This window comes from Pieris napi, chromosome 20 (assembly GCF_905475465.1).
Source record: "Pieris napi chromosome 20, ilPieNapi1.2, whole genome shotgun sequence".
Classification (NCBI taxonomy): Eukaryota; Metazoa; Arthropoda; class Insecta; order Lepidoptera; family Pieridae; genus Pieris; species Pieris napi.
The window spans coordinates 5,515,739-5,649,373 of record NC_062253.1 but is presented as its reverse complement, the minus strand read 5'-3'; the positions used below and the strand labels follow the sequence as shown (position 1 = coordinate 5,649,373).

Sequence of the window (133,635 nt, the reverse complement as noted above, 5' to 3'; positions counted from 1 at the left end):
AAATTATGTCAGAACAATTTTATACAGGATCTATTTTTGAAGATGTTCCTCTATATTTTTTTTAAATTTCGTCAATTGGAAACGCGCTCCAAAGTTGACCGGGTTCGGCAATGCTCATGACAAGCCGGTTAAAACAACATTTTTTACATTACTTTTATGATCTCTCTTTTATTTTAAACAAATTTTCGAAATTTTTTGTTCAATTCCAACATTGGATTTAGGACAAACGCAAAGTAAGTTTACTAATAATTTATCGTACAGCATAATAATTGGAATATTCAAATAATGGCCGATTTTAAGTTTTTGTTAATCTTTAATAAAAATAATTCAATATTTGAATCTTGAACAACACAAGTTAAAATATTTAGCCAATTTGCTGTAGAAAAATATATAGCGTTTAGTGTTACTAGGAAAGTTTTAAATTATAAAATAATGAGATGTGATTTTGGCAGTGAAATAGGTTTCCTTCGCAAATTGTGTCCTTACTCAGTTGGTTAATAAGCGTGATGTGGTCAAACGTTAGTTGGGAATGTTGCTTTACGATAATATTTAAGATAAACGCTTGCCTTATTGTGAGGACATCCCACATTTTATGAAGTGAAACCGTTTATTAGCGATAGAGGAGACTGGAGCCTACTTGGACAATAGCATGTTATGCTCTTTCTACTTCGATGAGGTGACTTTTGCCGCAACCTTCCCAAAACAGACTAACTATCGAGTTTATAAAAACGAATTTAAACCATGTTTAGAACAGTTTGTATTTTAACACCAGTTACCAAGAAATAAAACCTTTGTCTATAAGAATAATACGAATTGTCTGTTTACTGTTTAATGACTTAAATTACGATATTAATAATTAGTGATTTTAAATAAATATGTTAAAAAGCACATGCTTATAAATTTAATATTGTACGGATTCAATAATTATAACAATACATTCGAAAAAGGCGAAATATTTGTTTAAAATATGTGTTGAATAAAAAAGGTAGAAAAACACCGATGTAATTATATAAATTTATAACAGGAGTAAAGTGCCAACGCCGCAACGGGCTTTCAAATTTCAGTTTATCAGCTGATGTTATCCGATCGCAGGGGAGTAATCAGGTGATTGAATGACCACAGGTTGTGTACTGACCTCGAGATACACGTTTAATATATTTATTATTGTAATTTATTAACACTATGTATGTGTGTACACTATAGTAAACCACAATATAGTTTATACTAGAATTATCAACTCATCGCAAAATAGCCATCCTGACGATATATTATGCTAATGACATATTTTTTATAATCGTCAACGAACTTGCTCTTTCCGATCGGCTGGATCGTGCCTGTCAGAAAAGCATATTTTTGTTAATTTTTAGATTAACAATGTTATTTTTCACGGTCAGCAGTTTTTCGTCCGGGTTCTATTTAGTAATCTCATTTTAAGTAGAAACCTGGCTTTAAATTATGTACTCTCTACTACAACGATTATTATTAATGAAGCTCCCTAAATGACTACAATGAATTGTACAAGAAGAATATAAAAAGACACTTGCATATATACAATATACATATTATAGAAATGAGGTAATATTACTAAATTGACCGAAATAACAACAAAAGATGAAACTTATAAAATTAATAGCGGCGTAAATAAAAGTCTTTCACTAGATAAAACTTTATGACGCACCGTAAAGGTACAAAGTCAAATTAATCTAAAAAGAGTTTTATGTTGGGGAAAGTCCATTAAGGAAAGATCTTTGAGGTCGTATCAAAAGTTACCCCTCAAGAGGCCTCTCTTAATTGGACGGCATCGCTTTGTTACCAAGTCTTTTGTCGAATAATTAAGTAAAATTTCAGCGGTTACACGCTTCGACATAGTCACTGTTGACTTGCAAGTTTTCAATATCGGATCTGGAAGCTCAAATTAAATATAATATGAAGCTTAATGTATTAATTATCATACATATGTATATTGTTGTATCTTATAGCAATAACGTCCTCCAGATAGTTATTCTCAAGGTTAAAAATGTCTTGGATTTTACCATACAGGAATTATAGTTCGCGCTACGTCGCATTTCGAAATCTTAATCTAAGATAATTGGTATTGTGCTGTACTGAAATACAAATATCGTAGAGTAAGGCTACCATGCTATTCACAGATGGTTGGACGAAAACAGTAACTACACGAAGAGGCCTACCAGGCAAACGCTACACAGGCGGACCCAACGCTTGATCGGATGATGACATAAAAAAAATCGCGGGTCCCCAATGGATCCAAATAGCTCGGGACATAGAAATATGGCAAGGCTTGGAGGACTAGTTTATAAGACGCGGACTCTACTCAGGCGGTTGAGAGAAAGATATTTTATCAAATAGCACAAGTGACCCTCAACCACCTAACCTATGTCCAAATTGTAAAATAAATAAAAAACATTTTGTCTCGTACACTTTATTATAGATTAGCTTCCTCTGCCTACTAGGAATAAAAAAAAAATTAAAAAAAAGGTTTGGAGGAGGTCTTTACCGGAGAGGGTTCCTGATACATAGGTACTAGACAGGAAAAAGATATTCATAACACAGGATAATTAGATATAATTAAGATGAGGTACAGTTTATTAAGAATAAGTAGAAAAAAAATAAAGCTACCACAAAAATGTTATCGTCACGTCGTACACGACTTGAATTCAAAATCACTACGGACTTTAAAATAAATACATAGAGGGTTTCTTAGTAAAGTGATTAGAGAGTAGATATCATTAACTCATAATTGTGTTAACTTAGTTTTGATTTAACAGAAAAGCTAATCTAGGCAATCTAGGTAACTTTTGCGTGTGGAGGGAAAGTACTTCTCTATTTAGTTTTATCTAAATGAAACCTTGTCAATAACGTAGATGTACGTTGCTATGTATATTTGATGCTCGATTGTTTCATCTATTATTATATTCCGATTGCAATGGAATTCCCGGTATGCAGGCTGAATCGATAGAAATGTTTGCTATCAATTTGACAGGGTTTGATCTGAACCTGAATCTAACATTCCACAGTGAACGGAAGAATTTGGATACGGTAATTTTTTATTATTTAATTTGATTTCTGATGTTGATTTATTCATTCAAATTACAGCATAAACTTATCATAAACTTACCCTGGTAAAAATATAATATAAATATTGGTGTGTCTGTACCTAGGTATGCATGTGTGAGTGAGAAACTAAGTGTAAACATTTTTCTATGTCTATAAAAAGATATACAATATTAATGTAACATAATTTAATATCTATGAAGTATTTCTGAACCAATAAGACTTAGGGCTCTTCAAGATAAGAGTGTACCAATTCCTACGTACGTACAATTTCAAACGTATACGTATAACGGTTGCGATAAAAAGAACAGTGACTTAACATAACTCTAAATGTAACAATTTATTTTACTTCGTTAAAATGCATCTCATTTATCTCTGGCAACATTCTCTAGGACCTAGCGTGCTTTATTTCGTTCAATTCGTAAAATAGTGTTAAATCGAACAAACCGAACCGCTTAGTTCTTTTTAAAAACACGAGGATATATTGCTTTATCAAATAGGGACGGGGTATATTATAGCATCACATTTGAAATAATGATTTTGTACTTTTAATTTTATATCAAGATTAAGTATCACTTATCGGAGTAATTTCTGCCCATAGAACTCTGTGCCTACGAATCACAACGATGACGTCATACCTTGAACTATACAACTTCTTGACTTTCACCCTTGCAGCCTTCGGGCACGTCAGTGGTTAGAGTGCTCGAGGATCTTCGCTTAAGGTACACCATCCTTCCTTATCTAACAAAGTATTAAACGTCATGTACGAAAACTTAAAAATATATTAGCTTCGCGAGGGGCATCTCTATAAGATCTACACTCAAAGCCACAGAATTACTATAATATATTGATATAGTACTAAATTTATCGGCACGGTATACAACATAGCAATATTAAAATACTTTAAAACCGATTGTACTGTTTTTTTCAGATACACAACTTACCTTTTGAAATATATAAATACAATGTGATGCTTCCGCGTGATTTAGCATTACCTATATAATGTTGAAACATTACGCACTTCACTAAATCGGTATCTATATCTCCTCGAGGGAAATTTTAACATGTCTTGCAAACCACTTGGAATTTAATCAGTGGGTGAAGTTAGAGCGCCATATCGCTTGGTAACGGCTGGCTTGGGGAAAGTTGTTTATATTACTTTCTTTGACTTCATTTAGCCTTATTTTCATAAGGACTTTGTGTGACAAAATATTTATTTATTCAGACCCGTTAATTACATGGTTGAAAGGTAATTTCTACGTGTGGGCTATTAAAACGATTTTAAAAATCATTTAAGATTTATTTGTACATACATCTATATATAAAAAAAAAATGAAACCCGTTTTCCGTTCTCACGACATAACATGAAAACGGCTTGACCGATTTGTCTGTTTCTTTTTTTATAATATTCCTTGAAGTACGAGGATGGTTGTTACAGAGAGAAAAATTAAAAAAATTGAGTGAAAAAGTCTAAAAACAACACTTTTCTATATTCCCATACAAAATATTCGTAATAATATTTAAAGGCAATTTGAACTTTAAAAGTTCAAGTGTTAGTAGAGGGGTTCCGGGAAGGTACATTTTTATTTTTTGACATAATGTATTTGTTGTATTATCAACTTTCTTTTTTTTATCTTACTAGCTAGACCGGTGTCCCGAATAGCAGAATAAGTATTTAAAAAAAATAAAGAATCGACTGTTAGGCGGTACGATGTTCGCCAGGCCAGCTAGTTATTTATATTAATTCTGTTAAGTATTAGCATCAAAAATTCAAAATAAACAATATTTCAAGATCCCGCCAAACCCTTTTCAAGACAAGATGGCGTCGCACCTATGAAGTACAATGCCAGTCAAAATACAACCAAACGTCAAAAGTTTCACCTGTCTATTATTCTTAATTTACACAAGTACACATATATTTTAATCGATCAAAAACATACTCAGGCGAAATTCAGCTCCATGATAGTATTAAGATTAGACAGGTTAAGTCATATTATTTACTGGCACGGTATGTTATCGTCGATTCGACTAATCTGTGACTATTTTGTCACGTGACTGACTTTAGTGAATTTTAACAAGTATTACTCCGTAATACTTTTTTAAGCCATCTTTTATATATGTTATTCGCAATAAAACTTTAGTTTTCACAGTAATAGCTCATTACAATTAACTTATAAACAAAAATAATATTTGTACACCTAACTCGTTGAACTAATCAATATTTTTACCTTAACTCGGATTTTTAGGATTACCATAGTCAGTACTTTTGGTAATCTAATTAAAAAAATAGAAGTAAATATTTTATAATAATTTTAAATAGCAGTATCCAAATATTCCTTGTATGTGTAGCCCATGCATAATGCTCTTTAGTCAGGTTCAAATTGTAAGCGTTCGATCAACGCGTTTGAGTTGCACAGGTTCGTTATTATTACATAGCGTCTTCATGTTGTATCAATGTAATGTGGATAGCGCAATAGAGAAATATTTTTCAAAGTAAAACTATATGAAAGTAGAGTAGAAAAAAGTGCTGATAATCTTCAAATAGGTTTTTATTACTATTTCCCATGATAATGTTGATAACCCGTGATGTTTTTTGCGTGTTCAGTTTTTTATTGGACAAATTCCAAGCCTTAATTTATTTTTGTTACTGCTAATTACTATAATTAAAATAAAATTATCCACTTTCACATGCTTTCTCTAAAACAAAATAGAAATTAGATAAGTAATATGTATTTACAAATTGGTGGGACTGTGCATTATGTGGGGGTGTAATAAGTTGAGACTTACGTACTCCTTCTTAAGGCCGATTTACATTATCTTAGTGTTTAGGAGAGTGCTTTAGGATAGTACTTTAGTTGAAACATGTAAACGCTACTTGCTTTAGTAAACGCTACGCTAAAGAACTTGCCTTTCAAGTTGTACTAAAGCACTCTCCTAAACACTAAGATAATGTAAATCGGCCTTTATATAGATTTATAATACATGTAGTGATAAAGTAAAATATAAGAAATGTTCCTCGTTTGAGAATAAAGTTGACATCGACAACTATAAAGGCGGAAACATACTACTAAAACGCGACGCGACGTGTCGTGTCGACACCCGACGTCCATCGTGCACATTACCAACACGCGACACCACGACACGCTTGCAAATTCAGAAGTCATTTAGCTGATTAATTCCCGCGCAAAGCCTTGTGCCAGCAAGTTTTTACCAATTTGAGGTTCAGATTCGAGGAATGTTTGCAGCGCAATGGTGCACACCTGGATGATGTTATTTTTAAGAAATAAATTTCCCAGATGTCTATTTTAATTGAAATAAAAAATTTTGTGTATTGTATTTAATTTTTTTTTCAAATTCGCAAATCTTTATGGCCAACCCTGTATTTTTCTAATAAACTGAATTGATTAGCAGGTTATTTGTATTAACTAACAACATCCTAACTCCCTGTTTTTGTCCTTGTATTGAGGTAATCATATGTCATATAAAACAGAATATTGTTTCACCAACTCAATTAATTGTTCGTCGTTCATTTCGCCAAATAAATCCAAAAATATCTAAGTATATAAATTGACATTCGTGTCAAAAACTCGAAAGCATTGACGCATGACGTCATCATCACAACATCCACAACACGCCGATCCAAATCGATTGCATGTTACAGCGTGTGATCACATGGCGTGTTGTCTATGTGCATCTGACCATATTAAATATATGGGATTGATAAGTACTGACATGCGTCGGATGGCGTGGTGTGGCGTCGCGTTTTGGTAGTATGTTTCCGCCTTAATACCGCGTTTTAAAATACCGGTGGCACAGACTATTAATTTACCTCAGTATGTCGTGGATCCCGACAATATAACTATAATCCATAATATTGATTAAAGCCTTTTAAAATTTAATATTACCTCTATCTATTGTCAATTGTTCTGTGGTTTGATGTGCCAGTCTCCCGCTGACTATGACCTCTTTAAACCAATCTAAAGGTGGAGTTATGTAAATTTTACAAACATCTATTTTCCCTTTATTACATTACACTATTCTTGACGAAGGACCTATTGTCCGTTGCGTCTAAGCACCCGAATGCAAAAAGACATAGTTGCTGTAGTCAACACGCAATTTTCCTCTTGTTTAATCTAAAGCACCAAGTACCATCCTATAGCAAGTAGCATTTCCTTATGAGCAACATAAAATCTTAAGGTTTACCCTTAAAAATGTACCTGAAAAAACATCAAAGAAATAAAATTGTACGTTAACGAATTTCTAGATATTTCAAGAACTCGGATGGCGAAGGTCGGAAGAAAATAAGCGTGAAATTTTTCGTAATGGGCATATTTGTTTTATGTAGATTCTCGTTATGAAAACCTCTTCTGAAAATACTTAAGCATTAAAGCTCGGGACATACCATTGAGTCTTCAAATATTATTAAAGAAAATATGAACTACGCTCTAGTTTGTGACAATTGAAACACGCGTTACCCGCTAGTAAATAGAAAAACGTATCAGATAAGTTCAAGTGAGTATATTCATACAAATTTTGAATGGCTACAGCGAGTTACGCCTGCCGTAAATTTAAGGCATAATAACGTAGACTTTTACGGGATCGAATCTTGTTATAACCATTTTGAGGATTGATTCTAGACCGTGCTTGCTGTTTTATATTTATGACAATGTACTTTAAACAGTTTCCGAAAATAGTCATCTTTAAAATATGTGATACTTGAGTAAATAAAATACGTATTATGACGTGAATTAAATCTAATATATAAAATTCTCGTGTCGCGGTGTTTGTGGTTAAACTCCTCCGAAACGGCTTGACCGATTCTCATGAAATTTTGTGTGCATATTGGGTATGTATGAGAATCGGACAACATCTATTTTTCATCCCCCTAAATGTTAAGCGTAGTCCACCCCAATTTTTTTTTTTTAATTTTTAGATACATTTTCATTTTTTTATGATACAGCATTAAAAAATACATACCACCCCAAATTTTCACCCCTCTACGATCAACCCCTACTTTTTATTATAAATGATAATATACATGGCAAAACGACGTTTGCCAGGTCAGCTAGTATACTATATAAGTCTTATTACACTTTTTTGACTAATTGACATTTGTCAAAAAGAAGCAGACGGCTCTAAATTATGTACCTACTTACTTTAAAAGAATATTTAATACAATATAAAAGAATATTTAGGCCTTAGGGGCACATTGAACATGCCTACTGAGAATATAAGCTATTTTAGCTTGTTATTTTGAGAGTCACAAGTGAGGACAGGGATGGTTCGTTGGATACTTTCCTGAGATTCTTAGAAGTTGTGAGGCGAAAAGATGCGGAGGGGGCCAGGATAGGTTGATCCCGCAGCCCATTCTTTAAAATCCTGGACACGCAGACGTTTAGCGGGGGAACAGAGATCCATGGGTGCATGTTGACGTACTGAACCCTACCTCTCAAAGCAAAGGGTCCGATGGGGGTTACTCGCTGTACAAGGTTCATCCCACATCATTAAGGCCGTGGCCTAAACGGCAGATCACGGTCGTGGGATATATGTCATCCATTCCCCACGAAAGAAAAATAAAGAAAAATAAAATAAAAAAAATTTGCTATTCTTTTCTAGTCTATTTTAGTCTATTGCAGGACTGGTAGTCCTGCAATAGACTAAAATAAAACCAAACGTTGTAACCTACATCAACACGTGCGATCCCACTCGATTCCCTTTAAGTTTGTATATACACTTCTCAGTTTATTTTTCCTAGGGGGTGTGTAGTGTCTAGTGTAGTGTACCTATTGTAGTGTGGACTCAGTTTCCGCACTGAGACGCCCATGTGTTGCGTTGTGAATTAAGTCCTGCATAATTAAGTCAGCCTATTTCCGTCCAGAAGCACAGAAGCCACTTGACAGGCTTCATAGAGCGACCTCACTGCGCCGAGGATTGCTCGTTTTGAAGTGTTAGCAACGCATTCCAGGACTACGTGGGTGACTGATTCCTTTCCGCTGAAACAGCTTTCCATTGCGCCAAGGAGAGAGAGATGTTTATTTAGGAGACAGTGGCCAGTAATTGGCCCTATCATTGCCAGACAAAAGCTCCTCCTATTAGTGGTAGGGATTTTGAGTATCACTCACAACGGATCTTATTTAAACCTATAAGTCACCCCACACGTTTATCTTTCGATTTTACATAGAAATTACTATATAGCAGATATTTTTACGTACTAGTAATTATAAATACAATGTTAAAATGTTAATGACACAGCTACGCAAATGAGCGTCAATATTGACTGTCGGTTCACGCAGGTTACATGTTGTTTGAAATACGCCCTTTCGCCAGACCGATCTGAATAGAATAGATAATTATCAAAGGAAAATTCAATTGACCTAGAATTTAAGCTACGATAATTTTGATATACTATCTTTTGTATTTCTATATAGAGAACATACGACTAAAGAGAAATTTGCGTTTCAAGATTATATATCACATTTTAGATGTTGTAAAGAAAATACGTATATTTTCTTCCCTTAATACTACGGTATAATATATAATAATAATTATACGAATAATATTTAATTGGTGCTTGTCTAAATACAAAATAATATTTTATCAATATTACAAAAAAATACACATGGTTAACAATAAAGTCTGAAATAAGATATAAATTATTATTTTGTTTCTTTATAAGATACGGGGGGCAAACTTGCGTTTGGGACATGGATACCCATTTTTGTAGTGGATGCGTTGCTGGCCTTTGTCGGAGGCATTTGAGGAAAGGAATTTACCTATAGGTCGTATTGAATAATAAACTAAATATTTTTTACTAAGCGAAACATTTAAACGGACTATTTTAGCTTAAACAAAGGCAATGTAAAGCATTTTCAGACATAAATATGTAGTACAAGTTAATAGACCACAAGCCCATGAACAAAAAATACCTGTGAAATGACCCAACGTGAATTACGCTTAGAAGGCTGTTACTATATCTGAAAATAGCTCTGAGCACTATGCCGTCATTTCTGAGCGGTACATGTGAGTACGTGAGTGAATGGACTTTCTCAGGTACAATGGGGGAATTTCGACTAATTATTAATGTACGGCTTTGTTATGAGTGTATGATGATTAAAAATAAATGTCGAAAAACCTAGTGCCGTACAAAAGTGATGGTACCGGAAGTCGGTGCAAATTTTTAATTCGACGACAGTTGCAGAAGCAATAAAGGTCATTTATTACTGTACGGCATTTGTGTGATTCCTTTTGGACACATATACAGATACTTTACCCGTAAACGCCGTACATATTCCCAGCGGAGTGGTCGAAAGCCAAGGGTCGCAACATATGTCTGATTAGCATATAGGTGATGATGATATGAAACAACATAAAATTAAATGATCTTGAGAGTACTTCACAAATAGATAACATTTTCCAGCATGCCGTACATTTTTTGTGGAACACATAGGTGTATGGGGTAAATTACTTTCCTCAGAAAAGAGTCATTTTCCGGTGACTTTTATCTGTACGGCAATAACACAGGTTATTAATACTTTAGACAATTTTCAATAAAAGATAAATGCCGTACACTTTCGATAGTCCGCTACCACCGCCTACCAATACAGGGCGTCCCAAAGTTATGGGAAATGAAGGGAAAGTACCTTAAATATCGTAGATAGGGTATTTTACTAAAAGAAGACTTTATGTTATTTTTAAAAGTTATTAATTCTGCATTCAAAGATTTTTTAAAAATTACTTGCTTCGTCTGGGAATCGAACCGACTTAAATGTAAAAAATACTAACACACACATACAGAATTACTAACTTTTAAAAATAACATAAAGTCTTCTTTTAGTAAAATACCCTATCTGCGATATTTAAGGTACTTTCCTTCATGTCTCATAACTTTGGGACGCCCTGTATTATATTTCTATTTTTGTTAAAAATATTTTTCCTTTACCTCTCTCTGCTGGTACGATAAGGCTGTAAATATACTTTACAGCCTTATGGTAGTATACTCAGATATGTACAGTTATTAATGACCTTAAGGGACACCTCAAACGTCGTCGAAGTTTTTATCAGCTGTAAAGAATAATCTGGAGTAAAATGTACGGCATCTGGTTTTTTTTGTTTATTTATATTTGTTACATATAACATAACAATAATCTTTGAAAATATTACTCCCCATATTACTCTAGGAGCATTTGAAAAGTCATCTAAATTTCGGAAATTTCATATATTTTTTATCATAATATTTTTATTTGTTACCATTTAAAATGAACGGCTATAAGGTACAACGGTAATATTTAGTAACATTATGTAAAAAAACAAATTGCCGTACATTATTCTCTCATCTTACAGCAGCAAGAACTTGGTAAATCCTGAAATTTCGATAAATATTTAATTACACAAATATTAACTATAATATTTGGACGGCATAATTATAAAACATTATTGTCCGTGTTAAATAATATTTTGAACATGTTGCCGTACATTTTACAATGACCTTAGGGTATATGGGTGTAGGGGTAGGGTTCCGACCCTTGGCTTTCGACCGTTCCCCTGGAAATATGTACGGCGTTTACGGGTAAAGTATCTGTATATGTGTCCAAAAGGAATCACACAAATGCCGTACAGTAATAAATGACCTATATTGCTTCTGCAACTGTCGTCGAATTAAAAATTTGCACCGACTTCCGGTACCATCACTTTTGTACGGCACTAGGTTTTTCGACATTTATTTTTAATCATCTATACACTTATAACAAAGCCGTACATTAATAATTAGTCGAAATTCCCCCATTGTACATGAGAAAGTCCATTCACTCACGTACTCACATGTACCGCTCAGAAATGACGGCATAGTGCTCAGAGCTATTTTCAGATATAGTAACAGCCTTCTAAGCGTAATTCACGTTGGGTCATTTCACAGGTATTTTTTGTTCATGGGCTTGTGGTCTATAACAAAAGGTCGGCCAACGCATTGTCACGGACTTTCAAAACCACAATATTTAAACGACACTTCAACAAACGTGGTCCGGGAATCCAGTAGGCCGTGTCCTCTTTGTGCGGGATTATTCAAGTATTCAAATATTCATAATATTTCATGTATCGATTGGAAAACACGGAAATTGTTTGTGTCTATTCTATTTCGTTTTATGAGTTAAATCGTAGGTTTTTATGGCAGTTTTAGACGAAGTTGGCAGTAAAGTGTCGTTCGGGACTTGTAGTTCTGCAAGTTTGAGAAGGTTGGCGTCGGTAAAATATTGCAAGAAAATCTCACGTTTACGCGCTGGGAATAGATTTTATACAAATATTATTGTTAATACTTAGTTAAAGTACTGGAGAAACAGATATGGATCTTTTTGTAAATACACTACTCAGTACTCTGTATATGTGAATGCGAATATATGTTTGATAAACAAATTTGTAGCTATATCATATCGATAAGTTGAATAAGTATTAATACGGGAGGTAGCAACGTTTGAAAAAAAAGAATTTTAGGTCAGCTGATTTTGTGATATGTCTTCCTTCTTGCACTTCCGGTTAGAGTCTGGGCAATCTGGCTGGCGGTAGCGGTTGCGTTCATTAGTGCGCATCCTATCTGTCCAGGTAATAATTCTGGATTTTAAAAGCATTTTAAGAAGCGTAATTTTTAATTTTTCGTTTTTAAATACGTCTACCTGACATACTTTTTTTATTGCCAGACATTTTTCACGTTGCTAACTATGTGCCAGACGCGATTTTAAGTTTTATTTTTATAAAAATTTCAAAGCATTTTAGAATGTCTGTAATTTTAATATTATGTTATTTAAATATAAGAAAAACTGAAAATGAATTTGCCAGACATTAATTCGGTTGTTAAGTCTTGAATTAAAATGATAAAGTATTGCAGTATGATGAAGCATTGCATTTTAAGAAGCGTAATTTTAGATTTTTCCTTTTTAAATACGTCTACCTGACATACTTTTTTTATTGCCAGACATTTTTCACGTTGCTAACTATGTGCCAGACGCGATTTTTAGTTTTATTTTTATAAAAATTTCAAAGCATTTTAGAATGTCTGTAATTTTAATATTATGTTATTTAAATATAAGAAAAACTGAAAATGAATTTGCCAGACATTAATTCGATTGTTAAGTCTTGAATTAAAATGATAAAGTATTGCAGTATGATGAAGCATTGCATTTTAAGAAGCGTAATTTTTGATTTTTCCTTTTTAAATACGTCTACCTGGCATACTTTTTTTTATTGCCAGGCATTTTTCCCATTGTTAACTATGTGCCAGACGCGATTTTAAGTTTTTTTTTTATAAAAATTTCAAAGCATTTTAGAATGTCTGTAATTTTAATATTATGTTATTTAAATATAAGAAAAACTGAAAATGAATTTGCCAGACATTAATTCGATTGTTAAGTCTTGAATTAAAATGATAAAGTATTGCAGTATGATGAAGCATTGCATTTTAAGAAGCGTAATTTTAGATTTTTCCTTTTTAAATACGTCTACCTGGCATACTTTTTTTATTGCCAGGCATTTTTCCCATTGTTAACTATGTGCCAGACGCGATTTTAAGTTTTTTTTTTATAAAAATTTCAAAGCATTTTAGAATGTCTGTAATTTTAATATTATGTTATTTAAATATAATAAAAACTGAAAATTAATTTGCCAGACATTAATTCGATTGTTAAGTCTTGAATTAAAATGATAAAATATTGCAGTATGATGAAGCATTGCATTTTAAGAAGCGTAATTTTTAATTTTTCCTTTTTAAATACGTCTACCTGACATACTTTTTTTATTGCCAGACATTTTTCACGTTGCTAACTATGTGCCAGACGCGATTTTAAGTTTTATTTTTATAAAAATTTCAAAGCATTTTAGAATGTCTGTAATTTTAATATTATGTTATTTAAATATAAGAAAAACTGAAAATGAATTTGCCAGACATTAATTCGATTGTTAAGTCTTGAATTAAAATGATAAAGTATTGCAGTATGATGAAGCATTGCATTTTAAGAAGCGTAATTTTGGATTTTTCCTTTTTAAATACGTCTACCTGACATACTTTTTTTATTGCCAGACATTTTTCACGTTGCTAACTATGTGCCAGACGCGATTTTAAGTTTTATTTTTATAAAAATTTCAAAGTATTTAGAATGTCTGTAATTTTAATATTATGTTATTTAAATATAAGAAAAACTGAAAAAGGAATTTGCCAGACATTGATTCGATTGCTAAGCCTTGAATTAAAATGTAAAAGTCATGAAAAGTATTGCAGTAATAATGCTTGTAGTACGAGCATAAAAAGGAATATAAAATTAGATTAAAATTAATAATCAACACTTTATTTAAATTGTCCTAATTACTAAATGTAAGTTATGAATAATTAATATTAAGTTTTCAAGTTGTTTTAGCCTATAGTGACGTAACAAAAAAGAGGCATCTTCATAATCATCATCATCATCGTCGCTGTCTTTGTCGGTGTCATTCATATCATCTTCTTGGGAACTTTCGTTATCTTCTAAAACTCTATCAATTACCATCCTCAGTTGCAGATATTATTGTTCAAAGTAAGTGTTAAATGGAACATTTATCAATAATAACTAAAATGTTTAATAACGAGCAAGAAAAATTACACTGTTTATTTTTTTTCTGTTGTAGAAGATAGCGAAAGTTCCCAAGAAGATGATATGAATGACACCGACAAAGACAGCGACGATGATGATGATGATTATGAAGATGCCTCTTTTTTGTGACGTCACTATAGGCTAAAACAACTTGAAAAACTTAATATTAATTATTCATAACTTACATTTAGTAATTAGGACAATTTAAATAAAGTGTTGATTATTAATTTTAATCTTATTTTATATTCCTTTTTATGCTCGTACTACAAGCATTATACTGCAATACTTTTTCATTTTAATTCAAGGCTTAGCAATCGAATTAATGTCTGGCAAATTCATTTTCAGTTTTTCTTATATTTAAATAACATAATATTAAAATTACAGACATTCTAAAATGCTTTGAAATTTTTATAAAAATAAAACTTAAAATCGCGTCTGGCACATAGTTAGCAACGTGAAAAATGTCTGGCAATAAAAAAAGTATGTCAGGTAGACGTATTTAAAAAGGAAAAATTAAAAATTACGCTTCTTAAAATGCAATGCTTCATCATACTGAAATATTTTATCATTTTAATTCAAGACTTAACAATCGAATTAATGTCTGGCAAATTCATTTTCAGTTTTCTTATATTTAAATAACATAATATTAAAATTACAGACATTCTAAAATGCTTTGAAATTTTTATAAAAATAAAACTAAAAATCGCGTCTGGCACATAGTTAGCAACGTGAAAAATGTCTGGCAATAAAAAAAGTATGTCAGGTAGACGTATTTAAAAAGGAAAAATCTAAAATTACGCTTCTTAAAATGCAATGCTTCATCATACTGCAATACTTTATCATTTTAATTCAAGACTTAACAATCGAATTAATGTCTGGCAAATTAATTTTCAGTTTTTATTATATTTAAATAACATAATATTAAAATTACAGACATTCTAAAATGCTTTGAAATTTTTATAAAAAAAAAACTTAAAATCGCGTCTGGCACATAGTTAACAATGGGAAAAATGCCTGGCAATAAAAAAGTATGCCAGGTAGACGTATTTAAAAAGGAAAAATCTAAAATTACGCTTCTTAAAATGCAATGCTTCATCATACTGCAATACTTTATCATTTTAATTCAAGACTTAACAATCGAATTAATGTCTGGCAAATTCATTTTCAGTTTTTCTTATATTTAAATAACATAATATTAAAATTACAGACATTCTAAAATGCTTTGAAATTTTTATAAAAATAAAACTAAAAATCGCGTCTGGCACATAGTTAGCAACGTGAAAAATGTCTGGCAATAAAAAAAGTATGTCAGGTAGACGTATTTAAAAACGAAAAATTAAAAATTACGCTTCTTAAAATGCTTTGAAAATCCAGGATTATTACCTGGACAGATAGGATGCGCACTAATGAACGCAACCGCTACCGCCAGCCAGATTGCCCAGACTCTAACCGGAAGTGCAAGAAGGAAGACATATCACAAAATCAGCTGACCTGAAATTCTTTCTCGAAAACGTTGCTACCTCCCGTACTAGAAGCTTAATTGGAACGTGAATTAGTTTTCAAATGCATCAGCAGAGTGCGCTAAGCCAGTGTTGAAAAAAAAATGTTCTGAATAGAGTTAGCAACCTCATTAATGTATAAATAATGTGGTTAACAATAATAATTGGTTGAAAACTTTTTACGCTTATTTTAATAAACAAATTATTTCATTAACATTTTTTTACTGAAATAAGAGAAAACCTTTAAAGAATATAAGGTTTTAACAAGCTCAATTAACAGTAAAATATATAGTTTCATGTAAAAGTTTACATCATTTACGTTTTGAGTAATTTTTTTAAAATGATTTTAAAAAAAATTATATACTTTTTCAAAACCATTGCAATTTTTACAAGAGTATAATCCTGTAAAATAAATTTGTTTACAGATCCGAATTTTAAAATAAAATTGTATTCATATTTTAAATGTGGAATATAAAAAAAGTTACTATTTATACCTTCATCCATACTTATATTTATTTTTTTAAGTAGTTTGAAATAACTTTAATTATTTTCAAAATCTACGACGAAACAAATTTTTCAACAATAAATAATATTTACTAACGAAAATTTCGATAAATGCCAACTAAAAGAAAAACACTGGTCAATTTTCTGTCACTGTGTTGGTATTTATTGCAAGAAGCACGCGAGAGCATTAGTTTTGAGAGTGCCCAATTGTGCGAAGCGTTGCTGTAGTTGGAACATTCAACGTTGAGCATTATGCCGCATAATGCGCTCTAGTGCTGTAATTGGAAAACGCACTTGATTTTCTATTATCTAAAAACAATACATTTTTTTTGCAGTTTATGGCCTGGTATCTAGACCTTTTGGCCAAAATAATAATATAAATGTACCTAAACATTTATCTTATTAATGATGGACACAAATTCCATTAGAAAATATTTTTCTCGGATTAAAACGTATTTAAATAGCATTTTAGGTAGCAGTATCGTTTTACTTTAACATTAATGGTACTGTCGTAAATAAAACACAATATTTAATGTTTATTAGAACAGGTATAATAATCAATCTGTAATAAAAAAAATGCTTTAACACCGCGCAAAAACGTGTTCACTCATCACATCGTATGCTTTCACTACACTTGAAGTAATATCGGATATGACGCCGTTATTAACTAGCCATGTGCTTCCACTTGTACCGTTCTTGAAACTCTCTGCGACTCCTTTGGCGGCAATTTCTGTTCTGTTGATGGAGAAATTATATTAAATATATAAACTATCTTCCTCAGATTTGCTTGCTTGGACTCCTTCTATTATGGCAATATTTTTTGCAACCTCTTCAACATAAAATATATTTCAGTAAATTTACATAAAATCATATCAAATTGAGTTTATCCAGATCATACAGATGTTATTTTTATCACGATTTATCAAAAAATTGAGTCGGTATTCCTAAATTTGTGCAACATAATATCTTTATATATATATCTATATATATATCTAATGAAAATGGTCTTCGTTTGAGGCTCAATCACGCCTAAACCACTGATCGTATCGACATGAAACTACCACCATTCGATGCGAAATTTTTCCTAAATGGTTTATGGCTATTTATTTATTAAATTCCAACGTTCCTTCATTTTTTTATTGCTGTTTTACTTTTATGAAAATTTATCCATACGGACTTCACCGCGGAAACATTCGGGGAGGCTTCCTAGAACCTCTAAACGTCAACATCTGTTAAAAACTCGATTTTCGAAATATTTCAATTTTCTTAGCGGGAAGTTAAAAAGAAGAATAATAAAAATATGAAAAAAGATAAAATAATGAAACATAAAATTTATTTTAATTCGTCCAGCAAAGCGGGCGCGAAACGGCTAGTATATATATATATATGTTTAGAGGGGCTAGTTTTAGGATGTAGTTAGATATAACTTTTATCATTTGTTTTTTTAAGTAAAACTTGTGCAGGTCTTGATTACTTAATTTATATCATATTAGTTATAACAGTTAAACTGAAACATGTGGAAATAATTAAATACATCTACATATCTACACTTTATTTTGTAGATATTTTTACCTGTCACTAGATTCCTAGAAATAATTGATGCACCGAGCTTAGTCGATTTGCTAAAAACCTCACAATAAATCTGTTTAATAGTTTTGGAGATTATTACATCTAAATATGTGTTTCTTTTACGTCAGATGTTGGAGTATTAACTAACTTGAGTAAATATTAACATGGCTCTTAATTGATATTCGGATTTGTAATCAATCATTTAGTCACCTACGTTTGTCCCGGACTTCGAACTAAAACATCTCGTAAGATCTTTTCCGCGTCCGTATTGATTTGTTCGTCAAAACTTTTTGTATTCTGAATAATACTGGTCTGAGTGAGTCCGAAACATATTGTTATAACTCTTACATTTGTCCGGGAATAATATTCATCCATCTGAAACACAACAATAGGGATAAGTAGTGTTGTAACCTAATCATGGACATATTTAATAAAAGTTAAGGTAGTAGATAAAAATGATTTAAAAAGTTAGATTCAACACTATTGAACCGATATTAAAGATCATCTCGATATGAATCTTGGTTCCCGAGAAGTTTGTAGACAAGCATACATACACTAACGAAATTTAAATCGATACTCAAATATCTTAACTAAAACATTCAACATCTAATAATGACACTGGCTGAATAAAAATAACGTTGTTGGAGTTTTTTAATTTGGGGTTAATAAAGCTGTGGGAAATAAAATATGTATAGGTCTACCAGAATCTGATGGCAAAAAAATTTTTTAAAAATTAGCGATTTTCATATGGCAATAAAAGAAAAATTTCATCTGTCAACTGAAATTTCGAGGAATTGTTTTTGGTTTGGCTTCAAATTTCCTTTAAAAAGTGATGAAAATGTCGAAGAAACCTCTTCGATCGCAAGCAAGACATATTGTTTTCAATGTTTATCAAAGAATACTTGATCAACAAGATGCAGAACATACACAATCATCGATATTGAGCCATGTGCAAGCATTGACTGGTTAGTAGGAATGACACGTCTTGATACTTTGGTTTATGGGATTTTCCGTGTGTATTATATTATGTACTTATACTAAACTTTGGTTTATTTCAGGAGTTTCTTATACTACAAATAAACTTGGATAGTTTTGATTTAGAATTGATCAGAAACAAGATAAATGAGTTTTTCACTGTTTCTTTCTCTCAAATAGGGATCGATGAATAGCGAAAATCTTGTGAACATGTAATGAAAATTGAAAATCAGTTCATAAACAAGATCGGTTAATTGAGATGCAGGAGGAAAGGTTTATTATAAATACTGCGTTGAAGTCTTTTTTTATGGATGTGCAGTATTTGGAACCATTTTCAAGTTCTTAATTAATTAATAAACTCATGAACAGAGTCATTGGAGTTTTCATCTAAATTTCAAAGCCCACATTCGCCACATTTTCAAAAATTATCATTAGATAAATTTTTATATATTTTGCATGTATCACACACAGAATCAGCCGCTATAAGGAAAAATAAGTATCAAAACGTTTTACTCCAATTTCCCCAGTATTGCCAGCGTCAATTTCTTTTTTCCCTTTTTGCCATCAGATCCTGGTAGACGTATAGTTGATGATGAGATAGTTTTTAACGTTTTCTAAGTAGCCAAATGACTCGGCTTATTCACTCTCAATAAAAAAAAATCAAGTGAAGAAATAATTCCCAAGCAAAATTTAAATAAACTTCAATTTTATAATAAGATTTAGTTACAATTACCTTTGTACCTATTTGTTCGATATTATATCCGAGAGCTTTTAGACTAAAGTGCTAGCCATTTTGATACTATGTTTTTGGAAATAATTCTGCTATTTACCTATCGAAAAAATCAAGTGAAGAAATAATTCCCAAGCATCATTTAAATAAACTTCCTTCTTTATAATAAGATTTAGTTACAATTACCTTTGTACCTATTTGTTCGATATTATATTCGAGAGCTTTTAGACTAAAAGTGTTAGCCATTTTGATACTATGTTTTTGGAAATAATTCTGCTATTTACCTATCGAGACGAAATTGTGTTAGGAACGCGGTATTTATCTTACCCCAATAGTACTTCCGAAGTGTACTAGAGCATTCTTGATGGCACCGTACACGAAAGGCCCCGGGGAGACCCTCATCAGCCCCAATATTGATGATACGTTGATGATCGTGCCCCCTTTTCCTTCTTTGTCCTTACGCATCACCTCCATCGCCCTTAACGTCGACGTGATTACAGTAGTCTGTACGTCGAAATTATTAATAGACCCAATATGTCAATTATAATGGTCTTGTCTCAACCTGATGAGCCTTCAATCTTCATAAATTAAATAATATACACTACATTTGATTTTTTAATTATCAAAACCAAAATACTCACAAGCTATTATTTTATAATATATGAAAGGAGTAAATTCCAATGTAGAAAGAAATTTACTTAATTGAAAATTTTACTTGCTTTTAAAGGTTAGAAATTATTCAGCATAAAAATATTCTTTAAAATAATACAACTGACTTATAACTCTCAAGTATTTGTATTAAGTAAAGGAATTTTTAGGAACGGGTCTGTAAAATAACATAAATTTATTTCATAGAATATTAAGATAAAAGATTGATAATTTATCAGTACCTTACATGTCTGGGCCTCAGATTTCTGTTTGATTTGTTATTTTCTGATAGACAAGTAGGTGATCAACCTGTGCCTGACACACGCCGTCGATTTTTGCCTAAGGCATGCCGATTTCCTCTCGATGTTTTCCTTCACCGTACAAGCGAGTATTCAAATCAAATCAAAATATGTTTATTCAATTTAGATGCGTCTTAGAGCATGCTTATGAATGTCAAAAACGTTTACAAAATTCGCGAAAGAGAAAGAATCATCCGTTCGCAAAACTACCAGGAGGCCTTGTTCTGAGAAGAACGGGCAAGAAACTCAGAAAGTTTTACCCTCCCTCTACATTACAATAAAATGCCCACATATGAAGTCCATTGATGGACAGCCGTGGATCAACCTACGGGCTCAGTGATGATAGTAGCAATCTGAAGCCATTCAACTGCAGCTTACACTACTCATTATCAATTTTACATTAAATTTAGTCTAACTTAATTTAAGTTTTATCTTAAACCGTTGAATCACGTCATTAAATTGATGTATATATAAAAAAAGGGAAATTACTTACAAAATTTAAAGCGATTTGTTTCTTATACATAGGGAATGACTCATCAGCAATCCCAGCGTTGTTTACTACGAGATCTAAACTACCCCAACGCGCGGTAACTTCATCGAAAGCGTTAATGAGCTGCTTCTCATCAGTGACGTCACAGAGCAAAAATTGGACTCGTTCTCCATATTTGACTGACAAATCATCTTTGATTTGTTTACCGGATTGCTCGTTGATGTCTAGAATCGTGACCTGAAAATAAAACTATTATTTTCAACTAATTTAGTATTGAATCGAGTTTTTGAACATGATTAGTTTTTTTTTTTTGTTTAGAGGTAAACTATATACGAGTTAATTACACATAATATAGATTTTTGATCTATTCACAGATCATTAACACGAACTGATTTGAGAATCGCATCTAACCACTAATGCACTGCTCGGTATTTTACTTAATAAGTAAATTTTTTAAGCAATAAATGCAATTTTTTCCCATGGTAAACTTGTTTATTTTCTCTTATTTATTATATAACAAATGTACAGACGTTGGGGTACTAAATATATTTATTTAAATAAATGATAATAATCTAGTGGCGCTAAAACCCGGGTCTTGGCATCCATTGATCCCTTTTAGAAGCAAGTGATCGGCCTTCTGTGCCTGACACATGTCAAAGATTTGTTTTCTCTTACTTTAGCTCCTTCCTTTACAAATTCCTTAACAACACTTGCACCAATGCCACAAGCTCCTCCAGTCACTATAGCCACTTTGTCTTGTAAACTGTGCATTTTGATTTGACCCGAATAAAATTTATGACTCAAATAGTATTAAGAGCAAACTCTAATATATAGTGTTGTAAGGCAGCAAAAAATACCCTTGATCGAAACATGAGAAGTCTGTTCCTCTATTATAACGTTTGTATGTAATTTTAATTAATATAACACTTTTGTTCAAAGTAGCCGTAATATTTGGTTATATTGCAACCTGGTTTCAGAAATTGTGATCAGTCACCGTAACTTAATATTAACTAATGACATAGATACAATAGTACGCTTTTGATCGACTTAAAGAAACCGAAGGATACAATGTAATATATATATATTTTTTTCAAATATTTTTTTCCTAATATTTTTATAATCGCATTCAAGCTGTTGGATATTTTAATAAGTTAGTTATCTATCAAACCTATAAACATTCCAAATTAGGGAGATAAATCTAAAAATTGTTCCAAAACTCTATCGCATATAATAATTATGTATGCATAATATAATTAAATTCACTTAACGTGTTAAACTTTTTGGAAATATTAGATACATAAATAAGATGGAATATAAACCATAAATTTCTTTAGACATAAAAAAATTAAACAAATTTTGTCGTTTTTTTTTAAGGAAAAAAAACACATTATTGATGTATTCTTCGGTACGTTAGACTTGTAAGACTGGTCTACTTCCTTGTTCTGTATACCAGTAAAAAGTATGTAAGGAATAACTGATATGCCTATAGTAAACAAATACGGGACGTGTCAAAGCCCACGCAAAATGTTGGCGTTTGAGCGGTTCAAATTTATTCATTTTTAATTTCATTTTTCATAATTGGAATATTTATATGAACATTTATATTATTTTCTAAGTTATAAAGATAAACGTTCTAAATAAGTTACTGAACATGTAAAAACATGAATATTTAATTGGACTAGTATCCCTTTTTTTGTCTTGTCCTTCCCGATAGCTTGAGATTAGGCTCTTCAGGAGGCGACTGTATGATTGTACAATATTAAACGCCGTTGGCTTTTTCCACAACAAAAATATCAATGTTACTGTTAAGATAAATCTATTTGTAAAAATGCGAAAGATGCCGTTCTGCTGTAGGTATCAAATTTTCTCGATGTCACTTTCAAGGTTTGAGATGTTTCGGAAATTGAAATTCGATAATGACCTCATATATCGTATGTCGTTTGTAACGTAAACAGAACTATAACTATATTTTATTACCTATTGCGTCACTGAACGTTGATTTTGGAAGTTTTGCTCAAGTATAACCAAATCGATTTTACTCAATTGTTGCTAAATCGTTATGTTTAGTTTAGTTTAATATATTTTTAATACATGAGTCGATTAGGATTGATCTCTTTCTAATATTTATTAATGATAAGTGTTTTAAAAATGCATATTTATTGGTTAAAACCTCAACATCAGTTAACACCATTTAACTAAAACTTCATTAACAGATATAAATAAACGTGGTTATCGACAATGATGGCGTGCGTGGTCGCTACAAATGCATTAAGGACTAAAGACGTTATTTAAATAATGTAATAAATACGCTGAGGGCATTATTGCCCTAGTGGATTGAGCATGCGACTCTAATCCTAAAGATTCGATACCCAGCTGTGCACCAATGGACTTTCTATCTATGCGCGTATTTAACTCGCTTAGCCCATGAAGGAAAACATCGTGAGGAAACCGGCATGCCTTGTCAAAAAGTCGAAGGTACATAACACGTAATTGACTTGAAATTGGGTAATCACGTACTTGTCTATTAGTCAAAAAAATAATCAAGAAACAGATATAGAAATCAGAGGCTCAGACCTTAAAAGGTTGTAGCGCCATTGGTTCAATAAATTCACGTTATTAGTCATAAAGACTGACTAACATAGAAGGTATCACATATAACATAACGATGGGTGACTACTACTACGGACGCCTCGGGTTTGATTATTGCAGAAACAATATTGTTTTAAGCTGGTAGGCAAACGTGATTTAACAGAATCAGACATACCGCAATACAATATCTGTCGCAAAATGTCAAATAACTCTTGAACTTAAGTTACTATTATATGATTTGACACCGTAATTGATATAAAGCTAATGATGTAATGTATTTAATATAATAGACTAGATAATATAAGAATTGACTTTGAATAATAATGTGAAATACTTTAAGACAAATTTGCGCGCCATCGTGTGTGGCAGAATATGCGAACGATTTATGATTGTATCACCTAAACATTTTGTACCTACCATATTCTTGCAAAAAAATAAATTATTATTATTATTTAGTTTTCTAATTTGTTTTGGAACGATAGATATAAAAGGCTCAACTTTGGCTTTAAATAATCAGGAATAAAAAATAAAAGAAAGAGAGCGTCACAGAAATGTTATAGAAATCACAATTTATCTGTTCTACAACTACTGAATCCTCTATTGTTTTTTGTGGAACAAATTTATGTTCCTTACATTTCGAGTGTGTAAATAATTCCTCATAATTACGTAGCGATCCTGCTGTCAGGGAGTAATGTCCTGTAATTAGATTTTCACTTACCAATTAGTTTCAAGAGAATTTCGCAAAAACGTCACTTTGTAAAAATTATCGGCGTCAAAGCGCTACTTTTGAGCGTAATGAGTTTTCATATATATTTCCAATTACGTGATGATGAAAACAATTTTACAAATATTCTTTAAACTGATTACGTAGATATTTTATCGTTACATATAATTTGATAATAATTGCAACTGTACTCAAGAAGTCACTTTCTTCAATAAAGCCTATTATGCTTATTATATGCGAATATTTGGTGATGTTTTTTTTATTATATTTATGAATGCAAATACGGCGTACAAGAAGGGTATAACTCAGACATTCTTAAGGCATTAAACTAATTAAATTGAAGTCGTTGATGAACTAGATATCCGCGGTTGGATGAGATGGGTCGTGATTAATATTGCACTCCCTCTCCCGGGCGACCTTGCCAAGGCTGCCCTACTTGCACCTTTTAGCAACATTATAACGAGTTTTTGATTATAGAGATCTCAGGATTTTTCAAGGGGCAGGGCTCAGGTTTCGCGCACCTGAAGGCTGCGCAGAACTGAGCGGGGAGAGACGCGGGAAGTTTGAGGGTTGATGTTGAAGCCTCCTGATTATTGTAAATTTGCCAGATTTTAGGGTCCTTTGTGTTTTTATAATAAGAACTATATTTTCTCTTATTGAAACATTTTCGTATACTTAATACTAAGGGAATATATAAAATCATCAAGTATAGTAAGGACAGATACATAACTATCCAAGAGTTATTACGGGCGCCTTGCTACTTTTACCTTAGCAGACTATGAAAAAGTTAGTTAATATTGGTATATGTAGTATGTATATAACAATATGCTGCGTAGCATGAATTTGCTACGGCGTAGCATAATTCGTTGACTCTAACATGACTAGTTGTAAAGAATTATCTTTGGACGTATAACTTAAAGCATATCAAAGTAATAAAGTATCTGAATTTATATGTCATATAATTGTTATAATGAAAAATATTTCACTTATCTGATGATCTAATTAAAAAGGATACTATTGTAATTATATTTTTTATTATGAACAGTATTATGATCCTTATAATAAAGACGAATGTGAATTTTCTGTCAGATTTAGGGTACTATAAATTTCGTTATGGCAACCCCGTTACCCGAAGATCCCGGGCCGTGGCGGGGTTAGTCCCGCGCCGAGCGCCGCACGGGCCGGCCGTGTTAGTCAATTGGCCGCATGAGCGCGCCGTGCTAGCGCAGCGGGCGCGGGTGTGGTATGCCCGCGCGCTCGCCATGGCCCCCATTCTGGTGGCCTTGGCGCTTCTCGCCCTTTTACCCGGTGAGTTATGCCCTTATAATGACTCAAAATGACAAGGAATATTAAAAATACGCTATTTTAAACTATATCTATTAACTTATATTTACTTTACGACGCGTAGGAATATTTGTAAATAATAAAAACGTTTTTTGTGTATTTCACTATGCGTTCAAAGTATGATAAAATTTATAGTTAAGTGCGTGGTTTAAAATATTGTTTGATTTTAACAAAACACTCTCGATATATTTATTGATAATTCTGTGTATATCTATTAATCAGTGAATTCACTGATCTATTATCCTGATAAGCCGTCATTTTGAGATTGTCATTATAAGATCGGGGCATTTCCGCGCAACAGGCGTTCGCCGCGCCCGCGTTTGTTTATCAATCGATGAGGTGTTGTGAGTGTGTCCCTTCCCCCAGGATACTCTGTGGTACGGTGAGGTCTACTGGGCCCGATATTGGGCCGACTGGAGCGTGACGGGCTCGGGAGATTGTGTCGTTACTCTAATGCCCTTTACTTGCCTTTGTCCGTAGATTGCTCTATTGTTTGCGATAATTTTCCTCTTAGACTAAAGTGTCTCTATCTACTTGTTACTGTTATATTTTTCTACACGCAGCAGGTGTTATTCAAGAGAATTATTAAGAAATGATACTCATTTTATCTCAAATTATAGATATTTAATATGCACCCTGCATTAAATATCTATTTCAATAGACCTTTAACTTAAAAAGGTTAGTCAATAAAAATCTTATTTAGGATGTATTAATTAACGTTGAATATGATATTATATACATTACCACTTTTATATCTTAAAAGTATTCTAAATTATACAAAGATCGATCGATAGTGACTGATTTCTTCTACTGTAAAATTTAACTTCGAGTTTCGTAGCATGCCGCCCTCTACGATTTTCGTAGCACATAGAATCAAACGTACTACAGAAAAGGTATATTTCTGAAAACATTTAGATATAAAGAGCATCATGTTCTTTATCATTGTAATAGTTTTCCTAAGGCGTGAGGTAAAATCAATCATTCACGAAGGCTGTCACGGTACTTAGTATTGCTACTCAAAGTTGATGGATTGGTCCCATATTTCATGTAATTCCATAATGTGTATATTGGTTCTAGAGCACAGGTACTTATTTTATTTACACATTTTATACTATAACTAGGTTAAAGGGTTAATTTAAGTTTCAGGACCGCAGGCGACGATCAATGTAATATATAATCGATAAAAATATAAATTAGTCCTTTTACATAGAAAAAAATTAGAATCAAAGATATAATATATTTTCATATATAATCAGTAACTAAACTATTACAAACAACTATCTACGTACGAAGATTAAATAGACTATTTAATTTGCAAGGGTTCATCTCTCTTATTAATTTTAATCAATAAAATAGAATTAATACAAAAAGCTAAATCTTTATAACAATTTTGAGTGGTCATGTTTCTCAAACCTTAAATAGACAAAATGGAAACTATAATTACCCACTAATCACGTTAGTCTTTGAATCTTATGCTTTTCTATACAAAAGCATGCTGTGTATAGCCGTGAGAGATACGCAACATTTCGACGGTACAGAATATCCAATGCTTTTAAAATACCACAAAGTTCTGAACATATTCTTTCATTATGCATTAGTTAAAAGATCTTTCTTAAGTGCTTTCGGAAATAAATTAAAAGAAAAAGTTTGCTTCAGTACCTTAAGTTGAAATTAGCTTAATTAAGTTAATATTTAATGAGAGCTTAACTTCTTAATCGGAGGTTCTCAATCAAAGTCGCTTTTTCTTAGCACTTCAAGAAGGTTTGCGGCTTCCGACTTCTAACAATTAGCCAAGGTTTTATTATTATTTATTTTCTTGTTAAATTTAAATTGTAATATAAATGATTACAGTAACAACAGTAATGGTATCTTGATAAGGCTCATGAGCTGTATACATAATTTTATGATGCATTTGAATGGTATATCAAAACCTAGACTAAGACTAAGACTAAGGGAACTACATGATGATACATCAGCTTGCAGATTGTGTTGACGTCAATATCGAGTTCAAATGCTTGATCAAATAGTAGTACTTAATCAATATACAATATCATGTAACAGGTTATGTAAATTTACTGATGTTCTTGTTAGTTTGTAATAGTATTCGAATAATATTTCTACAAGGTGCTTCGTTAATACTTCATTAAATAATATATAATTTTAAATATGTAAAAACAGAATAAAAAACAAATGTTAGCGCGATCGTTCTCTGTTACATTTAGGCTTTGACGAACTTTGCACATAAACTTGTTTCTGAATTTTATATGAGTAAATCTCTGTTTCAAAACTTTATTATAACTAAAATGTAACAATAACTTTTCAGCACCAAAACAGCAAAGTTGATGTAGAAATTTTTCATAAAATACGAGATGAAACATAAACACTTTAGAAACTCAGTAAAGTTCTGACAGAACGCAAGTTCAACATTCGAATTATCAGCAAAGTCGAGACGGTGACAAAAACAGTATTATTTTTTCCAAGATCCATTTAAAAGTTGTACGATTTTGCAAATCCGTGGAGTCATTCGCTGCGTAAAACGAAAAACTTGAAGATTTGATTTCGACTATAAAACCTTTACATACTCTTAAACTCCCCCAGCCATCTGAATAATATATGAAGCTAGGTATCTCGGGTGCTTCTAGTTTTATGGCGGTATAAAATCTACATTTACAAGTCAGGTTAGAAAAGGGTTTGAGGTTCAACGAATCTCGGGTTGGCTGAGAGCACTCAAAGATTAAGGTGTCAAGGTACGCGAAATATAGAATTTTTAACTTTTTTCATAGAATTTAATATCTTAGACAAAGAAATAAGAAAAATGTAATTTTTTGCCTCCTCCTAAACATTTTATTATGAATTTTTGTAAATTTTTCCTAATAAAGTATTTAAATTTTAGGAATGTTTGTGGAGATGTGTATTACAGTTGGTAATAACGGTAACTGTTTTCTTAGTAACATTAAATATAATTGGATGCAGTTTGGTTTTTCTTTTTAAAATAATCTTTTCTGTAAAATCGACTATTCCGAAGAAATTAATTAATATAATTCAACAAATCCACCGAAGTTATAGTACTCTTTACCTTATACGAGTAGTATTTAATTGTATATTAGTCAAATATACAACTAACTACTATACCAGTAATTAGCATGAACAGTTACACAGTACACAAAGGCCTCTGTATATATTAAGGTTCCATATTGATGTAATATCCATCTATTAGTTCCCATTTTAGTTTATTAGTATATAAAGCAAAACCTATAACTTAACATATACTCTTGTTTTGTATAGCGTTAATATATAAATAATATAACATTTTAATATTATTTATTCATAAGTAACATCAGCTAGTTTGGAAATAAATCGAATATAGGAATGATCAAAGTTAGCACGATGACAAAAATATTTTTAAAGAATATTTTTCCAAGATCTATTAAAAAGTTGAACCAATTTTGTGGTTTGTGGAACCAACCAATACGAGGTGTCTTTGAAGATGATCAGTCTTATAGTGTTTGAATTATGATTGATTGAAAATATGATTTTAGTCAAATACTAGTCTGTCTTTTATCATATATATAAATGTTCTGTGCGTGTGTTTGTAATTAAAGTGTTAAAAGGCTGGAGTTTTTAGTGTGCATTCAAGTGAAATCCAGAATAGTTTAAATTTAGAATTCCATTTTTTTAAATATTTAAAACGTGTATGCAGTACAACATCTCTGGAATCCGCTAGTATGTTATAAATAATCTGACTTGAAACACACATTATCACAGTTCAGTGAACGAACCTACTTTGTCTTGAAAGAAGAAATTCTTAAGCGTTATTGAGATTGTTGATATGATACTGATATAAAGATCAACGGAAAATATACCTTTTATATTAATTCCACGCAGACGTCCCGTAAATTAGCTAGTTCCACAATAATAGAACAATAGTTCGCAGAATAAAACGTGGACAATAGCAAAAAGGCGTGATATAGTGAACGTGGCGAGATTTATAGAAACGCTGTCGGGAAAGCTGAAGGCTTTACATCTATCATTTTCGTGCCATTTACGTATCGTGTTTCAGACTCGTGTTATTTCACCTCAAGAAATACCATATTAATCTTCAATATTGTTTTACGATAATATTTTTTGGTACTGTGCCTACATGACAGATATAAACGTTGATGATGTTTTAATATAGAACAGTACAGCCTCGTTTCATTACAATACTCAGTACCAAATAAGGTACAGTACCAGCTTCTGTTGCTCTGCTTACCGCATTAATTATAATTTGAATTCATTTGCAAGAAATATATAAGCCGATGTAAACATTATCGGCACATATTTTTATATCGAAACCTATCATTGTTTAGGCAAAAGTATCATCTAGAGCAGTGTTGGCCTAGTGGCTTCAGCGTGCGACTCTCATACCTGAGGTCGCAGCTATGCACCAATGGACTTTCTTTCTATGTGCGCATTTAACATTTGCTCGAACGGTGAATGAAAACATCGTGAGGAAACCGACATGTCCTAGACCCAAAAAGTTGACGGCGTGTGTCAGGCACTGGAGGCTGATCACCTACTTGCCTATTAGATTTAATAATGATCATGAAACAGATTCAGAAATCTGAGGCTAAGACCTAAAGAGGTTGTAGCGCCACTAATTTATTTTATTTTATCATCTAAATAAAATACAATTTTATGATTAATTGCTATGTATGTACTCATTTGTCATGTCATCTATTCCCTAATGTCCGTTATGGTAGGGGAGCCCAAGAGGGGATTTCGGGATTTACTCAAGCGCGGCAGATTAATATATAGGGGGATACCTTGTACCCGGTTAAGTACCTCCACAAAATATGAGGCCCATATATAAAGCCGCACGTGAAGGAGACAGAATCAGTTTAGTAAAAAAAAATTGACCATCAGAAATTCCCGAGCGCGTCAGATTAAGGTAGGGTGAGTTAATTACATCCTAAAAAGTGTATATTCCACTTATCTGACAATTTGAGAGTGACGGAAAAAAAGGGGAGGGCAACAAAGTTGTAAAAAAAAAACGTCATCTCGACATTCTCGAGCGTAGCTAATTTTTTTTTTATTTTGAAGGAAATAAATCAAGAATAATGAAAAATATATAATCTGACGATTTCCGCAAGCCGAAATAACAAAAATTCGTCGATAAAGTTAAATGCGTGCAGCTGCGTGATGCCTACATTTCCTTAAGCCGATCGGAATCTACTAAACGGCGTTCTAAACATTTCCCTCAAAATTACATTTCCTGTGAATTTGAACCGATAGATTTTGAGAAATTTTGAAAAATCTTAAAAAAATAAGAAATATTTTTTTTTTAAGTGGTTTCTTTATCGATCAACTTCAAAAACTAATCCGCCTTTGAGCTTGAAAAACCACGTCGATCGCCACCAAGCTGGTCAAAAGCGGTTGATTCGTTCGAGAGATATCGTACACGAAAGAAACCCGAAAAAGTGTTTTTTCGGGATTACTCCGAAATTTGTGGTTCGATCAATTAAAATTGCAAAATTATTTATGAGGATGATAAAACTGCGTCGAATGCCGCCAACCGCGTGAAAATTTCTTGATCCATTCAAAAGTTATTGCGGTTTGAAAATTCCAAAAATAGTGTTCTATGAAACTTCTATCAGACTTTCGAGCTGGGAGAGCTCAAATGCATAGAAATGTTATTTCTTTGAACTCAGCGAGCTCAAAATATCAATTTTAAGCGCCCAGGAATGGAATTAGCGGGAAGTTGCAGGGATGGCCCTTTAGGTGAACCGTTTTTCTATTTTTTTTTTGTCAGATCAGGCGAATCCCTCTAGATAATCGTCAGATTATGAGACATTACGTTTAGAACATAAATATGAACCACATATATCTTAATCTGACGCGCTTGAGTATTTCAAAATTGCGATTTTTTTTTGCAAATTAAGAAAATGGCTGTGGGTTTGCGTCCCATCGAAATCGTCAGATTAGTGAATGAGAGCTTTTTTTTGGTGCACTTAACACTCCCTTAGAAAATCTGACGCGCTCGATAATTTTTTTTTTTTTTTAATTTTCAACCCTTAAATACAACCACCCGCATCATGCAAACGATCAGATTAATATACGTACATTATTAAAAATACGTAGGGCATAGATGCTATCAATATCTGACGCGCTCGAGGATGTCCATGCAACAGTTTTTTTTTACATATTTAACTATCTATAGCCGCTTCCCCCACCGATGAAAAGGAATTTATCATATAACATTTTTTTCTTCTTTTTATCTAAGCTTTTCATCCCAATAGGTCTCTACGACGCTCGAGTAAATCCCCATTTAGCATCGTGGGCTCCCCTACCATTACCACAACAATAGCAAAAAATCTGCATTTTTTTACTTTTGGCTCGAGAATATTCGAAAAAAGAATGTAACCTTGACCTTGCTCGGTCACAATGACCGGAACATAACCTTATATTCTATTTGTTACCTAACCAATCGAATATATTCAATGAATAAATTGGCCTTGTGTTACTGATATCGTTAAGAATATTGAAATTTGTTCGCTTCGTTCGCTGTAAGGAAAAAGCTCAGAAACAAATTTTAGATATTATATAGAGATATTATTAGTCCATGATATCTGAAAAGAATCGGGTGTTTTTTATGGGTGTGTGACCGACTGCCAAATCAATTTTCAGTTATTATCTGTTAGAGACACTTAAATAATTATGTTATTACGTACGATAATACAATATAATAGAAATATTCTTAAATATTTGTTATTATTAGTTAATTGTTTTTTTGACAAATTAAACATTGTCGATAATTGACGTATTTATCTAATGTTTGCGTTGCGTTTTTGCCGCGCCACGATTTCTATGTGGAACCAGTTGCCCACTAAAGTACTTTCAAACCAATTCGAATTAGGGTCCTTCAAGAAGAGAGTATAGTAATTCTTAAAAAGGCCGCTAACGCAGTCGTGAGCCCTCTGGCAGTGAGAATGTCCATGGGCCGCGGTATCACTTAACATCAGGTGAGCCTCCTGCCCGTTTGCTCCCTGTTCAATAAAACTGGTTTTCTTAAAATTCTCATATTCGCAAAAAAATATTTTTATTTAACATCATGAGTGCAAACAATATAAAAAGCTTTTTAAGACGACCCGTTAATAGATCCGTTGCCCTTTAGGGTACACGAAAATCCACTTCTCACAGTAAACATGCCTCACGGAGAGAATTATTCGACGAGAATTTCGTAATTTACGCGACATTCCGTGACTCGTGTCGTATGTCCAAACAAAGCGATCCTAATCAAAAGCTAATTACATCTCAGGAAATTCGTTTTAAGTTACAACTTGTCAAAGGAATCTAGTTAGCTATTTACTCGACAAAGCTTCTATATACACCGCTTTAATAGCTTCGATAATTCTTAGTTTGAATTTAACATATGTGTTTTACAATAATTAAAAACTTAGTTATGTTAATCGGATTTATATAATCAACTAGCTGTTCTCTGCCACGCTTCGCTGCGGCACATTGTGATTGAATAGTTGAGAAATGACAAACAAAACAAAGAAAACATTTCATATGAGTTTAATTTTGCAATATTTGTGGAAAAAAATAGTGAAAACGTAAAAAATAGATAAAACAATCCTTGATGCGAATTATATATCATGCTAAAATGATATATAATTCGTAGCTAAAACCACAAGCTGAAGCTTTACAGCTCGATCGGTGCAGAACTTTTGAGTTTTTGAAGCGTACACACACCAACATAACATTTTTATATATTACTAGCTGCCCCCGCGACCTTCGTTTCTCCTTAATGTGATTTTACTTAGCCTATCTTACATACCAACATGGAAAATTTTGCTATGCTACCCCAGAGACTGTTCGTTTTTCCAGAATGAAAACTTTTTCTGTTAATTTTTCTTTATATATAAACCTCAAGTCATAAGTTCTTAACTAACAAATAAAAATAGGGATTGATCGTAGAGTGGTGAAAATTAGGGGTTTTTGTATGTTGTATCATAAAAAAATTGTCTAAAAAATATAAATAAATTTTGGAGTGGAAACCCCTTATCACTTAAGGATTTGAAAGATAGATAGTAGCCGATTCTCAGATTACTGAACATGTATTAAAAAATTCATAAGATCGGTCGAGGTCGTTTCGGATAAGAATGGGAACGAACATTGTGACACGAGAATTTTATATATTATTATATAGAGATATAGATAGAAGATTTATAGTACATAATAAAACTATTTTGAAATACTATAATCATTGATTCGTAGCAATCTATGGATAGTCTGTGGATCTACGTTATGCGGCGTCGCGGCGCCAAATTAAAGTAACCTTTTTCAATTTTATTTTAGTATTTCATGTTTATAAAACGCAGTGGTATGTGATACAGCATTTGAATATTCTAATAACAAAAACATAGTTTTTGTTTAATATTATAAAGTTTATCCAAACGTGAAAACGTGTGTACGTAATCTAGTAAACGTTGTTTTCCTATTGTTTGTTAGGCAATTGTCAAAAAGCGCTTTACTAGTTCGTTATGTAAACAGAGAGTTATTCTGTTTGTAATACCGAGGATAGTATAAAAACTCCAGCAGCGCATGATGAAACGAAAGCGGGTGTGAACTAAAGCATTGTTAGGCTTGATAAAAACAAGCGTGGCTTCACTCTTTGAGCTCGACACCTCTTTAAGAGCCAATTGCCACTTCATTGTTCGCTAAATATATCTTTTCACTCGATTTAAGCGTTAATTGCTATTTTTCATAGACAATAAGTTTCAATAGAAATATACCTAGGATGACAAATTAATATTGATTAGAATGACTAATGCTGCAGTGAGCCTACAGAACTTTTTAAGGATATACTTGGTGAAAATATATTCATATAGTCTTTTAGTATCGCTTATAATAAAGACTTCATACTATGTGTTACTAGTGACCTTATTGGTTGATATGAGTAGTTAATTTATTTTTTATACACAAGAATTCGTTAATTAATTTGAATTATTTAGTTTTGGTTATTATTGTTATTGTTATTTTTTATATTTTTAGTTATTATTCATTTTTAATTTTTAGTTATTATTATTTGTTTTGTTTTATTTTATTTTTATTTTGTGGTTGTTTGTTAATTATGTGTATGTGTGTTAAATTTGTGATGTCATATCTTCTTCTTTTTGTTAGGCATACACATTGTTTTAGAGCGTATAAATAAATCAATAAATCTCATACATCTCGTTAAGAACTCGTATTATATAATAATTACAATTTTTTTTTAATGACAATTCACACTAATTGACCTAGTCCCATGCTAAGATAGTGAAGCTTGTGTTATGGGTACTAGGCAACGGATATACATACATATTATAGATAGATATACTTTTAAATACATATTTAAACACCCAAGACCTAAGCACAATACCAAATGCTCATCACATCGATGTTTGTCTCAGCCGGGGATCGAACCCGGGACCCATGGATTCGCAGTCAGGGATACTAACCACTAGACCAATGAGTCGTCTATGTAAATGAAAATGTAATGAATGTCTAACACTGTTCAACAATGCGCCTTTTGCCTACAAAAATCAAATATCTCAATTGGGTCAACCCTATTGACAAATATATATATTAAAGCAATTTTTGCAGCATCATTCTACAGCGTACAAAATACTTAATTCAATTTAAAAACAGCTATAATCTACAAAGCAAATACGGTTCATCAGAACAGACGAGTACGAACGCAATACAAGAACCGCAAAAGGAAAAATACGTGGAATTTTTCGATAATACCAATATTTATTCCACATATATTTTACAGAGCGGCACAAAATATAAATTCCGTACAAAAACTACTCTCTTTGCTGAGTAGATCGTATTCAACACGTGTTTTGCCTTCCGATGAATGCCAATACAACCTCGAACCAAGCTTTTATTACATACATTCCTAAATAACATATGAATTATTTTTTGCCCTTGAGATGTATGAGGACGGTAGATTTTCTGAAAAGCAGAAACCAGATTTTTTTGGAAAATGAATATATACTTAAAAGGGTTGATATTGGGTTATTTAGTGTGGTTTAAGCCGATGTTAATGTCATCTTTATGGATAAATATTGACAGTTTTTCTCGATCGATATGATAATAATTTTCATAAAACTTCCTGAGGCTTTAAAGAGAAAATTAAATCCCAATTGTATGTATATGACGTTGTCTAAGTATTGGACAATTATTTCATTCGATGATTATATATATATTTCATTCGATTTAGATGAATGGATTTATTCGATAAACAATTTCTTCTTCTTCTTGTAGTGCCTCTCCACTACTGGAGGTTAGCGGTCAGCTCATACTTTTTCTTATTCTTCGCCAAGCGCATCAGCTGTTCTACGCTGGCCACTCCCACACAGAACGGTTTTTTGAGCAAATATTATAACATACCAATGTCTAGATAATATGTGTAAATAATTTTAAACAAAATTGTTACATTTTTTGAAACGCGTGAATTTTCACAAATAATTGTTTGTCTGGCAGGAAAATTAAATGTAAACCCTCAATGCAAACGCTGATTTATTTAACCTGAGTATTGTTTTATTAATTGCTATTGACTGAGCTGTTTTGTTGACTTTTAATTTGACCCAGATCCTCAGTCTGGTTGTAAAATAAATGACGAATCCTGTAATTTTCCTTTTTACTTGTCTCCTACATTTCTTGTTTCTTACTTATTTAATTTAAGTAATCTTAATGTTAGCACATGTGCATTGCATATAAAATGCGATAGCGGAGTACCATGGACACTTTCTGCCCTAGAGCATAGACAATAAGCTTATTAACACGTTCACTGCGTAACAGGCCGATATCAGCCTGCCGCGGTATTTCCGCTGGTGCGGACGAAGAAATCTATGTCCCTCTCGCTGGTGCGTAACGATTATCTCAGGTGTTTGTAAAACATCGACAGGGACAAATATATATTTCATCTTGCGGTCAAAATTGTAGGTTTTCCCCATCAAAACATAACGGCAGGCTTTTATCGACCTACCACGCACTGACGCTGCTTTGCATCCGCTGAGTGCGACAGTGGGCCTATTTCAGCCCGCCCACCCAACAGGCAGCTGGCGACCCGATACCGCACAGAGCGCGCGCCCAACCAGTTAGTGTTGTGCTATCTAACTGATTTAACATAGCGTTCGATATTATCAACGATGGCAAGCAATACAAGAAAAATACAAATTTTGGAAAATAGAGTAATTCGCCTTGCAGTTATTGACAGTGATAGTAACAGCAGTGAAGAAATATTTTCCACTAAGAAAAATAAAAAGTATTTCTGTTTCCAAGACAGGCATACATAAGTAAATAAATAAATTTTTCAGTTCCTTTAGTAGTAAATGTAAATTTACGATTAATTTAACTTGACGATTCAAAAGTGTACTTGGTTACCCACTTGAATAAAGATATTTTGAGTTTGAGTTTGAGTTGAGTTTACGATAATTCTGTTTTATTTTCGATATTTCTCTGTCCCATCACTACTAAAAATATATTCTAGTGCGGTTCAGGTCGATATCGGCCTGCCGCTTTTCCTGCTTTATTTCTCATTTCCTGTTTGCCAGATCCCGGGGCGAATCAAACCTAAGGAAGTTGGGTTCAAGGTCATTCTAACAATATTAAAAAAAAATGTATACATTATGTTTCCACAAAGTTATAGCAATTTAATCTATCCTAGTGCTGTTGGGTCTAGAAAGACCTGCCACGCACCGGCGGAAATATCATTGGGGGCGCATTTTGGCCCGCCGCCGCACCTGATGAAATATTATTATTTTACTTGCCGCAGTGAACGTGTTAAATTAAAACAAATACTAGTTTATTAACGTTATTTAGTTAACAAGTTCTAAAAATCCTATGCTAAAAAAAAACAAAAGAACCAAACATCAAAGACAGTAATACAGATCGTAACAAATATATTTGCTAAAGAGTAAAGTTCTAAAAACCGCATACAAACCATTAATCGAAGAAAAAACCGATTCGCGAACGATAAAGTACCAATGTCAGTCATAACACTTAAGCCAACTCCTCACAGCCACTTTAAAAACGATGATACTTATTGGGCATTACGAATTCTTGGCAAGTACAGAGACAAATGTTCCGAGCGACGCCAAGTGAACCAACAGGTTTCAGAGACCGATCGCTTAACGCTTTGAGAATTTTGTATGAGCTAAAACGAAAGCTATTTTCTGCACATTTAAAAAAAGGGTATTTAGGAGCTTGTATAGGTAAGTTTTTTTTATCATTTGTTACTTCTGTTTTCTAAAATATTTGTGAAAGACGGAAAGCTTACATTACAATCACTCTTGACCACAACCTATGCATTCAAATTCAAATTGAATTCCACACAATGTATACTTTTGAACGTCAATAAAGAAATACATAGTAAATGCTTCTGATTTTACATTTATTGCCAGTCCTCAAATCAAAGGCGTAGAACGGACGAGATCTGGCAATAAACTCTCCGCCATTAATCTTTTTACAAAATGTATGTAAGGAGCTGCGAGCATTACACTATGTTCCACATTACATCTTTAAGTAAATAATAGTTAATTAATAAAAAAAAATTACAAAGATTTGTCCTCTATCAGCAGTAGGCATGGTGAAATAGGAGCACGCACTTACTTTCTCGTGGGAACAGTACGCAAATACATAGTAAATAACTAACATACATATAGTTAGAAAAAAATTAGGTATAACATTAATAAAATCGCGTATAAATCGGTAATATATTAATAGAAAAAGAAAGAACTGCTCTAAATAGACATGATTCTTTTTTGTATAAAGAATTTTGGCGATATATATCATCTTCTACCATAATACCCAGAATTAAAGAAACATTTGCATTTAAATACGTAAATACAAGAAACATTCTACAAAATATGTAGGTCTTATTAACATACATAAGCCTTATTGTGAAACGTAATGCTGCTAAAAAATTACAAGCTTAACACGGCTTCTTCATTTCTCTCATACTTAATGTGTTTGTCAGCGAAATCTGAGCAAGTTAACTAACTTTTCTCTTACATTTAAGCATATTAAATGCAGAGTTTCCACGGTATTTTAAATATATACGAAAATGTTGCCAGACTTGATAACTTATTTAAATATATGCAGCAAATGTTCTGACATTATGAAATGTATAATATTATTTATAATGTAAGTGATTACTGTAGTTTAGCTTATAATTTAAAACTAGATGTGCATTAAGTTTATAGGTATATCAATTTATTTGAAATAGGTCAGGGTATTTGACATTGTTAGTGTAACTATAAATGTTTTAATTTTATTATTAACTAGCTGCCCCCGCGAACTTCGTTTCGCTTAATATTATTTTTTTACTTATCACATCTTTTTAGTAGCTATATATGGGACATTTTGCTATGCTACCCCATAAAGACTGTTCGTTTTTCGGAATAAAAATCTTAGTACTCAAAAAACCTAAATTTTTCATTTTTTTTGAATATTTTTACAATTTTTCAGTCCAAACAAAACCTTTTTTTTGAGATTAATTAGATTGCCAGTTCTCAGATTTTTATTAATATATATAAAGTGAAAATCTTTTGTAATGTAATCTTCGGCAAATTTTAATGTATTCTTTTTATACGCGAGTAGATCACACATACATATTTTTAACAGTCATTTAATTATATGGTTATTTCAGGTTAAAGGTAATTTGTGTTTGTAATATCGTAAAATAATTTCTAACGAGATCTAATCAAGTAAGAAATTACAAATTCCATCGGGAATAAGGCCCGGTTCTGGTCGTAAAATCCTTGTTATCTTCTTCTATATATGAGTAAAAACAGTGTGTATATTACATAAACTTCTGCAATGATGATTGCAATTATAAAGAGAATTAAGGTGTATTATACAATGAAATTTTCGTCCGTTTATATGCTAATCTGCAAAGGCACCGAACTATTTTATTCGCGGTTTAAAAATTGATAAAACTAATGAGCCACATTAGAACTTCGTTAAAATAGTTGAAAAAAAATTATAAGAAAATATTATTGTCATTTGAAGAGTTCCGTGTAGAGTCGCGGGCGCTCGTTTGGTAATAAACTGTTTTCATATTACATGAAAATCCCAAAGGATTCTCCACCAATTAGTGTGGTTTCAAGTTACAGGAGAAATTGCGAACGTACTTTGTCGAATGTAGCCATGTATACTCCCTTTTGGGAGCGTGCCCGTAGAAAACATGACGCCAATTTGAACTTTGATTTTCGGTTTACAAACAGGAATGAAGATAATTAAAAGAAAACTTTTATTGAACAATGTTTATGTGACTAATTAAATTAAACAAGAAATGTTAGGGTATAAAGCTATTTATTTATTTGACGGCTCATTGGTCTAGTGGTTAGTACCCCTGACTGCGAATCCATGGGTCTCGGGTTCGATCCCCGGCTGAGACAAACATCGATGTGATGAGCATTTGGTGTTGTGCTTAGGTCTTGGGTGTTTAAATATGTATTTATATATCTATCTATCTATAATATGTATGTATATCCGTTTCCTAGTACCCGTAACACAAGCTTCACCAGCTAAGCATGGGACTAGGTCAATTGGTGTGAATTGTCCAAAAAAAAAAAACACTTTAATTCCATACTATAAAAATTACAAATCAGATGTGTGTTAGTTTTGTTATTATAAACTTAGTCTACGTAAGTTATTATTATTTCCAATACTTCGTGTTCTACAGTATACCCCTTTAATGTAAAGACCACCTCCTGAACTTTCCATTTGGATCTGTTATTTGCTTCCTCCATCAGTCAGTCTATCGCTTTTGTGGTTTTCCCTCGTTTCTTTTTCCTGGAACTCCCCTCCAGCAGCAGTGGCTTCGTCGGTCCTTTTTTTCTGTACACCTTGCAATACGGTCTAAACATTTTTATTTTAGCTGTAAGGCGTGAGTTAGTGCGTCTGTGATCATAGTTTTTCCCTGATGTGTTCACTTCGTATTTTGTTTTTTTTTATTCTTAGGATGCTCCGCTCCATTTCTCTCTAGGTACTAGTCACTTCAACTTCACTCTTACCATAATCGTCAAGGTTTGTCTCCCGTAGACCAGACATGGAAGAATCCTAATGTCCACGACGGTCTTTATTAAATCTAGCCTGTAGTTTCCTTTTAAAACTTCTTTTTTGTACCATACGTTACGGTATTGTTAAGTTTTATTGGTACTTTACGGTAATTGGATCGGCAATTTTAAAATCGTTATTCTTAAATATACGTTAACATTCTGTTAGACACGGCGGCCAGCATTAAAGTTTAATAACTATAAAATATTTCTGACCGTGTCTGTCATATATAGGGTTTACTTAAGTTGTGCGTTGGCACACGATTGGTTCATTGGAGTTTGCGTGTTGTTCCCACAGTAATTTAAGTGCATATTCCCATTTCAACCCGCCTTGCTGATGGAGGTTAAACGAATGGTTTTCTTATGTATTAATTCATTATTTAATTACCCTAATTAACTGCTCTAACGTGTTATGAGAAGTATGATATAATGATTGCAGGTGCTTACAAACTATTCATTTATTTCATTTCATGTTGTCACAAAACACCTTGGCGAAAAGTTCTCCTTCTAAATGTTAATTTAGAAGCGGATGTTTATAACGTTTAGAAGTGTACATTAAGCTACTTACATGAAGTAATGATTATTTGATTTTGGTAAAAATGAGATAATGTCTTAGACGATCGGCTGATCACTGCGTGCTTATGAAAATGATTGTAGAACAATACAATCTGCCTAGCGCGACTATAGCGCCAGTGAATTAAAACATTATATATTCAGCCCTAAAACATCCTAACATTATATCACTAAAGTATATAAAGAGAAACATTACAAGGTTCATTAAGGGATGAGGAAGGCCACACTGACACATTTTTGCGTACAAAGAGGTATTGTGAAGAATGCATTGCGAGCGTCTGGCTTCAACTTAAGTGACATTGTTCTCTGTATTTTATACATTTTGAATGCATTTTTTTATTACTGTGTTTTTGTGTTCAAAATGACTGAATGTTATAAGTAGATAAGCGATACTTTCACTTTAAGTGTGATAGCGAAAATTTACAAGAACGAACTTTATACTAAATATTAAATATATTTTTGTTTCTTTATCGCTTTCTTGTGACGCTAACTGTTACAGTGATTTAGCCTCTAGGTATCCTCCAATTAAGTATTTAAGAAATATACCAGCCCTGCGATTCTGTAACTCACTTCACGAACTCACACAGCGGTTTTCGCATCGGCGGTCGCTCTCAAATCAGTCGTGAAGCAGTCATTTTATGATTTGGCATTCTGATAAACAATAAAGTACAAGTTCCCACCTTTTCAGAATGCCAAATCATAAAATGACTGCTTCACGACTGATTTGAGAGCGACCGCCGATGCGAAAACCGCTGCGTGAGTTCGTGAAGTGAGTTACAGAATCGCAGGGCAGGACTCGGAAAGAAACGTGTTTCAATATCGGGGTCGTGACTTCCATGAAATATACGACGTGGTTTAAAAGTGCAAACAAGTTTTTAATTTTTTAAATGTAGTAAATTAACAAACAAATATTAGTAATTTATATTTCAAACCTTATACAGATATTCGTTTTTTAATGTTTTAGATAACAACACTTATTATCTCTTTAGCTACACAAAAATTAATTTAGTCCCATACAAACGACAATAGACGGAAACCGGCAGCGTATATAAGGATAATTATAATTGAAGGTATAATAAAGAAAACACATGTTTCTTTAGTAACTATAAAATTAGATAAAAAAATTATCTTCCATAGTCTAAATTAAATTGATTAGTCAATTAAATCAATACTATTTAGCTTTTATAATAATATATAACTTCATATATCTAAGTCTGAGTCTCACGCGGCCTTAAGCTGTGTAATTAATAATAACTACACAGGAAATGAGATTTCTAAACAAAACTGCTAAGGAGGATAAAGTATCGCAACCCAATATTTAACAAAACCTCCTTTCGCAAAACATTAATTCCAGAACTGGCTGAAAAGAAAACAGAAAAAAACAAAGCCAGCTTGGACGGGCCACCGCGGTGCTCTTTGTTTAATGAGACAGCCGATATTTCTGTTTGAAGAGTTAAACCAACTAAAGCTTTCTTTATTTCAAGACTGCTTATGAACTTTGCAATATCAACTAAAAGATGAGACTAAAACTTTCTATTGTGACTTATTACTTTGGTAATTTATCATGAATAATAGTTTTTGTCTGTTTATATATATATATATATAAAGAGACAAAATATATATACATAATTCTCGTGTCACAAACGTTAGTTACAATACTCCTCCGAAACGGCTCCACCGATTTTTATTAAATTTTTATGCATATTCAGTAGGTCTGAGAATTGGCTACTATCTATCTTTTAACCCCTTAAGTGACAAGAGGTGCCCACCCCAAAAAATTTTATTTTAATTTTTAAACAATTTTTTTTGTTTTTATTTTTTTATGATACAACATACAGAAATTCATACAAAGCTAAATTTTCACCCCTCTACGATCAACCGCAATTTTTTATTATAAATGATACACATGGCAAAACGACGTTTGCCCGGTCAGCTAGTTTTTACATATATTAACAACATAAGCTGACATGCTTTGTGGGAAATAAATGTTTTGAATACAAGCGTAAATAAAATTATGTTTTATGTTATATCATCGTCAAGACCACAAGCCACAATTCAGAGCAGACAGACCGTAATCGACCCCTTTTTGTCGCAAGCAATTAGAATAATTTCGCTACAACACCCAAATTCTTTGTATAAATTCTGGCTTTGTTGAACTTGGATTTAAGTATAAACAACCCTGTTTGGTTAACCCCTTTTGAGGCGTTATGTAGGAGTAATTTTTTTTAGAAATAGCGGTATAAGTCTTGCGTACTTTTACATTTTAATGAATACTTTGATATATACTTTAACTAGCAGACTCGGCCAAACGTTGCTGTGGCTAAGGTTTTTGTTATATTACATATTAGTAAACTATTCAAGGGAAACGGTAGGAGAACACCAGTCATGGGGATCACCATGCTTTTTTGGTGGTTATACCATTAAATTGTAGCTTATGTGAAACGTTGGCACTTTCAAGCTTTCAGCGCCATATGTTAGAATTGTGACTGTCAAATAATAAACAAATAATTTGCAATAGAATAATATTGCGGGTATAAATTAAGATGTAAGCTTGATGTATCTTTTAAGTTAGATCAAACTGCACACGGTGTGCAAATTTGATTGAAATTGGTTAAGTAGTTTAGGAGTCCATAGCGGACAAACAACGTGACGCGTAATTTATATATATTAAGATTACTTTACTTATGTAACAGTCTCAATGAAAATCAGTCCTGTGGTCACAATTCCCAAGTGTCTACTTCGACTTAGGGTCCTTCAAGAAAAGAGCGTACCAATTCTTAAAAGGTCGGCAACGCACTCTCGAGCCCTCTGCCATTGAGAGTGTCCTGCACGTTTGCCCGGTTCTACCTGTAAAAAAATACTTAAGAATTTTAATGTTTAAATTTAAATACTTATAATGTTTTCCTAAAATTAAATTGGGGCAATAGACTCTATGTGTTCTAGATGTCTATGGACATTTGTAGAATTAGAGAACCAAACAAATGGTGCCGATTATATTTTATTTAATAATATGCAGAGTATAAATTATATACACTAAACTGTATTTAAAAAAAGAAATAAAATGCAGACTATAAACTGCACGACACAATGTAAAGCCATAATGTAGAAAGTAATAGATTTTTTATGTTTTATACTCTATGCCGTATAACTGATCCATTTGCGTCTAGACGAAATTTATTCCCCTCTCAATGCATTCCAATAACTATCAGAAGGCACAATACTGACAGTTACGAAATTGCAACAGGTTTATTGGCTTCGATATCTTATTTAAGTTAAATAAGATATTTTATTTTTATTTGTTGGACAAGGTTGTCGTATAAAAATTGTACCGGAACAGCGAGATACATAATGTTTATTAAGGCGCTGTATGTGTATTTTTAAATAAAACTTCTATTTTGATTTAATTTAAAAGAACCTTCTAATATCATTTTAAACTGCAGCAATACACACTGCAGATTTAAAAGAAAATTCTGTCGCAATGATATGTTTGTGAGCATTTTTTTGCAATTCTTTATATGCGTATACTCCTATACAGCTAAAGGGTGCCGAAAAAAAAATATCAAAATTTCTATACATTTGTTAGAGACAAAATGGTTATTATATCTAATGTTACCAGTCGAAAGCAAGATATTACATAAATCGCACCGTGCAACGGGTGCTACGTAATTAATGCATAAAGTTGTACCACTACATGTTCTGCCATCTGTGGCTGAGCAATAAAGTGATTGCAATTCCCTGTTTTAATGTTGGCGCAATAAAACAACGATTATGTAAACGTGTGCCGATAATCGTTTGGTGATTTGTTGTTACAAAATATTAAGCAAATCTTCAATTAGTAGGTATAGTTGTTTCCCGAAAATATTTTAAACACCTAATCCGTACGTATGTTTAAAGAACCATTTGGATTTGTAGGCTAAATTATGCTTATGAAATTCCACTTTTAGTGGGAGATTTACATATTAAATACGTTATTGTCTTTGGATTATTATAGTTGGTTCATAGTCTGTTTCAGTCCATAGACACGCGACTCGATCAATGTCTTTGTTTGGCCAATCCCAATGAAACGCGCAACCATCTTTTGTTTAAATTATACTTTCCTCTCAAGTTCGCAGTTCTTAAGAGGTTTTTTAAAGTCAAAGTAAAAATAGATCAAGGACCCGTAAATTACATTTAAAACATTGCTTTTGCAATCCTAAAAAGATTTTAACAATTCTTTACGGAGAGACGAGCTTTTTAACGACTATAAGGGAACAGAATTGTATGAATAGAAGTAGATATATCACTTCGAAAAGAATGTTATTATATTGAATTAAATGAGGAGTTTTTAATAAGATTTAACTTCCATTATAGCAAACCGACATAAGATAAATTAAAGCTAAAATTTATTAAAGTTTAAAGTGTTTTCGCAAGCGCTAACAATTTGGTCATTTGAAAACTGGAAATCCAAGTCCAAAACTTTCTCTAGAACAAAATTGAAAATAAAAATAAAACTTTAAAGAGCTCGCTAAGCTGTTTCAATTTGCTCTCAGATGAGTTTTACGCAGCTCCAGCTTAAATTTTCAGCTATTATGGTAACTCGAGCTGGCCACGCAAAGTAAAATAAATTATGCGGATTCATTTCGCAAGATTAATTTCAAAATTTTGCCGAGTTTGAATAAGGACTAAAAAGGGAAGACTAAAAGTTATTCGTCTGTGGTTTGGTTAGGTGAGTAAGTTTTTTTTGCAAAATTCTCAGCTAAAAGCACGTAAAGATCCTCAATGAAGAACAAAATGCGGTCGATTATTTTTTTCTTTGAAATAAATGCGCGAAAAGGGGGAAACTTTAGTTAACTGAAACTTATAGTTAACGTCTAATGGCTGAAGCTTTTGGCAATACGTTACTTACATTGGTTCGATGCCCCGTTAAAAAACAAAGGTAAGTTTTGTAATTGCCAATAATAAAAGGGTTTTGTTTATCAAAATTCTACCTTTGGATCCTAGTTTTAGTTTAAAGTAATTTATTTAGATACAGATCATTTAATTATAATAATTTTGCATTGTAATATTCGGTTCTCTTGTGAGTTACAATTAGTAGGGTTGCTAATTTATTCGGAACACGGCGTGTTCTGAATTGTAAATGTTTCGACTCACAAACAAATGGATGAATTAACTTTATTTTCATTTAATTTGTATAAATTGTGCCGATATGTAATTAACTGCTAAAAATTATTCGTGATTCAATGCCTATTATTTATGACGTAATTAGAGGTTATATACACACCCCCAAAACCATACTTTTTTTAAATCTATATATAAAATATTGCTGTTCGTTTGTCACGCTTAAACTTGGGTAATTATGATCTTGAAATATTTGTGAAAGTTGTGGGGAGAGTTTTAACTGTGAATTGAATTTTCCAATAAAATTGTTGCTAGCTGGAAAATATTTAAAGCCTCTGGTCTTTTTAGAAATAAAAAAATGTTTCTTGGTTGTCATATAGGTACATATTTATAGATGGGTTTAAATATATGACAACCAATCCAATCCGATTGTTTTGGTCTGTCTCAAAATAGTTATTACAAAGTTCACCGGGTCTAGTGAAATTAAATAATTGATAAATTATAGATAGGTTTAGTAGTAAGTGAGTTATGTAAGATATGTTTTTTAATGTTTCAAAATTGCTTAAATATAATCGCTGTCAGTTAATTGTCCATTGTCAGTTTGACTTTGACACCAACCTATAAAAATTAGGCGCGCGCCGAATTTCTTGCAAACGTGTCTCGATTCTCATACTATGCGACATTATTTAATAAATATGATATGTATTATATGTGCAAGTAGTGAAATATTTGAAATTCTCAATTCCATGATCGTTAGTTCAAGATTCTATTGAAGTTCTAAGAAAGCCAGTGATTTGCATAAAGTTTCTCAAGTGGCGCAATAAAGTTGGCGCGGACGTGTTCTTAATTGAATAGAAAATTTTAAATTAACCACACCCTTATCTCCGCTTAGTAGCTGATTATATCACGAAACTAACTCTTGTTCAGACTTCGACTTAATTAGTTTAAATTGTACCGTATTTCACTTTAAACTGGCTTTCTGATTGCGGAATATTACGGCTTAAACTTCCGTAGTTAGACTTCTGTTACTAGTAAATATAATATAGTCGGCGCCGATTAAACCTAATAAATAAAGTTTTCCCGCCTGATTCGATCACGGTGGCTCATTTATGTAGCACATGTGTTTGGGCAAACTCTCTATTCCATATATCTCATAGCCCAAAAAGCCGGCAACGCACTCGCGAGCCCTCTGGCATTGAGAGTGTCCATGGGCGGCGGTATCACTTAACATCAGGTGAGCCTCCTGCCCGTTTGCCCCCGTTCTATAAAAAAAAAAACAAAAAGGAATAGGAGAAATGTGTAATGTATATTCAACATTACCACGATTTCTAGCACCTAGACGTGATCGTTCGAGGCACAGGGTTATTTAAACACGGCCAACTTTCTATCATACTAATTAAATTCACTCAGTATATGTAGATAGATCCATAAATTATAATATGCATGTGTCACGTGGCTGACGTATGAAAGTATTGTTGATTATGGATTTTTTGATAGATAAATTTTTTACATGTTACATTTCTTAGCGCTTTTTAAATCCATGCATATTAAATAATATGTACTTTATTGTTCTTAGTGTCAAATAGCCTTATAATTGTATTGAAATAAAAAAATAGGATTTAAACCTGGAAACTACGTTACAAACCAAAAATAGTTGACAGTCAGACAGACTGAGAATTATAGGTATCTATTTAGGCTCATGCTAGGGGCATTTTAAAACATTACCTGAAAGTTACAAAAAATTATTTTACTCAAATAAAAATTACTTAAAAATGAAACAAAAATGCAATAATCGAATAACAAAAAGGTATGTCGATACACTAACCTTAATAAGTTTTTTGAGATATTTACAAATATTATATACTATATTATTAATTTATAATTCTTTTTCTATTGGATCTGGCTTACCTAAGTGTACTTATCATCCTAGGACCATGAAACATGCGAGTGTGTTTATTCATTTCGTTTTACGAGGACTACAGGTAGCATGAATTATATATAACGAAAAACAATTATACTAAATATAGAGCCAAATATGGAATTCATAATATATACAAATACCTAATTCGGCTGTGTTGTGTTATGGTGTGAAAGTGATGCAAGTTAATGGGTATTTTTAATACTCGTCTGTTTTGATACTGATTATATGTTTAACGCAACCTAGGATGGTTGCGTTAAACATATAATCATATGCTACAACAATATGAAACTTATTTGAGAAAAGTCGCGTGCAACGAGAAATCAGAAATTATCGGAAAGTATTTCTGTATATTCCAAGTGGAAGTCAAGAGTCATAAAGTGGTATTTTTACGAGTGAACTAGTCGAAGATAACTGCCGGTTTGAAAAGCACTGGCATTATTGTCGACGTTTCCACGGTCCGGAAAATATTAAAGTTTGAATCCAATAATGAAATTCTTTTAATATGTATCTCGATGCGATTTTGTAATCCCTATTGGATTGTTATTTTAGACGGATAAGAAAACATAGGATGGAACAACAAAGGACGAAGCTACGTTGATAGTCACAACATTTGTTCTATATCTTTGATGTGTTTGTTTTGATTCCTTGTACAGTAAATAAACTAATTTGTAAGATACTTGCTTGCTTGTAGCTTAGCTTGCAAGCGCACCTGGTATGGTTCCTAGGTTCGATTTCAGAAAACTTTGTCTTGAAGACCCGTTCCTGTTCCACAAGAGCAACGGTGGCTCATTACACAAACAGTAGTAGTTTTTGCGTTCTGAGATCTCTAACAGACAGATAGATAGATGTCGAAGAGACATGTTATTCCTGATTTTCCTCTGGAACTGAAACATATAGCTCTCATGGTTAAGGCTTCTTCTTTAATTTCTTTTGCAGATATGACACCACGAAAGAGTATTTTTTGTGGTAATATATGACACTCAATCTATTGGTAATGTAATTTTTTAAATCATTTGAGAGATCCTAACACCTCACAAAACTCTTTAATTTATTCAAAGTTTTTAAGAGTATTATATATGTTATTATATAGCTTTTGTAATCAACAATATAATATATACAGAATTGGGAAAAGAAGGTAAGAGACTTTAGGGCCACAATTTTAACTTCATAATAAATCTGGAAATTATTTACTTTGATGGAGTAGAATTTTTGCCTATTAAATTATTAGTGGGAAAAAATTTGTTACGTTGTAATGCAAGATTTCCTTTTTTCATACAGCTGCTTGGCTTGCAACAGGAGCTTTTATGTATGAAGGATGTAAATGGGTTTATTATACGTTTCATTTTCTTTAACCTTGTTAATAGCTAGGACCAATATTAGTATGGCTTTTCATTCCTTAATAGCGTTTTTCAAGGCAGTTTTTGCCACCACTATGTGGAACCAGCTGCCCACTGAAGTATTTCGGAACCAATTCGACATAGGGTCCGTCAAGAAAAGAGCGTACAATTCTTAAAAGGCCGGCAACGCACTCGCGAGCCCTCTAACATTGAGAGTGTCCATTGGCGGCGGTATCACTTAACATCAGGTGAGCCTCCTGCCAGTTTGCCCCCCGTTCTATAAAAAAAAAAAATAATGAAAAAAATGCTAAGGTAAAGTGTTGCATTAGTTATAACTATAAAAGCTCTTTGCTTTAGCTATCAGGGAACAAAAACAAAATCAAACGTTCAAAAACTCGTCGAGCACATGAAAATATCTTCCATGTACGTCCAGATTGAAGCCATCCCAACAAAACCATACAGGACCGAAAAGTGTTCACCAAAAAGCGAAAAATGAACTGAGTTGTCACCGCCCAGTTCGATGCCTTTGTGCATCGAATTTTTCGATATTTTATGTGTATTTCGTGAACAAGGTGCGATATATACTAGAATAGCGCGCAAATAGAGTTTTTAAATTTTTAAACCGTGTAATTCGTATAGAAACACAGCATTTATGTAGCTATTTTAATGTACATCAGTAAAATTAAGGTTTTAAATTTACAATTACTGCCAGTCTCATATGAAGATCATAGAATGAGAAGGCAATAAACTCTCGGTCACTCTTTTAAATTGCTAATTGCCAAATCTCCAAAGGGCTCTGCACTAAATAAGTCGCTGCCGTTTTGGTCCCTGATTTTTAAGGCCCCTATGTAGTATCGATTCGCAAATAGCAAGTACAGCTGGCTTCACACTGTGGTGAATGGCAAATAGTACGATAAAAAGTGTCGCCAAACGCCGAGGTGATATGGATGGATTTTCGTTCATTATGCCTCAGTGTTTAATTATGAAGTTGATCTTAGTAATTTAATCTTTTAGGCAGTTTTTATTATAATTGATAGTAGTGTACCTCTCTTCTTTTTAAATGCATATACATGTTTCGGTGCTATCCAATTCGTAAAAATATTTTTCTCACGGGAATCCAACCACAAAAATTAGTGGTTAAACTATTGAATAAAGTATGCGTTTGACCTCTAAACGACGATATCAATGTGACTACACATAATTAGCTAATTAAAAAATTGTATCTATTATAGTTTATAAGTATCATGGACTTTGGACAAAGTAACAAAAATGAAAATAGATATTGAAATAAAAAGTATTTTTTATTCCATCGGAAAAGAAAAATACATACATACAATATATAACAAAAGTAATTCAAATTCCTTACCGTCTCAACAGTGATATGGCAATTTATAATAAATATAATGCACGTTGCAATTTCTGCAGTTATTTTTATTCCACACGAGTGCTATATGAATAAAATACAATAATAAAACTTCTGTAGAATTTGCAGGTAACGTTTTTCCCGTTTTAAGTGTACTCCAACTAAACTGAGCTAATTAACTAAACTTTATAAACATTTCACAATAGTTTTTAGTGGCGTATCAAAATAGTTTTGTTAGAACCTTGGAAACAGGTAAATTACAACATAGAATAAATATAATAAAGCCTATGCTTGATTTAATTGCAACTTCCGGTTTCTAAATTTAAAATAAGTAAATAAATAATCTTTTTCTTGCTCTTTCGTAAATATAACTCTCCCTAACCTCTTATGTAGTACCACTGATTAGATGATTTCTAATGGTTCTTCTCGGATCACCATATATCGCCAAGGCTTTGTAAGTAGACAATCGCCCACAACGTACTTCATTAGTTGCCGCTCTCAAGTTTCCTCGGACCACATAGCCCGCTTTCGTCTTAAAGGAGATATACTGAGATAATCAATCTGTATGTTAATATAATTAAGTTAAAATTCAACAGAATTCTTATTAAGTAATGGGTCAGCAAATAAGGCCTATTTTTAAAGTAGGTTTTATTTAGTACATTGTACTTCATAAATGTTATATAAGCTGTATTTTATGTGCATAATCAAAAAAATTACAATTAAAAGTCATAGTTAACTTTTTGATTAGATATATTTGTTCTTACTTTACTTGAAACAAAACTTCAAATAATAACGTATTAAAATTCGATATAAGTTACGACAAATTAATAACGCGCAATGAAAACGCACTTATGTCATAAACGACTGGCCAGGAGGGTCGCGCAGACTCTTGCGCACTCTTTTCCGAGTCGTGGCCCAGTCGTCTATGCTTGTTCGAAGTATTTTTGATGTAAATATATTTTTACTGTCTTTTCCGCACTACAGACCTTATTTGAGCATAGGCCTTATTTGTATCACTTACTTGTGTCATGAATTGTTAAGTACGTTGTTCGACATTCACCTGGAGATGGAATTATAATGTTCAGTGTCATTAAGTTTTTTTTTTTAATTAAGTGTCTAGAAACTAATTAAAATATACGACGACGGTACATATAAACCACTTCTAGTGATGCGAATCTTATCTAATAATTATGGTGATACATAAGTCATAATGTTTAGTTATTGAACACAAACGCCCTAGAACAAAGGCAAAGATACAATGACAAGTCAACATATAAAAGAAGCACAGACAATATATACACTGTTATAACAAACTAAGGTATAAAAGGTTTTTATATTTTAAAATTAACTATACAGTTTACACAACTGTTTTTTTATGCTCGTATATTAATTATTTGTATTTTACACCGTCATTTAAAATAAATTATTGATTACTGAGATTATCGGCTAACATTTGTTGAAAGAGAAGATAAATAGGCAGTTGTACTAAACGAGTGCATTTTGTTGTGAAATGTACTTCAATGTAAGTGCACTTGGCAATAATACAGCAATGGTCTCCGACTCTTGGTATTAGTACCTCGAGGGACGGTAATGGTCACGATATTTCTGCGGATATATATGTTATTTCCCCGATGGAATTTCTATAATTTTCAGTTCTCGTTTATTTTCCGTTTGCTTTGAAATTGTAGCAAGATTATCTCAAAGCGTTGTATTGGACTTGGAGTCGTTCAATTCATAACTTGATATTTGTAATCCATCTACATGGATACTAAACATAATTAAGCCAAACATTTATAACTAATAAATTAATAAACAAAATATTACACAGGGCAGAAGTAAGATAACATAAAGTTTATTACGTTTTGGTAATAAAAATCTTGCTTTTGATCATATCGACTTTAAAGCACATTTATTGAATCCAGCTTGAATCGCTTAAGCTGTGGTTTCCTAGAAAAGCGGTAATGTACATGTCACCGTAACGTCAAATAGCGGTGCTGTCATTTGCATGACGGCCGTCATAGCGTTGATAAACAGTAGTTCTACGTTTTTCGCGTGTTGCGGTGATGACTTGGAAGAGCGAAAATGATGAACAATTAATTGATTTTGTTAAAAATCAAGAATCTTTGTACAATATCAAATGAAAAGAGTACAGACAAGCTCAGATGAAGCAAAATTTGTGGAACGAAATTGGTATAACACTTCAAAAATATGAATTTCTATGAATCCACAGCTTGGCCACGGTAAAGACGGCCGTTATTAACAACCGCAAATTGACGGCCGTTAGTTAACGGCACCGATTTTCTAGGTAACCGTAGCTTTATAAAAGTATACATAAATTAGTACAGGTTACGTTAACAAACAAAAACTACTGTGAAATAAAACCAGACAATTCGTTAACATTATCTGTCTGTGACGTTGTATTAATATTCAGAAATGTAAAACGAGACGGCATGCCAGTTCCGCCCGTATTTGCATGAAAAAGGCACGTATATCTCATACATATCGATATCGTACTAGTGCTGGACCTTTATCGATACGTTTATTACTTGACAGGCTATTTGACACTTGCCATTATATATTTAGTGAAATTGGACAAAGCGGGAATTTGACAATGTATTCTTATTTATATTGAGACTCATTAGACCCATTCAGTGTTGCACTTAGAATAATTACACACATTTATTTATGCTTACAACATTAAAAGAAATACAAGGCCCAAGGGTGAACGCGATGGAAACTCACTGTGGACACCCTCAGCCTCATATAGGGGTTATATATAGGACATTAAGTCAAGTCAACATTATTTAGACGGCTCATTGGTCTAGTCGTTAGTACCCCTGACTGCGGATCCATGGGTCCCGGGTTCGATCCCCGGCTGAGACAAACATCGATGTGATGAGCATTTGGTGTTGTGCATTGGGTCTTGGGTGTTTAAATATGTGTTTATAAGTGTTAGGTCTATCTATGTATAATATGTATGTATATCCGTTGCCTAGTACACAAGCTTCACCAGCTTAGCATGGGACTAGGATAATTGGTGTGAATTGTTCAATCATAAAAAAAAACATGAGGATTATCAAGTCTTATTACATACAATACCTTAGAAACAGCTATTATCATAAAGTCGCTTACGAATTAATTAAAAAACCCGCTATGTTAAACTAATAAAATTGACAATACCTGTTGTAAAAGGCATCATTTGTTTCTCATAAAGTAAGTTTAAAAGTTAATGCGTTTTTTAATTAAATGCGAGAGTAAAATTTTATAGCGAAGTGCACCGACTGTCGGGTGCCTGCATTTTATCGTTTTTTATTTCCTGCCCGACTATGAATCTTTAAATATTCGAATTTTTCACTCTTTAAAATATAATAAATTAGTCTGTAATTTATACTTTATGAATTTTAAATAACGAGTGAGAGTTACAGTCTCGGACTGGGGTAGACTTAATTGCCACAATCTAGGCACAAGATTGCGCTTTTTCAGCTAAAAACACCCTTTGTCGCTACTCCTCTCTTCTCCTCTCTCCTTAAAGCCTCATCCCAGCTAGCATTGGGATATCGAATGACGTTCAGTTTCGTGGTCATTTGAAAGGAAAGTCTAAGTTGATTGATTGACCTCATAAAAGCTTGGTGTGCTCAGCAAGGCGAGATGGTACCTACTTCACTCCGGCCACCGTCTGCAACTTTATAAAGCGCCAATTCGGCCCCACATGGAGTACTGTTCTTACCTCCGGGCGGGAAGTCCTCTGTACCAGCTCCTTCAGCTTGACCGTATTCAACGAAAAGCGATTCGAATCGTCGCCGACCAGTCACTTTCCGAGCGGTTCTCGGCATCTTCTACCGCATTTTATCGGACGTCAAGGCAGAATTCAAAATACCATCCGTATCACCTCGACCACCTCCACTGAGCGTTTCTTAAGGTAGTTTCTGCCGCGCACCACCAATATGTGGAACCAGCTACCACCGAAGTATTTCAGAACCAATTTGACTTCGAAACGTACCAATTCTTAAAAGGCCGGCAACGCACTTGCGAGCCTTCTTGCAATGTGAATGTCCATGTGATCTTCTTATTTGGCTTTATCACTAAACATCAGGCCTCCAGCCGGTTTGCCTGCTTTAACATAAAAAAAGAATTAAATGCGTGACACACGCGTACATGAAAGTGAGCTATTATAAAGGTGATTAGCTGTAATGCTGCCGACTTATGTACTACAAAAGATAGCCAATATCATAGCTAAACTTCTTTTCCTATAACTTAGTCTCTTTATAACCGTTTACCAATATTGCTTTCGCATTTTGTAGATACTCTTGAAGCGAGTTTTCAATAAAATGCAGGTGCATTAGCATAATAAGTCATGGCGGTGATGGATTGAACAAAGTTAATAAATTTATTGCATCAATTAGTTTAATATCCATTAACGTTGAGGCATCAAAGCTTGGATGACAGGATGGCTTGATTCAATCTGTCACTACGCTTACACTCAATAGAGCATCTTAGATTAGTCACTGTGCGAACACGCGTTTGGATATTGCAGTTGGACTTCTTGTATCTAGTTGTTAAATCATATGTACACAATATTAATAATTCATTTCAAATATGTAGTAAAATATTTGTAAAAAAGCTTTTATGTATGATTTCTCAAATACTATACGATAAAGTCAAAGTCGAAAATCATTTATTCATATAGGTAACACAATGTACACTTATGAACGTCAAAAAAGAAATATACATTAAATGGTTCTAATTTTACATTTACTGCCAGTTCTAAAATCAAGGGCGTAGAACCGAAGAGAAGAACTGGCAATAAACTCTCCGCCACTCTTTTTAGTTGCCAAGTTTTTTGTTTTACACAACGTTTGTAAGGAGCTGCAACCATTACACCATGTTCCACATGACATCTTAAGTAACAAATAATAATAAAATAAATTAAAACCAAAGATTTGTCCTCTATCATCAGTAGGCATGGTGAAATAGGAGCACGCATTCTCGTGGGAAATTTTAATATAATTTTTGTAAGGTCAAAAATGAGCACGATATGCATGTAATAGATAATTGTAATAATATCAGCAGGGATAAACTGTGTTTTAGCGTTTGAATTATGTGCAAATATATTTTTAATACAGTTGCTCAAAAAGTGGCGTATTGCAGGGACGTATAGCGTTCGGGATGTGGGCTATTACACACTCGTGCTTTTTCTTTACCTTTTCCGAACTAGTGCGTTTTCTTTCCCAACTGTCAAGATAATGTCTATTAAAAAGAAAAAAACAACCACGAAGTTTTTACTAAAAAAAATCATATAAGTTTTTATAATTCATGCAAATATTTCAAAAAAGAAGCTACTCATTTGTTTTAATATCAGATTTAATGATTTGATTCAATGAGTTTTAAGTTAGGTTTCATTTCATTTCATCTCATTAAATTTCATATCAATAAAAAAATTCTACTGAAGATTTGGCTGTATGGGCATAGTTCCCTTTGCCTACCCAGAATGGGTGAAGAAAAAAAAATCTCTGCTCATATTCTTTTACAGTTGGCGCCATTTTCAAAAAATGTTCTTTGCTAGTTTAGTTGTTTGTTATATTATATATTAAATATCAATCATACGAAATTAATAATAGTTTGTCTCAAACAGTAAATATGAAACCTAAAACTTCCCCAGTTAGTAAAAAAACTGTAATTTCGATGAATATGTGAATTATACCTTTTATAAGAAATAATTGATTAGTTAGTTGAGGTTATTGTGTTTTAATATTTTATTAAATTGCTTAATTTTTTCGCAACTGTATTAAAAATAGTCGTTCAGTACACGTGCGGAACCATCATTGCAACTTGTTCCGACTGTCAACCCTCACCTTCGGCTGCGCCTCGGCTCGGGTAGACATTTGTCGGAACTCTTTGCAATGACAAGCTTTCCGCACTCGTAATGAAATATACTATTCTTTTACATGCGTAATAAACGAAATGTGAAAAGCACTAAAACGTTTATTTTCGAAGTAAAAAGTAAACTAAAGTGTTGAACATAAATTAAATTCCAAGATGGCCGCCAGAAAGCAATGATCCCGCCCTTCCATACATCAACACGAAAACAATTTTCAATTTTGCGAGAAGTTAAGCGTCAGACAAAATTGCCAAGAAACAAATTTCGCAATTAAGTTTAAAGCCGTGATGATAAATGACTTGTTAAATGAAAGAGACATCACATATTCGAGTAAAATTGTGTCTAATTTTCATTATTGCATTACTTTTGGTTCATAAGATTAGGGTTAATTGTAAAAGGTGTACAATCAAGTTATTTTTGAATAATATCTTTATTCTCTCTTGGTATATTGCAAGATTATATTAGTTTAAGCAACGGACTTATTCATTTATCTCATTAGGACATTAATGATTACTTGTTTTAATACATTTTAATAGTCAATTGTCACCTAACCTAAAACCATTTGCTAAATTTAGGTTGATAAAGTGCTACTGAAAGGAAAATTGCAAATAAATTTTTGAAATAACAGCTTATGGAATATGAATGTATATTAAGGTAATTTCATTAATATTACCGTGAATCTTTCATCCTTCGAGAAAATCTCTTGCAACCGGGCTCATCAGACATCTGAAGTTTTATCGTGAATTTTGTAATCTGCAAATGGCAGATCCGCCAAATTGCTTCATTCACTCGAAGGGGATTTCCTTAGGCGCATTATATACTAGCCTTTTCATTTATTCCGTATATCCTTTGATAATTAGGGCTTCATTATTCGGTCAATCGATGTAAGGAACCGCTGACCTGGTGTGCTTTTTCTATAACGAATTAATTACGTATTATGTTTGACTGACAAATGTCGTTGAATTAATTAAAAATAAATTATTCTAATTACTTTGATTTGTCTTATTTAGCAGCTTCAACACGGTGTGTGAGTACTTAAAAATAGTATAATATTGAATGATTTTATATATATTGATAGTAGATATTTAAGTGATTGACAAAAAATATTTTTTGCAAAAATAAATGCCGCTGAAGAATTTTAATATTACAAAAACTTCTGCCAGTTAATAAAAGCCTAGAACAGTTTGATTTCAACTTAAGTCAGTGTTTACAGCGAGGTCCATTGTCTTCGAAACTCTTTGTTAATTAATTTTGAAAGTCTGTTTTTGCTTGAAGCTTGACATAATTATAATGAACGGTTGTTTTGATTGAAAATAACAATCCCAAGTCTAATTACACTTAGATGGCAATATCGAAAAGTGGCAATGAAAACAATTTTTCATATTAAATTAATTTAATTTTATATCCTATCCATAAGCTTAATTATTTTTCTTAGTTGACGAATATATTTAAAGAAATAATAATTTTGATGAATTAACTATACCTACTACTTCATAACTAAAACATTATAAAGCCTATATTAACATAGAAAATAGAGAAATGTTAATTTTACCTTTAAACAGATGAAGTCACAGACAGTTTACCATACTCATATAAAAATTGTGCAAAATAATATGAAATAAAACTTGTTAAACGAATATGATCCCGAATTATTTAGGTATAGTCGTGTCAAATGCTTTACAGCAGTCGTCATCTGTTGGAGATAATATTACTAAGATAGTCCGTAATTTTATCGTAGGATAAAATACGTAAAACTAGCAAATTATAAGAAGAAAATGATGAAAATGCACGTAATTTCGAAGCACACGTAGACGATGAGTTGTCAAGTACACCGTACATGCTACGTGTTTCGTAGCTAGTTGGTACATACACGAAACGAGACTGTTAAACTGCCGTTTGAAGTTGGACACGTTTTCATTTTAATATGTTTCAATGTAGCTTTCGCGATATAACTCATATGGATTTGTATCAGAATACTTTATATACTATTTATATTGCATGAGCAGTGTTGGCCTAGTGGCTTCGGGGTGCGACCGTCATACCTGAGGTCGTAGGTTCGAGCCCCGGCTGTGCACTAATGGACTTTCTTTCTATATGTGCATTTAACATTTGCTCGAACGGTGAAGGAAAACATCGTGACATGTCTTAGACCCAAACAGTCAACGGCGTGTGTCAGGTACTGGAGGCTGATCACCTACTTACCTATTAGATTTAAAAATGACTATGAAACAGATCCCTGCTCATATTTATTCTTACATCGTAGAAGTAAGGGATACATGAGCACATACAAAGAAAACAAAGTTTTATCATATTCATACAATATTTTCTATATAAAAAAAAAAATCAATAAAATAGATATACTAATGTATCTTTCTCGTATTTTAGTAGGTATTCGAATCTCTCTTACTCTCTAAAAGTTATCGAACAGGCAAATATCCTTTTGATATTTTTAAATTTCATTTGTAACAATAAAGTTGCTGCCAAGTATTCAAAATTCACGTTGAGTTGGAATTCCTGACGTCATAGTCAATATAAAAACAAAAGCTCTCTCATAGAAACCGCTATGTAAATTTTAGTAGCACACGAAAGGCTTTTGTATCCAACAAAGGAGTCTACGCCAGTCTTGAAGCTCTTGAGATGTGTCTCAAGGTCTGTAGTGATTGATTTAATAAATTCTTTGTAAAGCTACGCCGTAGACGGGCTCTTACTAGCTAAACTGAGGTTATTGACCTTTAGAATTAGTATGAAGATGTTTAAGAAATTGTATGCTCTATAGGTTCTTGTTTCCAGGCGAAACAATATTTCAACCAGTAAAAAAATATATACATAAAAAATAAGATAGATATAATTTTTAGTTTATTATAGAAAAAGGAGGAATCGTAGCGTTACAACTTTTAAATCATAAATCTAATACTAATTAGAGTCATGACACTACTAAATTAACTCTATTCATGATATAACAGCATATTTTTATTAAATTGATTCAAAACGAAATATTTAGTAATTAACGCTGCTAAATATTTCAACAAATATTCCATGAAATTACTAAAGCATTTCATTGAAGTGGTTAGTTGAATAATTGATTATCACGGCCGTTTGTTTAATAACCGATTACAAAAGCCTCTATCGACTCGTTTATTCCACTTTTAATAATTCTTTATACATTCTCATTTTATTTCAGTTTCAAAGAAAAGAAAATGTAAGATCTTAAAACTTGTTTTTATGCGAATCAGACGTCGGGGCATAACAATTTAAACTTTTCTCAATGGAAAAAACATGTTGTTATTGAACTATTGGAATTATGAGACGATTCATTGAATTTTCTTTTATGTAGTGTTTGCATAGTATGTATTTGAAAATACATAGCCTATTATAAAAATTAGCACTAATGAAAGTTAATGTTATGTTTTAATCGTGATTATATACGTATATACATTTTAAAAGCCTTTAGATGAACAAGGTTTAACGCAATTTTAGATTATTTTTATTTTTTTAAATTAAATAATCAATTTTTTTTATTGTGTCTAAACAAAATAAAGCCTATATTATTTTAATCCAATTAATTGCTTTTTTATACCGGAGGTGGATATTTTTATATATGAGAGAGTTTTTGGCCTGTGCCTGACTTGGTAGAAATCATTAATCATCAATTATCTAAAAAACAGTCACAAAGAGGGAATTCCATTAATACATAAATATGCCATGGATTATTTCTATTGACATATTCCCACATGTACTACGAGGGTATGTGGTGTATGTAGTAGATCTATAACCACCTTGGATGCTTATCATCATGACTTTTCTGGGATAGCCTGTCCCGGAGGAACGCGAAGGTTCCCTTCTTCTACTTAAAATCATTATAATAAGCGTCTAAACCCGATTTGGTGCTTGAGTGCTTTCAGTGCTCGTTAAAATACTCAAAGAGCCGAGAGCTGCTTAGTACCTAATTACCTACTTTTGTTAGTAGGCTAGTTAGAGTTTAATTCAGCCTATTATACTTCATAAATATTTATTTTTTTCGGCCTACTACCACGATTGACGCTTATTGTTTAGGCATTTAAGGTTTTGTTATTTATATTATTATTCTGATGTAATCAGGGCCTAATTTATCTTATATATTTGTATCTTTTGATCATGCTTAGATAATGTTAGTAATAGACCACATTCGTATAACACGAGGATACGAATTATTACTAGACAGTTTGGTCCATTACTTTAAAGCGACTTTTACATCCATATTTCAGTTCAAAATTCCTATACAATTAAGAAAATCAACACAGCTTTAAGCTAATCAAAGAAGGATTTTACTACTATTAGCCAAAAAAATACTATTCAAGGGTTCAGTTTACTACAAAATATATGTGCGTAAACCACATTCAATAAATCATTTGTCTTTTAATACGTTACTTTAAAATCCCAGTTTAACTTTATTTTATTAGGTTAAGACATAAGTTGTTAGGAACATTATTAAGTGTCAGCATTATGTAAAAAAATTGTTTAATAACATTAATCATGATATTGCACAAAACTTTATTCCCAATCGTGATATTCATAAAAGTTTCCCGGTTTATAATAGACTGTGAAAGCTACTGTTGCAGATTTACTTAAACTTGAATATAAGCTTTGAATAATCAGTTCACACTTTCTATTAGGACCCACTTCATATGAGAGTTTTGTTATGTCCCAAGAAATCGGGAAAGAAATCATTTTATTTCAATGATTATTTTTCAATATAATTTATTATTCTGTGCCTTCCAGACCGAATTAATTATTGAACGAAATGCAAAAGGTACTTATACCATTACAACATAGTCCCATCCTGCTATGTATATCAAAATCAAAATATCGATTAGTCATATGTAACACAATGTATGAACGTCAATAGGAAAATTAATTCAAATTCTCAAATCAAGAGCGAGCAACGGACAAGAAAAACTGTTAATATAATGACGAAAACTAGTCAATATTTAATTCTTTACCTGAGTTTCGATCCCGACAAACGCTCTAGGAATTAGGAAAACCGATACTTTTCAGCTTTGCTACGTTCGTTAAAGCATTTAATCAGTATTGTTTATAATCGATTATTTAATGTAATACCATTAGAGTTACCGTTTGTGATTTCACGAAAAACTAAATTTATAGGCACGGTCATACATTGATATGCAGTTTTCATTGGAATATCGAAATATTGTTTTAAATACACTCACACAAAACACAGGTGGTATTAATTGTCTAAACAATACTCAACAGAAATGAGTAAATATTTCGTACTTACCTCAACTGTGCGTCAACAGATTTTTCTTTGGGCGAAATTAATACTTGGTCGTAGGGTGACTAGTGTGCTAGGCTGAACACCTTATTACCTTTTGAGTAAACGAGGATTCAACACGATTCAATTGTAGTGCCAATATTATCAACACTACGTAATACGTAACAATTTATTATAATAGTAATACAAAAATCTCATTTAACCTTTAAAATCCGGCCCTGTTACAAATATTTCCATTATCCAAACTTCGAAATGTCAACAAAGTTATGTTAACAAATGAAATCGGAACGCTATGCAGTTAGGGTTAATACGCGTTGAATAAAATAAGACTTATACATTAAACTTAACATTTTTAAATACAATTAAAAAGAACCCCGTTGTGTGTCTTACAATACACACGCACGTGGGACACAAACTTTTGTATAAGTCAAAAGTCAAAAATCATCTAATCATATAGGTAACACAATGTACACTTATATTGTATATTTATGAACGTCAAAAAAAGAAATGTATATTAAATGCTTCTAACTTTACATTTAGTGCCAGTTCTGAAATCAAGGGCGTAGAACGGAAGAGAAGAACTGGCAATAAACTCTCCGCCACTCTTTTTAATCGCCATGTTTTTTTTTACACAACGTTTGTAACGAGCTGCAACCATTACACCATGTTCCACATGACATTTTAAGTAATTAATAATAATAACGTAAACTAAAAACAAAGACTTGTCCTCTATCAGCAGTAGGCATGGTGAAATAGGAGCACGCTCTTACATTCTCGTGGGAACAACACGCAACGGGTAAAATTGTTGAAAAATACCTGTCTTATATTTTACAACTATATTAGAATTTGAATTAGTTTGATTATTAATATGTATTAAATATCCAAAGTATATAACGAATAAGAATGCAAAAAGCGACGAGGTTTAAATGGTAGAATCGTTTAAAAAGATCACTGAAGAAGTACATGAAGAGAAATGGAATGAAGTTGAATTAATATCGCTTAGCGGAAATTGTCGTTAATCTCCAGGTCGATTAACATTAAAACAAATACTGGTCTACCGCTTAGCTACACTTCTTCACTATTTCTGCTACACTGCGGCAGTCGCTAGTTTAAAACATAAGCTTCTTTTATTTTAACTTGCCAGCCCTAATGCTTTTCAGTATTCGATATGTGAGATGTCGATACAAGTCAAGTTAACGAAACTAAACTACAATTTTCTCAAACAGCACGTGTAACTCAATCAGTTGGAATGGTACGGGCAAACAAAGTGCTTCGACATGAGAAGTTTGTTTCAATTTGAACGTATAAAAGCATGAAGGCAGTGAATGCGATTAAACATACCATTCTCAACCTTGAGACCTATTGAATGTTCTGTTTATATCAATCGCAATCAACATTTTAACGACGCCTGACGCAAAATAGTTGTCTTTAAAAAATGTTAAATGAATCAAATGTAGGAGCCATTTCAATGTTTAATAAGGTATTGTCTTAGCTTAAAGGACATAAATCTATTTTAAAAGGCAGAGACAGAAAAAAAGCAAAGTTTTTGACTTTTTATTTTTCCTCTATTTTGATAAGTGTATAAGTTGTCAGTTGTCTTTAATAATATTACGATTCCATTGTTTTGTATTATCACTTTTATTATATACTATAAATGAAATACCGCACTTAATTAAAACAAATTTAAAAAGTTTGGTCCCTGTAGCAGTGTAGGTACCTTTAACGCTGGCGACAGACAGACTGTTGAGCGACAAAAGCACCAGCTCTGGAGTCACCGGTACTATCTATTTTATTTAATAGTTTTATTTATTTATTATAGTACACCATATCATTTATAACGCATTTTCTACAGTATAAGTTACATTAATTCTTATGTTCATAAAAATTACGGTGAACTTAAATTTTACAAAAAACTAAATATTTATTTACACTTCGTTACCTTATACAAAAACATACATATAAAAGCAGGTTACATGAGTAATGTAACGGGCAGAACGGGTGAGTTGAAAGTGTTATATTATATACTATATTACAATATTTAAAAATATTTCTTCATTTAACAATGCGGATTAGGTTCCAGATAGGCGCTTAGGAACGTTTTTTTAAAATGCCTACTACCGAATATATCAAGCACTGAATATAATAATAGGTTTAAAAGAAGAAAGTCTTAGTTTTTATCTAATACACTGATATTTTACAAATTTTACGCCCCATAAGGGTTGGTATTTATACACCGATCAATCAAGCTTTATTCCAGGCTCTTGGACAGAGGCAGTCGCGCGAACTATGTCAAGCGGTAGTCACAATAGAAAAATCCTTCGCAACCCTATAAAAAGCCAAATGACGACAAGTTAGAAGAACTTAGTTTCAGTAGGCTGTCAATGTTATATATAGCCTGCATCTCAGAATCTAACAATACTTACAAAAATTGAAAAATGCTGGGCTTATTATTCATTCTTACATTTATGCTATTAATTAAAACGGCAAATATTTACATTTACTAATCAGCACCCAAATCAAGGGGGCGAGCAGAACTGGCAAGTCTCCGCCACTCTTTTGTTTCACCATATCTTTGATTTAAATGGAAGTTTTTATTTATTTATTATATTTTACAAAAAAAAAAAACTGAACTGGAACTGCTAACATTGACGCCATGCTTATCGTTGAACACCATGCAAATTTATGAATTCATTCGAAATCCAATCAAAACTTTTTTGGACCGCTTTATCTGGCTACTCAAAATTTGACCACTAATAAATTCGTGCAAATTGAAAATATATCGTTAATGTTGATTTATTAGGAGTAATAAAATAAAATATGATGTTTTTAACATAAATCGCGAAGTATAAAAATTAACTACCATGGTAGGAGATTGAAACAACCGCTCGGTTGTAAAGTGAGTTATAAACTTATACTCCATTTGAGATTTAAATGAAGCGACTTTTATGGTAAAAATTTCGCAAATTCAGTCGCAAAAATACTTTTATACATATTTATAACTATATATTATAGCTTACTTCGTCGGTCTTAAAATTGAATAATGTTTTGTTTGTATTCTATATAGAACATGTAGGTTGGTAGTATAAATATATGCCCTTAGGTTAGTTCATCAATAGTTTTAACGTCGGTTTAACAAAGTCTTAAATGTCTAGCCTAGCGGTCTTATTAAGTGGCAGCTAGGTGAGGGGTACCGGGTTCGATTCCCGGTTCGAGGGCAAGTTTTAATTTAATTTAAATTTGTTCTCGGCCTTTGGGAGGGTTGTGCGGTACCGGGCGAGTGCCTATAACCGCACATGTAGGTCTCGGTCGAATTTCTAAAGACTAGCACGAATTATAAAAAATCCTTTACTTGACGCTGGCTAATGCACAAATCGTGCCAGAGCCATAAAAAAAAATGTCTAGCAGAGTTTGCAGTTCGAAGCTTTTCGAGTTTTAATGTCGGAGTGTACAATCATTATATTTGGATGTAACTAATCTAGTAATGAGGTGAATAAATACTTTTTAGTATTATATTTGATTTTTTTTGTAATATACGAAAGGTACGTAACCTAAGCCCATAAAGTTTCACATTAGATAAACGCACTTACTACGAGAAAACATTCAGAGGGCTGAACGCTAAACATCTCGATATTGAAGGGTCCTTGGCCCGTCTAACGCGAGATTGTGCATCAATTCCGGAACTAGTGATGAACCAGTAACGAAAGTTTATTTGATGAGTTTCCGTTGAGAAGTAAAAAGTGGATAACATTTAAATGTAGATAACGCACTATTCTCAGACTAACATATAACAATTTAATTGAATGCTAATGAAGAATTTGAATTTGAATGAAGAAAATTTACTCTTGATGACGAATGGTATGGATAAAAACTACTTGATACACTTGAGCTTCTGACTAAGTTTATGATATGTTTATTAAGATATTATTATGCATACTTGCATCACAGAGATGGATTACATAAAAGATTATTTTTTCTTCAACCACAGTACCGATATCAGCTCAATAACTTCGACAAAGAGCAAGTTAAAATGGCGTATTGTGATGATTGACGCTCCGAGCCTCCATTGTTCGTCGACTATTGTTGACTTGAAAAACAACAATTGTTCTATAAACGCTCTGCTATTTGTAAAAATATTAAATCCTTGGGAATTTCTTAATGGTTCTGATTGGAAGGCCGCCTTCTTTCTTTGTCTATTAAAAGATTTTCATTGCAACTCAGCCACTTGGATATAATAATTACGATGAAATTTTTAACATAGTTCGCGTAGGCTTTAATAAAGAAAGTACGTCGTAAAATATTTCTTCAACAACGCTTCTTTATAATGCAAAAGCGAAAATGAAAATTTCAACAAACAACGTAAAATATACAAGACAAAGCGAACTTGAAAAAACTTGAAAGTACTGGGCGAGGGAAATGTAACGGGCAATTTGCATATCCCAACAAAAATGGCGACCGCTTTAACAATAGAAAGTTGAGTTTGACATAGTATCGAAGTGTAACTGGGGTTTAGCGGAACAACACTATCCGGACATCGCTTCCGGCCAAAGTAAAGTGTGCCACATTAACATTATTGTTGTATATGGCCGTTTCCATGTTATCTCTACTTATTACAAGTAGTATCTATCTTATGGAAACTCGAAATTTTGCATGTATAAGGAGATACATTTTATATGTGTTATATGTAAGTTTTAAGTAAATAATGTATGTGATATAATTAATAAGCATAATATTATTATCACTTTCATGTTATGATTCTGATTCACGTTGAATTGTATCAGCGCCTAATTTCTCACACAGACCTATGTTCACTTTAGGGGTGCAAATGACTCTCCTCTGTACCTCACTACGAATACTATTAGTATAATATATATATAGTAAATGTATGTATTTAGAAAATCATTTTCTTCTTAAGATGTAATAAAAAAGTCTAGAGCCTCAAGAATTTTCCATAGATTCGTAGTATACGTCAAAAGTTTCAGTTTTAGCCAGCTCGAACATATACATTTAGTTTAATATTCTATTGTAATAATTTATGCTTCCATTTAGTGCCACAAATTTTCCATACAAAAACCTATCGAATCTCTTTTTAGATTTTACATATTGCTCTGTGATTTAATTGAAACGGAAGTTCCCTTTTTAAAAAAAGATATCCGCCATTTTAGGACAAATAGATAAAAGCGGCTCAAAATAGTTGATGAATAATGATTGACCCAGTCCTTATAGCCCAAGTTAAATGAGCGGTAATACTCCCTTATGGTGATTACGTCATGTTTATCGTTATGTCTACATGTTTATTACCCTATAAAGGCCTTTGTTTTATGAGTACTAGATAAGCCTAGATGTTTCACAGTTGATTCGGTCTTAGCGTTTTGTTGGACTATCGAACTATGAAATATTTTTTATTCTAACCAGTAATTCTGTAGGATAGCATCATTATGATGCCAGCCATTCTTTTAGGTAATGTCGTTGTACCATTTCATCGGTGGGCGGCCAGGCGGTCTTTTGTTGTGCCGAGGTGTTCAAGGAGCTTTCGGAGTCCATCGAGTCCAAGCGTGTCCACGCCCACCTATTTTAAGGTCGTTAGGGTTCCACGTCATTCCACGTTTAACAATAATACTTACAGCTTAAATATTATAACTACCTATTTATCAGGACGTTCTCCAACCAGATGAACCGATTAACTCTAAGACTCGAAAGAAAAAATATTTTTAGTAAAATTATTTTATTTTAGTGTTTAGTAAAATAGCTATAAAAGCTATAATCTCAATTGGCGACCTTACAGTATCTACTATATGTTATTTCTATACAAAATGTGTTACCTGAAAGACAAAGTGTCTTTCTCAATGTCAATGATTTATCGGTTATTTCAAAACCTTTTTAATACAGAAATTCCCCAATGAGATATTTCTAAGGTTGTAATTTAACGTTTTCTTTTTTCCATGGGACCTCGTTGTCAGCGGGTTTTACCGGGTAAATTATTTTTGGGACGCCAAGTGGATTAATGTCCCTTAAGTGGGACAATGGGACACGCTCACTGCTATAGAGCCTTCGTCAATCAAACCTTTTTCACGGTGCCGATTTCGATCTTGTTCATATGTTTATAGGATTAGTTATTTGAGAACAATTTGTGAAACGGGAATTATAAATCGTGTTTATGTAAGAAGTTAATTTTATTATATTAAATGAACAGACCTGATAGTAAAAAAAAATAGTATACAAAAGTACTAGACATTAATGTTTGGTGGCCATTTACTTTAAAAGTGATAAAAAAGTGTATAATAGCATTTTTTAACTTTATTTACAGTATCATTAAATAATTGTAATTAATTAATGTATGTAATTATTCATATATTCCATTAATAATGAAGCCACTGAAGTAGTAGGCGTAAGCCATCAACTCTGAGGTACAAATCGCAAGAAAACTAGAATATCTTAGAGCCAACATAAATCACCTTCAAACACATGCAATTTGAAACCATGCCCCATATAGAGTCGGACTAGATTCTTATTATCGGACCAGGTAACTGAATGTTAAAGGAATTGAAGCAATGAATTGAACAATCAGAATGCAACGAAACGGAAAAATCATCATAAACGGAGGTTCAAAGAAACTGTCGTTTTCCTATGAACGCATTGATCAGTAAACTATTTAGTCTATACTAATATTATAAAGAGGAAAGATTTGATTTTTTGTTTGTTTGAAATGAATAGGCTCCGAAACTACTGGACCGATTTCAAAAATTCTTTCACAGTTGGCAAGCTACACTATTCCCGAGTGACATAGGCTATGTTTCATTTTCAAAAAAAATAGGGATGCTTACTAAAACTTGAATAATCTAACCCAAGGTGTAAACAAATAAACGAAAAACTTCCTTCAATCACGTGCGCTGCGAAAACTATTAATGATAGAACAAAATGATGTATTACAATTTTTCAGGACACATCACTATCTATAAAAAATGTCTCGACAGCATGTCTCTATCTTTTATAGTTACGTCACAATAAGCGTACTTTTATTAATTTTTTTAGTTAAAATACCACCGCTAGAAAAGGCTCTTTATTCGTACCTAGGTATTGATCCTTATCAAAATAAATACCAACGTTTCACATAAGCTACAATTTAATGGCATAACCACCAAAAAAGCATGGTGGATTGGTGTTCTTCTGCCGTTTCTCTTGAATAGTTAACTACTACGTAATATAACAAAAATCTTAGCCACAGCAATGCTTGGCCGAGTCTACTAGTATTTTATATGCCAATATATCCACGTAGTACGACGTAAAAATAATTAAAATGAATACATTTATCAATATGGCATGTCATTTACCGCAAAGCTTGTATTTTCGTTCAGACATTATATAAATTATATCGCAATCAGTCTAAATCTAATATAGATAGTAACAATAGTGGTATATCTTATACAGTGGTTAATTTTAGTTTCCCCACTGAATACTATTAATAAGATATATCACTACTTGTGGTTAAGTTTAACTAACCAATATTCAGTGTAGCTTATAACATATCTAAATTAATTTAATGCACAGATATTTTTTGTACCAATTTTTATTATTTTTATTATATGGTCGTAGCTTAAAATTCTGCGATTACTTTTTTAATATAGGCATAAAATAACAACGTTAACGTTAAATATAAATATTAGTGCAACAGGTAGAAATGATATTGGTGATAGTCTTAATATGTATGTAAATTGTCGTATAATAAAAACAATATATTATTTTTTAAAAATCTGTGGCGCTACAACCTTTTTAGGTCTGGGCCTCAGATTTCTGCATCTATTTCATGATCATTTGTTAATCTAATAGGCAAGTAGGTGATCAGCCTCCTGTGCCTGACGCACGGCGTCGACTTTTTGGGTCTAAGACAAGCCGGTTCCCTCATGATGTTTTCCTTCACCGTTCGAGCGAATGTTAAATGCGCACATAGAAAGAAAGTCCATTGGTGCACAGCCGGGGCTCGAACCTACGACCTCAGAGATGAGAGTCGCACGCTAAAGCCACTAGGCCAACACTGCTCACAGTCTATTGACACATATATATATATCATATCATTATATGTATATCTTTTTATATCATTACCCTTACCCTTGTTTTCCTGGAATACGAACTAATGAAAAGCTACTATAATGAAATTTCTCTCCTATATTATACCGTGAATGTAAGCCAATAATTTGAGTACCTCTGTAATAGGTTGTGTAATATCGAGTCGGACGCTCCATCAGGGTAACTGGGGCGAATTTATCGGTTGCCATGGTAACGCCACAGGCTCCAACATTTTACGCGAACGCAAAGCTATTTGTTAAAATGCTCCGTGAAGGTGGATTTTTCAATCCGTGTCAGGTTATTGATGTGCTTTCAAAATATATTTTAAAGCTTTGGCTTAAAATAAAATTTTAATATGAATTGGTTATGGTATAAGTAAAACGCTAGCTCCTGGATAAAAAGAACACATTTTTTTATAATAAAGTATTGGTAGACAAAACTCCACGTAGATAATAATAACAATAATAGTGGTTGGAAATAGCTTTAATAGTGCTGTCTTTTTAATTTACAATACTCATATTTCTCTAATCCCTTTTTAATCTAACTAATGTACGATTAATTTACTTAATGTTTCCCTAAATTGAAACAGTTATTCGGTTTCAAAATAGTACTCATCTGTTTTCATCAAATCGTATCTGTTTATAGAAATAAGGGCAAAAAATTAGAAACGGCAACCATAGATTTCGGCTGTTACTCGCTATTCCAAATATGTTTTTAAACTATACAAAAACTTAAGACAATGGTCAAAGCAGCAAGTCATTGTTTAGAAGCGCGGCATCCAAAATCAAATTAGCCATGATGGTCGCCAACCTTCGCAAGTAGATGGCACTATAAGAAGAAGAAGAAAGACTTCCTTGTTCATAAAGGTATATTAGTCTAGTTCAATTGTTTTACTTAAATACTGTCTCCTTTCATCAAGCGTAACCACAATATAACAGGAAGAGATAATGTATGATACTTTAGTTAATATAATAGAATTAGATTGGTTTAGTTTTTATGAATCAGAATCGCAATAAGGGATGCCTCGAAAACATTATTTGAAGAAAATCACCTCCAAAAACATCATATTTTTACGACCTCGTAGGCAGTAGTAGGTACAAAAGATAATTACCCGCCCAAAACTTTAAGCTACAAAATCTTAATAGCATACAACGTCCCTTCCATTATAAAACCCTTGGCCAGAGATTAAGAGCCCTTTCCGAAGTTCTAAAGGCGGATTGTAATCGCCTTTCTTGAGTGTTAAGATTTTGTGCGCGTTTGTTCGCCTAAGCGGCTATTATTTAATATAAACAAGATGGCGGGCGTTGAATATTGTATTCGTAATATCTGGATAATGTTTGTAATATTCATTAAATGGTTGTTTCAATTGATTCTAAATACATTTTTATGATTTAGTTTCGTATCAAAAGTCGTCTTCTTCCAATTAGTTTATAAAACATTTTTCGGATTTTTGCGATAGCAATTGTACACTATTGTATTTCGCGTGCTTTACCATAATGGTAAGTGTTATGAATATAGAAATAAATAAAATAACATATTAACACTTACATTTTGTTGAGGATTATGGGTAAAAACACCCTCATTTTATAAAATTTGAATTGTGTTTCAATGTAAAAGGCTTTTGTTATTATTGATAATATAATTTTTTTCATTGTTTTAATACAATGAGCTAATAAATACAAAGGAAATTAGGTTTACGGTCGTATTGTACAATACTTGTAAAGCGATAATAATGATAAATTATTTACGCAGTATAAGGGCTAAGTGCTATGTATTGCTTAATTATTTTATCTACTAAATCGGTCCATTATAGCATCAATTTGTATGAACGAAATTCTTAAATTCATGCCATTCTCCCTTTTATTTTATTTTAACTCTCAACTATTACACATGTTACAAGAAGGACAATCAGATATTTTATTAAATACATAAGGAAAATAATACATGTATACATAAGATACATAATATCTCCACCGACGACGCCAAAATGCAGTAAATAATAATATTGATTTGGCCTTGCATCAGAGTTAAATGTATTCAGTGTTAACAAGGCATCCTATTGAATTTTCGTATGCGACATATCAGATATTTATGAATAAAGCAGTTCACACATGTATAATGTGTGTGCTATACTGCTAACCAGATCCATGCAATTTCCTGACAATCCTGGAGGAGACTCCTTCTATTGAATTCGCATGGGTCCACCAAGCATCCGCAATATACTCGGTAAATTATGTTTGTTTATATATTTAGTTTCTTTACTCCTATATTAATTATATAGGAGTAAAGAAACTAAAAATAATAGCAGATAAATTAATTAAAAACAATTGATAAACGGTCTTATTTATAAACGTAGCAACTTAATGAATATGAATTAAAATAGAATGCACGAATGGTTTTTGTGTATGTTTTAGAAAATTAATTCATTAAATTACGTTTCGAGTGCTCTACAAGTCGTCGTCAGCAAGAGACTGTCTTACCGATAAGGCTGAAAATAAAGAAAATACTTAGGCATAGATAACACTTATTATCTTATCTTAAGAAGATATAATGCAAGTAGTAACATTTTAAAAACATCGCGATTAGGAATAAGAACTCTGGACTAAAACCATAGTTGAGAGATTACTCTCCTAGTAAATATATTAAAAATTTACTAGGGTCAAAGATATTAAAAAGTAAACACAAAAAATAGTGAGTGGAGTCCCTCCGCACGGAAGAAGTGAAACGATTGTAATAAACATTCACTTCAAAATAAAAAAATAGAACAACAAGTACGTATTTCAGCTGATGTTATAGCTGAAGCTATGATACATACATGAAAGAAAACCTTTAAATACGCTTTATAAATGTATTAGTGAGTATGCTAACTAATACATTTTGGTGCTACAAAAAACGCGTAACGCAATGTTCTATAATAGAGATTGGCTATGACCAGCACTCGACTAAAGTGCACTAACCGTAATCCGATTCGTGTGTTAATCGAATCTCCGTTTCACCACAAAATATAGAAGTACCCGCTATATTATTTCACGTGTCATCAACTATTATTGAGCCGGGATTTACGGAGTGATACTCGGGAAGTGGTTTTTACTTTAAGTGCGTCAATTTGAAAAATAAAATATATTATGCTTTGTTTTTAAATTCTCGGGAGTTTGTGTAATTGGATAGATGTGTTTTAAATGTATATTATTTAACGTGAATATTTAAAAAAACAGTGTCTCCTTGAAGGACTGGGCCTCAGATTTATGTATCTGTTTCGTGATAACTTATCAATGTAACCTGTGCCCGACACACGCCGTCGACTTTTTGAGTCTTAAGGGCAAGGTTTCGTTACGATGTTTTTCTTCACCGTTCGAGCGAATGTTAAATGCGCATATAAACAGAAAGTCTATAGCTGCACAGCCGGGATCGAACTAACGACCTCAGAGATCGCAACAATTAGTTGCACGCTGGGACCACTAGGCCAACACTGGTCGTACTACAAATATAATATACCAAAAAATACTTACTAAAACGGTAAAAATATGTATTTAAAGTAACGAAAACGCACATTTCATTGCAAAGCGCTGCATTATGTGCAAAATATAGGATATTAGTTTTATTTAACTTTCTTAAGTCCATCTAATTATTAAGAACAAGGTTTGTCAAAAATTATCATATAAAAATTTGTTAAAGAATTTAAAACCTACTTTTTCTAAAACTTATTTACTGTGTGTAGGGATTTTCGTATTTTAATTATGAAAACATTTTTGGGACATAGTATTACCAAAAAACTAACTGTTATCCGTTAGTTGAAAATGAAATGATCACCCACGTAATCCGTAACCACTCATTTAATAAATGAACGCGTCGGTGATCCTCTGGGCTCATTTACACTCGTTTTAATGAACCAACTTTTATGTACGGTTTAATAGCGCGTATACTTTTTATGTTCATATTTACCTGGTTTAAGTGAATTTCAGGTAAATAACATATTACTAACATCATTTTAATATTACTTTGCTATTTAGTCAAGTGCCGATAGCGTTTGTGGTAATCGAGTATTTTCGCTATAAGTTTTTAACGATAGCAATATGATTACTTAGTAATGAAGTAATTAATACAAATTGACGTGTAAAACAACAGAATAAGGTTTTGTAGCTAGCTAGCTATACCCCATATGTTCACGTGCTTATTGATTCGATTCTTAATATTAAGCATACAGCCTTCCTCGTAAAATGGACTATCTAAGATAAGCGCATTTAACTGAACAAACTCTTCATCTATTAAATACTATCCTAATGTACTTCACACGATTATGTACTCTACGTACAAAACAGAGACCACCCAATACCAATTCGTTGCAGGTACTGTTTGTTAGCAGCGACTGTCTTTCTATGTAAATTACAGAATATATTACTTTTATTAGTTTTAAAATAAAAAATACCACAGATTATAAAATTTTTTGTTTATGTGTTCATATGACATAAATTAATTTTCTATTATACTTTGACTATTTGATAATTTCAATTGCGCTAATGTGATTGCTAGATATAAAATAATAAAAATAGAGATATCGCCTGTTAACGATGTCATCCATTAAATACATTAACTAGATTTCAATATGCCTTTTCCTTTGAATGACCACAAGTCTTTTGTAGAGCAAAATTCAATTTTTAAAGTATTAGCTTTAACTTTTAATCTTCAAGAAAGTACTAGGGTAGCATAAAAGATTACAGGCTTGAGTAGAGTCCAGATGAAACACGCTTAGTCAGTTGCGGGATTATCACTTAGCTGGTTCACCTCGCCTTTGTAAACTACATATAGGAATACATTTCTCGGTACTTAGTTGATTAGTAGTGTTTTTCCCGGTTAGAATAAATATACATATGAAATGTATGCTATCGCAAATTAATCATGCAGTATTTTTAAAACATTAATTGACAGTTTTCTAGAAAATATGTGGGCTTAAAATATTCACACAGAGAATTTGAAAGATATACTATATTTATAATTTGAGAAAGGATAAACCAAAAAATGCAAAAACTTAAATTAGGACTTGCTTGGATTTTGGATGTAGAATTAAATGCATTAAAAATACGTATATAAATCCTTATGTGTAGTAAATAGCAAAAGTCAAAGTCAAAAATCATTTATTCATATAGGTAACAACGTACACGTATGAACGTCAAAAAAGAAATATACATTAAATGCTTCTAATTTTACATTTACTGCCAGTTCTCACACCAAGGGCGTAGAACGGAAGAGAAGTACTAACTAACTAAACTCTCCGCCACTCTTTTTAATCGCCATGTTTTTTTTGCACAACGTTTGTAAGGAGCTGCAACCATTACACCATGTTCCACATGACATTTTAATGCATTTTTGATATTTTGGAATGGTTAGGGAATAATTTTGCACGAATTGCTTTTATTATCAGTATAAAAGTACTATCATTTATGTGGTAGAATACAATATTTATTTATTGCGCTGTCGTACACAAACATGACAATTTAAATTACATTAAATACGCCGCGCCAGCTGTCCCGTGTCCTGACGTGAGTTTAACATTTTTTACCCATTCCAAAAAAAGTGTTCAACGCCGCGAAAGAAGTTTTCACTTTAAAAAAGGTCTAATCTTTTAGTGACAGCGTAAATTTAATTTGATAGATAGAGACAGAAGACTTCGTCTTTTTTAATAAAGGCATCAAATTTATCCGCTATTGTATTAAGTATGGCGTCTGCATAATAGAACATTTAAGTGCACCTATACCTATGAAGGCTTTTACTCAACAATAGCAGGCAGGATGATAATAATTGCCTGTCTAAAGAGCCTCTCTGTAATTATTTCAACCGTTGTGCTACATCGCTGACATGCAGGTATTTCTTTCCGTTCTTTTTATGTCTCATAGTTTATGCAGTATATTTTTTTATAAAAGACATCTACTGAATTCATTTAATAGTACGTTTAAAAATGGAACTGTAAATCTTACTAAAAACTATACATTTGTAATCCATTATATTTATAAAAGACTGTAAAAATAAAATAAATCAGTGGCGCTACAACCTCTTTAGGTCTTGATCATTTTTAAATCTAATAGGCAAGTAGGTGATCAGCCTCCAGTGCCTGACACACGCCGTCCAATTTTTGGGTCTAAGGCAAGCTGGTTTCCTCACATTGTTTTCCTTCACCGTTCGAGCGAATGTTAAATGCGCACATAGAAAGAAAGTCCTACCTACGACCTCAGGGATGAGAGACGCACGTTGAAGCCTCTAGGCCAACACTGCTCACTGTTGACCTAATGGCTTCAGCAAAAGACTGTACCTTTATTTTTATATTTAGATCCTTCACTACAAATTTACGAAGATTACACAGCTTAAAAAGTTACCTAATTAATTGTATGGCTGAACTTTAAACTACGCCGCAAGGTGCTACATGTACAAGTTAGCCATGCTAGTTAGAGCATATAGACGCATGCTTGAGATAGTTTTATATGTGAAAGAGTTGTGAAACCATTATTTTTTATATTTACTGCCAGTAAATATAAATGATAATGGTTTCATACTCACAGTGGTTGCCTGGAAGAGATCGCTCGAAAGCGATAAGGCCGCCAGTTGCCTTTCATTTACACGTAATTATGTTAAATTTTTGTATTATAAAGCAACAAAGTGTAAATAAATAAAATAAAAATATTTATGTATCTTATTTCAAATAACAACATATTTATTCGCTCATAAAATAATTAAAACTACATATGACGGCATAGTTTTACTAATCCACGTTTGTCTCGTTGTTTGAAATTGTGTTGAAACCAGACTCATTGGCGCTCTTTTAAACGGTTTACTTTGTCTGATATGAAGTTAGTCTTCACACGAAAAGCACTTGAATCACTAAGTTATGTAAACAATGCCATACATTCTCTTTTATCAATTACAGAAATTTTAAGAGTGTAGTAAAGCCAAGACTATATATAGTTTTTATGAATAACAGGCCCTGTAAAGTTCACAAGAGTTCAACCAGAATCAGAAGGAAGAAATGAAAAGATGATTTTAGGTTGAGTTCCACTGACTTTGACTGTGTTGACTGTGACCGATGTGAATGCTAGCCGCTCTCGAACTTTCGAAGATTTAAGTAGATTTGTAAAGAAAATGCTTACCAAGGATAGTGTTTCAACACACTTCTCACTGACAAACTAGGTACTCGTTAATATAAAGGAGCTTCACGAAGTTGCAGTGTCGGGAATGCACGCTTACTCTATTTGAGGAACACTTCTTACAAAGAGTTAATTAAACCGTCACCTCAGACTCAACATTCTAAACTCTACATAGGCGTCCATCAAAGCGTCTTCTGCTTCAACTATCAAAGTTGTTGGAGCAAACTATCACTTAATGATACCTCGTAGAGATTGACATGAAAATTAGAATTTATTTCATTTACATTTTTATTAATCGTGTGTTTTACAGCTTTTTGTTTAAAATAATTATACTAGTCATAGATAACTTGAAAATTGCTATACATATATTCCTATTTTTTAGATTTAGATTATTTATATAAGAATTAATAGGAAAATCTGTGCTCATAGCATGAAAGATCCTGAGCTAAACTAAAGATGCATTAACACACACTGGCCATAATAAAATAAAATAAACAATCCTTTAACGCAAGCAGCATTGCCTTACAAACTAAATATAAAGTAAATGTGTCTTATGTAATATAATATATAATATAATATATTTATATAATATCTTACTAATAATAATTATATTTTAATAATAATAAAATAAATAATTATTACCATCCATTTTTATTATTTATTGGCAATCGGTTATTTATTTATTTATCTCTTGTCATACGACAAGGCTTTCGTGATTTTTGTTTTAAAAATAAACAAGCCGGTTATCAATAGCTAATATTATGTTTTCATTAACAAGCAATCAATTCGGACAAAGGACTATTGTTTGGCCAAGGCCAGTTTAGGCTTGGCAGTAAGCCGGCCAGTGGCAGCTTGGATTAACATAATGCGATAATTGTTTAGGGATTTGTGTGCAACTAGCAACACGCTGCTAAATATGCACTCCGAATAAAGATAACTTTATTAAAGGAATGTAAACATGTTCTACGTATCTATAATATAAAAATAAATCGCTGAATGTGTTGCTAAGCGCAAATCTCGAGAGCAGCTGAACCGATTCGCTAATTCTTTTTTTTTTATGAAAAAAGGAAAGTTTTTTTTTCTTTATTTTCCTTGAAGTACGAGGGTGTTTCTAACGGAGAGAAAAATTTAAAAAAAATCGTAATAATACTTAAAAGTCAATTGGAACTTTAATACCATACCATAAAGTTTAAGTAAAAATCATCTCTTTAATAACGCGATATTTTACAAATAAGAAATCAGCATGTTTCTACGGTATGAATTAGAGTTTGTATAAGGTTACAAGTTCATATAAAACATTGTATTTATTAAACATATTAATAATTACATTCTAGATAATTAAATAATCAAGTGGGACGTTGTAAAATAAGTATTCGTAAAGATATTCGTCGCAGTAATTCTAATTAATCTATTATTAAAAAAAAATACATATTTGTTCTGCCTTCGCCTAACTGGGCGTTTATTTTTAAATTTGTCATTATTCACTAATTACTAGAAAATCTATTGATATATCGTTGGCATTTAAGAAAATTTAATAATTAGACCCTCTAGACCCCCGACCCCCGATTTTTGAAATCGGTTGTCGTTTTTTAATTAATTAATCATTAGAAAGCTACAAATATTTCCTTTGTAAAGGATGGACGTGCTATTTCTCCGACCTAAAGAGAGTATATATTCGATCAGTCTAACCACAGACCGCTCGGCTCCAGTGGGTAACGTCGAGAAGTTGTTATATACTTAGCAGTCGGAATAACTTTGTTAGTGCGTTTCAGATATGACATCGTACTAAGTGTAAAGTGGTAGCCGAATATTATAGGTATCCCTACACCTCTTTATAATATGAAACTCCTAATGGACTATATAGATATAACACTTTTTACACAGGCAGGTTCTATTTTACCAATTGAAGGTATATGCGGAAAACTATTACCGTGTAATAGAGGCCATTATATCAAACACGGAGCTTCCTAAATCACCTGGATTACTACGTGTATCCATCTCTCTTCCACTTGTGATCAAAGGGATTACTAACTACATTCCTCCCTTTCCCACCTGCTACCTTCATACGTCACGTACATAAGAGCGATTTAAGCCCGAAAATGAGTGTTTATTGCTAGTACTGAAGTTAGGGGCGACAACTACAGCTATTAATTTAGCAAACAGCGGTGTAGTGGGATCTACGGCTGGTTTTTAAGCTGAAGCTGGAGTTTTGGAAGGATTAAGGAATGTAAGGGGTATTTAAAAAATATTGCTAAATTTCTTTGAAAAAATAATTAAAACTCCTTTATTTGTTTAAAAGGTACTACAAAGGTCACTATGGTCATTCAAAATTCTTGGCATAGCTGCTAACTTCACGCATATTCTATTTTTATTTACTTGTAGATTGTCTTATTCCCATCTCGCTCGCGCACGCTCGGCGCCCGGCTGTTTTAAAAAGAATTCGTTAGTGGGCAACTTCATTCTGTTAATTTTGTGTCACGGTGCGTGGGCATCGTAAAATTTTACTCTCATCAATTTTTCATAACGCGCCTAAAGATGTATAACTTTAAACCATTATTCTGTCAATTTTGAAAATTTATTTTTAATATCGTATTAGATTGGGGTGTATTTTTATGTTTTCATAATAATTATTTGATGAATGTAATGTAGTGTTTTACTTCTATAAAATTATTCATTGCAGTCAACTTCAAAACATAATTATAATATTTATATACTTTAGTTTAAAAGCATTTTAACTACATTAATAAATAACTGTTTATCCTGTAAGTTATATCTTATGGGCCAAGGATGGCGTACTCTTCTTTAGACCACTGACTGACCCGAAAGCTCCAGACTAAAGTCGAGTATATATCCTTAGCGGAAATACTTTGTTATCACGTTTAAGAGTATGACGTCATCGCAATGATTGAATGGGGACTGGGTAGTTTGTAGGTGTCGCAATGACGTGTGAGAAACAGCTAAAGGGAATTGTGGGTTGGCAATTTCTTATGGTAGTACTGGATTATTAAGAAAATCTCAATTAAGTAATATACCTGAATGTATAGTTAAATCGTTAATAACTCCCATTTACTTGATCTATGGATTTGTGTGTCTTGAATTATTTTATTTATTATTATAATCAGCTATACCGGTAGCATGTTTTACGGCTCCACTCTTATGGCATTCTAATGGTGAATTTTTGTCACAGTATATTCCGTTACTCTTACAAAAATACAGAACTTTCTTCTTCATCATATTAATCGACAATGTATGTATAAACCCATCGTCGACAACCCTGTGCTAAGCCGATTTGTGCTCTCCGTCTTTACATTAGGCCATAAATCTTTCGGTCCAGGTGTGGCTGGGGAGTTTATATAGCTGTTAGTGTAGGTCGAGTGTTTCCAGGATTTGCTCAATTTGTTGAGGTCGGCCTTTGTCTCTGCTCGTTTGTCCTTTCATTATTAATTTAGTCGCAACGGCACTTCTCACGCAGTTCATAAAAGTTTCAGCTACGGTCGTGTATGAATGGGTCTATACTGAGAATTGGCTTAGATAAATGCAGTTGACGAACTACTGCTATAAAGGCATTTATTTATTTAGTTCCTGTTCTGTGAACAAATTTGAATCTTTAAATGTGTAGTTTTTACATATTTATACCCGCCACTAGCATCTGCGCTATTGAGGTTATATATTCAATACAAAGGATAGACTGCTTTTAGCTAGTCTGTGTAAATTACATAGACTGTGATGTGTTTATGGAAAAAATATATCGTCATATGTAATATAAATAATTTTCAGTGTAGTATTAAATTAACAAAAACAGTGGCAAAAAAAATTTTTACCTAAATTCTTATTTCTTTTCATATTTTTTTAATTTAATAGTTTTTTAAAATTACGTTGAGTCATGACGTAATATCAATACTAGAACATTTATTAGTGAGATTGGAACCTATACAAATTTCTATTTATAATTCTGATAAGTATTAACAAGTATATTTCAAACTTTTATTTATTAACAAATTTAATATTCATATTTCAAAGAGCCCGCCAAAACGCCTCTCTATTCAAGATGGCGTCGCACGAACGCAAACGTCAATTTTCGTGCGTCAAATATGATACTGTGATTTGTGTTAAATTTTAATAGTGATTATGTGTAAAATAAGTTGCAAGTGGGGTGAAGTGGTAAAAATATTGATATACGTCTTAAAACATCACGAAAAACCCATTTATATGAAGTCTAAGAATGTAAAATGCATCGAGTGCATGTTTATGGTCAGATCTTATATTTTATTATACAAGGACATTATTTACAACTAGGGATGTAACATTCTGCATAAAAAATCGATTTTTTATTAATCGATTATTTTTTTGCATGAAAAATCGATTAATAAATAATCGATTTTTCTTAAAAAAATAATCGTTTTTTTTTATTAATCGATTTTTTTCTAATTTTTGAATTAATTTTTATAACATAAACACCCAATTTTTTTTTATTTTTCATGTTTTTTTTTAATGAAAAGTAAACAATAGAAATTATAAACACAAATTAACGTTTAAGAATAATCAAAATCGAAATTAACTAAATCTTGTTTTGATAAGTAGATTTTAGGTGAAATTTGATAAATTCTGAGTGTATGCCTTTTCAGTAGCATATGCAGTATTTTTGTTGTATTTTAAATTGTATGTAGTCTTGTGCTGCTGAATAAATTTATTTTACTTTTAAGTTATAGTTTTATCATCCTTTCGATGTTTTACAAAAAAAACATTAAACAATACATCTTCAAAGAATCGGATTCAATGTATCGCATTGTAAACATCGTTGTATATCGAATATCCCTAATAGTTCGAGGTCTGGGTTATAAAATTCCAGACATAATGTCGGGCGGAGGCAGATAAAAAATCGACTGATTGATTTTTAATTATAAAAATAATCGATTAATAATCGATTATTTTAAATATAAAAATCGCGTATAAAAATCGATTTTTTTAATAATCGATTATTTTTTCACATCCCTATTTACAACGCATTGGCGCATAAACAATGGTATCTTTATACGATTCTGATGCTAGCTTAATTACCTAACTTGATACATAACATGATCTTGATAATAATGAAAGTGCATCGTTGTTTGACCATTCAACGACATACTTATAAGTTTTTATATTTCAATCAAACTATTTTTAAAAAAATGCTTTTGACCATTATTGCGCCGATGTAAGCCAAAATATCCATATTCTGTATTTTTCGAAACAGGCTCGGACAAAATTAAAATTCTAAATAGAATTATGATTAGATAGATGAATACATATTATTATGAAGTATACATCATTGATTTGACTTACGAAACAAAATAATATTTTTTGATAAAACAATGATTATTTACAAATAATTTTCTGCTCAACGGTTTTTAAAGTAATCTTGTTTGTAAAACACGTGTTTATTATACTGTCAAATAGTTTATTATTAAATCATCGTGTAATTTAAAATAAAACATGCCATATATAAAAAAAAACAAAAACCTCTGGTTGCCAATAGTTATAATTTTTATTTCATAAATTCTAAATTAAGAAATATTAATTACAGTGTCGGAACAAGGCCCGCATGAGAAAAAGTTGCTAAATGCTTTACTAGCTTCATACAACACACTTGAACGACCAGTCGCCAATGAGAGCGAACCACTCGAAGTTAAGTTCGGCCTCACGTTACAACAGATCATAGACGTGGTGAGTACCTTTCGAATACCCTTTATATGTAAAACGCAATATTATATTAACATAATTTCTGATCAACGTTTAATATTTTCATTCGAATGATTAAAAACGGTTTAGCAGTTCAGAATCATACACTGCAAAATCGATAGAATGAATGAAAAAAACGTTTCCAAACCTTTCGGTATATAAAACCTTTTTTAAGCTAATTGAAACTATAGTATTTTTTAAAACTTAGCATAATTCCAAATTTAAATTTTTAACAATGGTACAAAGACAATGAATAGCCTAGCGGTCTTATTAAGTGGCAGCTAGGTGAGGGGTACCGGGTTCGATTCCCGGTTCGAGGGCAAGTTTTAATTTAATTTAAATTTGTTCTCGGCCTTTGGGAGGGTTGTGCGGTACCGGGCGAGTGCCTAAACGGTACATGGAGGACATGATCGAATTTCTAAGGCAAAAAGCCTTAGAAATGCTTTATGCTTAATGCTTTATTAGCCGCTGGCTAATGTACAAACCGTGCCAAAGCCATAAAAAAAAAGATAATGAACAATCGTATAATACAAAGTAATTGATCGGGACGGATTGTAATAAAAGTTAACATAGATAACGTAATCATGTATACTGTATAGGTATAGTATTCACACTTTAACGCTCATTTACAATATAAAATATAATATTGCGTTTTGCAACGTGTTAATTATTATTTGTTTTAAATATTTTTCTGAGTGCTTTATCATAATTATATTGAAAAATTTCGTGGATTTTTTATAATAAAGCATTCAGATATGATTTATTCGTCGATTAATTTTAAGTTATAAAAAATCTAATCGTAATGACGCAAAAATATCTAAATCAATTTTTTAAACTACATTAGGGAAAATGTCATTAAATAAAATTACCATTTTTATTAACCTTTAGCACAAACAGTAAAATTGAATAGTTAACAAAATAACAATGATTTTGCGTGTTTGAAATGTAAGACCTGTAGTAACTGTCAGAAATATAGCTGTCAGATAAAGACGTCGTATTCACTCATTGTTTTTCCCTTATTTATATTAAATACGTCATTTCAAATTGGACACCATGCTAACTAAAGTATCTCTTTTCATCACAGCATAAATAATTTGTCAGAAAGAATGAGGGAGTCACTTTACTTATAAGTCTAATTGAGTTCGCAAAGTTTGTGCTAACGGTATCAATTTCTTTCATAAAATTAAACGAACTCAAAATGAACGTCTAATTATAATGTTATTAAGGCTATGGAAGCGAGACTTTATATTTTTGAGTTTTTATTAGTTTAATTCCAATAGTTACTTATTTCGTTATCTTTATTATCTGCACGTAATTGTTAAGAGCTAAACAGTGGCAAGTTTACAATGTAAAAACACTAGAACAAAATTCATAGTGACTATAAGTAGTGTTTTGGACACTTTCTTATGTTTATTTTTATTAGAATTACTCAGTCTTAAATTAAAGCTTATTAAAGCTATATTGTCCTATGAAGTTACAAAAAAATCACATTAAACTGTAGGAATCGAAACGCTCTACTAATACATAACAAGGCTTGACCCGAATACGTCCAATTACATGGACACATTTTACATTAACTAAAACAGCGAAGGTAACGTCACTATAATAATAATCACAATTACTGTGGAATGTATATATCTTCAAAACGGTCCAATCAACTAAGAAATATAACACCCGGTTAAGGAGTGTCCTGTATTCTGTCATGTCATTGTGCAACTGTTGAAATTATATCTTATCTACACTATTCAGCCTTACAAGCTTAGATGTAGAAATTAAAACAAAAATGTTCACCACAGTTGCAATCAGAGCCAAGCGTAAATTTTGTTTTAAGTTTTTTTATTTAGGTACCTTATAATTAGAAAAAATATGCCTTAGGAAAATATAATATAAGTATTGGTGAGTCTGTGAGTGTACGAGAGAGTATGTGTGACTGTTTACTCCATATTTCATTTTGTATATCATTATTGTGTGGCAATTGTTTCATTAAAAAGATCAATATGAGAAAATTAACTGTAATGGTTTAAATTCTAATTATGGAGGCGAAACGAGAGACTTGCACAAATAAGAGTAATTTTATTATACGCTGTTAAATTTCCGTAACCATTAAATAAAGATTTAATAGAAAGTTGGATAGAATCGTTACATATTCACTTAACGGATTCATGTTTGCTGAGAACCAACAGATGTGATTACAAAATGGAAATTCAGTTTTCAATTCAAACATGTAGAATTCCATTATTTCTACCGATCACGGTATGAGGTTTCTGTAGTTCTGTGGATTTCGTAATTATGGAGCTTAAAAGGCACTTTAGCGCGTTTAATTACTATCTTTGTTAATCTTTACATTTTGCGAGTTTATACATTGTAGCGCTCCGTGGTTCAGTGGTGTCATGTCTCAGGTTCTAGGTTCCCGGAGGTTAAATGTTTCCGATTGGTAGGTTAAAGTTGATCGCTTCTTACCTTTTACATTTTATAAGGGTGTCATTAGAGAAAAATAGTTACAAGTTAGGTTACCTTATTAATAAATAGTTGCTTATTTTTTGGGAACTATTAAACCATATGTGTGTAAATTTAATCGTACCAAGATTTGTAAAGATGAAAGACCTCTCTTGCCACCTAGATTCACAATCTATATATTTTTATGTTATAATTTTTAAGGCAACATACACAAACTGCCCTTTTTGGTCGTCCCGCAAGCTCGTTTGCCCCCATAATATATATTTAAAAAAAACATTAATCTGAAGTCAGTCGCGTTAAAATTGTATAACACATTCTGAAATCTCAGCTCATTACTACAGTAAAATGAATATGACTAGTGATACGTTATAAAATTCTAATATTTGTAATATACTTCATCGAATTGTATAACTGTTTCACTTAAAAACATTTGTTATTACCATACAAAGTAAATGGCATCTAAATATTTAAGAAAACAACTTTTAATATAAAAATATTAAGGAACATTTATTTTACGAAATCTTGGTATTTTTTTCTAAATGTTTGTACAAAATGTATACTCGTTAAGGAGCCTGTATGCAGTATCGTAGTTGAGCACTTTAATCTCTTTGAGCCGAGTGCTCAAAGGCGGTGTCAACACGTCGAATGGAAACTGAAAATTCTGTTGGTTATGGTCAGAGTCCGAATAAGGCTGACCGTACCACTTAAATATTAGAAATATTAAAAATTGTAAAAAACAGCTATTATAGATTGTCTGACTAGTACCATCTGTCAATTTATATAAGAGTATTTTATATATCGTAACAAGTTTCTACTTCTATTTGATAAAAAAGAAATCTGAAATTTGAATACCAGCTGTTGACCTATGAAGGTAGAACTTGTTTACGTTAAACTAAACGATTAGATTGGTAATAAGAATTGTCTAAATAGGGTTAATAGTTCTAGAAACTAACAAACGGATTTTTTTAAAACAGATTGCATTTCCTTTGGAATTAAGCCCTGAATAGATTTTATTCTGTAGAAATACGTATACAAATTATTAAAATACATGTATCGCAATAATTTTTTTTGCGGCTTCCGCAACTGTTGGTACGTTCTCGTATATTCTGCCTTAAGCAGTGAAAAGCAAATGGTGAAATGTAAAAAGTTGTGAATTCTCTTGTGGAAATGTAGTATCGTGTCGAGTGGCTTACACGATGAAGGATTCTTTGTAAGATTGTTGAGCCGCGGGCGCTAGACGCGTTAAAGGCATTTTCTCTTGAAAAGATTTAGCTTTGCTCTTCGGAGCATGAAGATACGGTTTTATACTTATGTTAGACTTAACGAAGCTTTGTATCCAATGTTTAGTACGCTCGGTCAAAACATTAAAAGTTAACGTCCATTTCGTTTGCTTGGAATTAGACTTTCTCGTATATTTCACACACACACGTACACACGTAACTAATGAGTACCAGACTCGAAGGGTTGCCACTTCGATAATCAAATACGAAAAAAGTTTTGCTAATTGCTGTTACAACTAAAACATAAAATTTAAACTAGGAGCAAGGCAGCTTGGTTTTCTTTTGAAATAAACTCAAAAATTTAAAAATCTTAAATAATTTAACAAAATTGAAGAGGTTTTAATATTTAAAACTTTATTTGATTTAAAAAAGTAAAAAAAATCTTCTTGTATTTATTGTCGACCTCTACTTATTGTTTTTCCGTGTACATCGATTTTAAAGAATTTATCGGTTGCCAGAATTCACTTTACGCGTATTAATTTACACAATGTTTATTATACAGACATCAGACAATTAAATTTCATTTAATCAACTGAAATCGACCTTAGAACTCAAACTTCCATAGGTGGTTTTTTATTGCAAAAAAGTGTGTATAAACATGTTTATACTAACCTTGTATAGATCAGTTATCATTATATTTAAGTAAGGATATAAAGCGCCAAATGAAATTAAATTTGAACATTACATTCCAAGCCATAATATTAAAGTGTGAAAAAAGTTGTAATGTCTTTTTAAGTGATTCCTTTGAGCGGGCAACGTTATTTTATAAGACGACTAACGGCTTGCATGAAATCGACGACGATATTAAACCTACTTTGTGCTTTCATTTTGCACTTTTGGTGCATCTCGCTTCCATAGCATATTAAATTCCCGGCAAGTTTATCGGCTAAAATATCAAGTAATTAAACAAAAATTAAATGGAGCTTTAAACTCATAAAATGGGAAAAATATTTATGAAATGTTTATTGTTTTCGTTCCTTGCGTCGCCGTGCGTTCGTTTAATAAAGGATGAGAAAAACCAAATCCTGACGACGAACGTCTGGCTTAACTTGGTAAGTGGTAGGTGGGTGCGTGCCTTCACCGTCCCGCCTTTGCTAACGATATTTTATCTGCGCACACTTCTTAACGCACTTTTTATCTAAACTCGCGCACATTTCTAAAAAAACGGTTCAACGGCGGTGGCGGATAGAGGGCGCTGCCGCGGCAGCTCTGTCGCATGAAGAGTCGGTGTTCATTGTACAGCCTCAAACTAGATTGTATGTGAGGCCACGCGCGAGTATCTCGCGCCTGGCCGCTCCTTGTCTACCCAGTGTTGATCAAATACTAGAACATTATACTGACTGCGCCCTTTCTCTCTGTTTCTGTTGACATCGTCTAACCAAATAGGACGAGAAGAATCAACTACTTATAACAAATATATGGCTGTCATTGGTAAGTGTGATAAAAGACAAACTTAAATTAATACTCGATAAAATTTCTATTTTTTTTACTTCCTATCTTTTCCTTCGTTATTGTTTTCTTCTTCTTTTGTTCTTCTTGAAAGTTGCATTGCATTTCGGAGTATGCGGCAGTTTTTTTGTAATTTCTTACTAAAGTTTCTTGTCAGTAGTATAGAAGTAGTGTCATGCATCCCATTACATTAAAGTAGTCCAACCTGTCATTTACCGTCATTCATTGGTATGTTAAATCCAAGTGATTAATAGAAGATTATTGTCCCGTTTATATTAAAATCGAGACACGAATGGACTGCCGTGTAACCCGCAATGCATTAAATAACCATATAAGTTAACACTAAATTATTGCAATTAATTTATACAGGATTGTTTAACTTTGAATGTCATGTGTTGGTGAAGAATGTTTGTATATAATGTATTGAATTATAACCGATTTTTGTATAAACATAACACTGTAAATTGAATCTGCACAACCCGTTGCCCGCTACTATTTTGTTTGCCAGAAATACTGTAGTATCTACTGCATGGCAATGGAATGTTACGGGGTCAAAATTTTCATATATTAAGATTTAATTAACGATGCAAGTTTTAATATGTTATTTAATCCGATATTGATGCTTTTTGTTTGATTTCGTTTTTTTTTATTTAAAGCTAAAAGAAAATATAAATCAATCGCAGAGTATCCTACATTTTTGCATAAACAAACATGTGTGTACTCATGCGTTTAAATATAAAATTTAGCATTTACCAATTTGGCAGCTTAGAAAAGAGACTTAGTTCCCCAGTTCCTTATAAAAATCTTTGAGGGCGGTCAATATATTCCCTAGGCCTGATCGTATTGTGATATAAACATAGCATGATTCAGCATGAGTCGATTGTGTATAGTTGTGTGACGTCATCCGTGTTTGCGTGTTTCTTACTGTTTCATATAATTTAATTTTTAGTGTTTTCCTCTATTTGAAGTTATTATTTTAATTTCACATTTTCGTAGTTTATAAAATAGCTTGTATTGTGATATTTGTTTCATAAAGAAATAATTGTAGTAAATATGGTTACTACATACATGTTGGACGTCTAATTAATTTATTAAACAGTCATAAAAAATATATCTAACTGGGGGTTGAAAGCAAATGTGCCGTTACTATGAATAAAAGACTGTCGTGTCGAAAATCTCGATAATGAAATAAAATTGTTGTTGTCATTTATATTATTTAAATCCTGAAACAATTATTGTTTCACCTAGACTCGAAGCAACAGGTTATGCGAGTAATAAACTGTGGTGGCCAAAGTATATAAACTGATTTACTATATGGACGTGAAATCTTATTTTGATAAGTACTATAGTACAGTCGCTATAGTAACGTGGACGTGATTTTGAAAAAAGAATGGTACGCGTCGTTTTTGATTGGTTAAAAGCAAAGACCAATCATAACATACGAAGAATTTCAAATAAAGAATTCACTTTACTCTAGATTATAGACTGATTTGCAGCCGCTATAGTAACGGGGACGTGATTTTGAAAAAAGAATGGTACGCGTCGTTTTTGATTGGTTAAAAGCAAAGACCAATCATAACATACGAAGAATTTCAAATAAAGAATCCACTCTACTCTAGATCTAGTCACTAAAAATAGTTTGCCAATTATAGTCTGAACATGTGTGTAGTCCCCTGTACACATTGACAGTATACGCACTGTTATCAAAGTTGAAAACTTTTGTAATATAGAGGTCGTGTTTGCGAGCGCTTTGTTGGAGCTATCTAAACGTTGCGTTATTGTTTCACAGCATATTTCAGCCAGCCTTGATTAGTTGGGGGCAATTTTGAAACTTATTAAGTTACCAGTCTACTAATACTATAAAATGACTTTTACACTGTCGGTGTACAGATTTGAATCAATGACAATTAATATAATATTTTATTATTTATTAACACTTCGTTCCATGCACAGAAATATAATACAAGTGACATAATTAAATAAAAAGAAGGCAACTGGCGGCTGTATCGCTTTCGAGCGATCTCTTCCAGGCAACCACTATTATATGCAAATACTTACAGCTTTAACATAACTATAGTGCTTAGAGCTTTTAAAGAAAATAAATATCATTGTAAGAAATGTTTCAAGATTGCTACCAAACCTCAATATCACTTTCATAAATGCACTTTATATTTATTATAAAATGTTAGATGCATTACCCTATCACTGATGTGTATTTTAAATGCGTGTGACAGGAATGGAATGACTACAACTTAAGATGGAATGACAGCGAATACGGCGGAGTCAAAGACCTGAGAATAACGCCGAATAAATTGTGGAAACCGGATGTACTCATGTATAACAGGTACACAAAAATTGCATGCGTTTTATTTGAAATTTAACTTCTCTTACAGACTTCTATACGGAATTGGTAAGGTATTTTCATATATATTATTCATTATTACCATTCAACCACCTTGAAATTTGAATATTTTTAAAAGAAACACTTGCTTCACTACCTTATCAGAAAGTTATAAAGACGGAAAATAAAAACTGGTATTTTTGATTTTCGAATACGTTTGAACTTCGCATACTGAACACTTTAAGCGAAAGTGTTCGAATTTCGAAAACGTTCAAAATTCGAACGCCTTAACGCCTCAGTGGTAAATGGTAAGGTACTCATATTATAATAGGGCTACTCGCGTATCTATAATATGAACAGTAATAGTGCAATTGCAGCAAGGTTTTGTCTAAAAATTATTGGTATATCACTCAAAACAGAATTACCAATCAGTACTACTTTGTCGGAGCTGTAGCGCTATTGCGCTTAATTGTCAGTCCCTAGTGATAACTTAAATATTAAGTACTTATTACCAATATAATCATATCGGTTATATACGCCACTAAACTTTAGAGACGTAATAAAGATTCGCAAGAGACATGAAAATGGCTACCAATATTTCATGAAGCGGTAGATGAGCTAACATTTCTTACATTACTGCTATCAATTTCATTCAATCATTTAATATTTCACATTTGGGAGCTGAGAGGCAATATATTCACCATAAAATATTGGAGTTTATTATCCAAACGGTACATGTTAACCACGATAGCGGTTAAATTGTATTAGGATACTTTAGATCGATTTGGCGAACGAATAAAATCGCCGTTAAAATGAAATTGTATTCGAAAAGTATCGAAGAGAGTTCTAGAAGATATATGAAAAATTCTATTCTATTTGATTTGATACAAATCGACTTTAATCGACTGCTAAAAATACGTAATGCAACGTGCCCATGTTAAAATACAGATTGTGGTCTTCATCGAAACAAACTCACTAATTTGTTCTTTCCGAATACATGTATTATGTACGAGTCACAAATATCAAAATTGTTTAAGTTGCCTACAATTTGAGTCCCCTTTATTTCTTAGTGATCAGTGCCTTACCATTTCGAAGGTTTATATCAGGTTTACTCTCACATTAAGAATATACGTAAAAATTAAAAACCTTTTTAGTGATCTAATATAACTTAAAAAGCGTCTAGCATTTAAATAGTAGCAAGGTGTTAAATCGTATGTAAAAGGATTAATATTTTTATCTCAAATATGAAGCTGGCTGGCAGCCAGTTAGATACGTAGTCATAAACAGGTCGAAGACAGGTTTAAACTCGGGGACTTATTAAATTTATTCACCGAGTACACACGAGTTCAATGTTTCGTTGTAATGGCGCTGACAATTGGGGTAGCTAATTCGTACGAGTTCTTATACACAGCAATAGAGACATTTAATCTGTATAATGTGATGAAATCTTATACGTTCACTTACATCACGCCTTCGAAAGAGTAGGCGGACTATAGACCTTGCAACAGTCGTGTCATATTTCTTGTCGCTTTTACTCTCATAATATTCACCATAGACGATTATCCGTAATGGTTGAATTTGATAATATAGTTTTTCACTATACATAATTCTGATAATAAAATAATAATAATAATAATTTTATATGTCTGGATATTAAATATTATTTATATAAGTTTCGATAATAAATATTATATTCTTTAGATGTAAAAGCAATTAAACTGCGATTTTTTTATGTTTGTTAAAAGGAAATCATATAATATTTTATATACGAGTAGTAAGTAAAATCCGTTGGGGTGCGAAATATAACGAATAATACCTAGTTTGATGTTTAGACTTTAGTTAACTAAACTAAATAACTATTAAATAAAAGCATTTTTAGCAATTCAAAAAGCATCTCATCCAAGCCAAACTTAAGCTTGACTTTTTTACAAGTACTAGCGAATAAATGTATGTAATCTCTGAACCCACCATATGAAATAAATACCAAGCAACTACTACGATTACCTGACAACGTGAATTTCGACTTCAAACATTTAACTTTAATGGTCTGAGAGAGGAACTGCTATTTGCATTTAAATGGCCTGTTGATAGTTTAAGAGGGGGCGTCTCTGTAATATGTAACCTCTGTTAAAGGCCGGGACTGTTTTCTATAGCAGTATAATAAAGAGGTATAATTGTCATTATATATAATTACTAGCTATATATATATATATATAGCTATAGCTGCCCCCGCGAACTTCGTTTCTTCTTAATGTGATTTTACTTAGCCGACCTTTTTCTTTACATAAACCTCAGAGTTCAAGTCTTAAGATTTTAATTAACAAATAAAAAATAAGGGTTGGTGATAGAGGGGTGAACATTTAGGGTTGTATGTATTTTTTATTGGCACAAAAAATTAAAATTTCATCCATAAAATAAAAATAAAATGTTAGGGGTGGACAACCCTTATCACTTAGGGGTATGAAAAATAGATAGTAGCCGATTCTCAGATGGACGCATATAAAATTTGATAAAAATCAGTGAAGCCGTTTCGGAGGAGTATGGTAACTAACATTGTGACACGAGAATTTTAAATATAAGATTTCTTGTTTTGTTCCTGTATTAGCTTTCGTAGTAGTTGTTAGTATATGTAGTTGTTAGTATTATTAAAGAAAAAGTAAAATCGAGTACTAATTTAACTACGAGGTGAAACAAAGAGCTGTTTTAAAAGTTACCTTGTAATGCAATCTAGAAAATAAACAATTACGCAAATGAACTAATTTCTGGTCGCGTTTACTTGGCAACAAACCGAGATTCTACTAGAAAAATTAAAATGTTTAAATGCCGTAACCAAACTGGAATACCGCCAAAATAATAATTCAACTTATTTTCACTATTTATGATTGCGTTTAAGACCTTTATAAAACTTTATTATGCGTTTTAGTTAAATTGGATGAACGAGAGTAATTTTTTTAAATAAATATGTATGTTACGTAAAAAAATAACACAATGATGAACAAACCTTTGAATATAGTTCAAAATACATTAACTTCCGTAATATGACTCCTGTAAGTGAAAAACATGATCATGAAACACATGATACATGATGCTGGCATCCGAAAAAGCGCTACGTAAGTCTGCAAAGGCATTACATGGAAATAATGATATTAGAACGTAATTTATAAGATTACTTAAATAACGATTTTAATGTTAATTTTTATACTAGCAGCAGAATCATATGCTATTCTTATGTTTTTTCTTCACAAACATACAAATATTTCCTCTTACTAAATAATTAATATTAGTAAAGATATACTTATACTATAGAACAATTTGTGAAAGATGTTTTCGTATAGTATACATAAATAAAATAAATAAAAATAACGGAGGAAACACATATTGTACAAATATAATGCAAACGGGTGTTAATACAAATAAAAGGTTTTTCTTACTTCATCAATATTGCTGTGCTCATTTTTTCCTCTAACAAAGAATAAAGTTTTTACACATCTCCAATATAGGTTTGGCGTCTACGAAAGAAGCTTTTTTTATTCACTTATTTTGTCAAAGCATTTTCTTCTGATCCTTATTGGAAAAGGCCTTCTGATACTAACATAAATTAAGATATATATTTAACAAATTAATTGTAACATTTTCTTGAAGGAATATAATACTTATTGTGATACATCTTACATTATAAATAAGATAAAACAATTAACTGTTAATTACTTAATGTATGATATTTGATTAAAAACTGAAAAAAAACTATAGCCAAATTTTAGCAACACATATAAGCCACTTACTTAGCCATATAAGCTAACACATATACTATATATACATGTAAAATATATAAAGGCGTAGAAACCACATTAACAATTCACCAAAACTTCGCATTTAGTTTTAACTGATTGTTCATTTGGTGTGGTTTAATCCAGTTCAGCCTTCATAAACTTGTACAATTATTAACTTTGAAATTGGATTATCTTTCTGTTGTTCTATTTAAAATTATTTGTGAGTTCATATACGTTTGTTGACAAATTTTCTATTATAAAGGTTCTATGTAATACTTTTAAATTATCATTCTTAAAAGTATTCGTAGTAATATATTTTTGTATTGATATGATTATACAGATTAACTTTTACATCACTGTACCTTATTTGGCTACAATAAATACGGCTTTAAGCTCATTGTTATGGAACGTATTCATAAATGCACTTTAATAGCCAAGTACCTATTACTACTGTGAATATAATTATTGTCAATTTATACACCGAAAACTATCAGTTTTGTATATCAAATTACACCTTGTTTCAAAAGTAATACTGTTGGTTTAAATACGTACAGTAAGCATCATAGTAAGTATACGTATCTATATTTTATTTAACATATTAAAAATTTAATAAACAAGTGACGGTAGAATTTAAATTGATTACAATTTTTCTGACCGCCGCAACAATATACACAATAATAACCTTATTCTTAGGAGCAAAAAGTTTTCTACTTTAACTACTAAAATAAAAAAATAGATATATGACATAATATTTGATAGATTAAAAATATATTAATAAAGCATATATAATTAAGACCCACAAACTTTTACAGTTTTAAATAATAAGTATATAGCGATTGAATGGGATTCATTTTAATTATTCAAATTTATTACATTATTTACATAACAATTCGAGTTCTGCAATCGTGCTCAGCGAGAAACTCAAGCGACGCAAAAATATTTACGTAGTAGTATAGTTTAAAGGCAATATTATGTATACACTATACACATTACTAAAATAATTCTAATACACAAACCCACATCAAACGATAACACCACTTATACTTAAAAAGGTGCTTGAACCCGTAAATGGTGGATAAAACTTAATTGTACATTTAAAACCGCTTAACTGGCTTCTATGAATTTCAAATAATGAGCAAACGAAATTTAACAGCTTGGATAGATCGCTATTAACGAATTTAAATACGTAAAATTTACTAAGGCTCCATTAGTTTACACTCTGATAAAACCTAATTAAGCATTCATACATTATGAATAAGAAAAAAAAACCGATGCCTGTCTTAAAAAAGACGTTTTGAACTTGAAAGAACATTAAAATAATTTTAAGAAGTGTAGCGCAAAAATATAATTTCATTTTATTATATAAATGAATTCAATACAAACACATTGTAAAAAGTTGTGAGGTAACAAATTGGTTCTAGGCTAGAAGTTTGGATGTCGTCCAAAACTGTAGGGCATTTGATAAGCAAGTCTCGGAATCACTTACAGATTTCTGTAATAGCAACCCGCTGCCTTGTTTACAGTTTTTCTGGTGTTCCACTACTGTGGGAATCCTTACACCAATGTGTGATATTTCTTTTCTTATTAACTTTTTACATTTTACGTTTACATGTGAAAATAGGTTTAATAAGACTTTAATTGTAAAATATACCTTTTCAATAATGACAAAAAATTCAGTTTCACGAATCTAGAAAAAAACTTAAATATATTCACGTTGGTATTAGGAAAATACTTATTATAACCTGTGAGGTGCGTTTTGAAGAATAACAGTAATGTACAAAAAAGTAACACACGTGAAAATGAAAAACTACAATAGGCTTAAAGCATGCACTCGTAAATTCAAAAGCAAGTTTGTACCAAACTAACGTAAATCCAACCGATAAAATCCTTTATTCCCAAGAATCGGTTTCAGAATACTTAATGCTTATCCGAACGTCTGACTTTTATTCCGAACATCACTGACCGCTTGCAATGTTTACAAGATTCTATTCGGTACGTTGTGACAGGCGGCATAACAAAATATGCTGGCGTACTTCCAAACTGACGCGCTATACAATTCATGAATACAACCTACTACCAGCTGGCTCGTGTTAAATTTGCACCAAATTCACTCATTGTTTATTCATTTACAAAGATTTTAAGTGCAACTACACAAGAGTTGTAATTTAACGTTTAATTTCAAATGAGTAGCTAATGAAGCGCACCGGTGTATAATTTTTTAAGCACTACGCACTGCTACGTTGCTGCTACGATGAAGCTACGTCAAATGTGTAGCAAACGGAATTTTCACATACATGTTTATTCTTTGAATAAATAAAAAATAAAATAAAATATGTTTACTATGGAACATAATATACATGTATCACTTATTCCACGTCATTAAATTTGAATTTGTAGGCATCCCTACTCATCGGCAAAGAAGACAGAGGGTGTAGGAATAGTTATATTATATGATATATAAATATCTTAGTACGTAAATATGTTAAGCCTATTATTATATATACATATTAAGTAGTTGAAATAACAAATAAAATACAAAACAATATTTATCCAATTGACATTATAGTTTTACATATAAACGTTTTCTTACAAGAGGTCAGTATTGAAACTACTTTCTTTTCACTCTAAACGTATGCACGATAACCTGCATATAATTTTATTCATAAAATAAGCTTTGCTTGCATTTTATGAAATAAAACATTGCTTGAATATATCCTAATAATATATTTAATACGTCTTTGGACTGCTGCTGAGAGTAAAATGCATCTACTACATTATAAATATTACAAACAACAAAAGAAGTTTTGATAAGCCAAGTCCATATTGATTCTAGTATATAATAAGATGTACTTCTCATATGAAATGTTTCAATCCCAGACGCAATTCGGTACATGATTCTCCAAATTACGAGACTTATTAGTATAAAGAAAAAAAAATGTTCTATCTGAAACTTTCAGTAATGCAAAGGTAACGCATGACTTGATAACGCTTATAACATATATGTGACTTAGTGAAACAGTTCTTCGTGAAGCAATGCGATTACCTCAGAGCAGTCTAGTAAGACACATTTTTTTCAGAACGTATGACAACTCAGTAGGAGGTCAAGCCGATTTACGATTGGTACTTGTTAAAGTAAGAATCGTTTGCGTGAGTGGACCTCCTACTTCGTGTTGCCATAATAGCGTACACGGCATTACAGTCGCTGATTTGAAACACCACAGTCATTGTTTCGCTTATCAGATATTCAAAGACTACAGATGCTTAACAATACCATATATGTATACAGATATATTGTACAGTAGTAAAATATATAAATTGGTCGATTACATCCGACATTTATCGTTATTTATACAAAGATTGATTAAAAATGGAACTCACACCATTGTTGTTAAAATTTGTGAGTTCATTTCTCAATGTCAGTCTCACAAAGAAACATCTGTATAAGCGAAGGAATGATTTAAACATTTAATGATAAAGAGATTTAATTTTACGATATATTTTATCGTTGACTGAACATAAATAACGTCCCGATAAAACCTGAGCACTAAATAAATAATATAAAGCTACTTTATTTCGCTTGACACAAATAGACGTTGATTTTGTTAATATGCCTTCATACGTTTAGAAATTAATGTTCTCTTTAAAATAGTTTTTTAATAAATTTTATTTTAAAATCACTTTTCTGTAATTTTAATTGAATCTTAAACGATTTTGTAGATAAAAGAGCACCATTTTGCTTGAAATATTCATCTTTTTTTAAAGATTTGTTAAGAGATTATGGGGTGTGTTATATGAATAATTTTAAATATTTATCAAAATCACCTATTTTAGGGTAAAAATATGAATATATTATAATAAAAGTATTTATTGAACTCTTAATAATAAAGTTTAACGAAGTTGATATTTTGATTTCCACTAGTTCTCCCTTGCAATCTAGATTAATTATTTACTAGTTTAATACTTATTAACGGCATAATTAACAATTAAACAGTATTGTTATTACATATTCTATGTGTAACATGTATGTTATAAAAACAAAAAGGTTTATACGATAGAGTTTAATTTGAGTCAATAATTGCTATAGCTTCTTCAGAAGCGGATATAATATTATTAAAGGCATCATTGGCCTACTTTTATAAGGGTCTATAACTGTAGTACGTTATGCGCATTGTTCAATAGTGCTGACGAGGGTTTTGACGGGACGTACCAGACGAATGTGGTGGTCAGAAACAACGGCAGTTGCCTGTACGTGCCCCCGGGCATTTTCAAGAGCACATGCAAGATAGACATCACCTGGTTTCCCTTCGACGACCAACACTGTGACATGAAGTTTGGTAGCTGGACTTACGATGGCAACCAGGTACTTGCCGATATCGTTCTTATTTTAAATTTAAACGGTGGTTTCGAATATTCAAATCATCAAAAACAAAAGCTGAAATGCCATTTTAGTTCCATTTTTGAATTCATTTTGAGCTAGTATACAGCAAAATAAGTAACCCAGTCGATAAGAGGTTTAAGCTGAAACGATGTTTGAATGTTAAAGTTAAAAGCAAAGTATATATTCGTGTTCAAAACAAGCGTAATCTGAAAAAGATGGTAAAGAAAAATATTTGCATATGTTAAATGTGAGTACTTTCTCTTTGAATTTTCATGCATATAAAAATCTAATTAATAACCCGAGTGTAGTAAAAAAATTCAAGCTTGTTACGCTTTTACTCTTCGTCTGTTTTTTCTACGGCTCGGTAATTTTACCAGCGCATTCCTTTCAATCTTTGTAATATTAGTAATGAGCATTAACAAGCTGTTTGGAACAAGTTGCCAAAATATCGTCTAACGTCAAGCAAAACACTATGTAAAAAGAGAGTTGAAAGTTAAGGGAACCATGTGAGAAACCAGGAGGATAATTATTATTATCCTAATGATTTGTATGTACTATTTTGCATGGTGCAGAAGAAATAAATTCACAATAAATTCTATTTTATCTGCCATACGGTTGCGCAAGTTTAGTTGCATTTTGTAGATTTTTAAACCATATTCGACTGAGTCTATTTCGTTGTATGTTTCAGTTTTTTTGAATTATTGTTCATTTTTGCTTGCATTTTTTGCTGCGTACCATATGGCAGTGTTACTTAATAGTCGATGTAAACCGCATGAGATTTGGTTAGAAAACAATTGGTCTAATCCTTGAAACCTAGCACTATTTGGTATTTGGTTCTCACATTTCCCCGTACGAGATCGGCATGGTAGAGCATGTTATCTGGTGGTCTTGGAATTCGTTTTTAATACAAATTTTTTGATAGTTGGATCTGGTGCTAAAGGACGAATCTGGAGGTGACCTTTCAGACTTCATCACAAACGGAGAATGGTATTTAATAGGTAATTACAACCTTATAAACAAAACATTGGACGTTACTTCCACTTTACGACGGATATCATTCATTATCGATTTTTGTATTAGATATACTGGCATAATTTAAGTGGAAAAAGGTTATTAAAAAGAAATAAGTAATAAAAGTTTGTACAAACCCTTGTATAAACTTTCAATTTATAGAATGGTGAAATTATTGTAAGAATTTGTTGCTTGTAGTGTAATAAATAAGTATTTAATGGTGTCATCATACTATGTATTTCATATATATTCATTATTATATATTAAAGCCTTTTTGAAATACGACAGTAAAGTCGCATTATCTTTTAGAGTAACTTTATTCTTTATGAAGAGCTCTAGTAACTAGATTTAACATTATTTTTCCCAACGATTTGCCTATTTACAATATACTTTGCAGGGATGCCTGGAAAAAAGAACACAATAACATACGCATGTTGCCCAGAACCATATGTAGATGTGACGTTTACAATAATGATAAGAAGAAGGACTTTATACTACTTCTTCAATTTAATAGTACCGTGTGTTCTTATATCTTCAATGGCTCTTCTGGGTTTCACATTACCACCGGATTCAGGAGAAAAATTAACACTCGGTAAGTGAATTCAATCGGAACTTAAATACAATTTCAGATGGAGTTTTTTAAAGTGTTTCTCAGTATTTATGTTAGTTAATTTTCACTTACGTCGATTCCATGCCAAGAATTGTCGGTAACTGGTATCCACAGGTGTGACGATATTGTCATTGACTGTATTTCTGAACCTGATTGCTGAAAAGATGCCTACAACTTCAGACGCGGTTCCTGTCATTGGTAACGCCGCATACGTCATGTTTTTTCGTGCGTGCAGCCGGCTCCATCGAATTATAAGACGTTGTCACGTCAAAACAGAATTTACAATTGAAGCAAATATGTGTTGAATAAAGAATTATTAGTTTATTTTATCTTTTATAAGATTAAAAACAAAGCAGCGTACGTAACCACTAGATAATCGTGTACACCGTGTGTTAGAATTGACATCGTCAGCGTCAGTAAGACACTTCGTTCAACACAATCATCAAGGAACAAGGCTCTGCGTGGAGAGTTGAGTAATGTGGTCGAGGCAGGGTTAACGATGTGTTTGATTTCAGGAGTCACTATTCTTCTATCGCTGACGGTGTTTCTCAACCTGGTTGCTGAGACCCTGCCGCAAGTTTCCGACGCAATTCCCCTGTTAGGTACACTACCCACACCTTGCGCGTCCGAATTGTTTCTTCCTTTTATCCCAATTTATTTTTCACTATCTTCATAATTTGTTTTACCCTTTTTTTTTAATTCTTATCTGTCATTATCATTTCCTTCCATTAAATAAAAAAATAAAATACATTTTAAAACATTACAAGAAGTAAACGTATCGTTATATAGTTGAGATTAAACTTTTCTGTATCAATTTCTAAGTTTGTTATGCGCTTGGCTTGTAAAATTATTGAAAATATAACTGATTTAAAGATATGTAACGCTTTATTTTGGTTACTTTTAATAGTTTTTTTAATTTGTTTCAAGATCTTGGAATCGATTTTGTAATCCTTTCAATCACTTATTTCTAGAGTAACACTGTCATTCCAATACTAATTATTGAAAAGTCTTTAGGTTATACGATTTTACACACCTATTTTGCTTACTTATATACGTACTAACTAAAGCCTTGTGGCGTTTCTGGGTGAAATTGTATATATTTTAAAATGCCTCGGAAATTAGCAGTGTAACAAATGGACACTTAGCATCTATTTCTTTCTCAATTATTGATATAAATGGATACTGAATGCATGGCATGTTGTTAATTTTAAATTTTCTTACTCTTTAAGCGAGGTAAGTTTTTTTTTTAATTTTTGTAACTTTTACTAACGCAATCGATTCCAGGGTATTAATGTTGTATTTGGGTGTTGTATTATATTGTATATAACAATTTAGATACTTGGAGGGCAACCTGGGCTTGGCTGTTACTTTACTCTTCCCTTTAAAACATAAAACTAAATTAAAAAAAAAATATAAAATAGTTTCTGCATGTTTCTGTTCTGTTTATGGTTTTACTTGAGCCCTGTACCAACTCTGCACACATACAGGAACTGTGTATAGACAGGTGTCGTTATCGGAGGAATCCATTGCTATGACTATGGAAACGTAGATGATAATTATCATAGATTATATGTTCATCTTTGCAGGTGTTACAATTCTCCTGTCACAAACTGTTTTCTCTCTATTGGTGGGGCACGTCATCACTAAAACGTCAGAGGCGATCCCCCTAATAGGTGAGAAACGGGAAGTCGCTGTAAAATTACGCTAAAAGTTCTTCTAAATTTTCACTAAATGAAAGTCGAAGATGAGCGATGAGGAAGAGTACCTTCCAGGAAATTCCTCTACTCATTCTCGAAAGCCTAAATAGAGATCAGTTTTGCTTGTAAATAAAAATTAATCAATCTTTAGATCCCATATCTAATTCTTTGCTTAAAGGAACGGGTAATTGCATTTGATTTCCGATTAGTCTTCTTATTCGAAAGGAATCTTCTTGTAATGTCTTAAAGTACTCCTTCATACTGTCTATCAATTCTAAGCTCATTTCATTTCCAAAGTAGCACTGTTGACTACTTACGTCAGACGATAACGCATGTCTTAAACAAAAAAGTAAAGCACAACTCTCCTTAATTGACTTTAGCTAAGAAGCTTAAAATATGCAGGAATGGTTTTGCTTGTAGATGTTTAAACAGTTCGAAGTAAAATAGCGGTTTGTCGACTGAATGCGACATAGAGGGTAGAGGGCCCACCCTCCAAGTATCTCCTGGATAGGCCGTTCATCTGGTCTGCATTAAAAGTACTGTCTAACAAAAGCATATTGTTAGGAACATCTCTTTGCTTATGATCTTTACCACTTCTGTAAGCTATTACTGCACAGTTTTAAATCTGCATAACATAATATTAAATTTAAATAGTAATTGGCTAAACAGGTGTTAATAATTTTGGTTTCTTAGCATGCTTCAAGTTTCAGTTTTGCATGGCTTATATTTGTGATATAAAAAAAAATTAAATCTGTGAAGTTTCTGATGCTGTCTTTACTTTTATTAATAGTAACTTAAATAGCAGAAAATGTATGTCAAAATAATAATAATTTTTTAATTATATCACGAAGTGTCACAGTTGAAAAATAACTTCTAATGTTACAATAAATGGTTTAATTTGTGCGTTTCTTTCAATAACAGGGACGTACTTCAATTGCATCATGTTCATGGTGGCTTCGTCAGTAGTTCTGACAGTAGTAGTTTTAAACTACCACCATCGAACTGCTGATATCCACGAAATGCCACAATGGGTAAGTATAAAGTTTATAATGTATATATGTGATACTGAAAAAAAAACACGCGTTAAGAGGGTATTACGATTGGACTTTTTCAAAAATGGTAGTCTTTAGTTTAGAAATTTTGTTACAGATAAAAACTGTGTTCCTACAATGGCTGCCATGGATCTTGCGAATGTCGAGACCAGGGAAAAAAATAACTAGAAAAACAATAATGATGTCTAATCGGATGCGAGAATTAGAACTAAAGGAGCGTTCTTCCAAATCTCTCTTAGCTAATGTATTAGATATAGATGATGACTTTAGACATGTGCCTCAACCGCCGAACAGTACTGCTTCGACGGGCAACTTAGGACCCGGGTAAGAGCTACCTTGCCAGTAATACATAATATATCTAATATCTATGAAATAAAAGTAAGAACTATTTCATAAAAAAATAAATTAGGTGGAAGATATGTCTACCGTTATATTCACGAACACAATTCATGTTCAATATTATAATACACACGCATACCTACATAGTGTACATACGCAAAAATTTGCAGGTATACAAAATATATTAATATTGTACCACCTTTAGTAATTTATGTACCATGAGGTCTTAAATCTACTTCATCTAACGATACTTGTCAATCTGACCAGGATTACCAACTTACGTGAAACTAACGACGCTAACCAACTTACATTAAACTAACGACGCCTACCAACTTACGTCAAACTAACGATGCTTACCAACTTACGTCAAACTAACAATGCCTACCAACTTACGTCAAAGCAACGATGCCTACGAACTTACATTAAACTAACGACGCCTACCAACTTACGTGAAACTAACGACGCCTACCAACTTACGTTAAACTAACGACGCCTACCAACTTACGGTAAACTAACGACGCCTATCAACTTACGTCAAACTAACGACGCTTACAAACTTACGTCAAACTAACGACGCTTACCCACTTTCGTCAAACTAACAACGCTTACCAACTTACGTTAAACTAACAACCCCTATCAACTTACGTCAAAGCACGTTTGCTAACTTACGCGGCGGGAACTGTTTACTGCGCAATAGCGCTTGTTCACCCAAAATTCATTTATTTTTGTTAACAGCTGTTCAATATTCAGAACGGATTTCCGTCGATCGTTCGTGAGGCCGTCAACGATGGAAGACGTGGGGGGTGGTCTTAGCGGCCATCACCGTGAATTGCACCTCATTCTGAGGGAGCTGCAGTTCATTACCGCACGAATGAAGAAAGCTGATGAAGAGGCGGAGCTGATTAGTGACTGGAAATTTGCTGCGATGGTTGTTGATAGGTAATGAGCTTGATTCGTTAAAAACAGCAATATTTAGAGAATAAAAAAAAAAAAATTTAGTTACGTACATTTGGAATGTTTGAAAATGTTGTCTGTTTTAGTTATTAAAAAACGAGTTTTCAGATTCCGTTGATTGCTTGTGCCCTTAACTATTTGCTAACATGTATCATTTCTTCATTTATTGCGTAATTACAAATATATTAAAAAAAAAAAAAATTAACATTATTACGTCGATAAAACTGCAACTCCTGGGACCATTCATAACATTAACTCAAGCTCTTCGGCTTAATATGGCTACAACTCATTTTCAAAAAACTCATTTCTAAACTATGTTATTCAGATTCAAAAATATATCTGCTCCGTGCCCTTACTCGTAAACAGCAGAGTACGAGGTCTTTGGTGACCTTTATTGCTTCAATTTTAACTGTTACTCGACTCGACGAGTGTTGATTTGCTAGACTCTTGTAAAAAAAAAAACTAGAGGCGCTACATCCTTTATAGATCTGGGTCTCAGGTCTGTATGTGTTGCGTGATCATTTGTCAATCTAAAAGACAAGTAGGTGATCAGCCGTCTATGCCTGACACACGACGTCGACTTTTTGGCTATAAGGCAAGCCGGTTTCCTCACGATTTCCTCCACCGTTTGAGCAAATGTTAAATGCGCACATAGAAACATTGGTCTACAGCATCAGGGATGAGTGTCGCCCGCTGAAGTCATTAGGACAACACTGGCTCTAGTGAATGATTCGGAAATCGTACCTGATTAATATTATAGACGTGATATACACAAAGGATTAAATATATGTAAAAAGCGTAATTTTCTTCTTATATTTCTTTGCAGATAACCAAACGACTTTAACGTATGGCTTATAGCTATTGTGTTTCGCAGGTTCTGCCTCTTCGTGTTCACACTATTCACAATCATCGCAACAGTCGCCGTACTCCTGTCAGCTCCTCATATCATCGTTCAATAACAATAAACCTAGGTCCGAATCGCAATTCTTCGAGAGAACTAATCTTAGTAACTATTCTAATTATATGTACTATTATACTACTCAAATACGTGGTCTATATACACGTATACTATAATTAAGTCGAAAGACGGTAAACTATGTCATACAGCGCCGTATTGAGTGTCGTCTATTAGTAGATTAATATTTAACAGCTACGAAATTTAATTCCCTATTAACAACTGTTCTAAGAAATGTTCAGTCACAGTTCGTGACTTAGACTTTGGATTAATAAAAGAAACTATGTTTAGTTATCAATTAAATTAAGCAACATTAAAAGAAAAAAATTCTAGTCCCAGATTAACAACACCGGTTAGTTAGTTATATATAAATTAGTATTCCAAATTTCTTTATTCAATAACAAGTTACATTGTTCTAGCACATTTTGGAGCCCCTGAACTGAATCTAGGGAAACCTGTGCATCATGGCACTCTGCTCTTCCAACGCTTTAATGAAATTGTAACTTAACAATCTTATACTCAATACTATATAAAGAAAAATAGAAAAACTGAGACTAACTACTAAAATATAGATAAATATATTAAATGGCTCAAACTATTAATCAACGACCCTGAGTACGGCTGTTAGAGTGTTAAGAGCAACATAAAAACAATTGTGATGTTGAATAGGAATTAATACATATTAATGTTGAATTGTTAAAATGTATATTTCTAAACGCATTTAAAACACCCGCTTACTAATTATTCGTGTTATTATAAAGGAATTGTATCTGTAGTTGACTACAGTTTAATTAATGGAATTTAATGGGAATCAGACACTGCAAAATGTAAATGTGGGAACATTGACGATGACATTACCTTAGATATAGTGTACATAAGCTAATAGTCAGCTATTAGTAGAAGCGATAGCTCAAGTAGAAAGCGTAAATGGGGGACTGATTCTATTGCGATTTTGGATCATTAACAATAAGATACCAAAACTAACAATAGTCTAACAGTATTTATAATCAAGACATGATCTTAATCGGCCCCTTGCCGGTCGTTGTCTATTGTAAATAGGTGGAATCAGGTTCCAGATTCCATTACATGAAATTGGTTATCGGAAAAAGATATCCAATTTGAATTTGGAATAGTGGCATTAAGATAAGAACCAAGCACATTAGAGACAAAAATCAAAACCAAGTCATCCTGAGATGAATCTGGCTGAAACCTTAGAGTACCTCAAAATCGATTGCAGGATTTCATACTCTTTGGCTATGCCCATCATAGGACTTGATTACTATAAATTAGCGTGTATTGTAGATATAATTACATATATTGAGTATCATATTCTATATTAATTCATGGTACAATGATATACGGTATTACAATTTGGAAATTCTCATAATGATGAAACGTATTGTGTTATTATCGAAATTAAAAAGTATTGCTAGTATTACCTTATATGATTGTAGCATGTATTTTAGTCACATTATTAGTATTGAAGTGTAGGACTGAGCAGCTTACGTCAACGCTTTTAATTGCGACAGTTACCACAAGTTGGTTAGTGATTTTATAGAAAAATAAAAATGTAAAAAATTTATATTATTTAAAAAAACCTCACTGGATATAGTCCCTATTACAGAATTTATGTGTAAAGTGTTGACATACAAGATGGGGCAACATGCATTTAAATCGTGAATTTAATAAACTCTAATTAAATTATGAAAATTTTTGTTGTCTTTTTCGGACAGCCGAAATGATAAAATTTTATTGTGAATTTAAATAGAAAAAAACATTAAAACCTCATTCAGAAAAACAAAAGAAATGATTCATCTATAAATGTTGGTATTCTGGTGCTCAGTCTTCACTGTATCGACGTACTTTATCTATGTCCGTTCCTCAATTTCGCTCTTATAGATGTCGTGATAGGCTAGTTGTCGTGTCCCTCTTTAATAGATTAACATCATTAATTACATGATAAGGAAGCTCACTAATTAGTGAAGTAAATAGAATAATGTTAAATTGTTTCAAAATCTTTTAATGACTTTTTATAAACGTATTCCGTTACTTTTCGTTCTTTCAAAGCGTTAATGTAATTTTTTAAGTCTTACAGTTGGTGCTGAAGGTATATCACGATTATTATCTATTGTGACATATTTCCTTCTTTGTACCTATTTGTTATTATTTAAGATTTTTATATAGTTATTTCAAATCTTAAATTTTTAATCGGTACGATAAATAACGTGCCAAAATTAAGGTGTTATAAATATCGATTTAAGTTCGATTGTAGGCGGTTAAATAAATCATAAATGAGAGATTTATAGTTAAATTAAACGAAATAGTGTCTTTGTTAATTTTTATCGTTAATGTTGGGACATTGGGCCCCGTCAATAGGGGAAACCAGCCAATTTTCAAAGCTTAGTTATTTAATATTCAGAGGTTGTGAATTATTGAGCCCGTTGACGGCGCTCCAATGTTTGCTAAAATGTTAAATATAAAATGAGTAAATGGATCTAAATTAAAAAAAACTAAACCTGCCTAGGACGAGGTAATTTTCAAATATTTGCGTAGTTTTATTATTTGACAAAACTGGATTAGTTAGGAAATAACAGGTACTTTTAAATAAGAAAATAAAGCTGCCATATTTTAATGCATCAATTACATAGATAGGAACTAATAATAATGAAGATCGCCGAACTTGATATTTTTCATACATTCGCTTACGCATTCCTACTTTGTCAAAACATTTTTGGACCAAATCGATTTCACAATGCACCTTAGCACAACCGAAACTAAATGCTTTAAACTTGAAACAGGTATTTTGAATTTTACTGACGCTTCATACCTTGAAATATAATGCAGTCAGAAGTTTTTATATCAAGGATTTTCAACTTTACTGTCATCAAAATAGGGCTGAATTTTAAACAGATTTTTGGTAATTTAATGCTCTATATTTCAAGTCAAGCATCAAGTTAATCGATTCAATGGTTACAATAAAATCGTCGTCAATCAACGCAAAGTATTGGTCGTAGCGCCACCTATTTTGACTGGAGTACTTAAATTTTTAATATATTTAATCTAAGATTTTTAATTCCCTTCTTCCATAACGTATCAAAAAGCAACACTGTGCACCTACTATTATACGACCGAAGTTTTTTATGAAAAACAAATTTTAAATTTTAATTATAATCTGTCAAGTTTGTTATTCAAAATCCTACGCAACTTTGCAGTGTATTTAAAAACGATTGCGTTCCTTGATTATGATTGGTGATTGGCTGTTGACCAATCACAATCAAGCGACGCGATCTATGGTTGTTTTTAAAATTGTATTTTATTAGGCAAACTTCGGTCACATGGGATAGATTATTTCAAATATAGAACTGCTCTCGAAACACAGCCTCCTTCCAAGGATGTGATGTCATTGGAGAATTGGTCCGAAGACGTTTCACAGTATATTTAACCAATTATACCCAAGAACGTCATATTGAATGGACAGCTCATAATGGATAGAGAGCTTTAATCTTAAACATTGTTAAACCCGATACTATCTTCCTTTCAACCCCACACAAAGCCTATTTGAGCCTTTTGTAGGCATTGTAAGCTTATTCAACTATTTTCTTGTAAGGTATTGATTTGCTATGTACAATAAAAGCAGATATAAAGATATTTTTAATAATTGTGTTAGATTTTGTATAACTTTTATTTTAATTGTAAGATACGATCACGTAGATTCACATGTTTGATTAAATATTGTGTTATACTACATAAAGCCACTTCTTGTAATCATATAGTTTCATAAATAAATCATACATACAAAGCAACGTTCGCTATAATATTAATTCATAAAGTAATTTCAGAGAGATTCAGGCAATTGTCAATAAAAAATAATATATAAATATAATTTTGTTTAAAAAAGTTTTAGTAGATATTGGGAAGTGGATTTACTGTAGTCTCACATTACGTTTCGTCTATACCGCTAAGAATTTTGGTAATTATTTCGTAAAAACTTCATGAACGTGTCACGCTTCTTACATCAAATATTTTTCTCATTCCGAGTTGTGTTCCTGTGGTAAATAGTCAAAATAATTAAAAGATTTAATATGACTGCAGCTAAGATAAACCGACTAATGTAAGTTTGTAAAGAAGCCCCTATGGAGGCATTTGTAATAGATGTCACTAAATAAAATGAATAAATTTGTAAAAAATATTTAAAAAACAACGGGTAATACGGTTATTCGTAAAATTATCGTAAGTAGGAGTCGATTTGTATTAAACTAAAATTAAAGCAATCTGATTTATAATATTCTGTTTTATTTCTTCCTATCGTCAATTTATTTTTTTATTTATAAGCTCACAATAACACACACTATACATAAAATAAAAATCACTGCTACATAATTCTTTCCTGAAAGACATCGCTTGTAGATTAAACTCCAATAGCTTTTTCATGGTTTGTGATTTGATTAGCAAAACATTACTTATCTGTGGCTAACATTTATAAATAAGTTTAGTACATAAAAAAATCAAAACTGACATATGCTATGGCACTGCCGATCGCTTATGAGTGATCTCTTTCAGTCACATATTTAGAACAAACAAAGGCTAGGTGTATGATTGATCACAAACTTTAAATCTTACTTCAGAAATAACCTAAAAGTAGTATAAACGTAAATGATACAATGATGAACAGTACTATAAAATGTTGCGCCCTACAGAAGAGCCTGTAGATCTCTCCTCTTCCAGTCAAAGTACTTGATCAATTGTGGAATTTGCGTATTACATTCTTTGGTCTCCCACATCTATGTCAATAATATCTTCCTTTACTTACTGAAAATTCTTTGTCTCAAAATCTTAAAAAGATTGTTAGTCTTAAAAAACCGTGAAGAAAATCATATCTCAAAAGGCTAATTCTTTTCTAAAGCAAAATGTAAACATGCAAAAATCTCTGGACAAGAGGACAAATTAGTTGATTTTTCGATCTAATTATAATTTTTATAGAACTGGATAATTTTATTCACTTATTGATGCTAATTAACATATGATAACTAGCCACATTTATGGAACTATGATTCTGACTGTATCAAACGATATCCCTTCTAACAAAGTGCGAATCACATTCAGAATATATAGAGGAATAAAGCGCCAATGTCGTCTTTAGTTCACCCCATTGAAGCACAAATCGATCGAGCTGTCCCGGGCGGAGATACCTTGCATTCACTACAATGTTTCGTTCATAAGTTCAATTCTTAGTTTAGATTGGATAAATATTTATTCTATATTATTTGTCCATATTTACTATACTTTCAGTTTTTAATATTACCGCTGTAGGTAATTTGTTACATATGTACATAATTTTAGATTTAGTCTTATACAGAAAATAATACCTGTAATTAATTATCGTTTTCTATTTATAATTTTTTCCACAGCCTTATAAAAAAAAATTACAAGAGTGGATCCAGGAGTTGGGATCGTGGATGTCCCTTGGGACTTCAGGGTCTCGCGTTATGACAAAATTTTAATTCATATTGTTTTCAGCGTACAAAAAAGCTTTTGTTAGTAGATATAAACTCAAAAAGTCAAAAGTTGCCCGTTCTCAAATTAAGGGCGTAGAACGGAAGGGAAGAACTGGCAATAAACTCTACGCCACTCTTTTTAATAGTCAAGTTTTTTGTTTTACACGTTTGTAAGGAGCTGCAACCATTACACCATGTTCCACGTGACATCTTAAGTAATAACCATAATATTAACACATGTGTTTATAACCGACTTATTCAAAGACTGACGCAAATGCTAGATCGGCAGCTGGCTATTTATGTTAAATATTGACTTACATTACAAAATAGTTTTAAAGGTTCTGGTAATGGAACAAGAGTATATGTACTGACATTCATAAACTTGTGTAATAGTGATGATGTTCTTCTCAGAAATCCTTGTGTAGGAATAATTGAATATGATGCGATTACGCTTCATAATGTATAATCAAAGGCGTTATCTTGATTTGATTACTAAAATTAGTTACAGAATCCTAGGACATTAAATCAATTTGAACGAAAAACACTCTGACATCCACACGTGGAAGCGTGTTTCATCGCATGCAGTTTAGTCAACTCACAATAACTATAACTTTACGCTACCTATATTTAATGTTTTTTTGTGAATACATTTTATAATCCCACATATATAGGTTTCTACAAAGTTCGCTAGATAGATTGATGGCTATAACGACGCTATTTCGTATGAAATATGCCGTGCGGTGCCCGATTTGGTTTTCTATTTGCAACAGCCATTTGGATGGTTTCACACGAAAATCGGTATTCGATTTAGTTTTAGGTATTGATTCATGTCTAGGTAAAAGTTTAAACGCTTATCTAACAAGCCGACAAATGTCAATATAACTTATTTCGTGGATATTAACGTGCATTTATACTATACATTCTACTTCTACTAACTCAATGAATCGAGTGCTTTTCAGCAATCGTTGTTAGCGAGATTTAGACTTAAAAAGTGTTCGTTCGGGCATCACACCGAGGTGCTGGCAGAAAATGCCTCAAAAACCACAAAAAGACGGACAGACGTCGAGCCCGTCCGTCAGGGCCGTGATACGGGTTAAATTTTGCATTCTGCCTTTACGTTCGGTAATGAAACAACTCTGGGGTATGAACAAAATCTCAAATTAATTATTGTATGATAACGTCGAAGTAATTACAAAAACACATTTTGAACACATACTTATTGGATATTTTAACTTCTCGAAATTCAGGGTCGTTGTCATTTAATAAAAGATGTATTATTTTAATATATTTAAATGTTTCTATAAATGTAATATAATAATCATTTTACATATCCTCACTTAAGGCCTGATAAGTTAACGAATAATATAACAAAGCAACTGTAAGATAGAACATTTTGACGTGACAACGTCTTATAATTCGATGGAGCCGGCTGCACGCACGAAAAACATGACTCATGCGGCGTTACCTCGCTCTGAGGCGTTCCATTTAAGGCTTGAAGTGCAAGCGAGTGCGCGAAGCGACAGAGAGGCACAATCGGACTCCGCGCTCTTCAGCCTTCGACATCTGTCTCTCTCCTACTTGAGTGAGCGATACGTTCAACTATCGTCAGTAAACCGGCTTTACAGACAACCGATTTTTGGTGAATCTTTTAATTTTTGAATTATTTACCATGAAGCCACCATTTGTCGTGTGCTAGCAAGACTTTTGCATACATTAAAAATCTTAAAAAAAAAAATCTGCAGCCGGGGTTTGAAGGCACCGAGGGTTGTTGAAATAAACTTCATGATCAGTTTCTTCAAATTAATGACATGTTACACACGCTTCCAAAGTTACGATGTAACTTTGGTGATTCAACCCAATTCACAAGATGAGAGCTGGCCTACTACATAATTAATGCAATTCTACTTCAATAGAATTTAGGATGTACTTTGCGGACTGAACCGTGAAATTGGTTGACGTATGCTTAAACTAGGTTTTGTCTAGGTTTTACCGGGATTAAATGTAAATTTTGGGGGTTTATATACTATCAATTGAAACATGGATTTAGATTTGAAATCTTACACCATAATAAAATGTAGCCTACTCTTAATAAAAACTATAGGCATTTATAATTAAACTATATCTAAATTAACAGTAGATTTTGATACATTAATTAAAATAGTATTTTAAACTAGGTAAATATGTGCTATTAGCGTTACGAGTAAGAGTTCCATCGTGGCACCAGTGCTGCAGAAACGGCTCGAAGGATTAATGATGTCTATAGCGGCGGTGTCGCAAAAGAAACAGTGCGTGTTTGGTTCCAACGTTTTGCTAGACGATTACGGCAGATCTCTATTGTCAGCAACTGCTAACCATGATGGAAAGCTAGCTGCTAAACAAACCAAGGCTAGTCAATGCTGCTTCACGATAACGCTAGACCACAAACTGCACAACAGACTGCTACCAAATTCTTCTGGAATTCTTCTTAGAGAAGCTTCAATTGGAAAGTCTAAGTCATCCACCATACTCCCCGGACCTTGTTCCAAAAGATTTTTTTAGTAAAGGGATCAATGATGGCAAAATGGTACATACTTTGATTAATTAAATATATTCTATTTTAAAAAATCTACTTTTCCTGCCACACAAAACGCCAATTTCATATTTAAGGACCTAACTATGGATAAGTTAGATAACTTGGCGTTTAAGTAAAAGTTTAATATACGAACTAGTCACAAACTATAATACAACCAGCGAATAGCTGAGGTTTGGGAATATATTACTAGTATTGTGACCACAATTCACTATAATTATCATTGTTATCTGCCAACAGTAATATATTAGGTTTACGCATTTGGTTTGGCCTCATCGGTACACAATGGAGGAGATACACAAGCGGAAAATTACAGTATATTCTAAGGGTTATAGTCTTTATTTCTGCTATATTATAATTTTAAAATGTGTACATTATTGCAATTTAACTATTTACATTTATACAACAAAAGCAAGGTAAAATTGTAATATAATATTATAATTTTTTAATTATTAATTTCTTATAATTAAAATTAATTATAAGAAATATACTAAATTATTTTTAATCTATATATCTGATGTTCTACTATCTGACTATTACAACAAAATAATATTAGCTATTTTCCTATTACGCCAAGAAACTCGAATAAAAATACAATTTATTTAATTAGACTAGCTTTAAATATTGCTCCAACAAAGATTTATTGCTCACCAGTGTACAAGAATATTAGATTGTAGTGGTATTATAATACTGAAGAATAAATTAAACCAGTCAACTGAGGTCTATGAAAAATGGTTTCCGAGACACGTACAACAAAGTGAAATTTCACATTTTTATAACACGCGGATATAAAGCGATATTTTTTGGAATTATCCCATCTACCTCGCGTTGTTTCAATTCTCTGTTCCAAATTAAATCCGATATAAAACAAAATGTTAAAGCTACGATTTTTAAATTCTGTTATTTTAACAATTCGTAGCATTCGCTTAATTAAGATAATATCCCTTATTTTCTACTAAAAGCTTTGTGGCAGGGGTGTCAGAAATCTTGATCTTTGACCTCAGCACTTATCTGCTTCGTTTGCGATATGATTCATTCGTACACGTATTTACTATTATTAAAACTGGAATATTCACCCCATTATTTATAGCTATTCCTTCGTCTCATTCTATTATTGTGTTGTAGCCGTGATAAAAATAGATAAAATATACATTATATACGTATATTGTATATGTGTTCCAGGGTGAAAATTATATTTCAGTTTGGTATATTTAATGCGTAGTAATATAAAACTAAATTACAATTTTAATTACCAATTGAGTATAATGCAAGGTTACTTAATATTTTAGAGCAATTAGCAAGCTACCTAACCTAGGAGGCTTATGTCAGAGCGTGTGCCGTCTATACTGCAGAATAATTCGCAGCATGGCCCTGTACGGGGCTCGCATTTGGGACGCTACGCTGAGGAGGCGGCCGCAACGTGTGAGGCGTCAAGCCAGATACATTCTTTTAGACAGGTGTTTTGGCGACCTGGTTGCGCCTAGCACTGGCGCATCGATAGTGGGGGCAAATAATTCGCGTTTTAGAAGACTGTGAATAGACAGAGCGGTGCCGTGACCTGTCGGTTTTTGCAGATACTGTGTGGCCATGGATGTTTTGGGCGGTATATACATATGATGCCTAGAAGGGAGGTGCATCCGTTGTGCGACTACTGCGGCGCTCAGAATGACTCGGCGGAGCATACTGTGGCTGAGTGTGTCATCTGGGCAAGGTAGCGTCGTGACCTTATAAAGGTCATTGGGGGGACATCTCTCTATCGGATATTGTATTGGCTATGCTAGGAAGTGAGATTGGTCTCCTTCTGTGAGCATGTAATACTGCAGAAGGAGGCTGTTGAGCGATTGAGGGAGAGGTCTGGGGTTGACCGTAGACTGGTCGGTGGTTTAGGTTTGGGGTCTCGCTCTCGAGCAGCCTGAAACCGCAGTCCTTTATTGAGACCGTGTCGGTTATAAGCCTGGGTCCCTTGGGGTGAATGCCTTGGCAAACACTGAAGGTCTGATCTTATTATGTATGTATAATATATGTACCAAAAAGTAATAAATTTGTAATGTACCGGGTGTAACTGTAAAGAAAGAAAAATATTTTTGTGTCAAAAAATTAAATAAAGAGAATCATTTAATTGTAAACCATTCTCGAATCCACTTGAGCACACACAAAAAAATCTTCAAAGTCGGTTCAGCCGTTTAGGAGTTTAATTAATTAATTTGTTCTATATTATTCAGTAGCTTTTCCACATCTCCATCGTTAAATGCTGTAAGCAGTACGTTACACATTTAATACTGAAATTACTAAGTGTTTCAATATTTAAAAAAAACTGTATTAATGTGGCGTACATGTAGCGTCGTAAACTTTTTGACTGTCAATAAATATTTGTATAAGTGACACTGATCTTTAAAATTAATTAGCGCTTACTTAGAATGCATAAGTAAAGAGTATGAATTCAAGACGATACTCCGATTTAAGAATATGTTACGAAAAATATTTTATACAAAAAAGGTAGTATACGAAAATGAATAATTGGAAAAGCTAACGAAAAGTACAGTAATTTTCGTTGGTTTCATTATATCATTTTTGAATTTAAAATTCAACTAAAGTTTTCAGAATTTTTCAATCCACGTTCTGGTGCAAGTTTGGTGCTGAAATAAATCCGATTTTAAGTCGGAAAATGGATAGATGTGACCATTCACGAACGAACGATAAATGTTTGAAATATTTGGAATGTAAATCATTTTCTAACTCTATATCATATCAAATTTAAAACATAAAATCAGTTAAAACAATAATAACATAGTTTTCAATCAAATAATATACATTGAAATAAATAACTAAACTTAACATAAACTAAAATATATCATTAAAAGGAGTCCCTTTAGGCAAGGTTCCGAAGATACTGGCAGCGTTCCCCCTTTGAATTGCTAGACTAATTCTTTGTCCGAGGTAGCTGCCAGATCTTCGGTCTCCTGTGATGTCGACTAACCTTTTTGAAATTTCTTTAAGAAGCCTTAAAGCGCTAGGACCCCACGGACCAAGGGTCTCGACACCGAATGGGACAAAATCATATTCTGAGCCAAGACCCTTAAACAATAATTAATATCAATATTCTATGTATCGATTGTTCGATAGCAGATTACTTATAAAGTTTTTGCATAAATTATTTCAGATTTATTTTACAAGTGGAATTAATTAAAAAGGCCATACTAATAATTTTGACACCTCTGCTACAAAGCTTTATTTATATTAACACTAGCTGAGCCGGCAAACGTTTGTTTTGCCATGTATATTATTTCTAGGAAACATTTTTTTAGTTCAATAAAAAATTACTATCTACAATAATTAAAATAGGGGTTGATCGTAGAGGGGTGAAAATAGGGGTCGTATGTATTTTTGTACGCTGTATCATAAAAAAAAATTTGTCGTCGACACCCCTTATCACTTAGGGGTTTGAAAGATAGATAGTAGCCGATTCTCAGACTTACTGAATATGAATATAAAATTTCATAAGAATCGGAGAATCGGAGGAGTATGGGAAAGAACATTGTGACACGATAATTGTATGTATTAGTTAAGTTATGAATTAATTATTAAATGTAATTAGTTTTACATTTTAATGAATTATTCATTCACCATTAAATTTAATAATTAAGGTATATAAATGGAAATTATGAGACGCTAAAATTTTTGTGGATAGACCGGGCCTAAAGATGGGATAGCAGGGACTGTGTAGGAATGATCTGAGAGCAATAAGGAAATTTATTGGAAGAAGCTCGCCAAGAAACGTGGTGGTAAAGGATTTTGGTTAAGATTGTAGCCCCTGATATAATTAAATCTCTAAAATTTTTGGAGTCTACAAAAAATAAGAGAATGGGCGTGAACAAGCAACAGTTCCCGAAATATTAATTTTAATGTGTTACTTTGTCAGTGCCTAGCTGCCGGGTGCTATTAAAATATTTAGCGTTAATTTCAGCCGACCTCTAGACTTAAGTACTATGAATATTATGCTAAGATTCTAGCTAAACTTGCCTAATTGTGATGTATATTGCTACGCAAAACTTGGAGCTATCATCTAGATAATATTCTCTTTTATTTACGTATAATCCATAAACATTACCGGTTTTAATCGCCATTATCTCTAAGTCAAAAGTCAAGTCAGTCAGTAAAAGACAAAAAATTTACGTTATAAAATGTATACTTTATATATCTCCTGTTTTCGGTTCATTTATGGCCTTTGTGAGACACACGGAAGGTAAGAATGCATTTTTAATCTTTAGAATAATAACAATCAAGCAACACAAGTCGTTTCCGTACTCGTAGGCCTTTCGCGTTTTAACCCAAAATAGATGTTTGCAGAGGACAAATCCAGGTTTAAAATGCGTCTACGGCTAACCACTAAACTACCTATGTTAACGAACCTATAGCTTAACAAAAATAACCGGTAAAGTATAGGAGGAATTCCAATTATAAAATATATCTTAATCTCTAATATACAGCAATGCTATCTATGAAAATATCTTAAATATAACAAAGTATCAGAGAGTCACGAAACCCTCATTTCCCAAGGCATAATAAAGGCAAAATCTGTTGATTTGTTGCAATACTTTAGCTGTATTTTTGTTCCTCGAATATTGCTCATTAAGTAATTGGACGTGCCCTTTTGTCGGCGTCCCTTTACACAAAGTTACTTGCTGGTCCAATAATACTTCTGAGAATATTTTCTATGTAGCTTTAATGGTTGAGAAGTGGGACTTGCAGATATATTTATGCGTCAATTCAACAGTTATATTTTAATAGTATGCATAATTCTATGATTTCCTTTATATCGTTTATTTATTTTTGGAACTTTATTATATGACCTAATTGTTAAGATTTAAGATATATATGTCGCGGTACGAGGATTCACGTTCGTAAGAACAATCGCCGTCGCTTTCGTCACCACGTGGTGCTTATGGTAGACTATTGAACTTTTTTTTTAGACAGTTACAGTTTACCGTTCTAAGACAGTTGGACAATTAGATGATAGCATAGAGATATTATTAGTTACTTACAGATAACCATTACGGTTTCAGGCCTTTTTATATATCCGAGGTGGAAATCATTTGCGCTTTCCTTGAAGTATTAGGGGTATGTGGGACTCGACTAATGGTTTCAGACATTACAAGCACATCGACGAATTTCCTTATAAAACAAAAAGTTAGGCGAGAAAAAGAGGAGCGCAGAGATATTTGCCAGTTGTTCACGCGCGGCCCTTAGTGTTTTATTATCAAAAATTTAGAACCTTGCTATTTCTCAAATATTGACATTCTTAAGTGTACATAGTTCATAAATTAAATTAAATTAGACTTGTAAGGATATATTCAGTTGGAATTAGTTTTCAGAAATATTAAAACGCCTTCCTTTATCATTTTGATTTATCATTTTATATATTACTAGCCGTTTCGCGCCCGCTTTGCTGGACGAATTAAAATAAATTTTATGTTTCATTATTTTATTTTTTTTCATATTTTTATTATTCTTCTTTTTAACTTCCCGCTAAGAAAATTGAAATATTTCGAAAATCGAGTTTTTAACAGATGTTGACGTTTAGAGGTTCTAGGAAGCCTCCCCGAATGTTTCCGCGGTGAAGTCCGTATGGATAAATTTTCATAAAAGTAAAACAGCAATAAAAAAGGAACGTTGGAATTTAATAAATAAATAGCCATAAACCATCTAGGAAATTTTTTTTTATATATATAAAAATATATAAATAATTTCATTATATATATATAAGATAGGGAGAAATAATTGTATAACTCTAATACATGGATGCTAATTATTATTTGGAATCCTTTAAGAAAGGCATTGCAAAGATAAGAACGGTTTTATATTTATTATTAAGTACATAATCAATGCAAGTAAAATTCACCAAAGAAATTTCTCATATTTTAACCCTTTCATAAACTTTAGCGTCCAGTAGGCGATAAACCTTCAAAAGCTCACATTGGACATTCATCCCAACTCTTACAAAGTCGTAGCACGTCCTAGTGGGCCTAACTTACCCCCCAGATAACCCTTAACTTATTAATTGAGGTCTCCGTGACCCATTTGCGATGTAAACTCAAGTTACTCGGTTTTTATACACCCTCTGTGTACGAAGTTGTAAACTTAGGAAATCTGCTCGCAAACTTAATATTTAAGACAACAATTTCGTTGATTATATTTTTAAGCCTGTTGTTATCATAGACCTAGGCTATTTATATATATTCTGGTCTGTTTCATTAAGATAGAATGGAAAGTAATCGAACTTTTTTGACGTCCTACAAGCCGTCGAATCGGTATGCCTTGCGATTCTGTAACTCACTTTTCAATTCAATTCTGAAAGGGAGGGAGCTTGTAGTTTATTGTTTATCAGAATGCCAAATCGTAAAATGACTGCTTCACGACTGATTTGAGCGCGACCGCCGCTGCGAAAACCTCTGTGAGAGTTCGAAAAGTGAGCTACAGAATCGCAAGGCTGGTCGGATGATGCATTCCTTATGATATTCTTTTTCTTATTCGAAAAAAAAAGTTTGTGGTGAAAGCACGTTATGCTTGATAATCATATGCATAAATACTTTTCAATATATGAAATACTAGTTATGTTGGATAGCCGCATCAATTCGCACTACAAATAGTATGAAAACAAATATTTTTGTGTGAAAAACTTAAGAAGCGCTCTGTGGGCGGAAACAGAACGGAAGTATGAACATGAATATTTTGAATAGAAAACGTGTATCGATTTAACAAAATATCGTCGATACTTTCGAGCTGTCTAATTCTCAAATTAGCGTATTGAAGTATATGAATGCTTAACCTGAACCAATTCTATATTGATATTATTGTCTATACTACTTATACTTTTACTAGCTGCCCCCGCGAACATGGTTTCTCCTTAATGTGATTTTACTAAGCCTACCTTTTTAGTACATACCAACATGGAACATTTTGCTATGCTACCCCAGAGACTGTTCGGTTTTCCGGATTGAAAACTTTTTAGGTTTTTCTGTGACTTTACTCTATATAAACCTCAGAGTTCAAGTTATAAGATCTTAAATAACAAATAAAAAATAGGGGTTGATCGTAGAGGGTAGATGAAAATTAAGGGTTGTATAAATTTTGACACGAGAATTTTATATTATATATTAGATTACAAGTAAAGTTACATGTAAATAATTAAAGGCAATAAAAGTAAATAATTACAAGTAAATAGTATGTATTACATATGAAATGTTATCAAATACATAGTTTTCTCATCTAATCAATTTAAGGAAGTCCCCTAAGAGTGGTTTACCTTATTATAACTTGTATTTATTTCTATATATAATGTATTTGTGATGTGTATGTTAAATAAATTGATAAAATATACAAGAAACACAGGCGATCTAATGTAACAATGTAGATTTCAGTTGTAGAAATCTAAGTCCGCAGTGCGATCGCGTGATCACGGCTCATTTGTCTTGTAGATAATGCACCTTGATGCCTGTGTTTTGCAAACCGGGTCACTGTAGTTTCTAAGCGATTTATGATTTACAGATAATCTTGGATTTATTGTACTGTAAAGCTTATTTACGTAATGTGGAATTTTCAGTGAACTAATCAAATTTAACAACAAAACATTCAAATTAAGTGTTATTTTTCTGTTTGTATTTTTTTAAACTTTAATTCTACTGTAATATAAGATTATTTAAACTAAACAGTTTCTTCTAGTGTAATACCTACTAAAGCATTTTGTTCTTATAGTTTTGGAACGAAGTTCCTTATCGCGCGTTGTGAAAGGGGGCTAGACGGAAAAAATTCTTACGAAAAGTTGTCACGACACTTTTTTGCTATTTGCTATTGTACACCGGTTCTCGTCCGATCACCGAAGTTAAGCAACGTCGGGCGAGGTCCGTACTTGGATGGGTGACCGCCTGGGAACACCTCGTAATGTTGGCTTTTTTTTTAAACGTAAGATTGGTGTCGAGAAAATCTATCATACTGTTATGATACCAATTAACATATAAATTAATCGAAAGGAATTTCGTTCCATCCGGGTGTCCCTTGACACCTCTAAAGTTTTTTTGTTTTGTGTTGTATTTTATAGTTTTTTTTATATATAGTTTTTGAAGCATTATCGATTTATTATAATTATATAAAGTAAAAGCTATTGGGGCCCAGGTTTCAAACGCACAACCTTATAGTTTAGACTACGCTTAACCACTAGCAAAACACTTATAGTTTTTCTTATAGTTTGTGTCACAATGATTTACTTTGAAAAATAAAAAATTATTAAGGAATATAGGATACAGGTATCATTTATTCTACGTCATTAAATTTGAATCGGTAGACATCCCTACTGATCGGCAAAGAAGACAGAGGGTGTAGGCTCAGAGAAAAAGCCGGCGTAAAAAACTCTTGGTACTCCTTTAAAATAGCAAATAATCATACAAAATGACTATTTCAAACAACACTTACTTTGAACTGAAGTATGACGATTATATAGGAGGTAAGAAAGCTGATTATTTTAACTAAAGCAGAACTTTGAAATATAAGGCAAGTTATAGGTATAAGCAAGATATAATATTATTCCTAACGTGTTTTATACTTTTTCCTGAAATAAGACGATAAAGAAAGCTTTATGATATAACTATATGTAAATACAAAATTTTGCGAGAAACAACTTTTTGAGGGAATTCTTACGTTATGAATGCAATTTACATACATACGAAAGCCTGCAATAATGACATACTGCTTCCTGTTCTCATATAAAATAAACGAAACGAAATTTCAGTTTGAAAACGTTTCTTGAAAATACAAGCTATAATGTGTGAATAAATATAATAAATAGGAAATAGTTTAACTTATCTATATATTTAAAAATGAATCCCTATTTTCTTAGTCACGGCGTGAACGGCGATTTCGCTAATTCTTTTTTTGTTGTGTTTGTTATTATCAGGAGTTTAACCCCCCCGCATAGCGATCGCATCGACGCGAGATTAATTTCGGTGCAAAGATACTTATTTCTCAAATAATTACATTCACTTAGCGAGAAAATGTAGAGTAAGTCGTGTTATGAAATTATTTGAAAATAAACTATATATGTACAATAACAATATTAGTTTCTTACAATATGTACAATATTTTTTACAAAAGTGAAGGTAGGTCGCATCGATGTTACAACAGGCATTATATGACTAATGAATAGTAATAATTTCTGACTGGTCATCCAGTTTTTTGGAAGTTATTTCAAGTCTGTGACGGTGTGGAAACTCAGTGTATGGAAATCTCGTAAAATTAAAAAATACCTGTGTCAGGGTTTCCAGATCTTCCATATCAAAAAATAATGCAATTTATTATTAAGTAAAATTGACTGTTGTCGCAAATAATGTATCATTTTGGGCCACATGTGCCGTACAGCGTTTTGTCCGGTAGAACATTTGGGGCATTCTCATTATACTGGACACGTTGGAGTACATAAGTGGGTCAGCAATTTAAATTAACTCTGCAATATTATATAAGGTAGACGAAAGTTGTAAGAGTTTATATCACTTTCAAAACAAACAATGCAACATTCATAAACTTACAACATGATTTATAATAATACCATAGGTAATGTTATTATTGTATTTAGGGTAATAGTATTTTTATATAATAAATATTACCAAAAGGCTGTTAAGTTCACAAAATTATTCGAATTTTTTAGCAAATTTTTTATAAGGTTTATTATTTGAATCGATGTGTTAGTATTTGATGATATGAGATATTAGAATTAAGCATCAAAAAATGATGTACATATATAAGTACTAGCTGATCCGGCAAACGTCGTTTTGCCATGTATATTTAAAAAAAAAATAGGGGTTGATCGTAGAGGGGTGAAAAAAGTAGGGGCTGTATGTATTTTTTAATGCTGTATCATAAAAAAATTGAAATGAAAATTTTTGTCTAAAATATAAAAAATAAAATTTAGGGGTGGACTACCCCTAACATTTAGGGGATGAAAAATAGATGTTGGCCGATTCTCATAGATACCGGATAAGCACAAAATTTTTTATCAAAATCGGTCTAGCCGTTTCGGAGGAGTATGGCAACGAAAACTGTGACACGAGAATTTTATATATTAGATGTGGGAATATTTTATATTTTAAGACGATAAATATATATTCAAAATGTTAATAATGAAGTTGAGATCGTTTCAAACAAATTGTCACATTTTAACTTTGTTTTAGAAATATAACCAACTGGTTAAAATCAAATAAATTTGAAATAATAAAAGAACGAGAATAAAATTATCAATAAAATTCTACTGGCGCCTTTCCGGTCCATTTAGTGAGCTGAAGGAAAGGGTAAAAGGGATTGTTCGTTCCCACCATTGTCCGCTTTTTTACATTGAAGATTGTTGGCAATAGGTATACGATAGAAAGTTACGGACTATTTCGATTGAATGAGATAAGGAATTAAATAACAACATTTCCTAATTCTATTGGTCGTATAAAATAATTTACATATTTGTTTATTGATATATACGGAGTATGAAGAGGCACATACAGATAGCCTACTGTTGGAAGGGTAAAGGACCTATTCGCTAAAAATAAAAGTCATTTAACACCTTGATCATTCAGATCGGTCTACGGACTGCGGGTCTATGCTTGAACATACACAAAAAACACGTTGAATTGATAACCTCCTTCAGGTTTCATTTGAAGTACGTTGAAAAAACTAAACGCGGTTTGATTATTATCCAGACCAGAACTTGCTTTGATTCCTAAATGATTTTTATAATTTAAACAACATATTTATACTAATTCGATATATTTAGTAACCTTTCATCATGCATAAAGGTACATAGGCCAAAGATATTTAATATATTATAATATAAAACTGAATTTTATAAAATTACCAGAAAATTGCAATACATTATTTTTTATAAGACGTGTTATTAAATCACAGTATATTACCTCTATATGCTTCACAAATAGGTCATATTAGAGATACAAATTAAAACATATATTTAATATCTGAAATAAGTATCGAGAATAATTATGTCCAAAAAAATTAATTTTCTGGCTGTAAAACTCAAAATTCATTAACTTTATGTATCTATACATTGTGTTATGTAGAATTAACTAATATTTATCCTATGATTTCATAGGATAAATATTAGTTTATTTATCCTATTATTAGGTATTAACAACGGCGATTGAAGAAATATTCCTGATTCGCCAGAATAAATTCGCTATCTGGTACATATCAACGCGTCACTCAACCCAGTAGACGTCCCGTAATTAAGGACTCGTGTAATTACGATCGAAATTAACAGGTAAATTACACCAGCTGTAGAACGCTTACGATGCTAAAAACTTGCACATTTTATTTCACATTATAAGCTTTTCACCTCTGTTGGTGGTGGCGTCATTTTTCGGTATCGTTATTTATTCGTCTCGGATTACATAAATAATATTTCTGTGACGGATGCAAGAGCAGTGTTGGCCTAGTGGCTTCAGTGTGCGACTCTCATACCTGAGGTCGTAGGACCCCGGCTGTGCACCAATGGACTTTCTTTCTATGTGCGCATTTAACATTTGCTCGAACGGGAAGGAAAACATCGTGAGGAAACCGACATGTCTTAAGGTGCGTACAGACTATATAACATAACATGTTATACAACAATGCTATACAACATGTTTCAGATAATGTGGACACTGAATGTTATAAAACATGTTATTGATATGTATGCTAGGACGAACCCACCATTTACGTTTTTTTGTTTTTCTTTTGTTATTTAAAATGGTTATATAACATTGTTATATTGCATTGTTATTCTAATGTGTACAGTATTGTTTTATGTTATAATGTTGAATAACAAGGTTACATAATGTGGACGTGTTATAAAACACAAGTTATATAATATGTTACATAGTCTATACGCAACCTTAGACCCAAAAAGTCGACGGTGTGTGTCAGGCACTGGAGGCTGATTACCTTCTTGCCTATTAGATTTAAAAATGATCATGAAACGTTGTAGCGCCACTCGAAGTTTTCCATTTTTGTTTGTGTTGGTATCCGGAAGCTGTATCTAGGTTTCCGTAAAAACATATGGGCTGGTTCGGCTGTCGCGTTTCAGTACAGTAATAAAGGAATCCCAGCAATGGTTGTGTCTCCCACTCTAGCACTGCATCCTTAATAATTGTAAAAAAAGAAAATGCGGTAGTAGGTACTGTGTGCGGTTCAATATCAATGCGCAAGCGACAGCGGTTAAAATCCAACATACTAGGCTCGCACTATTATACCGGAACACCAACCATTTCCGGTTCGTGTGTCAAAGTGAAAATCGACAATTTTGACGCTTGCACGCTCGGCTCAGGCGGAACGTGACAATGTGTCATGTTTTTTCGTGCGTGCAGCTGGCGTCCATCGATTTATAAGGTTTTGAGGTAAAAAATCTATGTAAATGTTTACTATCCAGTAAAAGAAAAATTAAATTAAGATACATATAAACGTACCTATTTGGGTATTTCAGGATTTCAAATACATATTACAAGGAGCTACAAGGAGTTTATTGCCAGTTCTTCTCTTCCGTTCTAAGCCCTTGATTTGAGAACTGGCAGTAAATTTAAAATAAGAAGCATTTAATGTATATTTCTTTTTTGACGTTCAAAGTGTACATTGTGTTACCTACATGAATAAATTATTTTTGACTATTGACTAATGACTACGCCGAGCCACATTTAAATATAATCTATGCTTATAAAAAGACCTTGTTAGCCTAGAGGCTTGAGCGTGCGCTTCTCACCCCCGAGGCGTTCACGGCTGTGCACCAATGGATTATTACAATATATGACGTGTGTCAAGCACAGATGCTGATCACTTACTTGCCTATTAAGAACAAAAATCTATAATATATGTATTCTTATATCTATCTTATGAGATACATACATCTGAGCCTCGGACCTACACCGTTGCGTGACTGGATTTTTTTATTAAGAGCCTAAATTATGAAGAATGTTTTATAAAGAAAACTAATACCATCGTGATAGGTAAAACATTCATTAGCTATTTTATGCTTATAGCACGTTTATGAATAAGTAGGTCATCCATGCTTTATATTAACCTACTAAACATATATTCAATAAATATTAATATAAAGATACACACCCGACATAAGTGAACATACTGCTTTTAGAAGTAAGACCGGCCTTTTGTCTTCTATTTAAATTTTTTCCTTGTTTTGTGTTAGTGTGATGTAAATAAAGTGTTATTATTGAATACACAAACATGCACAACAATTATATGAAAATTAATGATTATATCTGATTATTGCATCAAGAGACACTGCGCCATCCAAATATGCAATATATAAGTGTTAAAGAAAGGTATCTTTACAAAAAAAAACAACATTTATTCGAACAACAAAAGTAGGAATGTTGCGAGCAACAGTAAATTTATGTATACAAACAATTTCACGCAAAAATTGTATCACCAAGCTGTCATATAAATCAGGCTTGACCACAAACAAGTATTTACAAACAACCTTTAGGCCCGTATATCACTGTTAATGGAAACAAACATTAAACAGTTTTATACCATACTAAATGATTCTGTTGACAACTAAGTAGACGTCAAAAGTTTCTTTTACTCTATTTAACGCAGTCGCAGTATATTAAATGCAAGTTATTAAACTAAACGTATCTATACTTTAAAAATTACATATGATTTTAAAAATGTACTCCCTATAACCGATGTTACAAATAAATATTTTTAAAATTTTACGGCAATCTATGGGCTCAAATAGTAGTTGTTTTGATGAACATATGTCATGATTACGCAAACATGAAGTTATATGTATTTATGAGCAAATAAAGACGCATATTGAAGAGTGTAATTGCACTTATTGTAACGGATATTTTTATAATCTCTCTCGTTTTGCCTGTTAATACACGGTGATGAAATTGTATAATTGGACTGATTTATTTTTAAGAATAAGTGGGTGTCTTACTAATGTTCAGTGCTTGTAAGCTTTTAAAACGCTGTCATTTATAACAACGTAACTTTTTCATAACATTGGAATCGCATTTTTTGTTACAATCAACATTTTACAGGTGCAATCGTTTTCCAGCGTTTATATCTACTAAAATCTCGATATCAAATAAATAGTAAACTAAACATCTCTCATGCATAAATAATTGTTTTGGATTTAAAAGTAAAAAAATAAGCAAGAAGAAGAAGCAAAAGAAGAAGTAAGCAAGGAAGGCAAGAAACATCCACTCTTTTTAATTACCAATTTATTTTATAATGTGTCTAGGAGCTGCTGCCATCACACCTTGCTTCATGTGACATAAATGAATCAAAATAAAAAATACTTTTGAATGTGTTGTATGTACATAAGAATCTGGAACGCTGCGTGTAAAATGTCTATTATAGTAAAACAATTTTTTTTTCTTGGCCATCAGTCTCGTGAAGCGTGTCTTGTCCAGTGCCAGATCCAGCAACTCATCCGCAGTCGCAATACCCGTCCTATCCCTAAAGTTACGGACCCATAATTATTTTTTACCAATACTCCGTTTATCTTGTTTCTACCCATTATTGAAGGAGGTGGTAGCGGTCAATAGTTGTAAACTACCAGATGTCTAAGTGGTTTCTTGTCATTGATATTTACAATCCCAAAATCCTACAAATCTCCAAATATTCGTATAATCGATTTATCGGCAATATTTCTTCAGATATTTTACGAAGTCACGACCGTTCTAACCCTGCCATTACTCACACATTGGGCCTTAACGTACTTTGAAATGGAATCCAAAATCATCTCTGTTTTTGTGGAGTAAGCATTATTTTTGCTTGGTCAGTTATGTGAACTCTCAGGAACGAGCTGGTTATAAAGAAAATTATACGAAATATTCTTGACGCGAATGGAGTAGAAGAAAATCTATAGAATTTTTTTAGTTTTCACATACACTGTTGCATGTTTTCCTAAACCATTCTTTTGGAACATTTGTGACAAGAGTAAGAACTTTTATTAATTGTTTAATTATGTTGTAACAATAATATCAATGTTATATTTTTAAGGTACTAAAAACCTTACAAAGACATAACGAAAAGCGAATCCGATACCACCGTCTATTACTTTTTTTAAATCATACTCGAATATTATACAATAACATGAGCAAATAAAACTCTTTGTCATTTATGACAAAGTTTATCAAAGAAAGCAAAAACATATTGAAGACATGTTTGTTTTGTGCTAAATTCAAACAAAAATAGTCTCTTTTGCAATACGCTAAAACCTTAATTCCCGTTTGAGCTCATTGTGAGTTATTAAACAAATTCAGTAAGTTGGTATGTTTAATATGAAAATATTTCAGCTTCATATCATTGTGAATTCACTGAGAGCAATAATGTCGTCTGTTTATTCCGCTACCTTTCGCGATATGAATGTTTCTAGCATTCGCAAAATTAAATTAAAAAAGTTATGCCTCAATATCATGTCTGTGTTGTTTATTTAAAAACATTTGGGTAATATGTTAACGAGCGAAATTATCCCGTATTCACGATGTGGCACCAAGATGGGTATGATTCCTAGGCCTTTTTTTACAGGCAAGTAGTAGCTTATCATATGCCTGCAACTTTTTCTGGTTCCCTATGATTTACACAACCGATTTTCGAGAGTATGTTGGTAATGTTGACATCTACGCATTTCAACATGTTTGCCAACATTGAGCAACATGACGCGCACATTATTGTTTGGTATCAAAAGTTTAGCATCGTTACTAGACGTTTGAGACGCATGTTGAGGGTCAAGTGTTACGCTTCAAATTAATACATAGTTTCAGTGTCGTTAGGCCATAAATAAAACAAGCATTTTCTGGATTTACAACAATATACTTATTACATAAACACAGAAGACGTACACCAAAGTGTCGAAAATTCGTCCAGTTTAATTATCAATCCATGAATCTTTTATATTTTGTTTCAAGTGATTATTGTAAAAATAAATTTGCATATCACAATATAGCCAAAGGATTGTTGCTGACAATCATATACATTAAATGAGCTCTCTCTTACTCACTTCTCTGGCTCTACGACCAAAAAGGTATCGCATGGGCTTGAATTACAGGAATGCGATTAACTGCGGCAGAATCGCATCTGTTTTTTTGATAATATTTGTTTTTCGTTTTCTCACAAACATCGTGGTTTTTGGGTTTAGATTACGAAAGTCTCGTTGCGTTGTTTAATGGATGGACTCAATATTATATAATTTCAGAATAGTAAAATACTTTATACCCCAAAATTGGTGCAATATCTCGACACCTTGAACTAAAAGTGATAAACAGATAATCTTACTAGTTCCAACGCTCGCTCTCTTCCCTAATCCTGGATTAGATCGTCCTCACACAATTCAATGTATTCATGAAGATCTGTATCGGGCTTAGCAAAGCTGAAGTAAAGGAAATTTCGAGATACCCTAAAGGAGAGGAGCTTTAAGTTTGGAGTAAGGCGAACGGTGGCCAGTTTTATAACGTGTTTGTGTGTCTTCTGAGCAGGACTGCGCCTGAGTGGAAAAAAACATTCAATTAGTTGTAGTAAAAGAATGAACAAAAAGAAATGGTCATTAAAACGATTGACCCTTATTAATAACTTGATAACTACGCCTTATCAATAGATACCGTTAATATTAAAAAAATATCAATACTGTCAACTTGATGTAGCAGTCTCTGTCTGACTAAGATTGCTGCAAAGCACTATCAAGGTTGTCTATTGCAAACAATATACTTTAATTCATTTAGTGTTAATAAAATTATCTCATCTCTATAAATTCAATAAAAAAAAATCAGTGACAACCTCTTAAGGTCTGATCCTCAGATTTCTGAATCTGTTTCATGATCATTTCTCAATCTAATAGGCAAGTAGTTGATCAGCCTCCTGTGCCTGACACACGCCGTCGACTTTTTGGGACAAGTCGGTTTCCTCACGATGTTTTCCTTCACCGTTCGAGCGAATGTTAAATGCGCACATAGAAAGAAAGTCCATTAGTGCACAGCCGGGGATCGAACCTACGACCTCAGGGATGAGAGTCGCTCGCTGAAGCCACGAGGCCAACACTGCTCTAAATCTTTATGAAAAGTTATTTTAAAACATGATCAATTGTATAATCAAACACCCACTGAACAAAAAGTTTAAATTAATTATTATAGAAATCTATTATTAAATATAACTGAACATATACATTGATAAAATCTTCCCTCAATTTAATCGGAATCGATTAATTATTAGACGAATTTGAACTATAAACTGTATATTAAATTACATACGTACCAGATTGATAAAAATCGTTTGGGTGAACTAGAAATTTGGAGCATCATAACTGGCTTACAAACTAGTAATTACAAAAATAAAACTCGACAATTCATTCACATGCCAAGAACCAAAATGACATGACATAGATGACAATCATTGCTATTAGAATAATAGGTTTTACTTTATTAAAGCCGACTCATGAACTCTTTTAAAAACGGCGCTAGATTCTATTGATTTTCAAGTATTCCTTCTCTGCTAATTAGTTCCATAGAAATCCATAGGGTATCTTGTGAAATGTCTATGATGAAGGTGAGTTCATAGAATAGTGAATATTATATTGTCTTTTACTTTTACCCAAGAAAACTAAGGATAAATATTAATGATTGTTTCAAATTTATTTATGTCGTACTCTTACCGCTAACTCAATTAGTAGTAGTAGACAAAGGTTAGATACACAATATATATTAAAAGGTAAACATTTACGAAACTTATAAAGGAAAAAATAATTAAATACATTTATTTATTTATTTATTTACACTTCGTTGCAAATAAAAGAAACACAATACATAAAAATTATAAGGGATGCAACGGGCGGCCTTATTGCTAATAAGCGATCTCTTCCAGGCAACCCTAGTTAAGAGAAAAACTAAAAAAAAAAGAAACATGATGCATGCGAGAAGTGCAGAATCCTTAATCTAAAGTAATACAAAAAAAATATTAATAACAAACTAAAAACTTAAAAGCTAATCTTACAAATACATGAACAGCGAATAGTGATGTAAAAGGAAACATAAGAATTATACAAGTCACGATTGATGAGGATAGGATAAGGTTAATAAATGATTATACAGAAGAGTTTTTGAGCATTTAACTGAGTAATACCTAATTCGGTTGTGTTGTATGATGGTGTGTGCGCTATGAATATTCTTTAAATTCATTTTTTTTGTCAAACGTTATAATAGAAAAGTATCATCTATGTATTTTCTCTTATTGCTAGAAAGATAAGAAAGATTGAATGGAAGAAATCTATGCTTTCTCAACAATGTGTGTAGAACGAAACGAAAATTTGTTGAAATTTAAATTTATTACTAAGCAAACTATGTTGGCCCTTCCTATTTTAGAATTTTAGTCTGGGTAAAGGTAATGTTTTAAATTTAAAATTCAATTATACTTTATAGTTTATATGCAAAAAGCTAGCTATACAGCCTTAAGGTTAGATCATGTACGCATTCCATTAAAAGGCCTATCCTTAAAACATCCTACTTTACGCAAAGGCCCAACTATAAAATAACTACACAATATAACGTAAAAGCGTAGTTTTAAAGGGTCGGGTGTATTTAATTCGCAAACACAAGTGCGAAAAATGTTTTTCACAACGTTTTTACATTATTCCGTGGAATAATATGGTCTAGTTGTTTATGAATGTAAAGTGGAGTTTTATATGAGAGCTTGCGTATGGTTTATTGAATTATTAAATTTAATTGATTATTTTAATTAAAAATCTGTTGTTTGTTTGTATTTAAGTATAAAACGGTGGAAAAGCGGCTTTGTGCCTATCGCATTATTTACTGTTTATTGTGCCAAATTTTATCAATATTGATACAGTATTATGCAAGCGCTTAGGACTTAGTTAGGTCAACGTATCGCCGTCAGCACCGAGCGACAGCAATTGTTAGCGTTCTGCTGCCTTATGTCCATAAAATCTTGACTATATATTATTAATTAAGATTTGATAAGAACTGGTATAAAACACAAAGGCTACTACTATAAAGCCTACGAATAACAAAGGCTTATAAAATCAATATTTAATGGTTTCTACGCTATTACTTTTAAATTTAGACAAAGGGTTCTCCACTTTTAAAAGTTGGCGATTTCCGCGTTTCGTGCATTAAGTAGGTTTATATTTTTATACACATGTTATAGAAAAACGGTCGTATAGTATTATGTATTCTTGTCGTAATCATCTCTCCGTCAAATGCTCAGAATATTGCTAAATAATTTTTGTAAGATATCTAACATGAGCCACTTTCGCGCAAATAAATATCATGTATCAATTCAAAAATCATCATTGGATTATACATAAGGGGAAATGTGTTTTCTTGGTGAGAACCAATTCATTGCAAAACAAAAGTTATAACGTAAAATTATTACTGAAACAATATTCATACGAAACACAACTTGGGAACTTTTAATAGCAGACGAAATACGCGATTGCAGGGTATAAGATTACGCTACGATCACATTGGGCATTTTGTTTCGCAGTTTTACATAAGTATAGCTTTTTGTAAGTTTTATGTGTAAACGACGTTTTAGTTTTATGCATATATGATATAAATAAATACCCAATATTAAAAGTATTACTATTGAAGACATAATAAATAAAATCCTTGGATGTGTTTGTTAGTATCTTCATAAGGTCTATGGAAAGAGTTTATTTTTATTGTGTCTATGCAATACTATTTTTATAGAACCCCCTGTTCTAACAAACAAGAGTGTCTTCA

General features: G+C 32.3%; 1 protein-coding gene and 2 long non-coding RNA genes across 10 annotated transcripts; 1 reads left to right on the top strand and 2 right to left on the bottom strand.

Moving 5' to 3' along the window:
• Nucleotides 1–17,241: 17,241 nt before the first annotated feature.
• On the bottom strand, nt 17,242–25,223 carry LOC125059730. The gene is made up of 5 exons (XR_007118721.1): nt 24,703–25,223; nt 21,399–21,632; nt 20,286–20,462; nt 18,468–18,628; nt 17,242–17,419 (listed from the first exon to the last, which is right to left on the bottom strand). It is a non-coding gene; the product is annotated as an uncharacterized LOC125059730 (long non-coding RNA).
• A 657-nt stretch (nt 25,224–25,880) lies between these two features.
• Nucleotides 25,881–107,539, top strand: LOC125059679 (neuronal acetylcholine receptor subunit alpha-7). Of its 8 annotated transcripts, none has more exons than XM_047664206.1 (13): nt 25,881–26,016; nt 83,340–83,479; nt 88,239–88,283; nt 88,618–88,662; nt 90,915–91,024; nt 98,971–99,151; nt 100,092–100,167; nt 100,578–100,772; nt 101,306–101,392; nt 103,409–103,518; nt 103,637–103,863; nt 104,629–104,817; nt 105,707–107,539. In XM_047664206.1, exons 1-13 carry the CDS (start codon nt 25,971–25,973, stop codon nt 105,789–105,791), a joined length of 1,536 nt encoding a protein of 511 aa, XP_047520162.1. In that variant the 5' UTR covers nt 25,881–25,970; the 3' UTR covers nt 105,792–107,539. The 8 variants fall into 8 exon arrangements, with proteins under 8 accessions (XP_047520162.1, XP_047520161.1, XP_047520165.1 ...); XM_047664205.1 differs by having other exon boundaries at nt 104,614–104,817; XM_047664209.1 differs by lacking the exon at nt 88,239–88,283.
• A 22,158-nt stretch (nt 107,540–129,697) lies between these two features.
• On the bottom strand, nt 129,698–131,276 carry LOC125059857. The gene is made up of 2 exons (XR_007118737.1): nt 131,153–131,276; nt 129,698–130,388 (listed from the first exon to the last, which is right to left on the bottom strand). It is a non-coding gene; the product is annotated as an uncharacterized LOC125059857 (long non-coding RNA).
• Nucleotides 131,277–133,635: the final 2,359 nt, after the last annotated feature.

Coding starts and splice junctions, on each gene's coding strand:
- LOC125059679 (XM_047664205.1), top strand. CDS start 25,971: ATGGCCCCCATTCTGGTGGCCTTGGCGCTTCTCGCCCTTTTACCCG. Junction 83,480..88,238: donor TACAACAGATCATAGACGTG/GTGAGTACCTTT, acceptor CGTTTAATAAAG/GATGAGAAAAACCAAATCCT. Junction 100,773..101,305: donor AGGAGAAAAATTAACACTCG/GTAAGTGAATTC, acceptor GTTTGATTTCAG/GAGTCACTATTCTTCTATCG.